The 133,472-nt window shown below is 46.1% G+C and overlaps 3 protein-coding genes across 13 annotated transcripts; all 3 read right to left on the reverse strand.

The window, feature by feature from the left end:
- Positions 1-4,636: 4,636 nt before the first annotated feature.
- On the reverse strand, positions 4,637-49,044 carry LOC144947725 (low-density lipoprotein receptor-like). Of its 5 annotated transcripts, none has more exons than XM_078877047.1 (22): positions 48,524-49,044; positions 35,774-35,893; positions 27,640-27,762; positions 24,456-24,578; positions 20,552-20,763; positions 20,039-20,216; positions 19,776-19,916; positions 19,316-19,438; positions 18,378-18,497; positions 17,842-17,961; positions 17,385-17,504; positions 16,496-16,621; positions 15,807-15,978; positions 14,437-14,661; positions 13,852-13,970; positions 13,056-13,195; positions 12,440-12,581; positions 9,740-9,877; positions 9,166-9,228; positions 7,530-7,649; positions 6,810-6,985; positions 4,637-6,485 (listed from the first exon to the last, which is right to left on the reverse strand). In XM_078877047.1, the coding sequence occupies exons 1-22, from the start codon at positions 48,705-48,707 to the stop codon at positions 6,453-6,455; spliced, it is 3,018 nt and encodes a 1,005-aa protein (XP_078733173.1). In that variant the 5' UTR covers positions 48,708-49,044; the 3' UTR covers positions 4,637-6,452. The 5 variants fall into 5 exon arrangements, with proteins under 5 accessions (XP_078733173.1, XP_078733172.1, XP_078733170.1 ...); XM_078877046.1 differs by having other exon boundaries at positions 9,148-9,228; XM_078877044.1 differs by having other exon boundaries at positions 9,091-9,228.
- A 9,727-nt stretch (positions 49,045-58,771) lies between these two features.
- LOC144947727 (SWI/SNF-related matrix-associated actin-dependent regulator of chromatin subfamily A member 2-like) lies at positions 58,772-120,438 on the reverse strand. Of its 7 annotated transcripts, none has more exons than XM_078877053.1 (36): positions 120,356-120,437; positions 118,408-118,746; positions 117,700-117,829; positions 116,175-116,519; positions 115,064-115,141; positions 114,183-114,507; positions 113,672-113,798; positions 112,297-112,470; positions 111,182-111,355; positions 110,201-110,374; positions 108,268-108,321; positions 107,587-107,717; positions 106,102-106,159; positions 105,165-105,295; positions 103,121-103,265; positions 102,494-102,657; positions 100,735-100,801; positions 99,964-100,074; positions 99,040-99,108; positions 97,481-97,654; positions 94,121-94,234; positions 91,226-91,333; positions 90,231-90,317; positions 88,863-88,909; positions 86,273-86,439; positions 82,745-82,908; positions 81,276-81,503; positions 78,048-78,125; positions 76,066-76,284; positions 73,360-73,604; positions 71,326-71,431; positions 69,955-70,056; positions 63,228-63,345; positions 61,061-61,203; positions 60,507-60,537; positions 58,772-60,294 (listed from the first exon to the last, which is right to left on the reverse strand). In XM_078877053.1, the coding sequence occupies exons 2-35, from the start codon at positions 118,735-118,737 to the stop codon at positions 60,511-60,513; spliced, it is 4,914 nt and encodes a 1,637-aa protein (XP_078733179.1). In that variant the 5' UTR covers positions 118,738-118,746; positions 120,356-120,437; the 3' UTR covers positions 58,772-60,294; positions 60,507-60,510. The 7 variants fall into 7 exon arrangements, with proteins under 7 accessions (XP_078733179.1, XP_078733176.1, XP_078733180.1 ...); XM_078877050.1 differs by having other exon boundaries at positions 60,943-61,203; XM_078877054.1 differs by lacking the exon at positions 60,507-60,537 and having other exon boundaries at positions 60,943-61,203; positions 120,282-120,438.
- A 2,471-nt stretch (positions 120,439-122,909) lies between these two features.
- Positions 122,910-130,000, reverse strand: TIMM13 (translocase of inner mitochondrial membrane 13). Its single transcript, XM_078876812.1, has 3 exons — positions 129,766-130,000; positions 124,699-124,767; positions 122,910-124,051 (listed from the first exon to the last, which is right to left on the reverse strand). Exons 1-3 carry the CDS (start codon positions 129,886-129,888, stop codon positions 123,953-123,955), a joined length of 291 nt encoding a protein of 96 aa, XP_078732938.1. The 5' UTR covers positions 129,889-130,000; the 3' UTR covers positions 122,910-123,952.
- Positions 130,001-133,472: the final 3,472 nt, after the last annotated feature.

The raw sequence follows: 133,472 nt of genomic DNA on the forward strand, positions 1-133,472 counted from the left end.
AGTACAGGAAAGGTAAATAAATCACTTAAACATATATTTAAATCAAACTTTTTTTTTTTATCTTACCAGCTAAACCCCATTGGAGGTATTAACTTACCACAAATAATAGCTCAATAAAGTGGCGTATCATGTGGAAATGTATAGCAGCAAAACAATCTAAATACAGTATTTGGAGTTTGCATGTTCTCCCAGAGGTCGCGTGGATTGTTTCCTTCTGTTATTCCCTCCATTTAGAAATTTGCATTTCAAATACTTTACAACTGGACTAACATCCCATATTTTTCGCCTTTGTGAAAAAATTGCGTGTCTATAGCCCGTGTTCAGAACGTAAGAATCCCGCTTTGAGCCATCGAAGATGGAAAATCCACGAATGATATGGTATATAAAGAGAATTTGTTAAAATATGTTGTTGTTGAAGTAATACAAAACAAAATCCTTATGTTGTTATTTTCTTACTGAAGCGTAATTCACTTGGTTGGAACTGAAGCCCGAAGGCCCACAAACCCTCCACAGGACTTTGTAGATGAGGGCCCATAGTGCCACAAACCTTTAGTTATTACTGGTAGGAACCTCCTGGTTACACCAGCCCACAGGGGATTATTGTGTCCGTCCGTCCGTCGTGCATCCAAGAATGAGAGGGGTGGGGCTGGGTGGAGAGGGGAGGGTGGGGAGGGGCTGGTCACCCCGTGGTGCCCTTATACAACTCAACGTTTAACCTACTCACGCCGGCTTGTGCCCGCTCTCACAGTCGGGCATATTTGCGGAATACACCACGCCGCCGTTGACCCTGGCCATTGACCGAGCAACCCAACGTTCCTACCAGCTCCCTCCGCAGGAATGTGTTATAATTAGGCACCTTCACAGCGAAATCTCTTGGCTATGAAGATCCATAGCCAACATCCCGCTGCAGAGCAGTGTTCTTGAGTGAATGTTGGTGTCCTGTAATACTAAAAAAAGGTCTACTGTACCGATTATTATAAAATGTGATAATAGATTACCAGTGGTGGAGCAATTTTGCAACCACAAAACGAGGTGAAGACACTCCATCCCAAGTACCATACTGGTACTTACATGCCCTTATAGCCTCATAGAAACACCGTTTACGCAAAATGTGTAATATTGCATTCTAATAATTAAGTATAAGTGCATTTATAATCCTGAATCCAGTGCTGGATAGAGGCCTCAGGCCTGCCCATGCCTAAAGGTCATGGGGATTGTTTGACCTTTCTCGTGTTAAGTTTGTCGTCCTTCCCCCCCCCGCACCTTCAATTAGCACGGTTGGCTACGTACGGTGCGAAAGAAGTTCAACATGAATGCTTCACTCTCGCCAGGGTGGGTTGGTGCGGCGGCAGCAGCAGCACGGGGGCCAGCTCCGATCTCACTCGCCACCCTGGCTCAACCCACGGCCACAACCCAAATTCAGGTCACCAGGTTCACACGGGGCATCGCGTCCACCGCTTCTGTCTGCGCTGCCCAGCACAAGGTGGTGCACTACTTACGTCGACGGAAGACTTCAAAATGTAAAATTGACCGAAGGTACCCATTGCACAAATATAATTTGGGGGGAGACGGGGGTTGATACCTTCAAAAAATATCCTAAACTTTTTTTTTAACCAAAACACGTGAAAGCATCACCACTTGAAGCATTCGCTTGAATGTGCGTCACCGTCGATTCACTGCTGATTGAAGGCCTCTTGGTCGTGGGGGGCCCTGTTTGACCAAACGCAAGCACGTGCACCTCCCATTAGCGCGGTTGACTACGTACGGTTTCTCAACCGGCTGTACACACATTGCTGGCCGGTGTCAGACACTCGCCACCTACGTGATTAGCCACAGCAGAGCCAACTCGGTGGGTTTGTAGCACAGCGTACTGCGCGCCACCAACACCAAACACCGCCCAACTTAAAGCATTTCAACCACGACCGTTAAAATGCTTGCGGGGTCGGTGGAGGAGGGGGGTAAGAGAGGTTTTAGAATCCACACCGCCACCGCCACGACCACCGTGCGACGTTGAAAATGCACCACGTGCAAAGACCTCGCGCGCGTGTCTATTTTGACTGCTCCCCAAAACCCCGCGGAGGAGCCTCTTGCTCGGCTCAGGCGAAGCGCCTCTCACTCGATACCTTCGCTGGCACTGGGGCAGGACACAAACCCGACACCTCTGTACGAGACGCAGAGCATGCCTCGAACCTCGGCTAAATATAAAAACGCACATCCTCACCCATCACCACCACCGCCTCCATCCCTGCATCACTGTACACAAATACTTAAGATCCTCAAGGGAGCTCAGACATTAAAACGGTGGTCACATTCAGCGATTCGATGGGCATGCGTCACAGGTTAAAGCCGCGCATCCAAAAAAAATCCTCTGTGCCGTACGAATACTTTTCCAACCCCCCAGTTCGCCCGTGTCATGCTCTAATAAAAAAAAATGGGGAAAGGCAAAGTTTTGGCAATTTATCAACAAATGGACCGTCCAGAGAAAATGTCACATCCCTATGGAAGGGTCTCGTCCACCACACGAATCCGACACTTTCTGGTCTCGGCTTGCAACGGGACAAACTGCAGAGGCTGCTGGCTCTTCCTTTCACGACAACGGAGACGCACAACGCTCTTGGGTCACTCAAACCCAGGTCTGGACCTCGGCTCTCTGGGTCAAGCCTAGGAAGCCCTGCTGCACTTAGCCGAGTTCTGGCACCTTTACCCGTCTAGACAAATCTGTTTAATTGCGCATTTGCTCCCAATGTTCTATTTGTACCACTTTAAAGTTCCCCCCCGCCACCCCATTCTAAAAGTTTGTAGCGAGCAGCAAGACTTACCTGGTGCTTACTGTATAATGCGTGCATTTGTTTTCTTGCACGAATGCAATTGCAACGCGTCCTTTAAATCACTTAAAAAGCGCGTTACAAACATGTGGGTCTCCAGTCACCCCCTCCCCCCACCTCATGATAATTTAAAATCTGGGGAAACTACACGGCCAGATTGGAAGGCAGCCTCGCAGCCTCCAACAATTGTCTCGGCTCTGTAGTCGTCTTAAACAGCCAATTAAAATAGCGATTTATATGTGGGAGCAACCATTACAACCAACGCAGGGCAAGGAGGGAAAAAAAGATTTAACTACACTTATTTGACAGACAACTATTACAGGTTTACCATGTTTAGTTGTTTTCTCCTTTTCACAGGTTGAGTCACAAACCGTACCTCTCCATAACAAAGGCTCACCCTCTTAAGCCTCACGTTACCATATGAATAAAAAGTGTGCCGTACTTGGCCCTTCCCCCCTCTCCAACCATTATATAAACGGAGTGGTAGCTCCTGCAATCTCTCATTTACTTGATACAGCTGTCGTGGCTGTGGCGGTTCCACCTGAAGACGGAAGCTTGTGTTGCCTCCGAAACGTCGTGATTTTTATTTTATTTTTATTTTACTTTTATTAATTTTAATGTTTTACCTACGTGACTTTACCGAAAAAACCTAAGAATAAGAATAGGGAACACCATGTTACCAATGACTTTGTTTCAGTTTCATTTATTTGTTATAGCCCTGTGAGCCATTCGGCTCTTGAGTTGGGTGCAACCGCAATAAAAACAAACACGAAAACCTATACCTTTGCTGTACCTGATCCTGGCTAGTCAGGGTTGAGAGAGCAATGCCCACGGGAAAGTGAATTGCACAAAATGTTGACGCTCCATACCCTCCCCCTGCCTCCAGCGCTGGTTTATTTTTAGGCATGCGGAGCCACCATCCAGATCAAGCAGGCCAATCGGCATGGCCAATCTAGTAAAAATAAAAGTTTAAATACGGCCATATAAAAGTGGCTCAAATGATGGCCATCACCTGGGAAAGATAATTTTAGGGGGATTTTGCACGACCAATTAATTGGTGGATCGCTTGACCAAAACAGTTGGAGAAAATCCTGTTCCGGTGTGTCCTGTCGGATGGGCAGGTGATACAATGGCGACGTGCCATCGTACCAGAGTCGGGCTTGGCGTTTCTGCTTTCAGGACGCAGGATTCCTGAACATCTGAAGAGCATTATATAGCACGAGCCTTTTGTCCGTCCAAGGACGGGTGTATTGCAGTAAATATGAAACTTGCAAGCGAAAAGCAGACCGCGACGTGATATGCATTGCATTAATGTGTGTGCAATTTGTAAGGGCGCGGTGACAGACCTATTTCATTTAAAGGTTATACAGTAATATAGTGTTCATCACGACGTCCTTTTTACTTTGACGTCTCAACAGCGTTACGGAGATCGCGTGACGTGAGGGTTCTGCCTTTGTAGTGAGGGTTGTAAATTGACCTTGAGGGGGGAGGAGGCGCCTCGCCCCCCCCCCCCCCCGTGGAGTGACGTCACCCGCTAATATTATTGGGGCGGGTGTCCATTAGAGGATGTCACCTGTTCATGATTATTAATGAGGGGGCTGGTCGACGTGCAGTGACGTCACACGAAGGACAGACATTCTTGGCTCCGTAGTAAATAATCGGATTCCTCCAACAGAAATATTCCGATTCCGGATGGTGGGGGGGTGCAGAGGGTCACCCATTAGATTTGTTTTTAAAAATGAATAGATCCAGGTTGTCCAGTCTTCCGTGAAGCCCAAAAGAAAGCACCGGGGACCACATAAGTGAAAACCGTTTCTTTAATAAGAGCTTTGTACAGTTGATGGAGGAAGGACAAACATGGGTGTCACTTTTCACATTGTGCGCAACGCCGCTTGGCTTCTTTCGGACCAACGGTAGGGGAGCACGGGGGAGCTTGTAGATTCCAGTAGTTGCACAAATCATGGCAGGACAAAAATTATAAATAAACCACAAATAAATACACTCTGGCTCGATAAGTCAATGGCGAATTAACATTTACAAAAAGCAAAATCCACCCGTTTTCAAATTCACAAACTTTTCAGTGATTCACAGAACAATGTACAGCGACAAGCCACGTTTATGTACAGCAGAAATTGAAATTTTTTTGCACAAGCAAAGCACCAAGTCATTTATTTTTTCACTTTCGTACAAAAAAGTTATCGTCCCTCGTCCAAACCCATTACTTTCAACAAGCACACCACGGGTCAAAGCCACCTCGATTAACCGCCACCAGTGGAGGTTTAAGATGGGCCACGTGGCGTCAGGTTGAGGCTGCCAGCAGGCATCACGTCTTAGAGATCCGTGCAGGTGGATTAATTTAGGTATGCGAAGTGCAGTGGCTTTGCAGACCAACATTACGCAGCTAAAAATGTGTACAATTATCCAGTGGGTAGACACTTTAACGTTAATAATTTTTTGCTGCAGGAGGCTGAAAAAACCTCTAGGTAGAACGACCAAGCCTCCCAACCTGAAGTCGTGAGTCACAACTGACTGCAATTAATGACAGGGTTGACCGTTGCAATGCACACTGGGGGTGTACCAGCCCAAGGCATTTGCAGCTTGCGTGTACAAAACAATGTCATTGAGAAAGGTTCTCCAGTTATAAGATTGTTGCTGCATTCGCACCAGAGAGGAAGGGCAGGGGGGGTGCCACCAGGGACATGCGTGGACATATTAGTGCCAGAACTACGTGCGTTTGGTGAGCAAAAGACAAGCCATTCAATTTACAGCTGAAAAAAAGGGAGGTAACAAGAATTCAGGAGGCTACTGCAAGACAAGGCAGTCTGATAAATACTGTACCACACTAGAATCAACCTCAACGTAAGGTGGGGGGGGTTGGGAAATGTTATTTTCGTATACTAGCAATAGAAGATGCATTGGCATAGTTAGTTCGTGAGCTTAGGTTGCACCACATGGATTTCATGTCAAATGCAAACCCCACAGGCTGGGAAGCGTCCAGAATGGATTAAAAAGAGGCTCGCAGGCATACGGAGTGAAACGGCCAGTGCCAAAAACGCACAAGGTTCAAAACAATAAAAGCCACAACATGCAGGAGCCACAAGGCCCAAGTGAGAACCTATGCAGGAGTTAAATTCTCTAGCATGGGGTGTGCAGACCTAGTTTGCTGTGGATTGGAACTGCCGTCGTGTGCGATTGGTTTGGGTGGCATTTAAAGTAACCCACCGCGCCTGTGGCCATGGCTCAAATCGTGCACCTTGCATTACAGCCCCTAGAAATGCACCTGCCAGAGCCTTCAAATTGCACAATATTTTGACTGGGAAGAAAAAACTAAATTGGAGGGAAGAGGCAGATTTGTTTTTGTTGCATGAAACTAGTCTATACAGCTTCAATGTTGCAGCCAGCTGGGTGTATAGATATAATTGATAGACAAATTACCCGAATCAAAGTTCCCTTTTCAACAAAGTTATTAAACAAAGGAAAACTTCTTCCCTGCTAGTGCAACATCAAACACATGAACACAAACCACCAGTGCTTTGTCGTCAAGGTTGGAGGTGTGGGGGGTGGGGGGTGGTTGAATTGATACGTCATGTCACTGCCGACAGCCACAGGAGGAGAACGCGTCGCTCTTCACTCATCGTCTTCTGTGCTCACCGCCACCAGCTGGGAATAGAGCAGCGACAATCAGGGTAGCTGCAACGCACACAAACAGGCAAAGGTTGTGGTTCACGGAATTTACGAGCCAATGCCCCGAAAACCCAAATACGAAGACAACCTGCAATTCAATTCCTGTTTCAGCAAAACGCGGTTGGATGGTCTGGATCTAAAGCTTTTGTGACTGCAGGGATTCATATTTTCTTGGTTCTTTCGGTAAAGGTCACGTAGAAGGGAATTTACTGAAAGAACCAAGAATATGGTTGGATGGTCATTACATAATTTCGGTCTGTCTGTTTTAGCGAGTTTGGCTCCGACGGCAGGGAGCCTCACCGGCGGGTAGACGTGGCCCACAGAGGGGGCGAGCGACGCGTTGTGGTCCAGCGCAAAGTCGTCATCCTCGGTCGTCTTTCGATACACGGGGTTGTCAAAGTTCATGCTCTTGGTGTTTCTCAACTTCCAGTTCCGCCAAAGGTAGAAGCCAGCCACGCACACCATGGCCAAGATAGCTGCGGTTGGGTGGGGCAGCATGTACTGTGTTAGGGTAGCATCAGACTTGTTGTTAGACACCAGAGGATGGATGGAACAGAACCCAACAAGGGGTGGACAGAAGAATCTCATTTACACGAATACCACAGCAGGGTGAGAAGGCGTCAAGATAAAGTATGGGGGGGGGGGGGGTCAAGAAGACTGCACGATAAAAATAAGTAAAATAAGCTGCTGCTGCATGTGCATGACCAATCAATATATGCCCATGACCTCATCAACCCTGGGGTGTGATTTCAGAAGTAAAGCCAGGTTTGGGAAGCACAATTGTTGGGCCATGCACGTGGAGGTGTTGGTCAGAGATCTATAAGGGGAGCCAGAGTAAATGGAGTTTGTGAAATGCATTTGTGCAGAGCATCAAAAGTCACCACATGTACACGGGTTCTCTGGGTACTCCAAGTTTCTTCGCATTGTGCCAAAACATAGCAACGTTGCAGCAGGATGCTTGTTCACTGCTCAAGAGTAGCAGGGAGGAGGGGAGGGAGGCTGGGGCAGACAGCCACTCACCCAACGGGATGAGAACCCCAACCACCGTGGAGGCAGAGCCGCTCTCCGATTCCGCGTTGGTGGAAATTGACGGAGCTTCCGTCGACAGCCAGGCCTCCAGCCAGCCCCTGTTGCCTGCAGCTACGCAAAGATTAAAATATTCGTAATCAGTGGCAGGGTACGGAGAGATGTTTTAAACAAATATGACATGCGTCATCCTCAGTTATTTTAAATTCATCTTACCAGCCTATGCAACTTAGCCAAAGTTGACCGTGGCAATGTGCAGGCCTCAAAATCATGAGAAAAGGCAAGAGATGGGACAAGTTTAATTATGGAATGGAGTCCGAGATGGCAAACGCAGTGGAAGCACTGGCAAGATGGCAAGTGGAGGAGCCCCCCTTTGACAAGAGCAACCAATGAAATAGGTTGGCCTTCCGCAGCAGCACGGAAAGTTGCAGCCCGACACACAACGCGTGCCTCGACTGCACCTACGTTTTCTAACAGCATTTCCCCTCCCCCCCCCAGCTGGAAAACCACTGGTCCAGTTTCGAACCACCTGGGTACGAGTCAAACTGATGTAAAAAGGTTTCTCGGTTGAAAGCGACTGGCAGTAAATGCTTTAGTGAAAAATATACAAAAATTTCAGGCAATGTGGTGGTGCATGGGCAAGCAGTCAACCCTGCATGTCAAAACAAAGCTGCAATTTGGTTCTCTTAGTTCTAGGATTGCCCCACAAGTCAAAAGCTTAGGCAACAAAATACATTTCCTAGTGCCACTGGCTTGAGCTAGGGGATGGAAAGTCCTCCCTCGTTACCCACCGACTGCTTCTGTGGCATTTCCCTTTTTGAAGCAATTGAAGTAGATTTTTGCCCACCAGTTGCCACCTCGGCACTTTTAGGTGCATAAAATACCTGGCTTCTAGCCAAGGGTGACTTAAACTGGCAAGGGTTTCAAAACTGGCTGTTTTATTGCTGGCATCATGGATGGCAAGCAGTGAATTTGTGGTGGGGGGGTGGTAGGAAAGACAGCTCACTGGGCACTTTGTTGCACCATGGTCAAACAGGCACACTTACAAGTCAAGTTTAAATAATGAGATTTTGAAGTGACACGGAAGATCAATTTTCACACCATTATTGTAATAGCGCTCCAGCGTGTTGGCCATTGTGTGCAAGGAACGTGCTGAGAGCCAATTGGTAGTCAGGCAGCAGAGGTCAGTAGTGGTGTCCGAGGTGCAGTAAAAAAAACTAAGCAGCATCTCTCCACATGCCATTTTGAAAGATAGTCCACGTGAACCTGTGCGTCTTGTTTAATATATGCCACTTTAAGACAAACCCCCCCCCCCCTTCCTCCACGAGGGGCAGTTGTATTTGGAATCTTAGGAGACATGCAAACTCCAAACACAGGCGTCAAGGTCACGATGGAACTCACGACCTCCTGTACAAACAGGCAAGGGGTAGTCAACACCTTCAAAATGACAATGCCATTAAAAAGGTGGGGGGGGGGAAGGGGTTGTTTACACATGCGATCAAAAAGCAGCAACCTCAAGATAGTCAATTATCAAAAAAAAGCAAGCCATGCTCACTCAGGGAGGGTATGACGGGGGCGGTTGTTTCCATGGCGGGCATGGCAGCCGTACTACCTGGGCCATCGGCGGCACCTGGGATTGGGGCAATCTCGGCGTTGCTGGTGGGTCGCGCTGCAGTGGACACTGCGATGGTGGCTTCGTGTTAATGGGGTGGGGAGGCAGAAAAAATGGTGTCAGCACAAGGGTTATCATGGGGTCCGTTATAAAAAACTACAACCATTTGGTGTACAGCTCTTGGTCAAGCCAGTTGCCAGACAAGGGCCTCATCACATACCATGTCCGTTATTGAGTGTTACATTTAAAGCCACTGGTTAGTGGGGGAGCACAAGTAAAACGGATTGAGCCATTGGCAGTCCAGAGTCCCTCAAGGCAATACGCAACTTGTTTAAGAGCCTTGGCCATCTCCTAGTCAAGCAATACCCAGGCTTAAAAACATGCTTGGCTTTCAAAGCAGGTGCAGGTGAATTGGTCCACGGGACCAGATGGCTGATGATTACCAAATTAAACAATATTTGCACAAGACAAGCATCATTTATATATAGAGTTTCTCTACCCACTACCTTCATTACAAGTGCTTTCACTTTCTTCAAAAACAAAAATACAAGAGATTGTTTACCGGGGCACAAGTGCAGTGAAAGGGGGTTACCGGCGCTGCAGGTTTTTCCGTCGGGGTTGAGATGGGAATTGTCGGCACACGCGCAGGAGAAGAGCGGCAATGCAGCACCGACTTGTGGTGCTGGCAGACAGAGATACTCGCAGCCACTGCCCTCGCAACGATTGGGACCTACCAGGTGCACAGTGGGGTGGTTTTGAAAACATTGGGGAGTTACAAGTGCATAATTCCAGAGCAGCAGTTTCTTATTATACAGTTGCTGCCAACTTCCAATATTGAAAAGATGTCCAATGAATGTACGGCACAGCATGACAATTTTAAACCAACATTACTATACCCTGCAATACAATTTTGCACATTTGAACATGCAGGTAGTACTGCCTGCCCAAAAACAGCACATCGTGTAACATATTAATGCATGTACACAGGTGTACCTCACCTGATGCAAAGTACATGGATACCATTAAGTATGGCACAAACCTTAAAATTGAGAGAACACACCAACCACCAGTCTAACTTTATTGGGGCGGCATATTTTTGCGGGAGACTTTGCCGCAAGCACTGCATTTGAACAATCTTGCAGCAGATAGCAGCCTTGATGTGTCCTTCTGTAGTATCAGCAGTACACAACGATACTACTGAAGATAGTGATGATCAGGCGATAGACGCCTGATCTTTTAAACTCTGCACATCTGAAAATACCAGATAAAAACGCCCTTCGATGGCAATTTACAGAAATGACCTGGGGCAACTTTGCTGAAGATGCTGTGAACTGCTGCAGTCGTAATCTACTCTGTGGAAGTCGCTGGACTCCAGGGGAGTTGTTTCCCCCCCCCCCCACAACTAAAACGTAATGTGCATTATAACCGGAACACCCTGAAGTTGTTTGAATACACGATATAAAAACACGATTTGTTCCTGAGTAGTGCAAGTGTTATTTTTAATTGCTTATGCCTGAAAAGTATAGAAAATGGCTATTATTCCCCACAACCTTTGCAAACGAAATACAAAAGCACACGTGCTCATTGAAAATAGGCAAATGTCAAAATATTACCGTCTTGGTCACAAACGCAAAGTTTGTGGGGAATAGCCATTTTCTCTACTTTGGAGGCATAAGGAATTAGAAAAACACCCAGGGACGAAACAAGTTTTGTTAGCGGTAAACAGGAAAGTGCAAACAGGAGTTCACACTTTTTTGGTAATGAAAATGATCTACCCAAACAAGATCTCAGGTGTACCTTACTGCCAACTGAAAGTCCTGACTCCCAATTGCAGAAATTGGGTCGCCATCATTACAATCTCAGATCTAGAAAAGCTGGCAAACAGTGGACCAATGCTAACATACAAAAATAAAAACGCCCCATTACAAGACTGAAAACATCAAAATCACACCTCCTGGCTATGGTTCCACCAGCATCCCTTTCAGGAGCAACGTCACAGTACATCGGAACAGTAGGCCAATGCACAACATCTGGTCTGTAGAATGGCAAACTAAACAAACAAAGCCATGGTACCTAAACAACCTAAACTATAGACCGACCGTGAAGTAAACTGTAGTCCGTGCTCCTTTAGGAAGAAAAGCAAAACTACACGAGCTCCTGGAGCCCTCATTGTAGCGAGCAAACATTGTCACTTAGCTCCTAAACGGATTGCTGATACACAATATGATGGTGTATTATCGCTCACTGGCAGATCAATTGCATACCACTGCACGAGTTGGGGGAAGCACTGGTTTAGACAATGAAGTCAACATTTAAAGTCAAAACAAAAAAAAATCGGACCAAGACTTTTAGGAGGAGCTTTAAATAACTGATAACACTGGCAGCTGTTCAATGTTACGAAACAAGCCGTTGGCACCGGCCTGTTCTCGCCAGCTGTTTCTCAGTGCTCAACGGTGGTGTTAGACGCAAGCAGCATTAGCAGTAATTGACCGTGCTTAAAAACAAGCATATGGCGGTCCTGTTCAACAGGAGCAGGCGATGGATGGGAAGCAAGGAGTTACTAATACCGTGGACAATTTTCTCTCAAATTATTCAAATTAGCGGCAGTGTGATAGCACGAGATGAAATCGGCATTGTAATTAGAGGACAAGTATGTGGAAGCAGGCAGAGCTACCCCTGATATGCCTTCAAAACGAGTGCCAATGCATGCACTAGCAGAGCAGCACATTCCCATACACCCTGCCTCACATGCAATGTTCACCAGTGATCAATATGTTTTTAATTCGGCGCCAACCAACCATGTAGAACCCAATTGAACCCCTTAAATACCAACTCCTCCAGATCTCTTGCAAGGCAGCACAAGTATTTCATATTTTTGAAAATTCAGATGGAAGCAATACCACAGATTCCTTCAAGCGACCTCCCAAGTAAAGGGGAATCACTTTGCACACCCACCCTGCAAAAGGCATTTCAACCAGTCTCACCTCACAAGAGGGAATTAAAGCCAACGTTAAGCGTATTACCAAATGTAAGTGTTTGCTTGACGCACTCATTATTGGCGATTCAGTAGATACTCATTTCATTTGAGAGCCTTATTTAAAAACAATTCACAAGGCAGCCAAAGACCAGAATTTGAACCCATGGAACTCCGTAGTGCCAACCCACTTGAACCGAGCCACTTCACCTGGAACACTATACGAGCCAGGTCCAAATCGGTGTTAAAAAATAAAAATCGGTTAAAACGAGGGTGGGCAGCACAGCACAGGCGTGACGTGGGTGGTGGTGTGGCTACCGCTGGGCTGCACGAGGGGGTGCACCACCACGATGTCCTGAGGGCTGTGGAGGTTCTCCGCGAGCGCACGGCGGCCGCCACCCGTGAACTTGTTCATGCTGAAGATGGCCTCTTCTTCACCATCCGTCCAGTACACCTTGTCCTGGACGGACAGAGCAGCACAGCAGCAGACGGTGGTGGGTGGGGGCGACAGAATCGTGATGCAGGTCGTCTTTGGTAACCAATTACCTCGCGTTCACTCCGCGAACAGAACAAATTAAACAACTTGTTCCAATCTAGCCGAGGGGCCCACCCACGGTAGGCTCAAAGCAAGGCATGCGATGATAAAATTGAAACGCAAATTTTTACAGTCACAGGTACAAAGCGGCACAATTGTAAACTGTTCAAATCGTAGCGGGCAGACGCTAAATAGTTGAACAAATTAGCAATTATAAAACCATGAATCGTGAAAGTGTACATCTGTAAAGTGGTGCATTTCATCCATTAGATTTCCAATGCACCACTGTATGCAAAGTAGGCTATAAAAAACCAGGAGGGTAAAAAGGCCAATTTCTGCATGTCTGATGTACAGATTCAACCATGCGGTGAGCGAGAGGGTGACAGAGATGGCTCTCACCTCGAATACGGCGATTGAGAACGGGTGCAGGAGATCATTGTAGGACGCGAGCACCGTAACACGGTCCTGCCCAGACGTGTCGACGCTTGAGAGTGTGTGCAGCTTCGAGTCCACCCAGTAGAGACGACGATTCGCCAAGTCTGCACAAAAGCAGTAATAATACTGATAGGAACCGCCTGGTTACACCAGCCCACAGGGGATTATTGTGTCTGGCCGTCGTGCAGGGTCGGGCTGGTCACCCCGTGGTGCCCTGATAAAACTCAACGTTTAACCTACTCACGTCGGCTTGTGCTCGCCCTCAGGGTCGGGCATATTTGCGGAATACACCACGCCGCCGTTGACCGAGCAACCCAACGTCCTACCAGCTCCCTCCGCAGGAATGTGTCATTTAAGCAAACGGTTGCCTCACCCCCCTTTAGGTAATGCCAAACCACCACAGTTATGGTTTGATCTACAGCAAATGTTTGTTGTTACATGGCAAATCTAATTATAGCCAGTTTCCCAGCGCGTTTGCAGAGACCCGGAGAAACAGAATGCATCAGGGAGGTGCAGGTGAAGAGTGCAGAATTTTTTTTTATAATTTAAGTATTTTAGTAATTTCAAAAGCAGCTTGTTAAAAAACGTTCCAAAAAGAAAACCACTTTCCCACCCAAAAAACACACACAACTTAGAACTGTAAGAAAAGGGCAAAATCTCTTCCCTCGCAAACAAAAATGCCCAAAACATCAACCTGTGCTCATGGACCCCCCCTGGGGGTGTACACGAGTGCACGGGTGAAAGAGCGCGCAAATCACACCCAGAGCGATCCCGTTTGGCCACTGGATGTTGTGGGTGACGATCGCGTGCCGGTTGGCGCCGTTCATCCCGGCCTTCTCAATCTTTGCCGGCTCGCCCCAGTCCGACCAGTAAAGCCATCTAAACATGGGACAGGCGGCATAAAAAGCAACGGTTAACAGGATGCCGAATTTTATGCATCCAGGTGTCTTATGGGTCTGCCGTGATCCTCACCCAGAGCTCCAATGCCGGTGTTTAACTAAAAGCGGCGTTTCTCGTGGAGAGTTGATGGATCAAACCACTTGGGGTATTATAATTATACATTTTACTTAAAATCCATGAATTCAGATGAACATTTTATATGCCGTACACTACAAGGCAGACAGTAAATGTTGTTTTAAACAATATGGCCAAGGCCCAATGAAAAAAATAAATCGGCTTAAAAAAAAAAAAAGTTAATCTGCCATGGTCGTTCCAAAGAAAAATGGGTGGAAACTCAGAATGCCTGATGGTCACGAAAGTATGGAAACAGTTAAAGGGGGCAAAAATCGCAGGAATAAAATGCCACGTAGAAAAACAAGTGGGGAGGCAGCAAGGGAGGGCTGACCCAGCGATGGGGTCCACCGCAATAGCACGTGGCTCCTGCAGGCCGCTGTCAAACAACTTGCGCCGCCGCCCATCCATGGTGGCCACCGACAAGGTCTTGAAGCCAGAGTCGGACCAGTAGAGAGTGTTGTGGATCCAGTCCACCGCCATGCCCTCCACAAAGCTCAAGCCTTGCGCAATCACCACCGCGTGGTTCTTTGAGTCGCTGGCCTTGCCGATCACGGCGCTGCACGCGGGCAAAACGATTGAAAGAACCAAGGTCACGTGATCACGATGATCGTTACGAAAATTACATTGACAAATCGTTGGTACAAATGTCAACAAGTGCCATTCTTATATAGCAGAGTATTTTGCAGATTCGTTTAACTTACCAGTAGGGGGGAAATATAATTTATGGCATGCATTGTTCATTTTAACTCGTCAATTCACAAAAGGGGGACGGGCGAATATTTTTATTAACACATTTGTATCATTAAAAAACAGGTGTGGCATGTGGTTTAAACAGCCAACTTCGAAAAGTGGCAATTGCGCCACCACTCGGCCAGGTCACCAAACCAATGTTACCGAGTGCAGGGGTTGCCATTCTGAATGGCAGGGCAAATGACAGGAGACGCTCAGTCTCAGCAGTGATAAGACTTCGTTTGGAGCACCGGTCGATTCGAATTCAAAACAAAACGCCTGTGGCTTAAAGGGGAAGTGCCGAGTTACTGCTGGGGGTGGGGGGGGCCAAAGAATGTTAGCAACCATATCAACTAGAGAGTTGACATAGCAGGTGTGAGGATAGTGACGCAACAACTTGTGGATGGAAGTGAAGAATTGAGCAACCCGAGGTCCAGCTAACACCGGCACGTCATAATTGATCAGAAGCCCGCCACTTCAACTAACATGGCTACGTATTGACACTCCTCATTAGGTGTCGGGGGGCCTTGCACTGCCAGTGAGTTGAAAGCAAAACAATCCCCCATAGAGCCTTAGACTGTTGGGACAAGTGCTGTTAAGAAAGCATCTATGAAGGCCGGCATGGCAAGCGAGGGGATGGGTGGCCAACAAAATTGCGTGGCCACCTTCATCTCCAGTCCTACAGTTAAAAAAAAAACCAAAAGTAAAAATCACACCAGGTACTCATGGCCAAGTCACAGGACCGGTTCAGCTAATCTTTAACTGGGTTATGGTCACGAGCAGGAAGCAAACTCCAGGTTGCCAGGTTCATAGCATGCCAACCACTCCCCAGCAGGGCAAAACAGACGTTTGGCCACCGCCGCTGGTACCCACTAGCAATTTGGTGGCACAAACATATCAGTCTAAGAACCAGAGCAATTCCGTCACATCCCAGGGACCACAACAGCGGTGCGCGCACACACACACACACACCTGAGGATGAGCTTCTGGTGTTGGTCAGACCACAGGATGGTGTTGTTGGAGACGTGCAAGCTCAGCGCCACCGCGTTGCGCGTGCGTGGCACCACCTGAGAGTACTCGTTGCGCGCCGTGTCCAGCTTGCGGATGTCGTGGCGGTTTGTGAAGATCACGTACGGTTCCTTGCCTGTGGAGCGCATGTGCGCGAGGAACAGTGTCATCTTGGAATGGACTTGTGGATTCACAAGGATTGTTTTTTTAAATGCAGAAACGTTCGAGTGGAAATAGACAAGATGCGTCATCGTGATTTGCCGAGATTGGAGATGGCCCAAAAGTAATCTTCGAGTGAATTTTGAGAAGGGAAATCTGTTATGCAGATGAAGACGGTGGGACAACATGACCAACATGTTACACACCCCCCCTTACCAGTCATTCCACCACATCCAAAAGAAAAATATCCTCCTTATAGCCTTAGACTTTTGGGGCAAGTGCTGTTAGCAAGCACCTATGAAGGCCAGTATGGTACACGGTAGGTAGCAAGCACTGCAGCCAACCACTTGTTTCCATCGTGGCAATGTTTATATAATTGCACCAGGTACACATTTCAGGCCGAGTCGACCTAGGGGAGGCCTAGTCCAGATAGTCAACGGCTTCTAAAAAAACCACATGCCTACACAGCTATAAGTCAGAGCAATTTCCCTCACCGAGAGCCTTGCAGACGCCAGTCTTGGGGTCCAGGAAGTAGCCGTTGAGGCACTCGCACTTGAAGCCTCCCTTGAGGTTCACGCATGCCTGGCTGCACACACCCAAGCGCTGGCACTCATCCACGTCTTGAGCGCCAGCAACCACAGAGGGGGTGGGTGCAGGCACACAAACACAGGATGCATGCCAATTATAATAAGGAATCTTTAAAGGTGCATTTTATCAAAGGATCCCAATGCGCCATTCATCTAAAGCAGGAAAGACAACCAGTGGAAGAGACCAAAACTATGGGGGAAAAAAAAAGGTCATTTTAAAAAAGGTGGCGAATTCATGGCAAATTTGAATAGCATTAGAATTCTGAATGGCAAAGTGTTCCATAGTCTTGGAGCTGCACTGACAAAAGACCAATCATCCCAAGTATGCAGCCTTGACCTCAGAAGATCAAGGGCCTCATTTGGCGTATGAAAGTTAAGTTTGATTATACCTTCCCAGCACCATCATAGAATCCAAATGTTAAGGACATTATGTAAACCTAGAAAATAAACACCATAACCACAGACTCGAATATTAAAAATATATTTAGAAATCTTATCCACCAAAATACATCTGCTAAAACGCCAATTGCATATGGGTGGGGCTACACGAGTGTTCACTGCGGTAGCCACAATGGATTCGTGCAAGGCCGCCTGAAGGCGAGGCTCAACTGAAACAGCCAAGCGGTGGAAAGCCATGCAAACCTCAGATACCAGGATTGTACAAGTCCAAAAACATCCAGGACTGATAAATACCACATGGAAAAAAAAAATTAGCAGCTTGGATAGATAAGATTTCAATCATTTTGGAGAAAAGGGTTGCACTTAAGCATTTCAGTAGAGACCACACAATACAGACCTACGCAGACTTTCCCATCTACGAGCTGAAATCCCGGCAGACACTGGCATTCGTAGCCAATCTTGAGATCCTGGCAGATCGAAGAGCATCCTGCATTGTCGCGCAGGCATTCGTTCACCCCTGGGTAGGGGAAAAACGGACAAGACTGATTGGGCACAAAATCATTTACTGCAGTCTATAGGACGGGAGGGGGGGGGGGGGGGCAGGCGCAGTGGTGAAAATGTTCACTTTGAACTACGAACCAGCCAAGCACAACACAATTCCTGGCCACAGCTGACAGTGGCAAGCCATTTCCGATGAAAGCAGCAGGATAATAGCACCCACGACCCATCCCCACAAGCCACATTTGGCCACATTTCCTCTCCACCCCCTTACACTTTGTTTGAGCAAACCTTTTAGCCATTCCAGTGCTGCGCCGCAGTACATGGGCGGTGAGGAACAAGGGAGCAGCACTCACCACACTGGCTGCTGGGTTCATCAGAGCCATCCCTGCAGTGGCTGGTGCCATCGCACACCTTGGCGGGGTCGATGCACTCCTTGCTGCCGCACACAAACTGGTCCGGTTCACAGTCTTCGGCTGCGGTCATGGGGTGGGGTAGAAATGGTGTTCAGGAGATCCACACAAAAACGAGCAAAATCCATGGGCAGATAGCCCATTAGGTGTCCCACTGCACATTGTAATTGGTTTTCACTTTCCTTGATCTTGTAGCAATATGCTCAATTAGTGTACATTTCTCCAACAATCACTTTTGCCAAGACACTCCCTGTTACCTCTTCCCTTCCATTTCCCCCCCCTCCTGAACACACATTTCCCATTGGCAAATCATGCAAAATAGCAAGTAAAACATTGCATAGATATATATATATTTACACACACACACACACACTTTAAAACTACCATTGCAAAAGGCCACAAAGTGCCCAGTCAAATTTGCGAGTGAAAGTTCTAACAGCGACGTGGATGTGCTTGTTAAGGAAAAAAAAACCACACACCGACGCAATTCCCAGAGGACAGGAGCTTGAAGCCCGGCTGACATGCGCATTCGTAGCCGATCAGGAGGTCCCGACAAATTGAGGTACAACCACCATTTTTCACCAAACACTCGTTAACACCTGGAGCCACACACGGAAGGGAAGGGGTGGGAAGCAGATTAACAGAGTCAAGAAGGCCAGAGATAGTGGACAAGTTGATCTTTCAAATAGGGTCAGTCAAAGCAACGCAGTTTTATTTTAGGTCAGAATCATTTAATTCAAAAGTCTGGGCGAAAGTAAAAACGTTCGTGGGGGGGTCCCTTCATATAAAACGCATTCCTCCTTGCAAATCCAGCAGGTGCGACTGATCGTTTTGCAGGCCCTTTGAAGCGTATGTTGGTTACAACGTGCATGCAAGCAATAAAACGTGATGGGAATGGTGTTAAAGTTGCATGGGGAAGTAATATGAGAGACTGCAGAAAAATCACTCAAGTTCTGGGAGCTAGCCCTAATGAGTACTCCTGCTTATTAAAAAAACCCTATACAGTACGTGGTGTGATGATTAGCACAATGGACTCTCAGCCAGAGTTGACCAGTTCAGTAGTTCAATCTCCTGGTGGAGACAGTAAAATTAGGCAAACTTCTTAAGAACTTCTTCCATCCACCAATATAAAAATTGGTGCCCAGCAGTTGGTAGAGCGGTAGGCTGCGTACAGGTGGGGGGGGGGGGGGGGGGGGGGGAGTTTCCCCATTGTGGGTCCTGGCCCCCTCCTGCAAGATGTGGATGACAGGTGGCGAAATATCATACAGGATCTTTAGGTGGCCCTTTTACCAGCAGCTCCACAATTCCAGGGCTGAACCTTTGCCAGACAGTATATTGAACTTCACCTTACGTAGCAAACCGTGCAAAAAACCATTGGTGGGGGGCTCCCCACCACCACACGGGTAAGTGAACTGACCGCACTTCTCGCCGTGCTCGTCAGAGCCATCCCTGCAGTGAGCGACGCCGTCGCACACGTTGCTTGCGTCGATGCAGTCCTTCGTGCCGCACTGGAACTGGCCCAGTTCACAAGAGTCCGTCGCTAAAAAAAGGAGAGAATCGTTTGAAGGAACCAAAAAAGTAAGAAACACAATGTATACCACACTGTGAACTGTTGTTGGGGGCGTGCCTTTTATAGCAAGCACGTAGGTCAGACCGGCACTGTGCACAAGAGGAACGTATGGACAGCACCATGCTGGGTTAGTGTTTTGTCTGCACAGTGCTAGCTACTGTACCGAGCATCCAACCTCGGAAAAAGGCAGAGTTGACCCGCCCGAAAAGAGATTGACATTTTAACAATGGTGCAAATCAACAAACTGGACTCAAATCTTGTAGCAGAGTGGATTTGCGCAAAACCCATCCGGTGGCGCGAGCCTCACCGTTGGGCGGGCACCGAGCCTCGTCACTCCCGTCAGGGCAGTCCAGTTGCTCGTCGCACAAGTTGAACGCAGGGACGCACACGGAGCTGTTGACGCAGGGAAACTCGCCCGGGCGGCACGTCCCCATCGACGCCTGGTATTCTGGAGACACGGGAGGGTCGGGGAAAGGTCACCGATAGTCTTCATTACCCAGAGATTAGGAGGATTCACTGACCGAGAGCCGTGCGCAAGAGTTGGGCTCCGTGGCATGTGCACAGACTCACGGCAGCTGTGTTCATCGCTGCCGTCCTTGCAGTCTTCTGCGCCGTCACACTTCCAGCTGCCGTGCACGCACTCCCCGCTGCCGCAGCGGTAGCCGTTCACCTCGCAGTCCGGCATCGCCATCGACTCTGGGTTGCCCGACATCTTGTCACACAGCTGTGCCCACTCGTCAGAGCCATCCTGTCCGCACAGCAGCAGCATTGGTCACGGTTGGCGCTAGTGGCACGTGACAAACGGTCAGACAGCGACCGGAGACATCTCCACGTGCGGGACCGATGTTGCCGTCGCCAGCTATTGGGTAGTGCAAAATCTAGCACCAATAAAAGATCACTTACTGTTACCAGCGACAGAACAAAATCCAGGTGCAGAAGTTAAACCGTACAAATACTTCACCTTCCTCACACAGCTATCAGAAGAGACCTGGCCAGAAAATGATAGCTTGACGAAGTGGCTTAGTGCGGAAATTAATAGCAGGCCAAAAAACACTCCAAAACATTGTGCTGGGCAGTCCGCACCTGGCAGTCGGGATCTTTGTCACAAACCCAGCGGCGGGGCATGCACTGCTGGAGGTCTGCACACGCAAACTCGTGAGGGCCGCACGTGAGCTGGGGGCAGCCCATCTCGTCAGAGCCGTCGCCGCAGTCGTCATCGCGGTCACAGCGCAAGCGGCCTGCCAGGCACTTGTGGTTGGCACAGGTGAACTCGTCCGGCAAGCACGTCACGTTGCCTGCGCGTGCATGGTCAGGTGGGGGGGGGGGGGGGGAACGAGTGAGGCCGCAGGAAATGACAAGGGTGGCGCAGTCAGGTTTTTACAATCGGGTTTAAGTGTCTTTTTATATGAAACCCGATTGGAGATTGGGATAAATCCGGTTTAATTGGTTCTAATTGCAGAACCGCACTTCACCATCGTCTCAACGATGGGCTTCATCCATTCCAAGCGAAGGAACTCACTGGCGCCCATGATTGTAGAGAAGTTAGTGTTCATCACGACCAACCTGCCCGCCGCATTCTAAGACTACCTGGAAGGTGGAGCACGAGGCATATTAAAAACCGGCAGGGGTTGCGCGTGATCCTTGTTTGTACAATTGATGGAATCATGCCATTATTGTAATCACTACAGCTTCCCAAAGAGGTGTTGTCAAGCGATTTTTTCAGACAAGTTCATTATTCGCCACAAAATCATTCCACCCCCTCCAGACTAAACTCCGTTATTGCGTCCAGCAAGACACGTTCAGGAGCTAGATGCCAACCATCTGGTTTATGGACTTTTGAAAAAGGACCATTATCTCTGCAGCTCGTAGCTGGCTGCGAATTAACGGCCATTTTGCTAAAATGGACGCACGAGTTTTGTTTAAAAGAGGCGGACACGCAGACGGGTGGCCGCTGTGAGGATGCTACAGAACTTTCCTGGAGTGGGGGGGGGGGGTCACCTCCTGCCATCATTATATTTCACGCTTTTTATTCATGTGCATTTGGTTTATGATCGTCGAACACCTCGTTTGCTAGTTATGCAATATTTCTTAAAGACCCTGGTGTTTGCTCTGCAATTGAAGTTTTTGTTCAAGCGGCAAAACAGCGGCTGGGTAACAAGAGCATTTGCAGTTTAAATCAAACATGAACTCTATTGCCTCCCACCCAGCGATTGCATGAATCACATGGATGCAAGCTTGTCGTTTGCATGTGGAGCCTTGTTTATTCTATTAGCTTAGAGGCATCTTGCATAACATTTTATTTTCGCTTTGTCATTCAACCATGGAGGAATGCCTCCACCACTGTACAAGTCATGGGGTGGGGGGGGGGGTTTGACCATCCTTCATCATGCTGGTCAGTTCAGATTGGCAAAAGGCAGGGTCACAAAATCAGCTGAAGTGCACACGTAATTTTATTCACGGCCGGGAATCACGCTGGTATCTGTTCAGTGCAATGCTGCATGTAACCAAACGCATCACCACTGCACCGATTTGGACACGTTATAAAAATGGGGGTTTTCTTATCGCGACATTCCATACTTGTCTCATTAGCATGAGAATAGCCCTTAAGCCGATGTGCAAAATCATTACGTGGCTACAAAATTACTTGAATCGTAACCGAATAAGCATATTTGCCAAACACTTGATTTACCTCAATAGAACACAGAATGTCTGCATTCAAATGCACAACCCACACCAAGGCCGTTTGAGTTAATTTTTTTACATGGATGCAGTGTAACCAGTAGCCAAGGTAATTTACAAGTGGAGATGAGTGGCGTGCGAGCACAGTAGCTACAACATTGCAGACAAGTACAGGTACCCAAGGAGTATTGCACAACTAGTTAAAAGGTAGACACCTATAGGCCGTGACGTTAGAAACATCGCGACTGACGGACTTAAAAACGGGTATGTCATTAGTCATGGCACCGTGGCTGACATTGCCTACGTTTACACAACGTGGCGACACCGGCTCTGGACAGACCTACGGTGGTTTCACTTCATTTGATGCCATGCTCTCATCTTCACCCCACAGCGGTCAGCATGAAGCAGTGGTCAAGTAACCCCCTTGCACGGTGTGGCGAGGCACCGCGCCCAGCTGGGTTTGCCACAAGCGTGGGGGAAGGCGACACTGCCAGCCACATTAAAAAGGCAACCAAACAGGAGTTCTGTAACACCACATCTACCGCACGAAAAGGCGCTCCCCCTCTGGTGGATGTACTCCAAGGACATTAACCTTCAGCTGACACCACAATCCATCAACCACCACCAGCAGTTCAAGTGCCATGGAACCCACTTTACACTGCAGAATAAATGTATAATCTGCATAGTTTGACAATGCACGCGTGTTCTTTTATCCAAGTAAAAAAAATATGTACACCTCTTTCTTGGTGCATTTCTAGCTTTCATTCCATTCCCCCCCCCACGCAAATGTCTACATTTCCAATCCACCCTACAAAGATAAAACGTAACTGCGGGGGTCCCCCTGAAGGCGACCTACTCCAGAGGCTTTTTTTTGAAATGGCATGCACGTCGTCTTTAGTGTTGACCCTGCGATATTCTGAGAAGGGCCTCGCTAAAACCATGTGGTGACCGAGCAAGGGAGCTACGCCAGTGGGCTAGTGCAGCCCTCCAAACAGTGCAAGTGTCTGGGGTCAAGGGTGCTTGAACCCCTGAGCTAAAAGAACAGTCCGGCAAAGCATGTAGGAGAGCGATTTTGGGTTGCGTCTTTGGTTATAACAACTTCAATGCAATCCTACAGCGCCCCCAACTGCAAGGGGATTGTATTAACGGGTTAGCTTGGCCAACAAGTTTCGGTGCAAAATTTAATATAGAGATCAACATCCTTCGGCTTCAAAATCAATGTGTGCCAGCCGAAGGGTGGGGTAAAAATCTCTCCAGTCTTCTGTAGGCAAGAAGTTTGGAGACTAAAATTAATCTTTAGGCTCGCGCCAAGTGACGAATATATGCATATCATATGGGAATTGCGTTTAGTCCAAGGGACGAACGAGTTAAGGATGACAAACGAGTCACGAGATTGGCGAATCATTACATGCTGCAGCGTGAATATTCAACTCGACTGCCCATGACGAACACCCTGCCAAACACTTCCTCGCTGCACGTGTTGGTGCCAAATATGGGATAGTCAATTAAATTTCGATGAGTCAAGGGAATCAAAATAATGCCCCAAATGCCAATACCCTGACCCCCCCCCCCCCCCCCCCATCTACAACTTCCCCTCCTCTTGATGCAAAAGTGCTAAAAGTACCCAAGGCTGTCAAAAACCACCAGTCACCCCTTCTGTATTAGAACGTTGCTCCTCCAGTTGTCCATACGCCGAAACTCATTCCCCTAGTCATCCATGCTCCAAACTCCCCACCAGCCAGTCCAAACCCCCTCGTTTACTCTGCTTAGGACCTGCCTCTATGCCAAATATGCCGACTTTTACAAACGGCTAAATAATGTTTAAAAGTTATACAAATGTAAAGTTTATCAATTGCCCAATATATCTGCATAGCATAGACCTATACAAAAGCTCCCCCATACAGCTTTTAGACTGCTGGGGCAAGTGGTACGAGTGAACACCATGAAGGCCAGTAACATCACCAAGGTGGGTGGCTGCCAAGTCTCCCTAGTGGTGATTACGCACCGCACAAGGTAATCATTTTAGGCCAAGTCGACCTAGGAGAGGCTCAGAGCCAGTTCAGACAAGTCAAATTGTTGGTGGCTGCAAGTGAGAATCATTGTTATCGCAGCGAGCGAACCACCACTCCCCCACCAGACCTACCCATTATTTATCCACCTATGGCCTAACACCCACGGGGTTCCTGTACAGGGTCTTGGGGGAGATGTAGCAGCACTTGCATGGACGCCGCACAAGTTGCACGGCACCGTTGCGGTGCCGTTAAACCAACGAAAGGCCCCCCCCCCCTCTCCCCACAGTCCCACTCACCGCAGTCCAGTTCGTCGGCACCGTTCTTGCAGTCGGTTTCATGGTCACATCGCCACGCCTGGGGTATGCACTGGGCCACGCTGCCCCCGCAGCTGAAGTCAGTGGCGAGGCATGTCCGGTGGCCTACACGTGCACGCACACCCGCCTGTTATTTAGCTTCACAGACGAGGTAGGCAGAGGGGGGAGGGATCTATTGAGGGGCAAGCATGGCACACCACGAAGAAGTGTCAGAAAATCATGGCCTTTATCTCCTTAAGTGGACAAGTGTGTAATGAAATCTTTTACAGAATGCACCAGGATCACACTTAAGGACGCTTCAATCTTGGGCAGACCCAGGACAGGTTTAGACATCATGGTGCTGTCTGGGGGGGTTGCACAATGTGGAAATAGAACAGGGAGACCATCCAGCAGTGGAAAGATCATGGTTGTACACGGTATCCATTGGAGCATTAGAAATCAGTTTAAGATCCAAAGCACACGTGGGTAGTGGTGTAAACAACATTCCTCTACATTGCCACAAGGCTGCCAATGCCTAGTGATGGTACATGCACCACTTGCAGAAGTTCCCAGTTCAACTCCACTGGCCTCCAATTAATATTTCAGTTGCGATAACACTTGCACGCCATCTAAGTCCGTTAACGTTACCTATCACTTCACCCACAAAGAGTAGGCCATGTGTCAGCATCACCACGACTAATTACCAAATTGGGATCAAGAGCAATCACCCCTTACCGGCAGACCATTGTCCTAGGTCACTCCTGCCAAAGTGGCAATCCTGGTCTATCGAGTTAGCACTAGGTTAATAAAAAACAAACTCTGCAATGGAGACAGATTGGGAGTCCCAAGTGTTTGCCAAAATCCTTGAGCATCTCAAAAATGCCTCTTGAATATCTCCAAGCATTACAGCTTGACAACCATTTTACACAGCCACACTACAGTTCGTAACCTTGCATCAAGTTCATTCGTTAAATTGCGGATACCCTAATGGACCGTGTATATTTTAAGTGGTGGGACAAAGTCCAGAAGCAACGACTTTATGTGCATCTAAAAGGCACCAAATGTAAATAGAACACCAGAATTCTACCACTTGTAGGTTGCAAGAATCTTAAAACCCAGTGCAGCTAATGGAAGATTTGCACGAGCAACATCCAGAATGATACCTACTATAATCACTCAGGAATGTCGGTCCTTAACGCTCGTGACGTCACTCCATAGATCAGCCCCCCCAATTAATATTCATGAGCAGGTGGCGTCACTCAATATGGAGTAGCCCCTTCACTAATAAACATGAGCAAGTGACGTCACTCAAATGGAACAGGCTCCCCATCAATAATTATTACAAGGTAACGTCCTCCAAAGGGACACCCCCCTTCCTAATAATTAGCGGCTGACGTCACTCCACATGGGGGGGCCAAGGCACCTCCTCCCCCCTCCCCAGCGTCAACTTACAACCCTCGCATCATGCGATCTCCATCACGCTATTGAGACAAGCAAAAAGGACGTCATGATGAACAAGGGATTATAACCTTAAAATGAAAGAGGTCTGTGTCACCGCAGCCTTACAAAGTGCACACACGCATTAATGCAATGCACGTCACGTCAGTCTGCTTTTTGCTTGCAAGTTTCAGATTTACTGCAATACACCCGTCCTTGTACGGGCAAAAGGCCAGTTTGGAATATTTGGGGAACGTCTCACCAAGGTGACAAACCCTTCGTGGAGGCCAAACGGCCAACGTCAAGAGCGCAGAACCCCTAGGTTTAAAAAGCAATTTTTGCCCACTTGCTAATTAAACCATGGTCACTCATAACTGCCCAAAAACTGCTACGTGAACATTTGGTTCCTCCACTTGGGCAGATCACCAGATATGTACAATTGAAATGTTTTGGCATCTTCTGCATGTGGAGAGGTCTAATGGGATGTAAAAACCGATTGCTGGTATAATGTTCCACAAGCTACTTAGTCAAGCTATGTAGCTTGGTGGGCTTTACCTGGTCAAATAAAGAGTTTAATTTCATTTGTACATGCGATTTTCTTACCTGTAATATACTTTGCACCGTTTTTGTATTGTGGATGCAGCTTTGACCCACCCCTACTGGACATGTGAAAGATTTTCATAGCTCATTGGATTCCCTTCAGTATAAAATGAATATTATGATTCTGCAGTAGCACCAAGAAGTTTTTACTGGCATGATGCTCTTACAGGGTGGTACACTAGCCGAGATAATTCCAGTGAGTGGAAAACAAGTGGGGGCAGGGTGGGCAAAAAAGCAAGCTTCGTAGAAACCAACCCTCTAAAAAGGAGTTGTTTTCCACGGAATTTGATCATTACAGTAAATATCTTGTACGGGGAAGAATTTAGCACTCCATGTCGAGCACTCTGAAGTATGACTTGTCAGCCCCATGTGTCAATTCAATGTACTAGCCACTCCTGGGCCAGTCTGTGCACGACTAGCCAGGTAGCAGAAGAGCCACACTTGCCAAAGTTACATTGGTCAGGCAGATTTATTAAAAGCTACTTGCCTGTATGGGGTCCTCAACAACTCCGTGCCTTGTGCAACCACAAACATGGGGGTCGGAAAGTAAAACATTACGAAGCACTTATCCAGATGACATTGCCATCCTCTGCAAAACAAAAACTTCCGAGATTTGAGGCTTTCGTGACTGCAAGGATTCATATTCTTAGGTTTTTTCAGTAAAAAATTAAAATTAATAAAAGTAAAATAAAATAAAAACCACGACGTTTGAGGCAACAAGCTTCCGTCTTCAGGTGGAACAGTCACAGCACGATAGCTTTATCAAGTGATACAGCTACGTGACTTCACCGAAAAAACCTAAGAATACTTCCCCCCTCTCGGCCAATTTACAAAAACACCTGTTCACCTAGAAATAATTTGTGAAAACCAAAATACTCGTACATCCAGGAGAGGATCAAGATCTTCTACGCGAATGCGGGGGCCTTTACATCAGCAGTGGAAGAAAACAAAGGCGTCACAAGTTCAAGCACGTGTTTTGGTTATTTGGGTTGCTGCTTGCCCTTCACCATCCCACACCTCGATAAATCTCACTACCCATTACATGAACACTATGCACCAAGCCCACCGATAACAATTTCGGGTTGCAGCAGCACAAGTGCTTTCGCCGATTGCGAGCGCGCATAGCTCCGGTTGATTGACGCCCACTTACTGCAATGCTCCTGCGATTCGTCCGAACGATCCACGCAGTCCACGTCTCCATCGCACAGCCATCGCAGAGGGATGCAGTCGCCGTTGCCGCAGACAAAGTCGCGCTCGGAGCAGGTGTGCTTCGCTGCAGAGCAGAACACGCACACCCACACAACAGGTTTACCACTTAGCCAGTGTTGTTTAGGGTTAAGGGTATTAAAACGAAGAGATTTACCTTTACCAGTTAAGGCACAGAGGTACCATAGATTTTTTAGAAGAGATCTTCTCCACAAATTATAGCTCAACGACCTGGTTTACAATGGAAACTTGTACAGCAGTCAAAGTGTAAAACAGATTCTAAAAAGTGGGACAAACCAGAGGACCCAGGAGAAGCCACAACCACCAGGGAGAAAAAGTTAACTCCAAATACACAGGTGTTAGGGTTGGGATGCACCACATGTCCTCCTGTATACCAGGTAAGGTGGTTAACAGTGATACCCATGTAGCAAGTAGCTGTGAAGGTCGGCACAAGGCAGTAAGGTGGCCTGCACAATGCTCAGCTGTTGTCCTCAGCACTCGTGTTTACGCATCACAAAAGCAAATTTAACCCACAAATCGACCGAGTTATAATACTTGCCGAGGGAAACAAACCCTGGTCACCAGGATACTAGCAGCGCATGTAAACCACTACGTGACAGTTCGCCACATGCCCACTACAAACTTAGTTTCCACGTCAAACCTTTTGCTAAAAAAGACCATCGGGGCAAATAACATGTGTCAGACGACCACATCAATTAGCCACCCACCTCAGGTGCAGCATTTGTGCGCATCTAACATTTTATTGTGGATGTTGACAAATCCGACTCTTATAATCCCTAGCGAGTTAAGATGCGACCAACGCATACGTTTCATTAGGAAAGTGAAATGGGTTGTAGATTTCCAAGAAACACGGCACTGTTGAGCACTGCAAAACCGTTCGTCAGAAATCCAGAATACCAACTCCTAATCCCTGCAATGCCAACCCCCCCTTCCCCTCAGTGGCTTTCAACTCAAGCAAAACAAATCCCAACAAAAGCAGTGGCAGGGTCACATGGCTCTACAATTAACCATTAAAACAGGGAAGAGCAACCAAGCAATTAAATACCATTTCCACATGACAAGAAATTAAACTACTGAGTGGTGGTAATGTAGTCGAAGTTGGCTATTTAGACAAAATGTGCTGCATCTCACGGCATGTGGATTTCTCATTTAGGGTCACTTAGGCTAGCCAGAGGATTTAGGCCACCCCTGTTTGAAGTTGCGCAATTTTGACTCCGTGCTATAAGTTCAGCCAAAATCGGTGAAGTGTAAAAGGTTTCGGTACAGTGCATGTGTAGTGGGTTAAATTCAGGCACAGTGGAACCTTGGAGGCAACACTATTTATTAGCCAACACCTTAACATTAACAGGATAACGCCATAGGGTGGTAGCCACCATTGCCAACTTAGCTAACACAGGGATACTACATTACTGGACCAGGACAGTTCAACACGCTGCCTGGTCCACACCGCAGAGACAGAGGATCGTGAACGGTGGCTTCATTTCCAGAGTTGACCCAACAGAACAGCCCGGCTTCTCCGTCCACACACCGCTTATAACCACTCCAGCGTGGCTGGCTCTGTCCCAGGCCACGCCTCCCTTTCCGATCCTTCGGGAAGGCCAGAGCCCCCCCAACCACGTGACCCCCCTAGGGACCACGCCCCCCCTTTATCTAGTCACGTGTCCTGTTGGGTTCACGCAAAGTGTCACGGCTTGATACGACCCGTGACACCAGCCTACAGCCCCCACACCGAGCTAACAGTGGTGTCATTCTACTACACATGTATAAAGCCAGTTACACCACCATGGCCTTCCTCCGTATGCTGTAGTCTAATCTTACCAATCTCAAGGCCGTATTTCACACTTTAAAATGTGGTCTCGTCCAATCTGTGGGAGGGGAGTAACAAGTAATCGGATTTTCAGCCACTTCAGGTCCATTACTAAAAAAAAAATCGTGGAAAGCAAAATAAATATCTTGCCAGTTTGTCGCGGCAGTTAAAACTGGGAGCAAATTGAACGAGTTCCATTGTAATGTTAAACTGATGAAACCTTAAAAAAACCTGTGCTTGTGGAATCAGAGCTGACAAAATAAAATGTAACCATCACCCCAAAAGCTGGGATTTTTTTTAAGCTTTAAAGTGATTATACCAGGCACTGCAAAAACAAAAAAAAATCATGGCAGGCATCAATTGCCTTAAAAAGGAGTGGGCAAAAGAAAAAACGTGTTCATTGTTGGGGTTCTCTTGGTTGTAATTGCAATATAAAAAAGGACGGAACCATCGCGTTAATCTCAATTTTCCACACCGCAGGTGGCACGAACTGGCGCCCAATGGAGGACGACGTAACCATGGGAACCACGACCGAGGAGGAGTGGTGCCTGCGGCCTGCGCGCACCTCGCCCTGCCCGTGGGTCGGCGGCTTTATGTAGCACTTGTCTTAAATCGCGTAGTTATTAGGTGCCAGAGACTGCGAATAGCCACCGGTTGCGGTGGGGGGGGGTAATGGTGGGAGGCAGCGTGAATGGAACCATAAAAACAAGGAGAACATTGCTAAAAAAATTAACCCGTAAAAACAAAGTTTTTCACTATAAATCCTTTATATGCATGGCGGCTAGAGTCCTCGCCCTCTGGCTTGAGATGGCTGCCACCTATGGGTAATGATTGTCTGCCACCATTAAGAAATTGGTAATTAAATAATTTTTTCCCCCTAAACAATGTAAAATTTTGGAAAATTTTTCACGAAAATTGTCACGCACAACGAGTCTGTGCAAAATGTCAGCTCGATTGGATCACGGGAAGTGGGTTAAAAAACGACCGAAAGATTTGCACGGTCCTAAGCAAGCACGCGAACTTAATATAAAGGATTTTAAAAATACAAATCTGCGACCCTGTTATTCACGGCACCGGTTAACCATGGGGTCTGCAATAACGTAGATTACATTTCACCTCTATCATCAGCTGCAGTTGTTCCCCATCATGCAGTGCAGCTTCCCATGCAATTTTAGCCAACGAATCACAGCAGATGAAACGCATAATTCCCATAATCATTTCCTCACTTGCAAATTCACAATCACGGATAAAATGTGATCCATTCTGCAAATGAGTTACACCAAAGAATCACCAGGCAGAGAGATGGGCAACTGCTCATGCAAGCACCAGGACTTCAGAATTAACAAGAACCTGACAATCTGCTGCAATAAAAAAAAAACGATAGCTGTACGTGTAAAAACTAGACTGCCAACAGCTAACCGGTAAATTTTTTATTTAAAGCTTTCGTGACTGCAGCGATTCATATTCTTGGTTCTTTCGGTAAAGTCATGTAGAAGGAAAATAATAAAATAATATTAATATAAAATAGCTATCCGGTAGTCTAATGCACACGAGGTAGCATTAACACCACATGGCCCAACAGGGAAGAGAGATTATAGCTGCAATTATTTGCAATACATGCACTGCTTGCTATATCTAAATGTCAAAAGAATATGATCAGTTCAGAAGATAGAACCCATGACCTTAGTATTGCAGGTGCAGCGTGCCAACCACGAGACCACCGGAGCATCTGGACGAGTTAGAGTAAAGAAACTAAAAGGGGGGGGGGTTAACGTCTCCCTATTAGCCCCTTGTGGACAACCGCCTAACACCTTTGACACAAGAAAACTTAATTCTTTCAGTTCTAAAAATCCTTCACGTTAAACGTCAAGGGGGTTCAGATTAAACGGAAAACTTTTCAGATAGCCCCCCCCCCTACCCATATTCACCATTCCATCTACCTACAAAATGACATTTGGCATTCAGGCCAGAGGGCACTCTTTGATAGCAGGGGTTGCTGTAAATTATTGTAAGAGTGGCAGCCGAGTCGCCTGCAGTACTTGGAATGCTGACTGGCAAGCCTGGAGCGTTATCGGTGGGGGGCAACGTTGAATCTAACTTGCACGGCTGTTAGGAATTTAAGATCGTACGATCGTTGCGCGTGCTTTCATACCAGCCCTCGCAACCCAAAATGTCCATTTTGGCCAAGGGCATTTAGAGGCCGTTTGCATAGAAAATATAACAGTGCCCTCTGCTAAAAATGAAAGGCAAACACGAGCAACCAAGCAGTGTTCATGTGCCATGACTGTATTAACGGTAGGCCTCATTTTTTGCCAAGAGGGGTTGGTTTAGGGGTCTTGTCACCACCCGTTACCTGCCACTTTCACAGTAGCTACCGTGTGCAAATTAGGGACAGTGCCAGCTCTGACCGACATGGCCAATCGGACAAAATTACTCAAATGGAACACTGCACGTGCCGCATAAAAATGTTTGCAGCTTCATATTACTCGGCATTCACGGTATCAGTAGGTGGGCCGTTGAACAAGCCACCGGGTGGGTTCATAAAGCAGTGCAACCAACCAGATAGATGCAGGCCAAGTTGAAATGACAGCAGATGCTCGAGTAAAATGTGCAAAAACACCACCACAAAGCATACATTCGAATACGTAAAAACTGTTTTGAGCATTGAAATAAAAAGCCAGGTAATGAGATTTTTTGTAGACAAAAAAAATTACGTAGATTTTTTTTTTTAAAGGAGCTTTTAGACCTTTCTCTTGCTTTACACCAACTGAACGTCATATCACTGCCATGGTTAAAGGCAAACTGTGGCCTTGCTGGGCAAGATATGCCAGAGTAAAGCCCAGTCGCAGAGATTTAAATGCAAAGACTCCTACACCTGAAAGACTTCCCCTTCGAACGATCCGAAACCGTCAACATTTGTCAAGTACCACACAGCATCAACATTAATGGGACCTTTTTGCCAACAAAATAAAAATAGGCATTTACTCCTTTCTGGAAATGAAACCGGTGTTAAGATGTACAAACACCAAGTATCATTGACATTCCATAGAAGTCTGTAAAAGGTAACCCCTAGTCGTCCATCGTAAGGCAATAACAAATGCTACACCACTCGCACTAAAAAAAGTACGTCAGTAAGTTGTTGCGCATGGAATAATCGCAATGCAATAAGGCGACCACAATTAGTTTGCAGCCAGATCTGCCTAATTGTTGGCTCTCAGACATTTATAACAAGACTCGGCTGGGTTCAGATGCGAGGCTACCCAGGAACAAAAACAGGTGATGCGAGGTAGGTCAGGGGATGGCAACACAGAAATGGATGCAATCCCTCACCGACGTACTTTAGTTTCAATCCGAAACCACTTTTGCAGTGCTTAGTTTCTGCCAGGTAACATTGCATCTTGCCAGAAGCCATTTCACAAACCACTGGTTAAACACCAGAACACCTTCCAAAGCCTCGAGACCAAGAAGCGGGGGGGTTAATGGGCGAGAGGCATTCGCGGGCAGGGCTATAATAATGCACTGGTTATTTACAAGCCGTTCCAGTTCAAGGTCGTGTTCTAGGGAGAAACTTTGTTAATCCACAACCCCCAATTCTGGTACACTAGTGTCTAGGGATTTTAATTCACTGGGTCACATGTTGTAAAGTGGTTATTTGCACAAGTCCATGCATCCAGAGGAACTAAAAAAAATTGGTTAATTGATCCATTTAAACACCAACCTCCTCTGTTATAGTTGGGCAAGTATGCTGTTCATTCCTACTTAACCAAGCACACTAGTGCAAGTTGCACTAAAAATCCAAGGCAACAGTGCAAACAAGCAGAGGACATTTGCTGTGGAAATAGACTTTGGGTGCCCTAGGAGGTTCAATCGAGTGGCACTTCTGCAGAATTGAGTGTAAAATTGATTCCTGCTCAAGTCGCATCAGGCGCATCGTACATGGCCTGTGAAAGAGCCCTCAAGGACAGTGGGATTCACGCAGATTCGTGAAATTCCCAAATCTACTTGGGAAATATGAAGTGGCCAGGTGATGGTGGCACGACAAATTGGTTAAAATTCACACAAGCCTAAAGGTTTCAATGTCCTTGCAATGCGGGTTGGAAAATTGTCTAGTGCAAACTTGATAAAAATCGGGTGCCAATTACTGTCATCAAGCACTCGCCCCAACAGTGTTGGGATTAGAAATGGGCAACTCGTGCAACCCCAGAAGCGATGCACCACCCAGGACCCATTTCCCAACAATGTAACATTATACAAATACGATCCCATTGTGAAAGTTGTGGATGGACGTTTCTTTCATAACAGAACAAACTTTAAATTTAGGGAGAATAATCAAGCATCAGTAACTCTCCACAGGAGTCGAGTTTGAAACTCCCAGCACAGAGCAGTGTCCAATATCACGACGAACACGATGCCTCTGAAATTTGTTTGGCTACTCGGAATTTTGGGCCCTTGGGTATGTACTTTGGAACCGAAAGATCATGCGTAAAACTAAAAGTGCTTCAGGAGCACAAAAGGCAGCTGTAAAATTATGGCCAACCTTTAAATCCACGCCAATGTTCAGATGCCCTCAACACGAGTGCAACCCACAGAGTGCCAGATTTCACTAAAAGGACGGCGGCAGCTTCTGCCGTCACATGTGCTTTGGGCTCAGACACGCAGTCACGCGTCACCAAAACCCAGAATAAACCCTGGCAGTGTGGGGAGCACGATATCTTTAGCCACGTCCAGACAGCCAGCTGACGCAGAGTTGTGGGGTTCATGCATCACTGCTAGGAATAATTAAAGTCTGAACAATCAAATGTTTTTCATTGAGCAATGCTAACATGTAGCTTTGAAGACTTCCTTACAAAACCCAAAAGGGGCATTATTAATTGACCAACTTACCACAAAAAGACATCCCATTTGACCTTTTTACACAGTAAATGGAAAGCTGCATAACGCATGGGATTGACCAAGTAGCATTATACGCTAGGCCGACTTTGTAATACGATTCTTAAATGTGTAGTGACATTGCGGATGTCACTGTGCAATGCCAGCCCTAGACAGGCACGGCGTGCAGTGTATTGACAGCGCGGGCACCACTCATGTGGGTGCAGTACTGGCCCTGGAGGGGCATGGCAAGCGCTGACCAACAGCACTGGATGGCACCACTCTGCGTGCAGTGCCGACCGACAAGATAGGGTGCGAGTGCGTCAGCCTCGGAGAATGGGGTTACTATAGGCCGTGGCACTCTGGTTGACCCCAGAGGACACGTGACCAGTAAAGTCTACACAGGGCCCCCCCCCCCCCAAGTGGGGGCTAGGGGTGGTCATGTGTCAGGGCAAAGATCCTGCTCGAGGGTTCGAAGGTGGGCGTGGCTAAGGGCGGAGCCAGGCACGCCACAGAGGATACAAGCTGGTCCCAGGAGGGACCGGCTGCTGTTGTTCATCCTGAACAATCTACATTTTAAGTCCTACAGAATCTGCAACACGTGGACCTGGACCCAAGCGGTGGTCTAGTCAGTTGTAGCTAGTTAGTGTAATTAGTGCAGTTAGCCTCGTGGTACACCACCACAGGTTGATAGTGTCAAGGGGTAGTTACCGTGTGTTGGTATTAATAAATGTGTTGCCTCCAAAGAGTACGTCCGCGACTGTTGAATCCACTACAAATGCACACCATGAAGCAATTAGATAAGATAAATACTACCTAGGGTAGACTCATGGTAGCTTCACTTACAACTGAAATGACCACAAAATGAAACTTAGAGTTTTTATAGGAGGTAAGCACTGTTACACCCCAAAAAGGTTGTGCCATTTCAAAGGTCTGCCACATAGGCCAACATGTTTGGGGGAAGTGCCGTTGGAGGAACCTGGAAAGGCCAGGATGGCACGTAAAAGGCAATGTGGCTAGCACCCAACCGTAGTGCGGATGTTCAGCCATTTTTACGGCCGAGCCAACCTAGGGGAGGACGGACAGCTTTAGGATTACTCTGCACTTACGGTATCAGTAGGTGGGCGTTAAGACACTGGGGTGGTTCGCAAAGCAGTGTAACCAACCAAATGCCTCAATGCAGTCCAAGTTCAGACCACATCGAATTAGCACGGTGTAAAAGTTCAACATGTATACATTCCAGCATAGATGTTGGCCACAGGTAGAAATTGAAACGAGCCCAGCAAAATCCATCCTCGTAGTCACTTTTGCATAGCACCCCCACCTACCCCACAACCCCCTTTGTAGAAGGCCGTGTTCCAACCACGCAGCGCAAACTCACGGCAGTTTTCCTCGTCACTGTTGTCCGGGCAGTCGAGGTCACCATCACAGCGCCAGGCGAGAGTCACGCACCGGCCGTTACGGCACTGGAACTGAGTATCCAAGCAGGCAGTCCACTCGCCTGCAGCAACAGAACAATTGGGGGGGGGGGGGGGGGGGGGTGAGGTTTTCCTATGACAAGATAACTCTTAAGACGAGTTGTGCAAAGCAATAAAAACTGGCCTTATTTTTGAATCAAGGTTCGAAATGGTCATTTGCCCATGAAATTGGTGGATTTGAAAACATTTTCCAGACTAATGGTGGTTTTGCAACTTCCAGTATTTTCCCGAATTTAAAATCAGGGTTGCAAAACGTCAGATTTTTTGGCAAAATACATGGTCAACCGTGTTAATCTGTAGGTGGATTACATTTGTAAATAGGTCACAATTATAATATTCATGGTAGACAAGACGAATGAATTGGGAGGTGAACTTGTGCTTCCGGTACAGATTACTAAAAATAGGGGGGAAAACAAACGACAATCATAGCAGTAATAATTGTGTCACATCATGAAAAATATTGCAGCAACCATAAAGAACCACGAGTGTGCCTGGGGAAGAGTCTCCACCCAAAGCAATGAATTGGTGGTAATAAAGGGGACAAAAAAAACACTTGTCCGAATGGTCGTGAATAAAAGTGCAACATTAGACCAGGTGGTGCAGTGGGTGTGGACTGCACGATGAACCTGGGTGACCAGAGCTCCATTTGTCCACAACGGCCAACGTCAGCAGTAAATATCGAAACCGATGCAGTGCCCACCTCACCACTCTTCAGCGGCCCAAACTGAAGTGGTCAAGGTAAACCAAATCTGCCATTTAACCCCCAGACTGATTATCACGGTTGTCTACGTATGGGTGCAAAAGAATTTCACATCTTAAAAACATTTTCTATAGTGCCTCAAGGTGCTTTACACAGAACGAATTGTACATAATGTAAATGGAGGGGTGGCGCGTGAAATAGAGGACACGCCATGGGCAAATCGATGCGTGAATTGAAAGCGAAATTGATTAACGAGTGAAGGCCATGTAAGAATGAGGGAAAACGGTGGTAGTTGGGGAGGTTAAGGGGTGGTGGGGGTAATGAAGGGAAAATGCGTTGAGCAAAAAGGTGACTAATATGATGGGAAAGTGTTCCAGTGAAGGGGGGGGGCCAAGGGAAAAAGTCGATCAAGCGTGTGACAAGCTGTACGTATTTCAGCACAAACTTCAGCCCCTTTTTTTTACAAAATAAACTCATTAAGAGACAAAGGTCAAGTCCACATGAAGCATGCAAATGGTACGGTAAAGTAATTTTTGGCTTCTAACTTTCAGAGCATACCCATTGGATGGGGTCACATCAAAAACTATCCATTCTAAAAATATAAACGCACCACAATTACTGTATTCCAGGCACGATACCGTCTTCATAAAGACATGATCATAGTAGAACAGTTGCGATTTTAGCGCCAAATATTTCAGAAAGATCTCAATCGTCAAATAATCAAATTAATTACGCTTTGGTTCTTTCGGTACAGTCACGTAGAAATTAATTTAATAATAATCGAATTCATATTTACTTATAATACCATATTTGCCACAAAGGATTTGCCTTCAAAGTTAGCAATGGGGGGGGGGGGGGGGGGGGGCAATCCTTTGGAAGGATTTGTGAATTGGAAGAGAGCATTGTGTATATTAGTCATAATAGCCGAGGTCTGCAACCACACCCTTTAAAAACTTGAAGCAGAAAATAAAGTTAAACACAAAAATGGTCTTCAAACAAATGTCCCAAGGCAGAATCCGGTTGAAGCAATTTTACACTTTAGCGTGTTTCCGGCACCACTTAAATGCCACACCTGTAATAAAATTGTCACAGCAGTGAACTGCATTATTTTAACGGCTGATCACAGCACAAGGCCAAAACTAATAAAAGCCTCACAGCAGTCCAACAGAATTTACATGAAATTATAGCCTTCATTGCGAATGTTTAATCAACGGCATAGCAAGCAAAGCAGGCCAATTTACAGGCAATTGTACAATGCTGGTCAGTAGCGACATAAAAATCATGGGGGAAGGCAAATGTAATGCAATTTAAAGCCCTGCATCAATCCACTGCTACACGAAGCTCTTCTCCCCCCCCCCCGACACCAACATGGCAAAACATCGTTCAAATTCGAAGCATGATTATTTTCCACGGCACAAGATTGGTGATATGCAATGACTTGAGCCAGTTGATCTGTAGTATCTGAAGGGGACATTGCCCAAATCGTTAACCTAATACAGAACACTATTTGTTACGAGCCAGTGTTATTCAAATAGCTGGGGACAATACGGCAGTTGTGAAATTAACTCGTGCTCCACGGCTCTGTGGGAGAGTCATGGGGGTAGTCAGATCACTAAAGGGGTTGGCAATCAAACATCTATTTCGAATTTGGTAAACTAAAAATAGCAAGAGTTGCAATACACCCAACTACAAGACAGGCCTGTAATAAAATGATTTATGCGGGAGGCCAACTTGGAGATAGATTTGTAAACAGATGTCTAGTGGGGGGCAGCTATGAACGTTACAAATACAAAAGCACAGGAATACCAAAGCACAAGGTAAACAAACCGAACATTCTAAAATAAGCCATCCCACGAGGTAAAGCCCACCAAGAGACCTGCCACAGATGACGGCTCAACGAAGTGGCTTAGCTGGACATTTGCAGCAGCTAATAAAAAATTATCTCAATGCATGTGGGTTATTAAATGGAGTGGGGAAAAACTCCCAGAGGACCCAGGAGAAATAAAACCCACACGACCAGAGAGACCATGCAAATCCCAATATACAAGAGTCAGGGTTGGGATCTAACCCCCGGCCTTGTTCATACCAGGCGAGGAAGCGAACACCAAAGCAGTCCTTAAAGAGCCGCATGTGGTTCCAGCACATTTCCAACCAGTGGACCACATTGTACCCCAATGGTCAGCACAAGCTGGAGGCCCGGCTTACACTGACCAGTTCAAATACTCAGCCACGACTGGGACAAACTCACCTCCTCCACTGGGTTCAGACCATTGCACCAAACTACATGCCTGCGCCACATCGCATAAAAACCCAAACGGTCAATGCAAATCAGCCAACAGGCCTCCACGAAGAGTAATGGGCAAGGATACGTGGATGCACCGTGTAAGAGCAAAATAACATCTATTCTTTTTAAAGACAAACGTTATTGCACGTTAAACCATTTCAAAAACGGCCATAGGCAACTGGACAGTGGAAAGTAAAAAAAAACGATCCACTTGACAGCAGGCATGGCCTTAGACCCAGTGCAACAAAGCACTTCATTCTCCATTAATTTCAAACAGACCACCACCAGCACATCAGTACACGATTAGCACAAAGACAGATGGGTGGCACAGAGGGCTCACGGTTGTGGCGAGTGGTGGCATAGATGCGAGCACACTGCATTACCGGTCCAGGGCCTTTACCGGTGCAGACTGCCTCAAACGAGTACCTGGTGGTGTGTAAGCATTGCCACTGGGGGAGAATGGCGGCCATGCGTGGTGTTGGCCACCCAGCCGTCGTGTGCCAGCCTTTAGTCGGTGCTCCATACCAGCACTTGGCCTAAAAGCATGTTAAAGGCTATACAGGGAAGCTTTTTGTCCTTGGTCACACGACTTCAGTCCAGTGCCAGCCACACTAACCTCATCCCAGGATGAACCCTAAAAATGGGGCCCATAGAGACCCTGCCATATGACACGGGGGGGGGGGGGGGGGGTGGCTTCTCATTGCCCTGTAACATGGATGATGTCACTCAAAAGCTCTTGGCGATCCACCAATGCCATCGTCAGACTCGATGCCACGCACAAAGTCCAGGGTTTGTTTTGGACAGACGGCAGGGGTCATCTGGGAGAGCTGCAAATTAACTGTGGCAAGGTTGTAAAATGACGATACAATAAGCAGTGGGGCAATAGATTACAGTAAAACACAATTTGCCCCTGGGTAGTAAGTTATTTTTTCAATTGCGATGTCTCAAAAAGTAAAGAACATGGCTATTTTACTCCCCACAAACTTTGCTTTTGTGACCAGGACAGTGATTTTGAAATGTACTTACTTTCAAATGGCAAAAACAGGTAAATTGTCTTTTAGTCATAGTACAAACCTACAAATCAAAAGTAACGTGTTTGTACTAAAGTAATTAAAAAAAATTACTACGAAAGATTTAGAAGAGCGTAGTTTGAGACTTACGATTGTACTGCAAATCACTTTCACGAATCAGCCCCCAAATGTAGTCTCCCATCATGTTCTTGTAATACTGTCCGTGGTAGCAGCATTCAAAGTCCAGTATATCCTGGTGGAAGCGCTCGCCTTGCGCCTCCGAGTACGCTCCCATGTTCACTTTGAATTTATCAAGATGAGCATCAAGGATATGGACTTGAGGGAAATCCTACAGCCTATTGTGCCGTAGTTCTTCAGTCTCAACCAGCTCCACGTAGTTTTCGACCTTGTGATTGCCCAGGAATCCACGAACCACTGCGACAAAGCCGTTCCAAGCTGCTTTCTCGTTACTAGGGAGCTTCTTGGGAATTCATTGCACTCCAGGATCTTCTTTATCGGTGGTCCGATGAAGACACCGACTTTGACCTTTGCCTCAGACAGCTTAGGGAAGAAGTCTTGAAGGTACTTGAAGGCTGACCACTCCTTATCTACAGCTCTGACAAATTGTTTCATAAGGCCCAATTTGATGTGCAGTGGCGGCATCAGCACCTTCCGGGGGTCCACCAGTGGCTCCCACTTGACATTATTCCTCCCCACAGAGAATCCGGTCCGCTGTGGCCAGTCTCCGCCTGTGGTAGTGCGCCTTGGTGTTCCTACGGTCCCAAAGGCAAAGATACTTGGCAAAATTTCCTTGGAGACCCATCAGGAATACCACCATACTTTTGTTCCTTTCAGTAAAGTCATGTAGGTAGAAAAAAAAAACAAGAGCTCACGACATTTCGATCGCAACAAGCAATCATCATCAGGTGAGATGAGAGCAAGAACTCTGCCCAAGTAGGCGAGTAGTTGTCTCACCGGATGAGGATTGCGCGTGTTGTGATCAAAACGTGGTGATCTATTATTTTTTCTACCTACATGACTTTACTGAAAGAACCAAAGAGTATGGATTACTGCAGTGAAAGCTTCAAATCAAGAAGGAATGCCACCATTTTGAAGTCCGATGACCTCCCAGCTGTGCTCATCATACTTCAAGGCGTCCAAGCAAGGTCTGTTGTATTCTTTTGAGGTGCACCAACCAAGTGAGCCAGGTACTTGTTACCATTATGGAGCAGCACGGCTTTGAGGCTCCTGGATGAGCTGTCAATGAAGAGGCGCCACTCATTCTGGTTACAGACGATTCCTATTGCCTCGAACAGATTGGTCACATTGTGGCAGAAGCTGAGCCAATCTTGACGGGTAAAAAAAGCTGCAAAAAGATTGGCAATGCTTCAGATCTGCGACTTGCACACTTTCATCCAACAAGTTCCACTGCTTGAGCCTAAATGTCAAAAGCTTGGCATTGGACTTGGTGAGACCAAGATCTGATTAAGTCGAGGTATTATGGGTTTCTCTCCTCAGCTCCACCTCTGTAATTGTCATCTGGATCTACAACGTCTTCCTCGCTCCGACTTGCTGTCCTCGTCTAAAAGACGACTGCACTCTCCAGAGAAGTGGGTACAGGGAGCTCATGGCAGTGTGGCACCGGGGCAATGGATGAAGGAAGGTCCAGATACACGATAGCAGCTGCATTCTTGCCAGTCTTGCACTGACCCTTCCAAACATCAAAGTAGCAGTTGCTTGAGTGGTCAGTTAGTTTCCAAAATCTTGGGATAGTGAACTTCATGGCTCTTATCCTCTGTACCATCCTATAAAAATAAATGTCACCCATGACTAATCTATAAGAGATTCTCGCAACATTGTGATATACTTTTTCAATAACATTGAAAATTGTAAAACATTTAATAAAAAACTTTTATAATTAAAATAACAAATTTTATAACATAAAATGCCAAGCAACAATTGTCCATCTTACCTTCCAGAGTTAATTTGCATTGCTCGCAGGTGAAAGGAGGTGCCCAGGGTTTGTCTGGATCCCTGACAGGCATGCCAAAATGCCTTGTAGGCCCCACATCTTAGCAGATGCTGCCACAGAATACTTTTTCGATAAATTGGCCAGATAGCAAAACACGTCTGCTGGATGCTTGCCGCCTCTTGATGTCATCTCAGAAAAATGCAGATATGTATCCACTTGGGCAGCTGGAACTAAAATGAACTGGTGGGCTTAAGGCCCCTGTATTTATATTACTGGAAAGTTCTAAGTTCCACCAAGCTTACTCGCACCGAATCTGGAATGTTCTGGAAACTAGGTAATTTTCAAAATATTACTGTCCTGGTCACAAAAGCAAAGCTTGCAGGGAATAGCCATTTTCTGCACATTGAGACATAAGCAATTGGGAAATAAATACTTACCACCCAGGGACTTGTTAGTGTTGTGTGCTGCAGTACAGTACACGATTTCTTCACCACATTAATGTGGGGGGGGGGGGGGTAGAAATCGGTACGGTTTCGAAAAATCACGGAGTGCGAATAATGTAGCAATGACATTTCATGCACACATGTTTTTAGCAACCAAGGCATGCCACAAATGTTTATAATTAGGACCATTAATATACCTCGTATTTGGAAGACAAGCATTGTAGCCATTTCCAGCAACAGCATAGAATGGAAGTCCCTTTTAATACAATAAAAGTTTAGTAATTACGATATGTTTTGCACACATGCATTTCACCTTCTTAGCTTTGAAACTTCCCATGGTCACCCATCCCGGCAGAGGAGTGCCACGAATATTTACACGGTGCATATATATCACACCACCAATCTTGACTAGAAGTAGGGGTCGGCACGGTTTGAACCGACTCAAACTGGTTTCAAATTGAGCAAGCCAAACCAAACCAGCGACGACTGAACCAAACCAAACCAAAACCAAACCAAACTAAGCTAAACCAAACCTCTTGAGTTGGCTTGAACCGAAAAGATGCGCGGCAAACAATATTCGCATTCAATACAAATATCAAGTGTATTAATCGCTAATTTCTTCATATTGAGATTCACTAGCAAGTACTGGACGACGATGTCGTCCACAGCCATCTCCTCAAGCTTGGCACGCCCAATGTCCTTGAACGCAGTGTGGTAGTTCAATGGCAGTGAAACCCCAACACTAGGCAACATCCGCGCCCACGAGCGCACACACATCTCGGCCTTGAACGTGCACTTGTGCAGGTTTGGTCGGTCGAGAAAGGAGCGCTTGGCGGCCGAGTTTGCTCTCTCGGAGGGCACGGACGACGCCGGGATAGGCAAATAGTCGAGGGCCACGCGTCGTAGGCGCGGGTACTTGCCGCCGTACAGCTTCCACCACTCGACGACGTCCATGCTCAGGTCCTGAGTCTGCTCAAGCAGGAAGCGGTCGACCTCGGAGGCGGCGCCGTCGTGAGCGTTGGGCGCGTAGACCATGTCAAAGAGGATGTTAATGCCGCCACGCGGCGCCGCCTTCGGCGCCGCGTCCGTCGTCAACGCTGGGTAGCGCTGGTTGAGAATGTCCGTCATCATGTCCTTGATATTGCTGTACTCGGTGCTCGAGGCCGCGGGCTTGGGGTGGCGCAGGTCGAGAAAGCGGGCGACGCGGCTTGGTTCGGACGAGAGAAGGTCGCTGTACTTGACCATGTAGTCGGAGATGGTCACGGCGGCCGAGCTCACGACCACATGAGGACTCGGGCGGTGGGTCATGCAGTGGCTCAAGAGAGCCTCCTGCGCCGTGATGGCGTTCGAGATGGTGCAGTACTCCTCGGCGCCCATGGCATCGGAGATGGCCGCCGGCTTCTCCAAGAACTGGCAGAGCAGCGCCGCCTGCTCCCACTGCTCGTCCGACAAGCCGGCCTGGCTCCGCGACCAGCCGGGCTCAAGGCAGATGGCGTCGATCACTTGGCGCTGCCTTAGCGACGCAGTGAGCATCACGTACGTGCTACCCCAACGTGTGACCACGTCGAGGCAAGGCGGCTGCAGCGGGCACTTGAGGTAGTGCCGCGCGAGCGACGTGTAGGCCGCCCTCTTCGTCTTGCTCTTGCGGATAGCGCCGAGCGTCGCGCGGAGGCTGCGCAGCAGTGTCTCGAACGCGCCGAATGAGGCCTTGACGCCGAGGTTGACGCAGTGCGCCTTTACAACCAACCAAACTAGTTTGAGCCGGTTCCACCCTGTCCGAGCCAAACCGAGTCGGTTTTCGTAGCCCCAAACCAAACCGAACCAGTTCAAACAGAGCCAAACCAAACCGATTTGGTTCGGTTCAAACCGCGGTTTGGTGGTTTGAGCCAAACCGTGCCGACCCCTACATGAGGCTCTGCCGCGTGTCGCCGCGCGTGGCGTCCGGGCTCTCACGTTCGCTCGCCATCGGCTCCTCGTCGCTACCGGCGTGTTTGGTCTCTTCCACGTCGTGGATGAGATACCTTGTGATGCTGGAGCCGCCGGGGATGGCGCCGTCTTGAGCCGCTCGAGCCATGGAGATGCAATTGCAAAGTGAATTCGCAGGCAAAGGCAACTACAGCAGGTCCTTTCGTGTCGCCTTTACAACCAACCAAACTAGTTTGAGCCGGTTCCACCCTGTCCGAGCCAAACCGAGTCGGTTTTCGTAGCCCCAAACCAAACCGAACCAGTTCAAACAGAGCCAAACCAAACCGATTTGGTTCGGTTCAAACCGCGGTTTGGTGGTTTGAGCCAAACCGTGCCGACCCCTAACTAGAAGCTTTCGTGAAGGCAGGATTTCACTCTTAGGTTTTCGGTAAAGTCACGTAGATACATTTCTAAATGTGGTTGAGTTTGATCTCAAAGCTTCCTTGGTCACATCTCTTCTTTCACCCAAGCCCTCTTTGAAGTATATCCCAACCCTCTCTCGCCCCCCCCCCCCCCCCCCTATACAATTGCCTTGTTAGAGGCATGTTTCTTTCACCCGAAGACGAATGCTTGTTGTTGCGATCGAAACATCGTGATCTATCATGTCTTTATTTTCCCATCTAAGTGACTTTACCGAAAGAAACTGTGTATTAAACGCCGTTCGGTTTTGTTTTTAATGGGTCAGTCAACTTGCAACCATTATCTAGCCACACACGTGGTGTGAGATTCTGGTTAGTTAATCTGACCAGCCCCAACGTAGCGGGTCTCTTCTTACGATAGTCAATGCATCGGATTTGGTGACATGGGGCACTGCTACGTGCAGTTACTTATATTGCACATTTGGTATTTTATGAATAAATTGTAAGTGAAGCTAGTCTAAACAATACCGTACAAGGTCCCTAATTTTAGTACAGTATTCGGTCTAGGGTTAGGTGACAAATCACAGTTATGCATTACCCTATACTGCATGGAAAGGATCATTGCATTATATAGTTATTATGGTAGCGTTTCAATTAGGTGCAGACCATTACAATGTCACAAGTACATCACGAAGTGATGTACACCGTATAGTCAGTATTACGAAATTCTGGTACAATAACACCAGCGCCGATAAGCATTATAATAACTCGTCATAATTCATTACAGCTCACGAATAAAACATCCGAGCAGGCTTAAATGCATGACCACAGCCGCAACGATTGTTACACCCTCAAACCACATCGCAGTTACAGCAGTAATGGATCATCTAACCCTCTAACGTATTCATCACCACCATGCGCTGTTGTACATCTTGCATGTCAGCATTAAGTGTGCCGTAGTGTTCTAACACAATTGGTGCGATTGTATTACATGCAGGCACTGTACACAGCACACGTGGCGTTTCAAGGACACATAAGCCACGTGCGTGTACAGTGCACTGTACACAACGCGGTATGTATCAAGAACACACCAATACTCAAACGTACATACAGAACACCCATTCAGTATACGCCTCAAAGGGTATATTCACAACTTAACTACACCAATCAGTACACGTACAAAGATGCAGTCATTCAAGCAAATACTCAAGGACACAGACCTCATTCAGTGTACATCGGCACTTAATCCACTCTTTCAGTAAACACCCGGCAACTAAATCACCCTCACCACAGAACAAAGGTAAAGATCCCCCGTATAGCCTGCAACAAAGTGGCGGGGCAAGGGGCCGTTAGCGAGCAGAACCTATAAAGAGAGGCCCGGCAGCCATCAACTACGCCCGGACGTCTTTGTCTTCCCGGTGTTGAAGACAAAGGCGGCCGGTTTTTACCGTACAATAAACACAACAATACTACACAGCAAGAACAGAAGTTGAAGTCGCACGCACTCATGGCTGCGAAATTATAATTAACATTAATTTGACCCTTAGAATCCCACTACTACTGCGTGTCCACACACGTGGTTCACATTGGGGCAAAGCACTGCAGCTTGGGAGTTAGCGAGCACCTATTAAGGCGCGGCTGGGTAGAAGAACAGCAACACCGCCCTTGTCTCTCCCAGGTGCCAATGTTTATTACACAACACCCTGGGCAGGTGATTGACAAGTAAAGAAAGAGGCAGAGTTGATCTGGGGAGAGGGGGTTTGGGGTTAAATGACCGGTCCCCAGAGATATCTCGTCACTGCTGATCGTGGCCCGAGACGATTTGAACGCGGGTGCGCTAACCACTGCGCCACCGCTCCCCAGTGCGCCAACCACTGCGCCACCGCTCCCCACTACACTTTGATACGCCGACTATATATACTGTACTCAATTGTCAGTACACGAATGAACAGATTTTGTTACACATTCCAATGCAACGAACGCTAAACACGGCACATTATATAATACAAGTGTATACACAAACACGCGCGAACGAGAAACAACTACAAAGACAAAGACTCCCCAGATAGCCTGTAACACTGTCGAGGCAAGTGCAGAGGGCACAGCATCGGCCGCCTTTGTGCGTGTAAACGAAGACGGGGAGACCCACTTGCCACACCAGGTCAATCATCTGGGAGGCAGAGTCAACCTACGAGGAGGGTTCCAAGAAGCGGTTCACGTGCTCGAACCGGTTAGTAGCGCAGTGCGCCGACCACTGCGCCACCGCTCCCCAGCACCACGTGGTTAACGCGAGCTGCAAGGATGCACCATTCAATAGGATAGTACGACACGTGTACTTACACACAACATCGTAAGTCCACAGATTGTGGTCGTCCTTCACGCACTCCGACGAGCACGTTTGGCTACGTGCGGTGCGAAAGAAGTTCACACGTTCAACGCCACCGATTGAACACAACACGGCCCTTTAAACCCCACGCGGCCCCATACAAAGCACATGTTGGACTTGCAATTACAACCCTGCACGGATTTGGACACCATCACACCCCATCTCTCCACCTTACAGCTTATTCGTGTGCTTGGCCACCCTACCCTGAGACATGTTGTACTGCACATACAAGTTTCTCGCCTCCCGACAGAATACCGCAGAGAACACTACCAACAAACACCAGAGGTGGGACAAAGTCATTGTTATGCAAGTCCAAGTCGAGTCGCAAGTCATCAAATTCATGACTCGAGTCCAAGTCACATGACTCGAGTCCACACCTCTGACAAACACCACCCACCTACACCACCCACCTACCTTCAAACCCCACAAAATTACCAGCAAATACCCCCCGCCAATACACCACCTACCTTTAAACCCCACACAATTACCAACAAATACCACCCCCCCCCCCATACACCACCCACCTTCAAACCCGACCTTAGGTCACCACCTACCCAGTCACCTTCATGCCGGTAGGCGCAGTTCCGCATCTGCGTGTCCAGCACCACAGTCACTACCCCAACACGCGTCTAGCCGCCTTCACTACCGACCTACCCTGCCATAGCAAGCCCAACACCACCAATGCTGCATCTGCCTACAAACAACGAAGACCAATACCCCCCCCCCCCCATAGCCTGAACAGGCTGTAGGGGCACAAGTGCTGTTAGCGAGCAGCACGCCCGGCCGCCTTCGTCTCCCTAGGAGATGTACACACACGAAGTGGACACCAATTTGAGGCCGAGTCGACCTAGGGGAGAGGCCCAGAACCGGTTCCGATAATCGCCACTGCTGGTGGTGGTGGTCCCGCAGCGGGAATCAAACTCGGGTGGCCGGGCTCGGGGGGGGGGGGGGGTCAGGGGTCAGCGTGCAACCCGCAACACACCACGGCTCCCCAGTAACACACACACACACACCAGTGACCTACCAACACCGCACCCCCCGCACCAATAACCTACATACCACACACGCGACACGTACCCGTGACCTATCAACACCACACCCCCCTGCACACTAATCACCTACTAACACCACACACCCCCCACACCCACTGCCTACAAACACCGCAACCCCCTGCACCAGAGGTGTGGACTCGAGTCATGTGACTTGGACTCGAGTCAGACTCGAGTCATGAATTTGATGACTTGCGACTCGACTTGGACTTGCATAACAATGACTTTGTCCCACCTCTGCCCTGCACACACCGCACCAATCACCTACCAACACCACACACACCAAGCGACACGTACCCATCACCTACTAACACCACACACCAATCCACTACTAACACCAACACATCCCCCACACCCACTACCTACAAACACACCCCCCCCCGCACCAATCACCTACTAACACCACACCCCCACACCAATCACCTACTAACACCCCACACCCCACCGTGGCTCACCCCGTGGTGTGTATGTTGCGAGGCGCTCACCTGGCGCTGCGGCTGCCGAGGCGAGCAGCCCCGGCAAGGCCACGGCCATCATCATCAGCAGCAGCAGCAGCCGCCGCCGCCGCGGCTGGGACGAAGCCGTGAACACAACAACGACGGCGACACGGGCGGCAGTGACAGGAGAACATTGCCGGGCATCCCGAGTAGACGAAGCATGCTTCTCCATGTAGCGGGGAGAGATGGGGGGGGGGTGTGAAAGGCTTCCAAATCGGTATTAACAACAACAGCAGCAGCAGCAGGACCCCACAGCCGTACACCCGGCGTGGTCAACCCCCACGTGTTCCGGCCGGCAATGCTCGAGAGACCACCGTGGAAAATCGCTCAAGCCGGAGGACGGAATCAATGAACCACGATGGATTTGATGACGATGGTGGTGGTGTTGTTGTTGTTGCTTCCAAGCCTTGCTACTAGAACACAAGCGGTGGGGGGCAAGTAGCGGCAGCGTGCTGCTGCTTTGCCGCCTGCTGCTGTCTTCTTCGTAGCAATGAGCTGCTCCGGCAGCCCTCGGGCTCTCTCCGGCTTGACGTCACGAGGGGGGTGTGTGCGGAACGCTGCCCTGCACGTGCTCATGGAGGTCGTATTTATACTCAGTGGGAGCCAATTAATCTACGAGCTTTCACTCGGTGTGTGTGTGTCAGGCACGCGCGTGTATGCCGTACAGCGTGACAGCCGTCCCACTCCAACACCCGGTGACTTTCATGATTGTGGATAATTGTGATCGTAACGTTTATCAGAGTGAACTCGAAGTTCGATGAGCGAAACCACACACCCACCCCCCCATCCCATCCACCCCCATCCCATCCGCCCCCCCCCATCCCATCCACCCCCCCATCCCATCCACCCCCCCATCCCATCCACCCCCCCATCCCATCCACCCCCCTTCCCATCCCATCCGCCCCCATCCCATCCGCCCCCCCCCATCCCATCCGCCCCCCATCCCATCCACCCCCCCATCCCATCCACCCCCCCATCCCATCCACCCCCCCATCCCATCCACCCCCCTTCCCATCCCATCCGCCCCCATCCCATCCACCCCCCCATCCCATCCACCTCCCATCCACCCCCCCATCCCGTCCACCCCCCCATCCCATCCGCCCCCCATCCCATCCACCCCCATCCCATCCGCCCCCGATCCCATTCGCCCCCCCATCCCATCCGCCCCCCCCCCATCCCATCCACCCCCCCATCCCATCCGCCCCCCATCCCATTCACCCCCCCATCCCATCCGCCCCCCATCCCATCCGCCCCCATCCCATCCACCCCCCCCCCATCCGATCCACCCCCCCATCCCATCCGCCCCCCATCCCATTCACCCCCCCATCCCATCCGCCCCCCATCCCATCCGCCCCCATCCCATCCACCCCCCCCCCATCCCATCCACCCCCCCATCCCATCCGCCCCCCATCCCATCCACCCCCCCATCCCATTCGCCCCCCCATCCCATCCCATCCGCCCCCATCCCATCCACCCCCCCCAACCCATCCACCCCCCCCCATCCCATCCGCCCCCCCCATCCCATCCACCCCCCCCCCCATCCCATCCACCCCGCCATCCCATCCGCCCCCCCCCATCCCATCCACCCCCCCATCCCATCCACCCCCCCCCATCCAATCCACCCCCCCCAACCCATCCACCCCCCCCCCATCCCATCCACCCCCCCATCCCATCCGCCCCCCATCCCATCCGCCCCCCATCCCATCCACCCCCCCATCCCATCCGCCCCCATCCCATCCACCCCCCCCCAACCCATCCACCCCCCCCATCCCATCCGCCCCCCCCATCCCATCCACCCCCCCCCATCCCATCCACCCCCCCCCCCATCCCATCCGCCCCCCCATCCCATCCACCCCCCATCCCATCCACCCCCCCATCCCATCCACCCCCATCCCATCCACCCCCCCCATCCCATCCACCCCCCCCATCCCATCCGCCCCCCCATCCCACCCCATCCCATCCCATCCACCCCCCCCCCCATCCCATCCACCCCCCCCCCATCCCATCCACCCCCCCCCATCCCATCCGCCCCCCATCCCATCCGCCCCCATCCCATCCACCCCCGATCCCATCTGCCCCCGATCCCATTCGCCCCCCCATCCCATCCGCCCCCCATCCCATCCGCCCCCATCCCATCCACCCCCCCCCATCCCATCCACCCCCCCATCCCATCCGCCCCCCATCCCATTCACCCCCCCATCCCATCCGCCCCCATCCCATCCACCCCCCCCATCCCATCCACCCCCCCATCCCATCCGCCCCCCATCCCATTCACCCCCCCATCCCATCCGCCCCCATCCCATCCGCCCCCGATCCCATTCGCCCCCCCATCCCATCCGCCCCCCATCCCATCCGCCCCCATCCCATCCACCCCCCCCCATCCCATCCACCCCCCCATCCCATCCGCCCCCCATCCCATTCACCCCCCCCATCCCATCCGCCCCCCATCCCATCCGCCCCCATCCCATCCACCCCCCCATCCCATTCGCCCCCCCATCCCATCCGCCCCCGATCCCATTCGCCCCCCCATCCCATCCGCCCCCCATCCCATCCGCCCCCATCCCATCCACCCCCCCCCATCCCATCCACCCCCCCATCCCATCCGCCCCCCATCCCATTCACCCCCCCCATCCCATCCGCCCCCCATCCCATCCGCCCCCATCCCATCCACCCCCCCATCCCATTCGCCCCCCCATCCCATCCCATCCGCCCCCATCCCATCCACCCCCCCCAACCCATCCACCCCCCCCCCATCCCATCCGCCCCCCCCATCCCATCCACCCCCCCCCCCATCCCATCCACCCCCCCATCCCATCCGCCCCCCCCATCCCATCCACCCCCCCATCCCATCCACCCCCCCCCATCCAATCCACCCCCCCCAACCCATCCACCCCCCCCCATCCCATCCACCCCCCCATCCCATCCGCCCCCCATCCCATCCGCCCCCCATCCCATCCACCCCCCCATCCCATCCGCCCCCATCCCATCCGCCCCCATCCCATCCACCCCCCCCCCAACCCATCCACCCCCCCCATCCCATCCGCCCCCCCCATCCCATCCACCCCCCCCCATCCCATCCACCCCCCCCCCATCCCATCCGCCCCCCCATCCCATCCACCCCCCATCCCATCCACCCCCCCATCCCATCCACCCCCATCCCATCCACCCCCCCCCCCATCCCATCCACCCCCCCCATCCCATCCGCCCCCCCATCCCACCCCATCCCATCCCATCCACCCCCCCCCCCCCCATCCCATCCACCCCCCCCCCCATCCCATCCACCCCCCCCCCATCCCATCCGCCCCCATCCCATCCACCCCCCCATCCCATCCCATCCACCCCCCATCCCATCCACCCCCCCCCATCCCATCCGCCACCCCATCCCACCCCCCCCCATCCCATCCACCCCCCCATCCCATCCACCCCCCATCCCATCCACCCCCCCCCCATCCCATCCGCCCCCCCATCCCATCCACCCCCCATCACATCCACCCCCCCCCATCCCATCCGCCCCCCATCCCATCCGCCCCCATCCCATCCACCCCCCATCCCATCCACCCCCCATCCCATCCACCTCCCATCCCATCCACCCCCCATCCCATCCACCCCCCATCCCATCCACCCCCCCCCCCATCCCATCCACCCCCCCCCATCCCATCCGCCACCCCATCCCACCCCCCCCCATCCCATCCACCCCCCCATCCCATCCACCCCCCCCCCATCCCATCCACCCCCCCCCATCCCATCCGCCCCCCATCCCATCCGCCCCCATCCCATCCACCCCCCCATCCCATCCACCCCCCATCCCATCCACCCCTCCCATCCCATCCACCCCCCCCCCATCCCATCCGCCACCCCATCCCACTCCCCCCCCATCCCATCCACCCCCCCATCCCATCCACCCCCCCCCCCATCCCATCCACCCCCCCCCCATCCCATCCGCCCCCCCATCCCATCCACCCCCCATCACATCCACCCCCCCCCATCCCATCCGCCCCCCATCCCATCCGCCCCCATCCCATCCACCCCCCATCCCATCCACCCCCCATCCCATCCACCCCCCATCCCATCCGCCCCCATCCCATCCGCCTCCCATCCCATCCGCCCCCCATCCCATCCGCCCCCATCCCATCCGCCCCCATCCCATCCACCTCCCATCCCATCCGCCCCCCATCCCATCCGCCCCCCATCCCATCCACCCCCCATCCCATCCGCCTCCCATCCCATCCGCCCCCCATCCCATCCACCTCCCATCCCATCCGCCCCCCATCCCATCCGCCCCCCATCCCATCCGCCCCCCATCCCATCCACCTCCCATCCCATCCACCCCCCATCCCATCCGCCTCCCATCCCATCCGCCCCCCATCCCATCCGCCTCCCATCCCATCCGCCCCCCATCCCATCCGCCTCCCATCCCATCCGCCCCCCATCCCATCCGCCTCCCATCCCATCCGCCCCCCATCCCATCCACCTCCCATCCCATCCACCTCCCATCCCATCCACCCCCATCCCATCCGCCCCCCATCCCATCCGCCCCCCATCCCATCCGCCCCCCATCCCATCCACCCCCATCCTATCCACCCCCATCCAAGCGACGTGAGACCAGGCAGCACCACGTGTTCCAGGGCTCACCACGTGTCTGGGGGCCGCTCTTCATGCACGTGCCAAGCGTGTTGGTTGCCGCGCGCTTTCAAGCGAGCAATTAGCCAGACGTCACCAAAACATGCACAAACTCACTCGGGAGAGGCAGACTGGAGGCTCTCAGTGAGCCATCAGTGAGCCATCGACCGACGTTTGTAGCGGATAAGAAAATTAGAAACGTGTGATCCATTTAGAGATACTAAAATACACGGATATAAATGTTTATACGGCAGTACAAAGTAATATATTGATTTGTTTCAAAGCCTCTAACACCGAAACACTTTGGGCCAACGTTAGACAAATGGTTCCAACCACATGGCAACGTTGGCTCAACGTTTTGTTTACTGGGATGTCTTTCACCGATCTCAATGCACCTTAAACGCATCTTTTAAAAATTATCCAATGACCTGTTTGAGACGAAATTAAGCGCGTACAATAATTGTAAATCAGTCGCGGGGAGGAGGGGGGGGGGCTCTGTGAACCAATCACTATAATTGCAGGACTCGGAAGGCACCGTGAAAGCTCCTCCAACATTGCACACAATTAGCCCAAAGAGGCTCTTTAACGCGAATTAGTTCACACGCCTGATCAGCGCACGCGTTTCCAATTATATATCACGACGGATACAATTAAGTAGTACAGTGACACCGATTACATGATGTTATTGATCGTTACATATGAAGCCATTGGAGTAGTTGTAACGACTTCACTTGTAATATTAGCAATAACTAGATTTTTTGCCCAAGGACGGGTGTATATTGAAGTAAATCTGAAAAATGTAATAGAAAAATTGTTCAGCTCATGCTTATTAATGATGGGAGGGGTTGCCCCATGTGGAGTGACGTCACCCGCTAACGGTTATTGGGGAGGGGTGCGGCATGTGGAGTGACGTCACCCCCTCATGGTTATTGGGGAGGGGTGCGGCATGCGGAGTGACGTCACCCGCTCATAATTATTAATGAGGGGGGGGGGGGGCTCATGTGGAGTGACGTCACGCGCGGGACACACATAATTGGCTCATTATATTAGTAATGTAATTTAAGATCCGTGTCAAGACGCTGCTCGATGGATACCTCCGCAACCGTGGCCCTGTTTGTCACGGAGATTGACAGTTACTGGAATGACTTACGGTACTTTAATGATAGCGTAACGTTTCAACTAAAATTGTAACGTCAAAACAATATTACCACGTCACTGTCATCATTTTAATAGAGTACAGTATAGCAGTGTCTTACTCGTAATGTTCCTTTACATTTTAGAACTTTTACTTATTCGTACGTCAAAGATCCTTGTTTGTTTTACGTGGAGGGATATATAATGGTACAGGTTTGCAGTATTAATTGTCTGCTTATTTAGCTTGTTACATTACGATAGATTTGATTTTGAATTTGTGGTCGGTTGGAGACATACAAAACAAATCGTACAAATTTGACAGCAACCCACTTACCGTAACATCTTAACACATTCGTCAATAACACGGTGACTTTGAAGGGAATATATATTAGGCGACGTTTCGGGAAATGACCCTTCATTTGTGTGCTAGAAACAATTAGTCTCTGATCTCCAGTTACCTGGGCGAAAAGTGGACTAAGTTTTGCCTAATCCCGGGCAGCTGACTTAAAACATTTTTAATAAACTAAAACTACGACGAAGGGCCATTCCCCGAAACGTCGCCTGCTGCAATGTTTTACTTTTGAGGCCAGTGGTATTGATAAATGTGTGGAGTTTTTATTAAACCTTGACTTAAAGCTTTCGTGACTGCAGGAATTCATATTCTTTGGGTTTTTCGGTAAAGTCACGTAGATAGGTTCAAAGAAAACAACAAAAAACTACGACGTTTCGATCGCTTCCTGATGACGAACGCTTGTGTTGCGATCGAAACGTCGTAGTTTTTTTGTTATTTTCTTTGAACCTATCTACGGGACTTTACAGAAAGACCCACATAAAAATTGTTTTTATTAATTGTGCTTGTACACCGTTTCCCCAATTTTCGAAGGTCTCTCGCGATATACCAGTTTTTAAATAAACACTCAACCAATCAATTGTATTGTTCAGAAGCGATCTGGCCACAAAGTTAGCTTACTATGTGCAAATGTATATCGGTCAAATACACGAAACGCGTGATGTTGTTTCCAAATATGGAGGGTAAAAAAACCGAAGGACCCAGATAAGAATCCACGCGACCACGAGGTGAACACGAAAACTCCAAATATACAGCAGCAGGCGTCAAGAGGTTCGAGGTGTCGGACCCACGACCTCCTGTATACCAGGTGAGGACGTTAACATCTCGCCACCACGGGATCACATCTGTTCGAGATGATTTCATTACTCAACGTTTTCGGCGAAAGCCCTTAGCTCTTTATAATTCAATTATAATTGGGTACTGCATTTCATATTTTTACACTTTTTTATGTGCTGCAATGTCATTGTAGAGTTTTTTTGTGCTCCATTTGAAGCTTTCGTGACTGCAGGAATCCATACTCTTTGGTTCTTTCGGTAAAGTCACGTAGGTAGAACAATTACATCTATTTTTATTTTATTTTTCTCCCTACGTGACTTTACCGAAAAATTAAACACATTTTTATTTTATTTTTCTACCTACGTGATTTTACCGAAAGAACCAGAGTATAGTTTTTTGGGCTTGTTTTTATGGTTGTGCCATTGTTTCCTTCCATCTTCATCATTATCACAGTCATAAACATGCGTTTTGGCGAGAGTATTTGGATTGTTTGTCTGCTATAAATGTCCACATGATAAGCCACTTCGTTGAGCTATCATTTGTGATAGCCAGGTTGCTTCTGAAAAAAAAGCGAATCGCTGTGGGCCTTACCTGGTGAAATAAAAAAAGTTGGCTTTTATATATTTTTGTGATTTGCTTACCTTTGCTATACTTTGCACTATTATCGTGTTTTTTGCATTGTTTGTTGTTGTAACTTTCTGACCCGCCCCTACTGAACATCTGTGAAAAAGAGTTGTAAATGTCATCAGATTTCTCCTGCAGTATGAATACACATTCTGATCTGATCCCGATTAAGAAGGACCACTGGGTCATCTCATGTTTTATATTTATATAGAGCGCCTTAGCTGAAGACGCTTTACGTAGTTTAAAAAGCGGCAACAACAAAACTGTGATTTAGATCGCAGGGGATGTACAAGTGCCGAGGAATGAGTTACTGCAGCACAGTACACATGGGGGTTCACGAAAGGGCAGGGGAAGGACGGGACAGAGTGGAAGGACCAAGGGAAGAAGAACGGAATGTGCGACATCTTCGTGCTCCGGCTGACACCCGATAGTACGTCGTCACCGTGATGAACTTTGAAGAAGGGGGGAGAAATCCGCCGAGACGATTGGAACCCCGACTTTGCGAGGAGTGAGTGTCCCGTGTTGCTGTGTTGACGGAATCTGCGTTTGCCGTCGCTGCGAGCGACTTCGGAAAAACCGCAGCCAAGCCACAGACTCCGGCGTCTTCAGAGAGACACGACGGTCGTTCATCGAGGCCGCCGACAGCACGGACAAGATGACGACTACGATGGTGGGAATACAAGGCCGTAGCCATGGAGTCAACATTGGGGGGACCAAATCTTCCAAGGGTCTGGGGGTCCACTCCCCCCAGAAAAAATAAATCTCAATTTGAAAACGAATTTCCTGCCTAAAATGTAAAAAAATTCACTAACACACAGGATGGATTTTTTAAATTTATTTCTTACAATAATGTCTAATAGTGTATTGTATTATATTGCTCTGTTTTTTTATTTTTTTTACCTTTTCTTGTTTCATTGTATGTAATGGCAGAGATTAGGGATTAATAAATTACAACCATAACCACAATAATCTAAACAGAAATCTATGCATTGTTATATGAAGACAAGTCCAGATATTGTGGCCAAGGTTTAGCGAATTGTTGTTTTTATTTACATAGCATAGCAATTATTATTTTATAAATCTATTTTATAGCAATACATTGGGCGGGACATTTTGAGCATATTTGAATATTGGGGGGGGGGGGGGGGAATGTGTCCAATATATATTACAATATATTATAATTACAACCGCGTGGTGCCAGGATCAAGGGACGACCGGGTGACGTGACACTTGTGCCACGTGATTCCAAAGTTTCACGAAGCTCGCGCCGTCGCCCGGGAGCGGCTGCGCACAATCGAGACGGCGTCGAACCTCCGCCGATGGTCCGGCGATCGAATTTGAGGTCAGCCGCATTTCATTGGTTACCCGACACGTTGCAGACGCCATCGAGTCACCGTTTATCTTCAAGCAGTGCATCAAGCAGGACGTTCATGAGAACAATGAGCCCAAGTTCAAGGCGAACGGGGGGAAACTCCCTGGACGGGCCAACTGTGGCGATGGAGGTCCGCCTATGAAAGAAGCTGAATTTGGAGTTGGCCGTTTTCAGAAAGGATTGTTATTTTTTGTCCCTTGAGCCGAGCTCACGCACCTGATGGCGTGCTGCATCCACAACCGCACAGACGGCCTGACCTGAGTTTAAAGAGGTCACAGCAGGAGGGTGCGCCAACCGGATTGGCGTGGGTAACGTTGGTACAGCGGAAACCAGACAATATGCCAAGGATGGGAAATCTGGCCCAGAGGGCCAACAACTGAAGCTACTGGCACAAGATGTCCTGCATCGATCGAGGGGCAACGATGCTATATGCGTGTCTTTGCCAGGCACAGATGTGGTTTTAGAAGTCTGCTACGCAGAGTTGTAGGGGAATTTAATCGGGAACTACCTCTGCTTCATTAACCTGGTCGAGTCCGATGAAAACACCAATGGGCCAGGGCTTTGGTTAGATTTCATGATTTCAGGGTTCCTGACCAAGGCATTGCACGTTTCTATATCTTATTGTGACGTTGTTTATCTTTGTGTATCAGGGACGTGAGGTCAGGGGAGGCAGAGCCTCACCTGCCATACTCCAATGAAAATAGCTGTTACGAAAGGTAAAAAATAATATATTAACATTTTCCCACTGATCTGTTATAAATGTCATTTCTGTACGATTCCAATCATTTTTATAGCCAAAATCGCCAAATTTGCAGAGCTCCGCTGCAAATACAGAAAGAGACGAGAGGTGAGGCAGCGACGAGCTCAGCCTCCCCTCTGATTGTGCAACCCCTCAGTAACTCGACGGAGTGCGGGCCATAACTGCGTGCCTGTTACTATCTCAGTATGTCACCAATGTAATTTCATGTCCGCGCCTTCCATACTCCAGGTAGCTTATTTCACGTATGTGTATAAAGACATTTAGGCTCGCTGGTCTCGTCATGAAACTGCAATGAAAAAGCGCCAGGGGAGGCAGCTATCACATCTGCCTCACTGAGGGGGACGTGTTAGACACGCCCCCCTCAGTGTGACTCTGGCTCTGACACGAGCCAGTGCCTCCCCTGGTGCTTTTTTTTTTAAACCAAATTTACGTTGTTAGCCCAAAATTCACCGTCACGGACGCGTGCATAATCAAATGACAATCACAAATAAATGTCACGTTATTGCATTGATGTCTGGTTTAATTCGTTCACAAAGCAAATTAAAAGCACACGTCATGTCAACTGGGGCCAGTCACATAACAAGTCAGAAACACGTCAAATATAATATAATTTTTTATTAAATGACTGGTGCCATACATCAAAGTATTGGAAAGTTACGCTACAGAGATATGGTAAATAGATAACATGGCTTGACTAAAGAATAGGATGAGCTACTGAACAGTTTAATGAGTTACCCAAACATCGTCCCCATTCATCCACAGTTGATCCCATTAACATCATCCAACTGTTCATTCTCACGAAACACACTGAACTAAAAAGGATCGAACGGACGGCTCTCAACTCAAACCTTACGTTCCTACAGCGACAAATGCTATACAGACCCAATTAAAGAAAACAAATATTCTTGCGTACCCTACTATATGGCTACAGCCTGGTACAGTCTTGATTGTTCAGCCTATTTATTTCGCTACTTCAACCCTCCTCTCAAGATTTCAACGTCCCGTGTGGCCAATGTAGCTATACGAGTCAAATCCATTGACATTCTATGCCGTACAAGCAGTTTTGCAGCAACGCATTAACATTTACGTTGCAGTTGTCTTTTTCCCATCGTCGTTGCACAAAAGTTGCTGCAGTAGAATCGCTCCAATGCAAACCCCCCCCCCACCCCTCTCTTTTGTGTACGATACCCAATGCCACGCATTTTAAATCAAGACTACTATTCACGGCAGGACGTGTTTGTCTTCATGTACTCTAACCTGGTTGCAAAGGTTGCAGGATTAAACTAATGTCACTTTGGCGTGTCGAGTATGAGAAGGCTCAAGTCATGCTACAGTGCACATGGATCTACCACAGCATGGCTGGCTGACCAACACTTCTACCAAACTGCTGTCCCACAGTACCATGGTTTTATTCCATAAAGTCACACCGTGCATTGTATGCCCTCTGACCAGTTGCATAAAACGCCTAAAGTTGTTTTTGCCCTTTAAACTACTATATTGACAAACTGGGAACATTATACTTAAAGGTGTCTTATGCAACCAGCCCAAAAGAAAGCATATCAGCTATGCTTATATTGCCACGGTGGATTAGAAAATGTGCTCCGAAGTTGGGCGTTGATACATGACGTGAAAAAGTGCCTCGTGTTGAAAGTTCGACTGCTGGTGGGATATCATCATACCGCAGCTTGCAGAGGTGCATCAATTGATTTTTGTCAAAGTCTGCAAAGAGTCAGCATGTACACGAAAAAGTTGTTGCAATGCCTTTCAAGTTCACTGGTAAAGAGGACGCATCCCAAATGCCAAGATCCGACCGAAGGGTAATTGTTGCTAGACTAGGCTGCTCATAACCAAAAAACAACAGCTATTTTTTTTGGACACTCACTGTAACACATGCACACGAAAAAATGCAGCATTGAAAGCCACTCACTTTGGGCATAAAAAAAGCAAATTAGCAGAGGCGTGAAAATCGTATTTGTGTTCTAAAATGCACATTAATAGGCCTTCCACGCCATCCAGGAAAGTGGTACATTATCACAAAGTTTGCAAAGCCCGGGGGATGGTCACAATCCAACTGTCGGCCGATTTCAATCCTCCTCGGTGTCACCGCTTCCCTCCGAACGTTCCTGGACCAAAGGAGAGAAAAAAACATTTTCAAAGAAACGAATTTGTCGAGCATCACATTCATAAAGCCACATTTGCTGCAAGTGCATATTATTTTATGGGGATGCAAAGATTAGACAAAGGACAGCCTACGCAATTGCTTTTTTTTATGACGGCAGAATGACGATAACATTTGTACTTCAAAAACACACGCTATGAATGGTATCACTTTTACCTCTTCAGTGGGACATCAAAAAAATGTATTGCTCCATTGGTTTTTATGGACAGAAAATGACAAAACACGTGTTAATTTATTATCCTTACAAGGCTGTCATTTACACTATATGGAACATACCCCCCCCCCCCCACTGTTAAACATTTTCAAATTAGTTTTTTATCCAGTCAGAATCAGAAGTTGATTTCCCGAGCAAAGCCCATTGATCTAAGAAGCTCTTTAAGGGCGACTTGCCCGGCAGACCACGGCGACAACAGCAGCAAAAGACCGCTGCGTCAAATTTAACTCCGAGAAAAATTATCTAACGGCAACACACATTTTATCGCATTGATAGAGGAGGAGGGGGGGGGGAGAGTCTCTAATAAGCAGGGTCTGGGCGGCGCGGGCGGGGGTGGGGGAGACACGAGCTGGCTTTCATTATCAGGCAAACGAGTACCTTTGCTTGAAGCTTAATTTTTCAAATCGTCCATGTCATTGTTACAGGCGGGCGGCGTTAACGGAGTCGACGCTCGCCCAGGTTTCCCGGCGGGCGGCGCGTTGTGCGCGGCCCCCACCTGGTTGTCCTGAGACTCGTTGGACTCCTCGTCGCTGATCACGGGCTTGACCTTGGCGGGGCGGCTCGGCCGCTTGCGCGCTTTGCCCTTGTCGCGCCCGCGGTCCCGCCGTCCCAGCCGTATCTTCACCTTCACGCTGTGACCTGGGCGGTAGGCGGAGGTGTCGGAGGGTAGCTTTGCATCACAGTGCACTGATTTACTCGCGTTTGTGTACACGGGGACACAACGGAAATATCAAGTTTGCAATGAAGGAGTGGGGAACCTTTTTCTTACCTCGAGTCAAATGCCACCTTCAAAAAACCCATTCCTTTCATCAAGATGCTCCTTAGTCTTGCCATAATCTCATCTGTCTAGCACCCGTTTCTATGTTCAACCATTTCCAGTCATTAATGTTAAGGCAATAATAATCTAAGTGCTTTTTAACATCACTACTTTTTCACGAAATGTTATTGGTATTTCAATCCAAGTTATCTTCATTAGAACTAGGTAATGGTCATGCTGTTATATGCAACGTAAGGATTCTGTTTTTGGTAAACTGTGTGCTATTCTTAGGTTTTTTCGGTAAAGTCACGTAGGTAGAAAATTTAAATTAATAAAAGTAAAATAAAAATCACGACGTTTCGGAAGCAACACAAGCCTCCGTCTTCAGGTGGAACCGTCACAGCACGATTGCTGTTTCAAGTAAGATAATTAATTTTTATTTTACCTTTATTAATTATTTTTTTTTACCTATGTGACTTTACCGAAAAAAACCTAAGAATATGAATCCTTGCAGTCACGAAAGCTTCAAATCTAAAACTGTGTGCTGTATTTGACTATTTCCAGAAATATCCACGACAGATGCAGCACGTGAAAGCCTTCACCCGATATCGGATTCAATAATAGCTGTACTTAATCTTTGTATAGCTTTCAAGACGCAGATCTACCTTGAAACAGAGGACCTTGAGTCTCAAGAGGCCCTTCAACCTGGCTATAACGTTTAACACGACCACTTACGTTACTGTAGTCAACACAAGCCCCCTTGCACGAAGTGAATCATTACATCTGTATTGTATACACATGCTCTGTTGCGCGAAAAATCTTTATACTGGTAAGTCTTCATGTGTGCAGTGCTGTGTCAACCTCAAAAGGCTCTCCCCTGGTTGTCAATGAACAACAGTAAATACTGATAAACAACATATGTTAAACTACACAGATAAACTTTAAATGACGCTACACAGGACAATTGTCAGGTTGATTTGTTTTGTTCGATTGTGTTCTTTATCGTGAATCAATACTGGGCATTCAGTAGAGGACAATATGTGATCAATGATACAACACTGGTGTTGCTATTCTGTATAGGCTCATTATTTCCTTAAGCAGTAAACATAAATGATACACCGTCGAATTGCCATGCCAAGCTGAAGCTGCCGTAATTGTTACAGTGTCTGCTATAATGGTTATAGGCTGGTAAATATTTCTGTGCGAGGCTTACAGAATTACTTCTGAATATGCTGACATCTTCTTTGAGCACTGCGCTTGTGTGTCTAATGTGTTGTCCTTCCCCCGCACCTCCAATTAGCAGTTGACAACGTACAGTGCAAAAGAAGTTCAACATACATCCATACAATCCCGTTGTATGGATGGGTACGGCATCAGCCCTTATGATCAGTATTCACGTCTAGCATGCAGGCTTCCTTAATTGGGGGGGCTTCAGCCTTATTTCCTGTGCTGGCCAGTTGGGAGCTAACGACGACGCTGACATGCACACAACTTGACCTCACCACATCCCGTGTACATTTCGACATTGCGGCGAGCTCTGTCACAGCGATGAGTGGTACACGTGCAATGTGCTCCAAACACAGCTAACATCGGTGGCAAGTTGTGCCTAAACCTGTTCTGGACCGCCCCTAGGTTAACTCGGCCTTAAATAAATGTATGTTCTAGTGTGCAAACAATACAAACATCGACAATGGGGAGCTAACAGCAGCTGGGCATGGTGCTAACTGCCCAACATCCTAGAATGCAGGGTGAGTCGTAATAATAGGCGCATGCCAACAGGGCTTGCTTTCACGGTCCAAGGTGGAAATAGGGGGTGTTTGTCTTTGTGTTTCACTCGTTACTAACGAAGGTTCGCATTCCCCCCCCCCCACCCCCCGGATAACGCGTGAGCTGTGTCGCAACTGACTTTCATTGTCGGAGTCACCCTCATCCTCCTCGCCGCTGTCGCTCTCCTCCTCGCTCTCCTCTTCCTTCTCGCGCTCGCTTCGGAACACTCCCTGCAGGACCTTGGAGTCCTCGTAGATCTGGATGGGGGTCGGAGAAAGAGACGTGACGTCACGTAAGTATGTATGTTGAACTTCTTTTGCGCCGTACTAATCGGAGGTGCGGGGAAAGGACAAAGAACTAAAAACAACAAACTAAAAAGTTTTGATTTAAAGCTTTCGTGACTGCAGGGATTCTTATTCTTGGTTCTTTCGGTAAAGTCACGTAGAAGGGAAATAATTAAGTAATACAAATATAAAACAATCTTTTATTAAATTTCGATTTAAAGCTTTCGTGACTGCAGGGATTCATCTTCTTGGTTCTTTCGGTAAAGTCACGTAGAAGGGAAGTAATAAAATAATAAAAATAAAACATAATAAAACAATTCTCACGACGTTTCGGCCACAACGCAAGCAGCCGTCCTCAGGCGAGGAATGAGAACATTATCAAGCTAGGAGCTTATATAGGCGTAGCGAGGAGGAGCGCCTTAACAAAAGAATGTGCATATGAAGAGGAATTTAGCATACCAATGGGCAATGAGTAGGAGGTGGGCGGAGGGGTTTCAAAGTCCCATTATGCCCATGCATTATGCAGGATCAACAGCACCACGGGGGGGCGCAAGGAACAGCGTTAATAAAGGAAAGGAATGTTAATGATATGTAGCTGCATTTACCAAACAACCACGTAGAAAACCAAAGTAAAAACTACATAAAAAACTAAAATATAAACTGATACTTACTATACTCTACAATAAGCTGAGTTACTAACAACAAATAATAAATTACAATTCTACGTCGTAAGAAGTATATAATATACTTCCATCTAAACTTTATTCTCTTAGCATATACAGTACTATATACTGCCATAGATAAACCCAACATTAAATTATATACTGTATTGCTGTAAACCACCCTATACTTTATACATTTTAATATAACACTATCTATTATTCAACTCACCCTAATGTGTATCGAAATGGTTTATTACGTCCTTCCAATGATTGCTAAGCCTGAATCCATCTTCTCGGTTAAAATTGTCTCTGTGTTTGTATATGTGGATCGCCTCATGAACGAATCTCTCATGATAGCCAGATGGCTTGCAGAGAACCTCCGTCTTGGAGAAGTCAATGTCATGTGAGCCCACTGAGTTGTAACAGTGGTCTGCCACGGCTGAGGTGTTTGTCCTACCGTGTTTTAGATCAGCTTTATGTTCACGAATGCGGTCTGAGACGTGTCGTTTGGTTTCCCCAATGTAACTGCTACCACAGAGGCAACTTAGTTTGTAGACGCCAGGGTACTGTATGTCTGGAATCACATCTTTTACAGACGGTACCAGATCACGGATTTTATGTACTGTGTTGAATCGGACCTGGATCTTGTGTTTAATCAGGATTTTGGAGATCTTTTTTGTGACCCCAGCAATGTAGGGTAAGGTGATGGTCTTGAAAGGCTCCTCAACAGGATCTTTCTTGATGGTTGGAGTGATGGATAAGAAGGCTCAGCTAATCGAGTCTCTCACCTTTCTGAAGAGATGCCGCGACTCTAAGGTAATACCAAACGCATTTACACTAACATCTGCTGCTGTAACTTCTTCTAATGCGAAACGAATTCTGTCTAGAACTAGCTTAGCTCTTATCTCAGAGAAAATCAGACTTACGCGCACCGAACTAGATCAGTTAGACAAGACACTCTACAAATCACACTTATCTTTGAGTGCAACAATGTCCACATCGGATTGGGAACACGTGGAAAAAATGACTGCCTCTTCAGCTGACGCTATGTCGACTAAATGTAAGGACAACTTGATTTCCAAATTCAACCGCCTCTCAAACAAGAAACCGGACCCACACATTGAAAAGCTAGATGTTAACAAAGTCGTAATTAATCGCAGTAACAGTCCTATTTCTGAAGGTTTGAAATCCGTTTTAGCTAAAGGACTAAACTTTGCAGTCACACCTAGACACATACCAGTTAATGATATAATTGCTCGAGTAGATGTAGCTCTCAAGGGCTTGAGTCACATCGCTGCAGACGTAGCAAGATCTGAAATCTCTGTAACCCTCAAAAACGCTAAGATGCCAGCTAGCAACATCAGCAAAGATGAGCGTTTTGAATTAGCTCAATTAAAAAAGAGGGATGACATTGTCATCCTCTCAGCCGACAAAGGCAATGCCACTGTCATCATGGACAAAATAGAATACAACAACAAAATTCAAGAACTACTCAACGATGGCAGCTATACAAAAATAAAAAGAGACCCCACCAACAGCCTTGTCTCCAAAACCAACAACATCATTTCTGCTTCAACCGCATTAATTGATCAGACCAAACAGTTCTCGTTGAAACCTTCTGCAGCCAGGCCACCAAGATTGTACGGCTTGCCAAAGATACATAAAGAAGATACACCTCTTCGTCCCATTGTCTCTACTATCAACTCCCCCACTTACAAACTGGCTCGTTTTTTGTCCGAAATCCTACGGCCTTTCACTGGAAAAACCACCTCTGCAGTACTAAACTCTACTGACCTGGTATCGACAATCAAGGGGATTGCCCTGTCCCCAGACGACCTGCTTGTCAGTTTTGATGTGGTTTCCTTGTTCACCAAGGTGCCTGTGCCTGACACCATCGCAATCATTGAAGACTTGGTTCATCAAGGACTAAATGCTGGGGTACCCCCCCTGGTGAGACACTGCTTAACCAATACATACTTCACCTGGAATGGAACCTTCTACAAGCAAATTGAGGGCACCCCAATGGGCTCCCCCCTATCTCCGGTTGTAGCCAACATCTTCATGGAGAAATTTGAGACGGACGCCATCCAGACTGCCACTCTACGCCCGACCTTATGGAAGAGGTACGTAGACGACACTTTTGTCATCTGGCCACATGGCCGGCCTGCTCTAGACCAATTTCTCGGCCACATCAATTCCATACACCCAGCCATCAGATTCACCATGGAAGTCGAAAATGATGGCAAGCTACCCTTTTTGGATGTCCTAATCAAAAGGAGACCTGATGGTTCAATGAGCCACTCTGTCTACAGGAAAGCCACCCACACGGATGCTTATCTAAAACCGGATTCCCACCACCATCCATCCCAGAAGAATTCCCTCATCAAGACTCTATATCATAGAGCCCAATGCATCTCCGACCATGAACACATTTCCAGTGAACTCAAACACGTACGCCAAGCTCTTAAGGCTAATGGTTACTCCGACTACACAATCCGCAAAGCCATCACTCCAACCATCAAGAAAGATCCTGTTGAGGAGCCTTTCAAGACCATCACCTTACCCTACATTGCTGGGGTCACAAAAAAGATCTCCAAAATCCTGATTAAACACAAGATCCAGGTCCGATTCAACACAGTACATAAAATCCGTGATCTGGTACCGTCTGTAAAAGATGTGATTCCAGACATACAGTACCCTGGCGTCTACAAACTAAGTTGCCTCTGTGGTAGCAGTTACATTGGGGAAACCAAACGACACGTCTCAGACCGCATTCGTGAACATAAAGCTGATCTAAAACACGGTAGGACAAACACCTCAGCCGTGGCAGACCACTGTTACAACTCAGTGGGCTCACATGACATTGACTTCTCCAAGACGGAGGTTCTCTGCAAGCCATCTGGCTATCATGAGAGATTCGTTCATGAGGCGATCCACATATACAAACACAGAGACAATTTTAACCGAGAAGATGGATTCAGGCTTAGCAATCATTGGAAGGACGTAATAAACCATTTCGATACACATTAGGGTGAGTTGAATAATAGATAGTGTTATATTAAAATGTATAAAGTATAGGGTGGTTTACAGCAATACAGTATATAATTTAATGTTGGGTTTATCTATGGCAGTATATAGTACTGTATATGCTAAGAGAATAAAGTTTAGATGGAAGTATATTATATACTTCTTACGACGTAGAATTGTAATTTATTATTTGTTGTTAGTAACTCAGCTTATTGTAGAGTATAGTAAGTATCAGTTTATATTTTAGTTTTTTATGTAGTTTTTACTTTGGTTTTCTACGTGGTTGTTTGGTAAATGCAGCTACATATCATTAACATTCCTTTCCTTTATTAACGCTGTTCCTTGCGCCCCCCCGTGGTGCTGTTGATCCTGCATAATGCATGGGCATAATGGGACTTTGAAACCCCTCCGCCCACCTCCTACTCATTGCCCATTGGTATGCTAAATTCCTCTTCATATGCACATTCTTTTGTTAAGGCGCTCCTCCTCGCTACGCCTATATAAGCTCCTAGCTTGATAATGTTCTCATTCCTCGCCTGAGGACGGCTGCTTGCGTTGTGGCCGAAACGTCGTGAGAATTGTTTTATTATGTTTTATTTTTATTATTTTATTACTTCCCTTCTACGTGACTTTACCGAAAGAACCAAGAAGATGAATCTTTTATTATTTTATTATTTCCCTTTCTACGTGACTTTACCGAAAGAACCAAGAATAAAAACTAAAAAGTGTTTTTCTTTTCCTCTCGGTCATGAAAATGGCACAAACAAAGCGTCAAGAGATCATCTTCCAGTTTGCGTTTCATGCCGCTAAGAAAATTGTGCGCGCAAGGTGGACATTTGTTGTTGGGCAGGACTGGGGAAAAATTTGATTGCCGACTCTAGCGGCACACAAACAACACCGCTTACATGAGGCCGGTCTTGCGTTTCACACGCAGCTCAAGTCGATTCGCTGCACGAGTGATTGGAAAACCTGACTCACGCACGCTGGCAGCGCTGCAGGCGTGACCTGTGACGGCAAGCACCTGCTGTTGCCGAGCACACGGCATGGTTTTTTTCCGTAAATAATAATAAGGAATATTCTTTCACCAATGCCCACTGACCAGCGTGAAGTATGGGAAAATAAGAGTTATAACAAATAGCGGGGGGTGTGTGGGGTGCCTCTCATTCAACAGTGGATTGACAAGTGCTGTACATGTACAATATCTATCGACCAAAGCCTCACTTAAGTCTCTTTTTCAGGGATGGCTCCTACGTTGGGATGTTTGGAAAAGTCCTTTATAATGTGGTGAACAACAACATAATAACAATAAAGTTTTTTTCTTCTCTCAGGAGAGTTGTGCAACACTAAAATGTTGAGCTCATAATCTTTTGAAACGTATAAGGATTATAAAAAAAATAATCAACAAGGCCTTTGATGGGATTAAACACATTATTTGGCGATAACTGCGTTGGCAGTGGTGCATTCGTCAAGACTGCCTTAACAGGAAAGTTATATCATAGGTGACATTGGGCACTGGATTCCTAACAAGAAGGGCAATGGTCCTTTATTGATAGCACACAAGAGGCCAGAGAGTGGATACGAGTTGGAGACTGCTCTTTACACCGTGGAGCATGATGGGACATTTTTTTTTTAAGTTTATTTTTCAGATTTCCTCAAGAAATATTTTAGGAATGTAATTTTCATCCGGCCCCATGGTGTATAGTACAGGCTACAATTCTTATTCACTCTATTTATCCGTCCTCTCTCGCTATGCGCTCTGAAGAAGGGCCATTGCTCTAAATCTTAATTTTGGAGCTTTCGTGACTGCCGTGCCGCGTCGTCATCTTACTTGCAGCAGCATCACGTTGCCGTCCACTCATTGATATGCTAATTTTTTCTCTGCCCCCTCCCTCTCTCCGTCCCCGCCCCCCCCCTCCCTATATTTAAGGGACCGTCACAGAAACGACCTCTCTCTTTGTGCCGATATGTGTCCTCTCTCTGTGTGTCCTTGTGATGTCTGTCTGCTTGTATGTCTGTCTATAGTTTTCTAGTTAGATTTTTGTTGCTATTTCTTTTATGCCTGATGATGATTGCTTGTGTTGCAATCGAAACGTCGTAATATGCTATTATTAAATTTATTATTTTATCTTTAGACGTGACTTAACCGAAAGAACCAAAGAATAATTGCTTGAAATGTCAACTATTATATACTTTTCCTTTCAAGGCTCTGATGGAATTGCATTTTGAAAAACAAAAACTATCCCTGGAGAAAAATGTCGCATCCTCCACCATTGCAATACATTTTTAATATCGTCCAATTAGCGAGGTTGGCTACATACAGTGCGAAAGAAGTTCAACAATGCATACTTTTGATTTAAAGCTTTCGTGACTGCAGGGATTCATATTCTTGGTTCTTTCGGGAAAGTCACGTAGAAGGGAAATAATAAAAATAAAACAATAAAATTCTCACGACGTTTCGATTGCAACACAAGCAATCATCATCAGGTGTGAAAACCACAGCAATTCCTGCTGATGATGATTGCTTGTGTTGCAATCGAAACGTCGTGAGAATTTTATTGTTTTATTTTAATTATTTCCCTTCTACGTGACGTTACCGAAAGAACCAAGAAAATGCATACATTGCTGCAGTTAAGTTCAGTATTAGACAAGTTGAAAACCGTCATTGTGAACCATTATATGTTCAAATCGTCGCACAGAGCTCCCTCGGGTTCTCACCTATAACTCTTAAGGGCAATAAAAGGAGCAAGGCAGATTAATCGTGGCTTGCGATTCTCTCTTCACTGTGCCGGAGGTTTAATTGGACAACAAGCATGAATCAGCGGCAATAGCAACATCAGCAGTAGGAGCAGCAAGCAGATATGGTGAGTGTGTGTGGTGACGTGCGATCTCCTACCAGGGAACCCTCCAGGTTGAAAGTCTGTGCATTGTGACAAAGCAGCATCACATCTTTCTCCAGGTCGTCCATGCTTCGGTACTTGTGGATTCGGATCCGCTCCTGAGGATACCGTAGCCGGCCAAAAGTCACAAACAATAACAATAAGACAAACCAAAAAATATAATTGTACTTGCCAATTAAATTACGGCAGGCAGGGTGGCTAAACCAACATAAACCCAACGCGACTACTGGCACATTTCAGATTTTTGGCAAAAATGTGCCAATGCCTCCAACACCAACCAATAATGGGGCAAAATGGCCAAGGCAACGGTGTTTCAGTTGTTTTGTCGAATGTGAATCTACCTCTTAGAATCAAAATGCATGGCTTCCTTCGTACATCAAAAGAGTGGAATGTGTCAGATGAGATTGTCAGGTACCAGCCAGATAAATGTGTTGCTGGTTCATTTAATAAGGTCGTGTTTGAACTGTATAGCCTATCAATACATTGGAATGCATTTATATCTTATGGTAGATAGCAGCCGCGGTTCAGTAGTTACAAAAATACTATTAAATGCAGCACTTTTCGTCCGTATAATCATGGTGCCAAAAATCACTTAAATTCGAGTCTATAAAAGTTGAAGAAAATTGGATGCTGCCCTGTTGTAATGGTTATCACACACCGGACTTGCAATCCAGTGGCCACCAGTTCCAATCAGTCTCATGACAGTGGTAACAATGGGCAAGTGTCTAAACACCCAGCAGCATAAATACGTACACCACAGTATGCGTCGCACGTGATGGGATTAAGTGTGGGTACCCCCCCCCATGTCTTCCGAGACGTGTGGCCAGTGCAAGAGAGTAGGCCACATTGCAGGGGCTCTCCCTTTGCACCTCCGATTAGCACGGTTGGCTTACATACAGCGCGAAAGAAAGTTCAACATAAGTACATATATAAAAGAGAAATTTGTGAATATGTGTGTCTGTTCAAAATGTTTAGCGTACTTCCCGACATGCAACAAACTTGAAATTTGCCATGTGGGTACTTTCCAGACTGTACACCATGCAAAAATTATAAAAAAAAACACACTTTTGTATTTTTTGGAGAGGGCGCAATAATGGATATATTTTGCACGGCAGGTGAGCGGTGACGTCACATCTGTGATGTCACCCGCATGCGGCAGCGTCACGCAGTGTGCCCGCTGTCACCCCCCCCCCCCCCATCCTCCGCATAGGCCGTGGATTAATCCAAGACAAGAATCCAAGTCCCGGGCAAAGCCGGGTAGTAAAGCTAGTTAATAATATACAAATGCAATACTTTGTAGGCCGTCCCCACTAATTTTGCCAAGGTGGGGCATTCTGAACGAGGGTGCGGTTGTTGCGATGTCTCGCCTTGATCTTGTTGAAGTCCACAGGGCGGCGGATCAGCTCGTAGTACTCCGGAAGCTCCTTCCGCGACGGCAGCTGGATGAACACGTCGCTCAGCTGTCGGCCACAGCTGCGCACGCGTACACAAGAAGGGAAATTACACGCACGCACATATGTATGCAGAACTTCTTTCGCACGGTACGTAAGCAACCGTGCTAATCAGAGGTGCAGGGGGAAGGGCAACCAGCTAAACACAAGTAAGGTCAGTTTAACACGGAGGCTTTTGCGACCAATATCATCCATAATAGAGGTTTTTTGGGTTAGATCGCGTAAATATATAAATGTGTCGTTAAAACCCGCCATCACCCGACACAGCCAACTAGTAAGGATCGTCACGGAAACAGAACGTGGCCAATTCGTCACTAGTACAGCACACCAGTGTGTCAACCATTTCTGGATATTCTGCTCGGACAGGGTCGAAATGGTAAAATAACACAGCGTTTACCGAAATAAAACGCATACCGACACATATTTGAATGCAGTCACACCATCACCGCTCTTATCAAGATGCTCATTCATCGAGCTAAGAATGTGTCAGATGGTGACAGTCTGAGACGTGGAATTAAACATGTTAAAGAAGCGCTGCAAATGAACGGTTAAAAGGATGCACAAATCAACAGGGAATTGAATGCCAAAACCAAATAAAATAATACGAACATCGAAACTGCCCAAGTAATTCAAACGATAAAATAGCGTACACTGCGGGAGTAACTGATAAACTAGCCAGATGTTTGGAAAATCAAAACATCCGAGTTAGATTTGCCACGGTACATAAAATACAGAATCTAATATCTGGTACAAAAGATATATTACCGAAGCTATCAACAGAAGTTGTTAACAGGATTAACTGCACTTGTGGAAAATGTTATGTTGGGCAACCAGGACGAATGATTAGCTCGAGACTAAAAGAACATCAGATAAATATTAAATACTCCCAAATACAATTGTCAGCAGTAGCAGAACACGCGTGCCAACAAGGACACTCAAATGATTTTGATAATGTTGAAGTTTGTGCAAAACTAGCTACTACTGGCCAAGACTAATTAGAGAATCTATCGAAATAAATAAAAATTATTTTAACCGTTCGGATAGCTACCGAATTAGTGCTGCATGGGAGTGAATCATCAAATAGTACATTATTTAAATGCATGCCGATACAGGCCACCATACTTCAATAGGGATTACCGTTGCTACGGCTATTTTAATACACACAATGGACAGGAAGGACAAGATCAAAGGGCTCGCATAATGCGCATGCATAATGTACGTCGACTCAAGAAACGCAGAAGCGTGGTCACCACATCTACGACTCTATATAAGGAACGAAACAGGAGGACTTCTCCACAAATCTGTCTGTCGCCTGATGAAGCTGGTTGTAATTACTGGCGAAACGTCGTTGTGGCTTGGCTCTCCAACACACCGGTGTGCTGTACAAGTGACGAATTGGCACGTTCTGTTTACGTGACAACCCTTACTAGTTGGCTGTGTCGGGTGGTGGCGGGTTTTAACGACACATTCATATATTTACACGATCTAACCCAAAAAAACCTGTATTATACAAGAAAGGTTAAACAATCCCCATGACATTAAGGCATGGGCAGGCCTTTATCCAGCAGTGGATTCGGGCTTATACGTAAACTTTTACTTAATTATTATGATCCATGAGATTCCCCATGGCACTGGTTTCTTTATCGTCCCAATTCGTGCCGTTTCTTTCTTTGCGGCACGTCACGTTTAAGAGCCACGTCACGAGGCGCACAGGGTATCACTCTTGGCAAAACAAAAACAACGTTTCACACTCATTAACTGACACGTGAAAAACTCATTCATCGATAGCACTTGCCTTAAAAATCTACAGTGTATAATAATAGGTGACGATTTGGGGCGAAAGCCCTCATTCATAGCACGTTAAACATTAATTGTTACACGCACGCACACACACGGCTAACATCACACTGCGCCAGCAGCCAAAACTCACGAGAGGGGGGCATAACCCACCTGTCGCGGTACTTGATGACGGTGTCGATGATCCGCTTCATCTTGCGTGTGAGGGCGGGCGGGTTGGGCACGGGCTTCTCCACGGGGGGGCGGCCACGCTTCTTCTTCGCCTTCTCCTCCGGCTCGGGGGCCGCCCCCACACGCTCGCGGCTCGGCCCCGGCGTGTCGGGATCGCGCTTCCGCTTGCGCGCCTTCTTCATGCGCACTTCCTCCTCCAGCAGGTCCAAGTTGCCCTCCTCGATCGCCTGTGAAGGAGGGGGTGGGGGGGGGATGACCGACCACAATTAGGATCGGAGGGCAGGCCGGCCGGCCTCCTGCAGGTGATCGTTTGCCCCCGATGGGATGACTGGAACGAGGGTCATGGCGAGGGGCTCCCACATCCGGCACAGTCCACAGAAATCGGGCTAAATTATTTTTTTCGGCGCGCATTCATAGCCGGCTGCTCATTTGTAATTTAGAAACGGATAACTTCGGGCAGCGCTGGTCCATGGATTCATAGTCTCGCGTGCCGAGATGGCAAGAGGCAGGCTGCTTGAGGAGAGTCATATTGCAGTGAGCAGGATTTTTTTTAAAAGGCACTGTACACAATTAGTCAAATAGTGCACGGCAATGTGCAATGCCGGGCATGCAGTTTAGTGTTATATTTATAGCACGCGAAGCTCAACGATACTACAATGAGGCAGGATATAAATAATAAAAACCACACACGTACACAAGATATTCCGCAGAATAATTTCTGTGGCATGATTTTTTTTTGTTACCAGAATGTGCCTTTGTTAAAATTGTATGTAATCCACATTCCAAAATGCTTCTCTAACAAAAGGAACCTGAAATACCTCGCGCTGTTGAAAGATTATGACACACGGCATGGAAACATAAAATATTGCATGCATGCTAATACCTCCTGCGGAGATGGTAAACATGAAAAATTAATCAATGCTCAAGCTCTTTGTTCCATAAGCATATGCACCTCTGGTATGGTAAAAATTAATGCAAATATACAATTTACACAAGCACTGTACTATGAAAAAAAAAACACATCAAACCCCTTGTAACTTCCAGACTCCTGCATTAAGCTGCATTATTCAGAATGTAAAATTTCTGTTGGAGGCTTGACAAACGGCAGAGGCTGCAAAAATCAACGTGCAGGCACGTGACGTAGCTAACGTTGACAGCATGCAAATGGCACACATTCTTTTCCACGATACTCTTATGCTTTTTCGGTAAAGTCACGTAGGTAAAAAAGAAAATTAATAGAAGCAATAATAACAATAAAATAATAAATCACGACGTTTCGGAGGCAACACAAGTCTCCGTCATCAGGTGGGAACCGTCACAGCTAAAATTACTGCATCCACGATATTCAAAGAAGGAGGAAGACAACTGGGAACACACACAAACGAGTTGGCAATGGAAAATCCCATGCTCTCATAAAAAGGACACGGTCAAACATCCCAGGCAGGACCACACTGCAAAGCGGTGTTAGAGATTCCATGAGCTTCACCAGGGTAAATAATTATAATAATTAAAACTAGATGGATGCCTGGCCTCATGATCAGAAAAATATGCAATATGGGACACGTATATGCTAATTTAAACATGTCAATGTGGTGATTAATTAAATGTCACACTAAGGTGTGCCAACATATATTTTTGAAGATGGTTAACTCCATGCGTTTCATACATTTTTATTCTTAGTAGGTCAAAGTCCACTGACCCCTTACATTGTCATTATCGTCTCTTGTTAATTCCTCATGTAATGAGACCACGTTCGTCAACATTCACTCAATTCTGTATGATTAGTAGCTTGCATAAAGACTATCGCACGTATATATATAAAACATTTGTCAACCAATGATAAACCCATCCAGGAATGTAACGAAACATCATGATTCAAGTAAAAAGATAAAGATGTCTAATTTGCAGTCTTATTTCAGTGTCTGGCTCATTTGTTATCTCTTATGTTACCCATCTCTTCTGCTCCAATCGGATCTGAACGCGCAAGATTGGTGAAACGAACAGAGAGCATAGCGAGCAATTTAATCAACAAATCTACTCATCATAATGTGCTCAAATGTAAACCATTACAGGAAGTCTTCGTTGAATGCGGAAGCTGCGTTCCTGAAAATTTCCACGTTTAGCAAAAACAATTTCCCCATAAATAATGTATCGATAAAAGTTTGGCGAGATACGATTCACGCACACGCAGTGAGGTGGCGGGACAAATAACTTGGGGTACGCCGCGGCGTTACTGCAACATTCCACATCCTGTATCCTTCCGCTCAGCCGCGCAGCTCAAGAAAGTAGTTCGTTGTCGACCGCTCAAAAAACACGTTAGAACGGCGTGCGTTCCGCGTAGTGTGAAAAGTGTCCTCTTATGGGAGAACGCGCCGTGTGTAAACAGCACGCGTTAAGCGAGGACTTGGCGTACATTGAGCTCCCCATGTGTTTTCGGATCATACCGCTCCTTACGGCGACATCGGGCATCGTGCCGATCAACGCGCGGGGGGTCACACAATGACAAAAACGCATCGGAGAGCCGCAATGTACAACAGCGGAAAAACCCTCCACGAGCCGATCATACCTTGAGCCACTGCTTCTCGGTGAGCGAGTGCCGATCAACGCGCGGGGGTCAAACACTGACAAAAACGCATCGGAGAGCCGCAATGCATAACCGCGGAAAAACCCTCCACGAGCCGATCATACCTTGAGCCACTGCTTCTCGGTGAGCGAGTCGCTATAATCGACCTCCTTGCGCTGCCGGGAGCCCCGGCCGAACAGCTTCTCTTCCTCGTCCTCGCAGGTCAGCCGTTCCACCTCCGCGTCGTCCTTGATGATCCAGTTGGGCAGCTCGTCCTCCTCCATGAGACGCGGCCGGCGCCGGGGGTTGCGTGCGTCTTCTCGCCGCCGGTCCAGGTCCATGCGCTGGCGAGCGAGCGAGCGAGCGGGTGAGCAGAGAGGACGATGGCGGTGGAGGCGATGACGATTGTAGATGGCAAATGGGAGAAACGAAGAGGGTGCAACGTGTTTTACGGGTGGGACGCAAGTGCCGATCGCACTCTGGTCAGCGCATCATTGGTAATAATTCGTACTTTATCGCTGCTAGTAATCTGGCTTGTTTGTCATCTCTTATACTCTCACACGTGTATTCCATTAACCTAAAGATATAACATGAGGCTCATGGGAGTCTTGCGTGTTCAAAGCTTGGTTAGGGAGGTCTACTCAGACTATCACTCCTGTAGGGATAATAATAGAGGACCACTTGGTGAACCTCCACAGTTGTTGTTCTTGGTTCTTTCGGTAAAGTCACGTAGAAGGGAAATAATAAAATAATATAAATCAATAAAAATTATCACGACGTTTCGACTGCAACACAAGCAATCATCATCAGGTGTGAAATCCACGGCAAGAAAATTAAAACAATTATTGCTGTGGATTTCACACCTGATGATGATTGCTTGTGTTGCAGTCGAAACGTCGTGAGAATTTTTATTGTTTTATATTTATATTATTTTATTATTTCCCTTCTACGTGACTTTACCGAAAGAACCAAGAATATGAATCCCTGCAGTCACGAAAGCTTTAAATAAAAATTTAACTCCACAGTTGTTGTTCACCGGCTTAGGAGTTGAGCATAGCTACACATTTGATTGAGCGGATGATTACTTTGGCTATTACATGATATACATTTCAGAAAAGAAATTGTACCACAATTATTTATTCTAGATTTGAAGCTTTTGTGACTGCAAGGATTCACTCTTAGTTCTTTCGGTAAAGTCACGTAGGTAAAAAATGAAATAAAAATTTAAATAATAAAATCACGACGTTTCGGAGGCAACACAAGTCTCCGTCATCAGAGGCAACACAAGTCTCCGTCATCACTTGATGCAGCAAATCTGGCTGTGACGGTCCCACCTGATGACGGAGACTTGTGTTGCCTCCGAAACGTCGTGATTTTATTATTTTATTTTGTATTAATTTTAATTTCATTTTTTACCTACGTGACTTTACCGAAAGAACTAAGAGTACCATAATTATTTGCCATAAAAAACGCATGTATTGCTTTCTACCAATACAAACAAATCATCCAATCTCCATGGACTATGTGGCATGTACGACCACAATGTCAGTATTGTGTGCGACACATGGTACTCAAGAGGGTTGAACCCCAATGACAGTTTGAGAACAAAACATCCAAGTACAGCTGTCGCACAGTGGAGAGTTAAATGATCTAACGCAAATAGCATTACAGTTCATCAATTTATAATTGTTCTTTTTTATTTGGAGCTGTCAGATGGTTAGCATCTTATACTCTTAGTTCTTTCGGTAAAGTCACGTAGGTAAAAAATGAAATTAAAATTGTATTGTTTTTATTTTGTATAAATTTTTATTTCATTTTTTACCTACGTGACTTTACCGAAAGAACTAAGAGTATGAATCCTTGCAGTCACGAAAGCTTCAAATCTAGGTTAGCATCTTGTTGTTGTGGGGTCCATGGGATAACACACGTTCAGGCATCGATCCTTATGTTACGAAGCCAATTCGAAATTATTAAATGTAAACAAACATACACATTGACCAGGAAAGTATAAGATTACCCATTGTATTTTTTTTACACGTTGAAATGGAACGCGATTAAAAACAAGTGGATGCAATGAGACGCAAATGTGAGCATTGATAAAACTCACCATGAACATCTCGAACTCCTCCTCACTCCGGGCGATCATCTGATTGACCGTCTCATCGTCCGGAACCTCATCCTCCTCCTGCATCCGCCATCATCACATTCAGCACCAACACCACCACCACCACCATTATTATTATTATTAAAACATCCACTGCCATCCTTACAAAATGCAATAACAGCAGCTTAAAGCAGCAGCAGCAGCAGCAGAAGCTCATTACAGCTTACAGAGAGTGAGAGTAATCTCTGGGCTGAAAATCATTTTCCAGATTCTCTTCAAGGTCAATTCAAGCCAAACATTTTTTTTATAAAATCTCTCTCTTGACAAGCACATCCTACCCGGGGAGGCCACGGTCGATGCAGTTTTTTTTTGGTCCTCCTGGTTCACTAAGCGTCGCGGCCAGAGGGAGACTGCGGCGCCTGTAGTCTTTGTGAAGCGAGATCAACGCAACAAAAAGCCTCCCCACCGAATTATCACTCCTGCTGTGCCGACTACCGCCTTTCGCCGAGAAAATCCCGGAAATGCGGAGACCTTTAAAATACGATTAATGTTTATTCTCGTTCATATCCCGCACTGCACTTAAATTATTTACTCCATTTAAGAATTAAATGCCCTCTATGCAGCCCGCCACCAGATTTTAGTTTTATATTCAGTGGGCTGTTCTCTCTGCTTCATACAGGGGGATGTTGTTGCTTTGATTAATCGGATTAGCTTTTCAGAGAGACCAGAATGTGTTTTCCGTTCACATCAACAGTTAAAATTATGCAGGGTGTGCTGTTTTATCCTCGAGCAGGAAAAACAGCACTCTCGTCTAAATAAAATGTTACCTTAACGAGATAATTTCTCGATGTATTATTCATCGACAAAATTCGACACAAATCCTGCTACAAAAGACTAAAATACTTGAACTTGTCTGACACACACTAACACTATTTACATTCCTGATTTAGCCTCGCGGGTGTATGACCCCCGGGAGGCAAGAAAAATGTAATAAAATAAAGCTTCCATTGGAGCAGAGAGACCTCACCGACTACATCAATCACTCAAGTGGCACTGTCAACACCACAAACGAAACAGTGGCCAAACATTGAAAATTCCATATGTTGTGGGTTTACTCTCCAACACACCAGTGTGCTGAATTAGTATTGGTACGTTTTGTTTACAAACCTTACTAATTGCCCGTGTCGGGTGGTGGCGGGTTTAACGACACATTTATATTTACGCGATCTAACCCAAAAAAAACTTTTATGGATAATTACATACAATACATTGCAACTGGTAAGAGGGGGGTAGCAAACCGTTGGTGGGCAAAACACGCAACAAAATACTAGCCAACTCCTAACCAACCAGAAAATGTAACCACAAGCACCAACCCTAATGTGTCCCAATTAGCCAGAGTCATTAGCGCTACCCCTCCCAACAACAACCAAAACCACAAATTGTCCATCCTACCAAAAGCACTTGCCGTCTCAGCGACCCCAACCCGAAACCTACTGATTGAGGTTTATCACGATGCTTTGGGACTTCGTATCACTTTGTGTATAGTGCCTCACGTTCCTATAAGCTCAATGCCATCAAGTATTTTAACATTTGGCGGTAGTAAACCAGCCCAGAAAGCCATTTTAACAACAAAATTACCAAATGAAAAGTTTCCAAAGAAACATGGAGAGATGGACGTTTGGAATCACATTTAGAGAAATATAAACCTCTGTTGATATGCAAATTCCTTTGTCAAGGCACCCTTCCTCCTCTAACCCAGCTTAAATATATGCTGCCAAGCTTGGTGGTGTTCATTCAGATGCTGTCTTTCCGACAGACCTGTTCTTCACCTGAGGACGGCTGCTTGCGTTGTGGCCGAAACGTCGTGAGAATTGTATTTTATTATGTTTGATTTTTATTATTTATTATTTCCCTTCCACGTGACTTTACCGAAAGAACCAAGAAGATAAACCAATGGATTCGAGAACACACGCCGGTGACGTACATTAATTAAAAGTGTTAAGAAGGGTGGGTGAGGACAGGATACATAGAAAGGATTGATGACAGCGTAGCAACGAAGTGATGAAACGTGTCTTCGAGGACATCTACCGAGTGTCGGAGCTAGTGGATTATTGCATTGCAGGGCAGTGAAGCATGGTGATTCTAGATTTGAAGCTTTCGTGACTGCAAGGATTCATATTCTTAGGTTTTTTCGGTAAAGTCACGTAGGTAAAAAATTCAAATTAATAAAAGTAAAATAAAAAATAAAATAAAAATCACGACGTTTCGGAGGCAACACAAGCTTCCGTCTTCAGGTGGAACCGTCACAGCACGACTGCTGCATCAAGTAAGAGAAGTTCCAAGAAAACAGTCCTTGTATATATACTGGTTGAGGTGATGGCGGCTATGGCAAGCCTTCAGGTTTTTTGGCCGGGCGGTGGTGGCGCATGCCTGTCATCCAGCACTGTGAAGGCAACGAGGGTTGGTGGTGCACAGCACAAATTTTGTGAAACTCCAATCCTGTGGGGGCGTTGAGGAGGTGCCAAACCCTGGCTCGTCAGAAGGCGGTGAAGTAAAATGTGGACTCCACCTGTTCTATCTGTCTGAGATGAAAATGTTGCACCTTCCCCCACACATCCCTCATCAATTGGCTAATAACACCTTCATAGAGAGAACTGCAGAGCTTGGGAAAATAATTTGGCACAAGCTCACCACCTAGTCACCCTTTCCACTTGCCTTCGAGTGGTTCCTTTTCTCCGACAGTCAGCGAATATTGTGCACGTTACAAGTTGAAATTATTATTGATGTAACGTTGGACAGATCCAGGCTGATGCTGCTCATGATAATGATGCACAAAACCATTGGTACCCCACACTGTGGTCCATCGGCCACTGGTGATTCTCAACGCCATGGTAAGTTGTCCTTTGGAACTGTTGCAGTTGGCACAATTTTTTTCTCCACGGAAATGTTGTAGATATGACAACGACATGACAAATTGTACAAAAAATATAAATCAATAAAAAGGAAGTTAATTGTTTGCATGGCTTTTTAACTAATATTTGACAGATTCTTTTTTTTCGAAGGAATAACAATGGTCCAACAAGGGTCCAGAAAGGTTAGGAACCACTGCAATTAAACCAAAGTGAAAGAGTCAACAATTTTACAAACGGACTTGAGAAAAACACACACACAGGGTTAAAAGGCAGTAAAGCCCCAGGGGCCACCCACCGCCCACCCCAACCTCCCTCGCACCTCATTCTGCTCCTCGTGTTCCAGCACCGCCTGCAAGAAGGCCCTCCGCTCGTGGCCGGACGACTTCTGGTCGAACATGCCGGCCTGAATGACCTTCTGGTCCACGTTGAGCTTGTACTTGGCGGCCGCCAGGATCTTCTCCTCCACGCTGTTGACGGTGCAGAGGCGTAGCACGCGCACCTCGTTCTGCTGCCCGATGCGGTGGGCGCGGTCCTGCGCTTGCAGATCCTGGAGGAACGTGAGCGGGCATGAAGGTCAGGCGTTGGGGGAGGTTGCAAAGGGAGCGACCCTTGCTTCCGGATTCGGTTAACGCTCAATAATCCGTGGGGGGAGCGAATCGGCGAGAGATGGGGATCGTCAATCGATCCGACTCCTTCACTTTGAATTATAGCAAATATATTTATTTGTGAAACTGCATTGGCAATGGTGCACGAGCACAAATAATAAATACACGTGTGCCAACAACCGTCCCCTAAAAGGAATAAATATCAGTGGGCAATGGCCCCTTCTTCACAGCAGATGGTTTTCTCTTACTGTAGAGTTCTCTCTGTTCTGAAGAGGGGCCAATTGACCAAAATGTTGCCCATATTGTTTCCTTCGTGGGCAAAGTGCTCACTGACGTACATGTTGAGTTTGAAATATATCAGGTGCGAACAGTGAGATAGGAGCTTTTGTGTTCCAACTTTATCCGAATATGTGCTCCGTACAGTTGTATTAACGGGTACGTAAAATAAAACAAAGCTTTTAAGATGCCCCTTCAGCCAGATTAATAATACAGTCATGTGATGACAGCTCAGATGACATCGTAGTGCCAAGATGATTTTATTATCGGTTTTAGTGGCTAAGAATAATATTCTATGGGAACCTCATTTGCCAGTAAAAATATGACAATTGTTTTTTTACCCTTCTATCTGGTCCAACCCATGTGAGACTAGGCTCTAAGGAAAGCTGTCTCGGGTGTGGACCAATCAACTTCAAGGACAGTGCATATTATCAGAGTTATGTCTTTTGTTTGTATTATGACTGCAGGTATTGCGGTCTATGCAAACATGACTCCTTGTAAAAAGGTGTCAGTTTTGTTGCCAGATAGAAGGGTAAAAAAACAATTATCAAGAATAATATTGTTAAGTATGTTGTATGGGTTGCAGATTAGCCATGCTCATTCACACCTTTTACACACCATACATGCTCGTTGAATTACCAGCTGCTCCTAACTATTCACAGATAAGTCCCCCCAAAGTCCATGTGACTGCAAGCAAGTTGTAAAATAAAGAGATTACATTATACACCTTTAACGCCCATCCTACGCACGTAAAACAGTAAATGCAATTTCATAGCTATGTTTTATATTATCCGTATACATATATATTTTTTATCAGGGTCATCACACCTCTGGTGAAAATCCCAACCAGCTAACCGGTCTCTCCTACTCCACACGACTCGGAAATGCTCCTTCGGCAGACGCTCACCTGATGGGGGTTCCAGTCGGAGTCGAATATGATGACAGTGTCTGCGGCCTGCAAGTTGAGACCCAGCCCTCCGGCACGCGTACTCAACAGGAAGATGAAGTAGGGAGAGTTGGGCTCGTTGAACGTTTTCAGCAAGTTGCTGCGATCTTCCGACTTCGTGGTGCCTTCACAGGAATGCGTGGACAAGCGGCATCAGCATCAAGCATCCATCCGTGATCCACTCATCCACTGCTGGATGAAGGGACGCCAAAGTGACAGAATGTTAACTACCTCGTTTGGTATGCAGGAGGTCGTGGGTTCAATCCCGACCCCGATGCATATTTGGAGTTTGCGTGCCTCTCTCTCTCTCCCAGTGGTCATGTGGGTTTTTCTCCGGGTCCTCTGGTTATTCCCTCCACATTTAGAATCAACGTATGTTTAAGAGTATTTGGCTGCAATTCCACATAAGCTATCATTTGTAGCCAGGTCGCTTGTGAAAAAGAGCAACATAGCTCAGTGGGCCTTACCTGGTAAAATAAAAATAGTTTAATAGTTCTTTAGTTTCAGAGTTAAAGGACCACCACCCAAGCCACCACAATCTCTCACGGTGCCATGATGCAATCATCCCTAGAAACTGGACAGGAGCTGATGTATTGCTCCATCTCCATGGTGAACATCCACTCGGATGCATTCCATCCCTTGGCTGCAGGTGTATCATTACTGTCCCCCATCGGTTATTAAACCTTCATGAAGTGTCCTTCCCAGGCACACTTCCTTTTCTCAACAGCTACGATGTACTGTATTTAACCAGCACGCGTCCTTTAATCCGTGTTCCACTCTCTGTCTCTCAATCCAACTCCAAGCGAGCATCTTTCCACACTTTTTTGGTGCAAAAAAAATGTTTCTTTCAAATTTCAACATAAATGTCCATGTTACTGATCCGTGTCATATCAGATAGTATGCAATGTAGAGCCGTGCAGAATATTAAATTAATAAAACTGTACCATGCTCATTGTAAGTAAGCATCGGTTACAACCAATGCTTTATGAAGTGAACAAATACTTTTAAAGTAACCATACGATGACATCTTACAATGATTATGTCAGTCCGAACGAAAGTTGGATGAGGTTTATAACCAAGGAAGAGCTAACTAGTATAAACAAGCCTCTTTTCCAACTTAGACATCGCCTATCGTCGCAGACATAAAACCAAATGTATTTTCTCCCCTGCCAAATTCAGTTATTGCATTCAGAGGCTGACACAAGTTGAAGTCAAGATCACTAATGAGTTGCTTCTATGGTGGCTGGCTTCCCGAGCCAATTAAAGCACATTTCTCCAAGGTGTAGATTCTCTTACCAAGGTACATCTACTAAATAGCTTAAAGAGCTCACTTTCATCTTCTTGGTTCTTTCGGTACGTGACTTTACCAAAAGAACCAAGAAGATGAATCCCTGCAGTCACGAAAGCTTTAAATCGAAAGAGCTCACATTGTCCACACGGAAAACAGCAATTGTCAAAAACAGCTCGATATATGCCAAAATAAAATTCTCCAGGGCTTACTGGTCTTTATATTATTATTATTAATTTTAATGTTTTACCTACGTGACTTTACCGAAAAAACCTAAGAATATGAATCCTTGCAGTCACGAAAGCTTCAAATCTAGACTTACTGGTCTTGTTTAGTTAACCATCAACGAGCTGTTGTTCTTTAGCAGTCGCGAAAGCACAAGTCAGATGCACGCGGTTCCCTGTGCAGCACATGGCCCGTCATTTGGACTTTGCTTTGCTCAAAGGGGGACATACGCCCTCTCTCTCCTCTCCTCATATGCACATGTGCCAGCCCTCCTGCCAAAGCACCCAGCTGAATTGCCTTTCATAATCTGCTGCTAGCTGTGTGTAAAGGCTACTGAACAAATACACACTGGTAAGGTCAAGGAATTTTCTCTCAGTATATATAGTACACTTTTAATATTTTTTGTTAATTCTCATTGCAGTGCAAATGTATAATACTATATAATGACATGACCACAACTCCAAACCAGGTCATACAAAAAGCTTAATATAAAAAATATGTAAATGAGCAACAACCATCTGGGAATATAACTCAACAATGAATATAGATTTGATCCGTGATTGAATTAAACTCAAAGTAATGCACGATAACAAATTAATTATATTGCTATACATTTCATGCATGTGGACAATAAACCTATCAAGCGTGAAGCTTTACATATAAGTATAACCCTTTTAAGAGACTAAAAAAAAATGCCATCAAAATCTTTGGTTTAACATATTCACTTAATGATAGTAAAATAATGAGAGAATGTAACGATTTAATCTGTCACAATTCCAGGGTCATCATTTTTAATGGACATTTTATAGATTTTGTTTTCACTGTACCATCTCATATTCATTTCCTCAGTCATTAATTCAATAAGCCGAATAACATTTAAATATAATTTGTATACATTTTGACGGTGGTTCTTGAATGCACCATTAGATGCATGAATCATGAGCATTTGACTTTGTTGATTCGATTATTACATAAAAAATGTGCTTCTTACCACACAGAAAATCAAATATCTTTGACTAACAACTAGCCGACCTTGGCCCTAGCGATAACCTTCCCTTGGTGGTGACGAGTGAAGCGGTCAAGGACAAGTTTAGTTCAATATTATTGCACAACCTGCCTTCACACTGCCCTCATTCGGGCTGCTGTCACTTTTCTGAGTGGGTAAATCAAGTCCCCATCTGTTGCATATACGACACAACATGCCCTCGCCGCTCAACGTTGAAACATGCGCTGATGAAGCAACTGTGACTTACAGTTGCTGAATGACCGCTTGGTTTAGTTATATAGACAAGTGGCTTTGGCAGCTGGTCCCTAATTGAGAGCAGTGTGATACGAAAAGCGTTAATATTTCCAAAACTATTATTATTCTTACATGCAACATTTGTTTAGCTCATATGTATGGGTGCGCTGCATACCCACTACATATGGATTCAACTGGATAACAATGAGAACATAATTGTGCAACCAGATGAATAATGGTTGGAGTATTGTGTTCCATGAGTCACAGTAGTCATGTAAGATAGAGGGGGGCACACGAGGTGATGGTGGGGGGGGGGTAGTGGGATGCAACATCCACGTGAGCCCACCCAACACAGCCCCAACCACAAGCAGGAACGTGGAAAGACGGAGGGACAAGCCACAATACTGATGCACAGTGTGTTGAGATGCAGTTGCACTTTGTCGCACTATGGACATTGTCCTGTATTACCACGGCAGCTATTTCAGCCCGTAGTCCTTTACACTTTCCCGTTCCGATGAAGTACGTGTACGTTGTCAGTTTTTCTTCAGATTCCGCTCGTAAAGGAACCAAACGAAAAACTAAAATAACTTTCTCGGTTCCAAGGCTTCCACAAGGCCATGTGGGAGGGTGTGGGGCACAGATTGGCACCACTACGATGGCACCTCCTCAGTTATAAATTAAAATCACGCGTGCATTCACTCCAAGCAAATCTGCCGCGAGGTAGAAGATGGCTCACCGTCAAGGCGCAGGTAACGAAAGCTACGGAAGGCAAAGTAGTCCTCCATGATGGTCATGAGGGAGGTCATCTGACAGAAGAGCAGCACTCGGTGGTTGCTGACTCTCAGCTTGGGCAGGATGCGGTCCAGTAGCTCGAACTTCCCAGATGCGCGGAATAGGTCAGCCCTGATAGCAGTTCATGAAGACATTGGTTAGTCGAAGTCAATGCACGCAAGTACGTTGAACTTAAAATTTTTATTTAAAGCTTTCGTGACTGCAGGGATTCATCTTCTTGGTTCTTTCGGTAAAGTCACGTAGAAGGGAGATAATAAAATAATAAAACATAATAAAATCATACAATTCTCACGACGTTTTGGCCACAACGCAAGCAGCCGTCCTCAGGTGAAGAACAGGTCTGTCGGAAAGACAACGTTTTATTATGTTTTATTTGTATTACTTATTATCTCACTTCTACGTGACTTTACGTGGAACTTATTTCTCACCATACGTACATAAACCGTGCTGATAGGTGCAATGGAAGGGCAACAAACTAGCACACAAACAAAATCAAAGTGTGTACCCAACTCAAACGGGCCACTGCCATAGGCAGTAGTCATCTCTGCCGAGCTTGAGCTCATGGTGGAATTCATATGGTAGGCGCCAGGATCACTGCTGGTCGCTTCCCATTAAGTGATGCTCATTTTGTCAACCTCGGCATTATGATGGGTTGAGTCAACTCCAGACAAGGAATTCCCTTTTTAAGTTTAACTTCCAATTTTTCTCAACAAAAACAAAAAAATGTACAAGTAGGAACACTGTAAACATGTGTAAGGAATTCCACAAATATATTGCGACCTCATCATTTGCAATTGTTTGCGTATGTTGTCAAATAAAATGTAGAGCCACGTCATAAAAACTCTCAATTCGATCACCGTTGGTTAAAAAATTTACCCGTAAAAACTAAGTTTTTCACTATAAATCCTTTATATGCGTGGCGGCTAGAGTCCTCTCGTCCTCTGGCTTGGGATGGCTGCCACCTATGGGTCAGATGATTGCCTGCCACCATTAATCAATTGGTAATTAAATATAAAAAAAAATTTCCTAAAAAGTGTAAAAATTTGGAAAAAAATTTCACGAAAATTAATTGTCACGCACAACGAGTCTGTGTGCAAAATGTCAGCTCGATTGGATCACGGGAAGTGGGTTAAAAAACGACCGAAAATTTGCACGGTCGTAAGCGCGCAAGCAAGCAAGCGAACTTAATATAAAGGATTTAAAAAAATACTCCCTCCCGTAAATAGTCAAATCTGACGGCTAGGTTGGAGACAATTACGTCAGTTTCCCATCTGCCCTTGTAAGCACAGAAGTAGCATCAACATAGAACAGATGGTCACTTCAAAATGCCCCTTGACCAGGTGCAACCAATTGAAATCTGAGGAAGCCGAACTGCTACGCAACAGCAAAAAAATAATGACAGCGGTAAGGTGCCTTCGCACAACTTATAAATGTGTGTGCTAGAGACAATACATTTATACTCTTTGGTTCTTTCGGTAAAGTCACGTAGAAGGGAAATAATAAAAATAAAACATAATAAAATTTTAATTCTCACGACGTTTCGGCCACAACACAAGCAGCCGTCCTCAGGTGAAGAAACAGAGCTGTCGGAAAGACAGCGTCCCAATGTTTCTTCACCTGAGGACGGCTGCTTGTGTTGTGGCCGAAACGTCGTGAGAATTTTTGTTTAATGTTTTATTTTTTATTATTTTAATATTTCCCTTCTACGTTACTTTACCGAAAGAACCAAGAAGATGAATCCCTGCAGTCACGAAAGCTTTACATCGAAATTTAATACATTCATCCACGAGCATTTTGGTTCACTTAAGATGAATTCTATAATAAAGGTTTTTTTGGGTTAGATCCTGTAAATATAAATACACCTTTTGGCGTCATCTGGTCGAGCACCAATGGAGACGAGGCTCAAAAGAAAGCTGTCTCTGGTGTGGACCAATCAGCTTCAAGGACAATGCATATATTATCAGTGTGTTTTTTTTTTGCATTTTGACTGCAAGCATTGTGGTTAATGCAGACATGAATCCTTGTAAAAAGGTTTCAGTTTTGTTGCCAGAAAAAAGGGGAAAAACCCTATTATTGTGTGTCATTAAACCTACCACCACCCAACACAGCAAAGTAGTAAGGTTTGTGAGGTAAACACAATGTGCCAATGAGTCACTACTTCAGCACCACCGGTGGTGTTGGAGAGTAAACCCACAACATTTACAATTCGAGCACGACGTTTCGCTGGCGATTACAACCGGCATCATCAGGCGATGCGCTAGAATTGTGAAGAAGTCCTCCTGTTTCTGTCTTGAATGTAAGTCACCGACAGACATTCCAGAATGCGAAACACATTGAACCGTGCAGCAGGGCGCTTTTGGGAAGCATCCACAAGCAGGACCATCCAATGTTCCCAAGTTGTGCAATTGCGATTGAATCTTAATGTTTCCACAACAAAAAGTTCTGATGCTTTGCACCTTTACAATAACCTTGAAATAGATACATTTAAAATTGCAACTGTATGACGCTCGTGATAATGTTAATATCACTCTCACCCTTGCACGATGCTGTTGGGGAAGCCAAGATGTTCCGCAAACGACTCCTGCAGCCCCACACCAAAGCACGGTCACTCATTTGCCTCTCAATACACGAATCAAGACAACTCGGCTGACAATGCGCTATTTGCGACGCTTGCTCCTGGAAGAGTTTAAAATCCAATGGTGGCACGTGCTCTCTGAGCACAACTTGCAAGTTACCGCGAACCAGTGGCACATTTTGAATCAATCGCAGCAGGGCGCCACATCAACATCCTGGCTTTCATTAAGCAGCTTGCAAGGCCGTTTAACCATTGAATGGAAAAAGAACATTTACTTTGAATGCCAGTTTTAAGCAATCGATTAATTACGAATTAATTAAGTAAAAAAATTGTATGTTGAACATCTTTTGCACTGTACGTAGCCAACTGTGATAATCGGAGGGTATGGGGGGGAAGGACAACAAAATAAACACAACAATTCGCTTTATAGAAATTAGTTTTCAATCTATATTTAAAAGCGCATAGCTCCAGTGGCTTCCTAATATCGGAAGAGCGTTCCAGACTGCCGCAAAAGCGCATCTCAAAGCGTGCGATGCAGTTACCCGTCTTTGCTCGATGGTTAGCCAAAACCCGCCGCTGCGAGGATGACCAGAGTTTGCGTGACAATTTACGCTCCTTGATGAGAGCAGCGATGTATTGTGGTTCGTTTGTGGCAAGCACTTTGCGTGCAACGAGTGCGGCCTTAAAATGTATTCCGTTCAGCAACCGGAAGCCAAACATTTATTTAATGACGGGTAATAAAATAACAGACAAGTCTACTTTCACCAAGAAAACACCTTCAAGCAGCAGTTCACGGTTCACCTGGTTCAGGCTGCATACAAGGAACTTTGATCCTTTGCTCCGGCGCCTCCCGGACTCCTCGATCAAACAATGCGTCCCGATTTATATGATTTTGTTCTATCAGCCTACAATGCCTTCTGGACCAATGTTTTATTTCACTATTTGCTTAAGCAGGTGACAAACTCTCTACTAATTTGAATGCTGAGTATCATTAACACTAGAGCCTGCTCAAACATATTAATGATTGGCGGATTTTTTTTCCTCGCCAAAGTCTGGATGAAGGCCCTTCAGTCGAGGCAACTGCAGAGGTAAATTTCCCAGAATGCGCATGGCAAATGGCGACGAACTATGGAAATAGCAGTGGTAATAACAGCAAATAAAAAACAATGTTTTAATTGCGTATTTAATTAAAAGCGACGTAAACATCGCTAATCAGGCAATTCCAAGGGGTGATATACACCAGCACACAAGTGCCGGTGCAAAACCACAAAGCAAAACTAAACGTAGCAACAACCCCGAGTCTCTTCTGCAGCAGGCCCGCGCTCACCTCGATGTGCTGGAACATATAAGGATGGTTTGCAATCTTCCTCAGCTGTACGATGGTGTTCATCAGAGTCTTGGCACCACCCTTGCCCTGTAGGTTAGGGGTAACACGTGTTGCTGGTCAAAAACAAACCTCGTTATGCGTCTACTGCAATGCTCAAACCTCAGCTTTGGGAACTGGCATCATCCTCGCAATATTATAATTTTATTGATAAATGATTTTTTTTCCTAACAGATCTTTTTAGATAGAATTATTAGTGCTAACATCGGCCCTTGTTGAGACTTAAACAACCATGAGTAGATGTCCGAAGGGGGAAGCAAGTGGTGCAAGTGTGACATCTACAATGCCCTCTATCCAGGAAATCATGAACTGAATCTAAAGGACTCGTTATGGGGACGTTAGATCAATGACCTTCACGAGTGTTCTTCATGCAGGAGAAAACCAGAGCAACCGAAGAAAACTCATCCATATGTGAACACAATACGGTCACAGTTCAGCAAGTTTGGGAGTTTCACAATTTCTAAAAGGTCTGCACCAAGCCTTGCTTCAAAATGGACAGTGGTATGCGAGCGACTGCTTCCAGCCACACAATTCAACGTGCCAATTGGAGAAATATCGATGTATCACTCCCCAAGTCTCCACTTTATCAATACACATTCACATGCAAAATACGGTCAAACACCATAAGTGATACAACATATCGATGGTATTTATCCGGCAGTGATTTGACAACAGGTTTGTAAATTATTATCAGACGGTGTGGTGGCATTGTGGTTCTAGTCCTGGTCAATGACCTTGCCGACCTGAGTTCGATTCCCTGCCACAGCTGACATCAGGGGTAAGTAAAATGTCAATCCGTCTTGGGGACCGCTACACCAACCCGCACATGCACACACCGTGTGGCTTACACAAGTGGGGATTTAGTAAACTGTGAGATGAAGGCAAGTTGGTGGGATTTCTGTGCGCTACGCCCGTGCAATATAATGATGGTGCGGCACCTTCTTGTCCTTCTCCGAGCCATCGGTGAGCAGCACGCCCTTGGCCTGCATGTGTCGGTACAGCACCTTCTGCAGCGCCGACATGTCGCACTTGACCACGTACTCCACCTGCCGGAACGCACACAGTTTTAATAAACGAACAACGGAACGGTGCAGGTTTTTTACAGTGACGCTGAATGTTCTTTCGCGCCGTTACGTAGCAAACGGTGCTATTCTGAGATGCGAGGGAAGAACAAATTAAACACAACGAGCAGTTCTAAATAAATTAGTTTTCAATCGAATTTAGGTTGTGCTGTGTTGTTCAGCATGTCTGACATTTTGTTCCACGTTCTGGTAGCTTCCTCAGTAACCACAGATACTGAAGAGGCTCTCAAGCATGCAAAATGAATCGTCGGACTACACACTAAACAGTTCGCAGTTCCTGAAGAAGCTCCCAGCACATGCAGCGAAACTTCCGATGTCATTCAGAAAAATACACGGTACAACCAGAAATCACATCAGTGAGAATACAATTTGTTCTCTTTGAGCCACACGAGAGAATTTGATTACACTTTGATACTTGTCATCGGCAGTGAAAAGAACATAACGAGAAATATGCAACGGGCAGCACCGCACACTAGCGAAATTTTTTGCGAGTATTTCGCCAACATTAACATACTGTGTGCAGGGAAAAGATATAAACGTTCATCCATATTATAAATGCAAACGCCTACAAGCAATTATGAATTTGATTTTAATTCGGTTTCTATTGTATTCATCTGAAAATGATGCACCCGCATCCTCCTTGTGTGTGCCAGCATGTATATTTCTATAAACAGGGGTGACAGGGTGCTGCGAGATGATGTTGTTGGTCAGCAGAGGGCACAGCGGCAAAGCCCATCCTTCAAGCCACCAACTCTAACTCCACCCCCGCTTTAACAAACCCACAAAGGCCAGCGTAAAGCAAGGTCAAATCACCCCCCCCCCCACAACGCACGTGGCGTGGTGGTGACCCTCACCCAGTGGTGGACTGACAACTGAGCCGCACTCCCTGGCATACCCAAAGTACAAGTCCTCCCACCCAACACCCCGCTGTAGGTCCCCCTCTCCTCGCTCATTCCGCAGGTCGCTTCTGAAAAAGAGCTATATATACTATGAGACCTCCTTTACCAGTCATCTGGTCCAACACCATGTGAGACTAGGCTCTAAGAAAAGCTGTCTCGGGTGTGGACCAATCAACTTCAACGACTGTGCATATCATTATCATTATCAGAGTTGTTTTCTTTTTGTTTGCATTTTGACTGCTTGTGTTGTGGTTATTGCAAACATGATGCCTTGTATAAAGGTGTCAGTTTTTGTACCAGTTTAAAGGGCAAAAACCTACTACGAGCTATATATAGCTCAGTGGGCCTTTCCTGGTAAAAAAAAAAGTTTATTTTAGTAGCGCGCACCCACCCTGGATTCGGCGTCGCCCGCCCCCGTGTGAGCACTACCTTCTCGTGTGAGCACTACCTTCTCGTGTGAGGACTACCTTCTCGTGTGAGGACTACCTTCTCGTGTGGGCACTACCTTCTCGTGTGAGCACTACCTTCTCGTGTGGGCACTACCTTCTCGTGTGAGCACTACCTTCTCGTGTGAGCACTGCCTTCTCGTGTGGGCACTGCCTTCTCGTGTGAGCACTACCTTCTCGTGTGGGCACTACCTTCTCGTGTGGGCACTACCTTCTCGTGTGAGCACTACCTTCTCGTGTGAGCACTACCTTCTCGTGTGAGCACTACCTTCTCGTGTGAGCACTGCCTTCTCGTGTGAGCACTGCCTTCTCGTGTGAGCACTGCCTTCTCGTGTGGGCACTACCTTCTCGTGTGGGCACTACCTTCTCGTGTGGGCACTACCTTCTCGTGTGAGCACTACCTTCTCGTGTGGGCACTACCTTCTCGTGCGAGCACTACCTTCTCGTGCGAGCACTACCTTCTCGTGCGAGCACTACCTTCTCGTGCGGGCACTACCTTCCCGTGCGGGCACTAGCTTTTCGTGTGGGCACTACCTTCTCGTGTGAGCACTACCTTCTCGTGTGAGCACTACCTTCTCGTGTGAGCACTACCTTCTCGTGTGGGCACTACCTTCTCGTGTGGGCACTACCTTCTCGTGTGAGCACTACCTTCTCGTGCGAGCACTACCTTCTCGTGCGAGCACTACCTTCTCGTGCGAGCACTACTTTCCCGTGCGGGCACTACCTTCTCGTGTGAGCACTACCTTCTCGTGTGGGCACTACCTTCCCGTGTGGGCACTACCTTCTCGTGTGGGCACTACCTTCTCGTGTGGGCACTACCTTCCCGTGTGGGCACTTCCTTCCCGTGTGGGCACTACCTTCCCGTGTGAGCACTACCTTCTCGTGTGAGCACTACCTTCTCGTGGGCACTACCTTCTCGTGTGGGCACTACCTTCTCGTGTGAGCACTACCTTCTCGTGTGAGCACTACCTTCTCGTGTGAGCACTACCTTCTCGTGTGAGCACTACCTTCTCGTGTGGGCACTACCTTCTCGTGTGAGCACTACCTTCTCGTGTGGGCACTACCTTCTCGTGTGGGCACTACCTTCTCGTGTGGGCACTACCTTCTCGTGTGAGCACTACCTTCTCGTGTGAGCACTACCTTCTCGTGTGAGCACTACCTTCTCGTGTGAGCTCTACCTTCTCGTGTGGGCACTACCTTCTCGTGTGAGCACTATCTTCTCGTGTGAGCACTACCTTCTCGTGTGAGCACTACCTTCTCGTGTGGGCACTACCTTCTCGTGTGGGCACTACCTTCTCGTGTGAGCACTACCTTCTCGTGTGGGCACTACCTTCTCGTGTGAGCACTACCTTCTCGTGTGAGCACTACCTTCTCGTGTGGGCACTACCTTCTCGTGTGAGCACTACCTTCTCGGGCAGCTGGGACTCGACCTCCTTCTTGAGGCGGCGCAGGAGGAAGGGGCGCAGCACCTTGTGCAGACGGCGGATGATGAGGATCGTCTCCTCCTCGTTGAGGTCCACCTGTTGTGCAGCCAAAACGCCACGCGCAAACCATCAAAGGACGACCGCAGATCAACCCGGACAACAGGCAGAGCCCAAGAGATGATCGAGATGGGACAGGAAGGCAGGTGTGGCATTTTTCCGCATGGCTCCAAACACTTTTTGGCAGTCCTGCCAGCGGGAAGATGACCAAACAATTATTATATACAGGCAGTCCTCTACTTACAATGGAGATGCGTTACGACGACCCCATCGTAGGTCAAAAATATAGGCAAGTCGAAGATGGCCTAGCCTACCCAGGAGTCTTAAAGAATGGTGATAATTTAGCAAAACAGAGCGATTTACAGTACCGTACTGTATAAACTATATACTGCATGTATTTATTAATTACAATACTGTATTGCACAGTAAAATGTAAAGTAAAAAAAAACCAAGGTAAATTCTTAGCCTACCTATATGAACCGCAATTTAATAGAAAGTTTTTTCAGGAAACAATCCTATCTGCTATAAAAACTTTTAACATGCATTGAACGTATCGTATCGTGGTAACCCTAAAATGAAATCGCTAAAGCTACGTATCATACATGCATTGCACGTACAGTATCGTACCTCGTCCGCTGCTGCATTTGCCTGCTGCGCGAAATTTTAAATATTTGACAATTTTGTCGTATCGCTATCGTAAGATCGAAATATCGAAGTTGGACCATCGTAACTCGGGGACTATCTGTATACTAGGCTTCCAATGCTTCACTGGGTCACACCATGACTGTCGCCTGATATGCAGGAGGTTGTGGGTTCGCAAATTCCATCCTGACCATGATGCCTGTATATTTGGAGACTGCATGTTCTCCCCGTGCTCGCGCGGATTCTACTCCGGGTTCTCTGGGGTTTTCTCCTCCACATTTAGAATCAACATGCGTTTAGATTTGGTTGCTATACATTTTCACGTGATAAGCCACACTCTGTTGACCTATCATTTGTGGCTAGGTTGCTTCTGAAAAATAGCAATATAGCTCAGTGGGCCTTACCTGGTAAAATATTTTTTTTTTTAGTAGTTTACTCTATTATTCATATTGTCTCTCTCGTACATATCTTGTTTGATTTGCAGTTTGTTCAATTAGCCTAAAGGTAATATTGCAAAAATAAAAACGGATTCTTACATGTACAATTCAATGCATATATTTCAACCATAAGAATGGATTTTAATTGACGATTTGTGAAGTAAAGAATGCATTACATGATGAGGTCTCCAATATTGCCGACAACAATACAAACATTATTATCAACTAGCCTTTTGCCCGTCCAAGGACAGTGTATTGCAGTAAATCTGAAACTTGCAAGCGAAAAGCAGATGACGACGTGATATTCATTGCATTAATGAGTGTGCAATTTGTAAGGGCGCGGTGACACAGACTTATTTAATTTTAAGGTTATAATCCCTTGCTCATCATGACATCCTTTTTACACGCTTTTCATTAACTCACTCTGTCTGTTGTTGTATCCTCAAATCTTGTAACTCAATTTTTACCCACTTCCCAATGTGGTATCGACTACAAACTTGGTATACTTATGTCATACTGATGACAATACTATATTCTATCATTAAAAATAAAACATATATTTTTTTAAACATTATTTTTTCCGTTATGTTTCGGCTTGGGTCTAATTGTCCACGCTCAACTGACGTTGGCTGTAAATCACCACGGCCCCTTACGTTATGGCAAGCGTCGGGGGCCACTTCCTGGAGTCGCGGAGTTCTTCCATTACTAGTACGGTACATTTCATTCAAGTGTTTGAAAAAAAAAAGTATTTTTAAATATTACTTTTACTTTGATGTCTCAATAGCGTGACGGAGATCGCGTGACGTGAGGGTTCTGCCTTTGTCGTGAGGATTGTAAGTTGACGCCGAGGAGGGGGGAGGAGGCACCTCCGCCCCCATGTGGAGTGACGTCAGCCGCTAATTATTATGAATGAGGGGGAAAGGTGTCCATTTGGAGGACGTCACCTGTTTTTAATTATTAATGAGGGGGGCTGTTCGATGTGGAGTTACGTCACCTGCTCATGATTATTAATGAGGGGGGAGGGTGTTCCATGTGGAGTGACGTCACATGCTCATGATTATTAATGAGGGGGGCTGGTCGATGTGGAGCGACGTCACAAGCGTCAATGACAGACATTTCTGGGTATTGTTGGTATAGTAATGGCAACTGCTTTCCACCACAGCAGTTTTGTAACCTTCCTATGACACTTGACCGTCGGCCAGAATCACATACTGGCTGGGATATATATTGCCTTGACGCTTCACCATCGTTTCTATTTGCTACATTGGCACAATGTCATGAAAAAAATCGGACAAGTGTGACCATTGCCAACATTTCACTCGAACCATACAGAGACTACGTGTACCGTGTTCATATCTGGCCCCGAATCCACAAGCACAATCGTTATTCACTCCATAATAAAGATTTTTTTGGGGTTAAAATGCGTAATTATAAATGTGTCGTTAAATCCGCCACCACCCGAAACAGCCAATTAGTATGGTCACGTAAACAAAACGTGCCAATCAGTTCCTCCTTTAGCACACCGGTTGTGTGTTGGGAGAGTAAACCCACATTTACAATAGTGTGACGTTTCACTGGCAGTTACAACTGGCATTATAGGGCGATTAGCCAGAATTGTGAAGTCTTCTTCCTGTTTCGGTCTTAAATAGAGTAGAGGTGATGTCATCACTGTGAGCCTCAGGTGCAAACACCAGAGAAGGGGGTTAATGTAGTCATATCTATTTTGGATATTGGTCGCGAAAGCCTACGTGTTAAAACACATTCCTGCGGAGGGAGCTGGTAGGAACGTTGGGTTGCTCGGTCAATGGCCAGGGTCAATGGCGGCGCGGTGTATTCCGCAAATATGCCCGACTGTGAGGGCGGGCACAAGCTGGCGTGAGTAGTTTAAACGTTGAGTTTTATAAGGGCACCACGGGGTGACCAGCTCCTCCCCTCCCCACCCCTCCCACCCCCCACCCAGCCCCACCCTCCCCACCCAGCCAAACTCTCCCCACCCAGCCCAACCCTCCCCACCCTCCCCACCCAGCCCAGCCCAACCCTCCCCATCCAGCCCCTCCCCTCCACACCTAGCCCCTCCCTCCCCACCCAGCCCCTCCCTGCACGACGGACGGACGGACAGAATAATCTCCTGTGGGCTGGTGTAACCAGGAGGTTCCTACCAGTACCAAACTACTCAATCCGCCTACAGAGAGCTGAACAACCGAACCTTTTCTCCCGTCAAGGCAAAGGGGGCGTTGAACCACTGCTCAAAGGTGCTGCAGCTCTTGAAGATGGTGGGCAGCAGGAAGTTGAGCAGGGCCCACAGCTCGGGCAGCTTGTTCTGCAGCGGCGTCCCCGTGAGCAGAAGGCGTCGTGGCGCGATGTAGTGCGTGTTCAGCACCTGCGCAACGTTCGGAGAGTCAGGAACCGGGAGGGGGGGGGGGCAAGAGTTAAGAGGAGGCTAAACCAGGGGGCGGCAAACCTGCAGCTCCAGAGCTGCATACAGCCAGCTCTTTAAGGACTGCTTCCTGACATCATTTATTAAGGGCCGTCCCGTATTCACCAAGTGCATTTCGGCTCTTGAAATATTGAGTTTCTTTACTGAATTCGAAACAGAATGGCTCTTATTATTTTGGTTGCCGACCCCTAGGCTAGACGGAAAAAGGCCACGCGTGGTGTCAATCAATCAGTAGACACGGCCGGGCAGTAGCACGTTTTAAATTTAGATTTAAAGCTTTCGTGACTGCAGGGATTCATATTCTTGGTTCTTTCGGTAAAGTCACGTAGAAGGGAAACAATAAATAATAAAAATATAAAACAATTAAATAATAAAAATATAAAACAATAAAATTATCACGACGTTTCGATTGCAACACAGGCCATCATCATCAGGTGTGAAAACCACATCAAGAAAATTTGAAAAAAGTTTGCCCACTTGCTGCAGGGGATCACGGTTCGAGCTCTGCCAGCCACCCTGGTCAATATCTTGGGTGCTTTACCCCCAAAAAAACGCACACCGTATGCTTTACACTTTCACTGAGGACACTGACGATCCAGTGGCATTATTCAAAAATGGGTACGCCATGTGTGTGAGTCACGGTCAAAAGTTTGCTAAAATTACTAAGAAAATTACCACAAGGATAAAATAAAGTATTGCACTCGACTGTTAAACTAATGCAGACCAAGGCCGTATTTATAGTATATATTGGGGGGGGCATATCCCCACCCCCCAATATTCAAATCTGCTCAAAATGTCCCCCCCCAAATATTTTGCTATAAAAATATTTAAAAATAATAATTGCTATGCTATGTAAATAAAAACAACAATTCGCTAAACCTTGGCCACAATATCTGGACTTGTCTTCATATAACAATGCATAGATTTCTGTTTAGATTATTGTGGTTATGGTTGTACTGTATTAATCCCTAATCTCAGCCATTACATACAATGAAACAAGAAAAGGAGAAAAAAAGAATAAAACAGAGTAGACATTGTAAATAAATAAATAAAAAGCCCATCCCATGTGCTAGTGAATTTTAAACAGAAATGAGTTTTCAAATTTCGATGTTTTTTTCTGGGGAGGGGGGGGGGACCCCCAGACCCCCTGGAAGATTTGGTCCCCCCAAATGTTATGATAGACTTGCACGATAATGGGGCAAATACCATACATAAGTATGATTGTATTTGATGTGCAGTCAAACTAAAAGCTTCTGCACGACTGAACACACGTTATCCCACAAAACACAGTCCAGCATTAAAGGAGCAAGTGTCCAAAATTCATATACCTGGGTCAGCTTGCAGTGGTGGTTCTTCATTCTGTGTCCTTCGTCCACAATCATGTACTTCCAGCGGAGCTGCGTGGGCACACCGGTACAAAGGTGTTCATAGCTTGGACACAACGACAGCAGACAAGTTGACCCTAAGCCTTCATTGGCACTAGTTTAGATTTGAAGTTTTCGTGACTGCAATGTTCCATACTCTTTGGTTCTTTCGGTGAAGTCACGTAGGTATAAAATAAAAGTAAAAAAAAAAAGTAAAAAAAAAAGAGATTTATTTATTTTTTGCTTTTTTTTATAAAAAAAAGTTTTTTCTTTTATTTTATACCTTCGTGACTTTACCGAAAGAACCATTGGCACTGTTACGGTTGCAGCCTTGGGGGGCAGCACGCGTCTTGTGTGTAACCGCGGTACAATCGGAACAAATATTCTTCTAGTGTTCCGGGAAAAGTCCTGGCAAGATATAATTCAATGTCGCCTTTGCCAGGCACACCGAGGAAGCTTGGCGGAGGCCACCCCAACACGCAAATGGAATACGACTGGGAAAAAATCAACCCGTAAAAACAAAGTTTTTCACTATAAATCCTTTATATGCATGGCGGCTAGAGTCCTCTCGTCCTCTGGCTTGAGATGGTTGCCACCTATGGGTCAGATGATTGCCTGCCACAATTAAGCAATTGATAATTAAATATAATAATTTTTTCTAAAAAGTGTAAATATGCAAAAAAAAGTTCATGAAAATAAATTGTCACGCACAACGAGTCTGTGTGCAAAATGTCAGCTCGATTGGATCACGGGAAGTGGGTTAAAAAACGACCGAAAGATTTGCACGGTCGTAAGCGCGCAAGCAAGCAAGCGAACTTAATATAAAGGATTTAAAAAGATCAAAGGTAACAGCAGGCCGTGCCAGCACATGTCCGAGGCGATGGCTACCTTGGCCAGCACGTGCTTGTCCTTGATGATGTACTCGTACGTGGTGAGCAGCACGTTGAACTTTCCGCTGCGAAGCTGTGGCATGAATGCTCGCCGCGCAAGAGGAGAACCCTGCAGGAATTGGCGGAGCGCTCTTTGTGAGCAAAGCACATTTAAAGTTCTGCTTCTTGTTCAGGGACTTGTGAAGTATTACACCCCGTCGTATGGACAACACCTCACAGCAAGTCAACAGCCAACTCACTGTTATTTTTCTCTTCTTGCAAATTTTAAAAAAAATATTGTGCATTTTTGCGAGTATAAAAATAAAACATGTCTATGCAGTTCTCCAGATCTCCTTTTTAAAATACAAATGCATCTCAATGGGCTCGACAATGATTAGAGAACATCTAAATATTTTGATTTAAAGCTTTCGTGACTGCAGGGATTCATAGTCTTGGTTCTTTCGGTAAAGTCAAGAAGAAGGGAAATAATAAAATAAAAATATAAAACAATAAAATTCTCACGACGTTTCGACTGCAACACAAGCAATCATCATCAGGTGTTGCAGTTGAAACGTTGTGAGAATTTTATTGCTTCATATTTATTTTATTTTATTATTTCCCTTCTACGTGACTTTACCGAAAGAACCAAGAATATCTAAATATTTATGCCATTATCAAGAACATACGTACACACACTCATTACATGCATGGACGTGCTACGGCTGATTTGTCTGATATGAAGCAGGCAGCGATATTACTTTTATGTATATTTTGCATCAGCAATAGCCACCTTGTAAGATATCTTCACCACGGATGGGCCCCATTTGTCAAATTCCAGCATCCAGTTTGACAAGGTCCTGTTAAAAAATATAAAGATTGTAAAATAGATTAAAAAGGCCACATTAGTGTGATATGCATGACAGGTTATCACCTTCCTGTGCAATTTACATTCTAGTGAAAAGTTGAAGATATCACATACTACGCAAAACGTAAGATATAAAAGTGGAGCAAGGAGGAAAGTCATATGCATTTACACAAAAGCAACTCTCAATGGACCATCAGCAGCAATGGGCCATTAGAATTTTACAGCTTCCCAAAAATGTTATGGGGTTGGAGCGGTAGTGGAGTGCTTAGTGCACTGCAACATGAACCCAGTTTCCCGAATTAAATTCCCAGCCAAGTGGTAAAATATCTGAAATGGTCCTTGCCCCATGCCTCCTTCACCAACCCACACACTGACCAGCATGGTGAAGTTTTGCCAAACAAACCCTGTGACTGACACAGCATGGGGAGGCCTTCACCCAGCATTGGCTTGACAAAGGGCTGTGAATTATTATTAATACTATTACCATATACAGTAAAACCTTGGATTGCGAGTAACTTGGTCTGCGAGTGTTTTGCAAGAGTACATTTTTAAAATAAATATTAATTTGATAAACGAGCGAGGTCTTGCAACACGAGTCGTACGTGTATAAGCTTTGTCTGCCGAGCGTCATGTGATCACAACTGATATACGAGTGCTTTGGATTACAAACACGCTTCCGAAACGAATTATGCTCGCCAGCCAAGGTTTTACTTTACTCCAAATTAAAAGATGCATTTTTCTCCTTGTATTTTAAATCAAGAGTTACGAATGCGTTTTTTTAATCTTAGTTGTTCCACAGCAATATATGACCACCCAGAGGATGGAAGACACCAGGAGCTGTTGAGGATAATTTTCCAAAAGACGCCTCACCATATTTAACAAAAACATTCATAATCATCTGCTTGCAGATAGCTCTCTGTAGCAGCACATTTTCCCAAGTAAAAATAAACTTTATTTTAAAATGACGGCAAAGTCTGAGGTGAGTCTTGATTTTCCGGAGCATCTTACAAATCGGGAGAATGCAGTACATCCAACTTATGCATCATTGAGCTTTACAATTACGCCAATGCTGGTTATAATTGACTAGCTTTACTACCCGGCTTCGACTTGGATTCACCACGCCCGGCCACCTTTGTCTCCCCAGTGGCGATGTTTACACACCACACCAGTTACTCATTTGAGCCTGAGTCAACCTAGGGGAGGCCCAGGACCGATTCAAATAATTGTCACCGGTGGTGGCCGTGAGCGGGAATCGAACTCGGGTCGCCGGGTTCGTAGCGAAGTGCGCTAACCACTACACACAACTTTCAGGGTGCGAACGGCAGTAAACGACTGAAATAATAAAGCGGCAATGCTGCGCGAAGAACGCCTTAGACCTGCAACACATTTGTATTTCACTTTACCCGTGATCAGCAGGCACACTCCGTTACGCTTCCGCATACGGGTCACATGACAGATGTGACGTCACAGCTCACTTGCCGTGCAAAATATATGCATTATTGCGCCCCCCTCCCCCAAAAATACAAGAGTCTATTCTTATAATTTTTGCATGGTGTACAGTCTGGAAAGTACCCACATGGCAAATTTAAAGTTTGTTGCATGTCGGGAAGTACGCTAAACATTTTGAACAGACACACATAATCACAAATTTCCATTTTATATACTGTATATCGCTGAATCTCACGAGAGGGGTACGATGATGAGGAAGGGCCCATTGAGTCGCTTGTGCTCCATGAGGTAGGTGATGAGGGCTATGGTCTGGATAGTCTTGCCGAGCCCCATCTCGTCAGCCAGGATGCCGTTGAGGTTGTTGTTGTAGAGCGACACCAGCCACTCGAGGCCTTGTACCTGTAGCCGGGAAGGGGGGGGGGGGGGGCAGTTTAACACACGGTTGTGGCATACGAGACAACACCTATAACCCAACCCACCCAAAATGCAGCCCCCCCAATCTCGTCGGATCTCAGAAGCGAAGCAAACTTGAGCCTGCCGAGTACTTTGGACAGAGCGAACGCCACGCACAGAAAGAACGGTAAAGGCTGCGGGTCTACGTTGTCGACAGAAGAGGGCATTGCGACAAAATCCAATGTTGTACTATACTTCATGCTCACGTCTATGCTGCCTGTCTTCAACAACCCGCAGCGACGAGCATGGTGGAATATCGACAAATAATAACCTCAAAGACCTCGACAGCGATCAAAAGGCCCTCACCTTGTAGTGGGACTGACAGAGGACTGTGCATTTAACAAAGAGAACAGAGTTTTATGCGGACAAGGTTCAGAGCATACGGAGGGGCAATAGGTAAGATGCAGACCTGGTACATCTTGAGCGAGCCGTTGACAAGCAGGGACGACTGGCACTCCACCCTCTCGGAGACGGCGTGGGCCATGGTGTAGTAGGACTGCGATCCGCTCACCTCCTGCCTGCGGTACTCATCATCCACATCCTGCCGGGCGTGCCTGTCCAACGACAAAAGACCGTGTGGAATCACTCTTCACCACCAAAGACAAAGATCCCCCATATAGTCTTAACAGAATATTGGGGCAAGTGCTGTTAAGGGAGTAGCACCTATGAATGCACCATACACGAGGGAGTGGGTGGCCAGCACCATGCCCAGGCACCTTTGTCTCTCCCAAGTGGAGATGATCACACACTGCACCATGTACTCATTTGAGGCTGAATCGACCTAGGGGAGGACCAGGACCGGTTCAGAAAATCGTCACTTATGTTAAGCGGAATCGAACCTGGGTTACTGGGTTTATAGTGCAGCACACTAACCGCGACACTACTGCTCTCCAACACCACCACCACCACCACTGTTTTCATAAAAAATATAAAGTCGAGTTTTATTCGTACGCATGTTGAACTTCTTTCGCACCGTACATAGGTCAACCGTGCTAATCAGAGGTGCGGGGGGGAAGGCCAACAAACTAAACACAAAAAGCAGTTCTAAAGAAATTTTTTTCATACTCTTTGTGGTTCTTTCGGTAAAGTCACGTAGGTATAAAATAAAATAAATTAAATCACGACGTTTCGGGCGCAACACAAGTGGCCGTCATCTGGTGGGACAACCACAGCAAGAAACAATTGCTGAAGTGGGCAAAAGGGGGCTGCTTGTAACAAGAGGCTATATAAGTAAGAGAGAGAGGGGGGGAGAGATAGAGAGGGTGGGGGTGTGGGGTAGGGGGAGTGGAGAAGTGCAAGCTTCAACACCTTCAAATCTAGATTGAAATTAGTTTTCAATTTAGAAAACAAGTGAGCGCGGTTGCCAGGGCATGCCTACCAGTGTGAATTTAGCAGCATTTGTTACTTTGATCAGTCTTAGTGTAGTCGACAAATACCCATGGCATATTATAGACACGTCTTAGTGTGTGGATTTTTCACCGAGTAAATCTAATGGTCTGGTAGACTAAAGCAGTGAAAAATATAATCCCCTATGTGTTATTAAATGTTGGTGAGGGGTACACAAAGTTTTCCTCGCTCAACATCATCATGCCAGATGACCAGTGAACTCTTGTCAATTTGTAAATAGACAAAGAGCCATTTATAATTCTTGGTCTTCCTCGGTGGCAATGGCCAGTGTCAACATTACTATACAGGTAGTCCTCGACTTACGATGGAGATGCGTTACGACGACCCCATCGTTAGTTGAAAATATCGTAAGTCGAAGATGGCCTAGCCTACCCAGGAGTCTTAAAGAATGGTGATAATTTGGCAAAATAGAGCAATTTACAGTACCGTACTGTATAAACTATATAATGTATGTATTTATTAATTACAATACTGTATTGCACAGTAAAATTTAAAGTAAAAAAAACCAAGGTAAATTCTTAGCCGACCTATATGAACTGCAATTTCATAGAAAGTTTTTTCAGGAAACAATCCTATCTGCTATATAAACTTTTAACATGCATTGAACACAGAGACAATTTAACTCCGTCGACCGCTGGTGAGAGTGAGGCATCGCACAAGGCAGGAGATGCGTACAGTACATCCCGGCAGCGTCCCAACGTACAGTATCGTACCTCGTACGCTGCTGCGTTTGCCTGCCACGCGAAATGTCAAATATTTTACAATTTTGTCATATCGCTATCGCCATCGTAAGATCGAAATATCGTAAGTCGGACCATCGTAAGTCGGGGACTACCTGTATTATCTTCGTACGCATCTTAATTCAGACCAGTTATGAGTTTTCCCAGTAGAGTCTGTCATACCTAGGACTTCAGTGGGTCGTCGTAGTCATCATCACGCTTGATGGAGTTTTGTCCACACAGTTGTCGGTGACCAAAAAACAAACACTTCGCAGACGAATACTTTCGTCGCTAATTGCGCGAGCAAAACATAACGCCGGAGCTTACTCGATGATGTGCTTTGCGTCGTCCTCAGAGACGTCCTCAGTCTCGGGGTGTGGCAACTGCTTTCCCTTCTTCGTGGTCTCCTCGCCGGGAGGAGGCACCTGCGGCTGAGGCAAATCTTCATCCTCATATTCCTTCAAACACAACACGATAAAACACACCGTCAAACACAAAAGGCTAAAGAGAAAAAAAAAGCCGCAAAAATAAACCACGGTGCAAAAGGGCCCCACAGGCTTATGGGACAAATGCAACTCTAATGAGTTGAAAGATAACCTTTCTTTATTATTTTATTGCCCATAATTAAAACAAGTCAGTGTGTAAACAATTTTGTTACTGAAGAGTGTACAGTGTGTTTTGTAAAAAGGTTCCCATGCAGGTTGTGCTTGCATTTGCCCTTTCAATGGAACTGAATTACAATCAGCCGCGAGAGATTTGGAACTAGGTTTTGGTGGAATGCGAAAATAATATTACGCGTCCAAATCACACAACCTTGAGGACTTCTACTGGCTAGCAGTTGGCAGTATAACAAATAGATGGCCTATCCGTGAGGATATTTATGGAAATTCAAGTGAGGCTGTGGTGCATTGGAACCAGGTGATCCAACTTCAAATCCCTGCCATGGCTAATATGAGTGGCAGGCGATATCTCAGAATCAGAATCTTCATTTAGCTTGGAAGAATCCGGTGAGTTCCGAATCTCATTTTACATTAGTCCAGCAGGGGCAGGCCAGAAAGTTACTGGTCCTAAACCGGTCCTGGATCCCCCCAACTTCTACAACCTGAATTGTCCAGCATGGTGAAGTATAGTCAAACAACCCCCATGATAAGACGTACCATGGGGTAGCTGTGATCCAGCAGAGGATTGAGAAAGTGCTGTAAAATATCAGTATTCCTTTACTCATTAAAACAATCTGAATGTCGGTGCGTGAGGTCTCTTTTACCGTGTCATCCTCTTCAGAGCTACTCTCTTCGCTATCCGACCTCGGGGCAACTTCATACCTGCGCACATCAAAATCGAAATGGTAGAAACATTTTTTTACAAACAAGTCATCAATTCATAATAAACGATTTTGGGTTAGATCGCGTTATTTATAAATGTGTTGTAACCCTCCACTCCACCACCCGACACGGCCAATCAGCAAAAAAAAAAGTGTCACGTTGACAAAATAGAAATAGTTCACTACTTTAGCCCACCGGTGTGTTGAAGAGTGAATCCATAACATTTACAAATTGCTGATTGGCCGTGTCGGGTGATGAAGGGTTACGACACATTTATGAATAACGCGATCTAATCCAAAAACGTTTATTATGAATAATATTGGTCGCGAAAGCCTACGTGTTAAACTGAAGTCATCAATTAACTGGGATGCTACCGAGGTGTAATGGAAAGCACACTGGACATACAATCAGTTCAATCAATAAGCATGGCAGCTGACACAATGGGATACAGCTTCTTAAATAACAACCCCTCGGTCGATACAACAGAATGAGTACACCACAGATAGCATGACAGATCGTGCCACCGTGGCGAGATGTTAACTCCCTCGCCTGGTACGCAGGAGGTTGTGGGTTCGATCCTGACCCTGATGCCTGCTGTATATTTGGAGTTTCTACGTTGTCCCCGTGGTCGCATGTCTTTTTTTTTATCCAGGCCCTCCGATTGTTTCCCTACACATTTAGAATCAACATCCTTTCAGAGTAATTGGTTGCCATAAATACTTAATTTCTTATGCTCATTTTAATGTTGTTAAATATTAGAATTTCTCATGATGAATTTATGAAGTTACTAATTAAATAATGAAAGTAGTAACTAAATTGCAATTGTCCATTTAAATGTTGCTTTGTAAAACGCTTTTAGCAGAAGAATTTACAGTATGACAATTGTAAGACTTCATTATTTTCAGATTTTCACGTTATTTAGTTGTGTAGCCGACAGCTCATGAAGTATTAGTTTAGATGATAAATGTGCAAAGATTATGCGACTTATGGCAAAGCTTATGTTAAATGAACTGCAACTGAAGAACTTCATCCCTCATTGTTCATAGTATAATTACAGTAAAACGCTAAACCAATACACACAAATTGTGAAACACAATTACCAAGTTAGGGCAAAATAATGTCATCATTATTCTTGGTTCTTTTGGTAAAGTCACGTAGAAGGGAAATAATACAAAAATATAAAACATCAGGTGTGATGATTGCTTGTGTTGCAGTCGAAACGTCGTGAGAATTTTATTGTTTAATATTTATATTATTTTATTATTTCCCTTCTACGTGACTTTACCGTAAGAACCAAGAATATGAATCCCTGCAGTCACAAAAGCTTTAAATCAAAAAATGTCATCATTGCCATATAGTGGAATTGTATCGTGAGAAATTACATCGCAGACAGGTAGGTTAGTAGTTTAGTGCAATGCGTGAAATACCCAGGGTTCATCTCAAGCCAGGTGTCCAGCTGGCTGGCTTTAGGGGCCTCCGGGCCTGTGAGGATGCGGCCCGATTCCGTCTGGATGACCTTGACCGGGAGGTCGCTCATCTGACTGCTCTCATCCAGTGGCTACGTGACAAACAAGACATGGTATCAAAACAACGAGACAAACGTGGTCCACTGCTGGCTGCTCCGGTGAGCCGTACTAACGGACGGCTGAATTAAAGTGCATTGGTAAAAATGCCACACATTGTGTCCGTCCTCGAAATACCAGGCAAATTCACGTGCCTTAAAACATATCATTAGCCCCTTCCGTATGTGCACCATTTATCGCACACAAAGGCACCATGTTTCACATAGTCTGCAGTAGTTTTTCAGCAGGGGTGATGATTACTATGTGTTCGCCAAATCAGGTAATTGGTGGGTAACTATTCAAATTTGGCAAATTTGGACCATGATTCCAGTAGACAGACATGGCCTGCTCTTTTTCAAACAAAGCCACGGGATCTTTAACGTCCACTGTGAAGCAGACGGCATGTAATTATGGTAAATACACCCAGTCGATTGCCTGACGGAGCTGGCTGTAATCACCAGGGAAACATTGTACTCAAATTGCAAATGTTGTGGGTTTACTCTCAAACACAGTGGTTTGCTGAAGTAGTAACCAATTGGCACGTACCTCTCCATCCGGACCCATCCCTGAATTAGAATTCTCGCCATTCTCCTCCTGCTTCTGAAATGTCAAAAGAGCTATCAATGCACTGTTTGTAAAAAAAAAAGCCAACTTATGTGCAGTAGAGAAAGAATTAAAGTTTTACAAGTGTGCACTCAAACTCCTTTATCAAATGTTCAGATTTAATTTTTGGTTTGTTTTGTCACAATTAATTTCCAACAGTGTAATCAATGCTACGTTCTAGAACAAGGAAATGTACAGTCTGAAACCTCACGGAAATCAGTTTTAACAATCACGCCCATGTTAGGGAACAGCCATTGGAAGACGACATAACAGAACTATACTCTACATATATTTGTACCATCTTATTTGACAGGTACTAGTCTACTTTACCGAGTGTTGACATCCCCAGCGTTTAACAGTACTGCTATTTTGTATTTTGGATTTGTCAGCTAACATCGGCCGTAAGCCCAAGTTGAGGTGCACCAATTGTTCCCTTCTAGCTCCGCCCCCCCCACCGTTCCATTTCCTGGCTACCACATTCAGATAAGCCCCTCCCCCCTCCCCCTTAACTTGTATATAAGATCTTGTCTCTTGGATTTTTCCTCACTTGATACAGTAATTTTAGCCGTGACGGTCCCACCTGAAGACGGAGACTTGTGTTGCCTCCGAAACGTCGTGATTTAATTGATTTATTATTATTTTTACCTACGTGACTTTAGCGAAAAAACCTAAGAGTATGAATCCTTGCAGTCACGAAAGCTTCAAATCCAGAATGACGGAACTACTTCTGAAATCCTTTCATATGCCCCCCTATCAAAACTAGGTGCGATGCACCTTCTCAGAACCATCAGAGTTTAAATATGCATATGGAAAAAAAAACAAATAGACCATAGTTGAGAACCCGATGTGAACACGGAATGGAACTAAATATTAAGAAGTAATATTTAAAACAACTTTTATTAAAACACGCTTTCATGAAATGTACCGTACTGGTAATGGCAGAACTCCACGACTCCAGGAAGTGGCCCTGAAGCTTGCCATAACGTAAGCGGCCATGGCCAATTACAGCCAACGTCAGTTGAGCGTGGACAATTAGACCCAAGCCGAAACATAACATATAAAAAATAATGGAATTTTTTTTATGTCATCAATATGACAATTATACCAAATTTGCAGTCGATACCACATTGGGAAGTGGGTTCAAATTGAGCTACAAGATTTGAGGATACAACAACAGAGTGAGTTAATAAAAAGCATGTAAAAAATAAATTCTTCTCCCGCTGGTCATCCCTGCATGTGGGCCAGTGAGCCCAATCTCCTCCCCCATCTATGGACCCAGGAGTATTGAGGCCGGGCCTCTGTTGGCAGAGGTTTTTGTCCTCCCCCCGCCCCCTACGCTACCATCCCATTATATTATTGGTTCTTTCGGTAAAGTCACGTAGAAGGGAAATAATAAAATAAATATAAAACAATCAACTTCTCCCGACGTTTTGACCTGATGATGATTGCTTGTGTTGCAGTCGAAACGTCGTGAGAATTTGATTGTTTAATATTTATATTATTTTATTATTTCCCTTCTACGTGACTTTACCGAAAGAACCAAGAATATGAATCTCTGCAGTCACGAAAGCTTTAAATCAAAATTTTACCATCCCATTGTTGTGGTCTGTGTCTTACACTGGGCTCTTATTTTGTTGCAAAAAAAACAATCTTTTTTTCGATTTAAAGCTCATTCAGACGCTGTCTCCCCGACAGACCTGGTCTTCACCTGAGGACGGCTGCTTGCGTTGTGGCCGAAACGTCGTGAGAATGATTTTATGTTTTATTTTATTATTTTATTAATTCCATTCTACGTGACTTTACCGAAAGAGTAATCTTTTTCTTGGCAAATGGGGAAAATTACCCGACCGAAATGTTCGAGTGTGCAGTGTCTCACCTTCTTCTTCCTCTTCTTCTTTTTCTTCTTTTCACGGGCGGCCTGCTGAATCTTGTGCTCGCGCACCAGGTCCGTGAGATTACCAATGTACTCGTCCGTCTGCATGAGCAGGTAGGCCAGACGCTTGTCCTTCTTCTGGTCGATAAGATTCCTGTAGCCTTCCTCATCTTCTGCCTGCACGTCCCATCGCCAACGTCAGTCACGTTATTAGTATTTTGTTAACTGGTCAGCGATGGAATTGCGGGGAGCGGAGGTGGTGAGGAGCCAAGGGGGTTGAAGAGTGCTGGATACCTATGTTACCCCTGTCAATTGTGTGCATGGACACCTACGCGTGGCGATGCTAAATCCAGTGTCCAGCAGTATATCTGGTCAAGGAGCAAATAAAGGCCCTGTAGGTTGCTGGAATGTATGTAGATTGAACTTATTTCGCAACGTATGTAGCCAACCGTGCTAGTCAGAGGTGTGGGGAAGGACAACAAACTAAACACGAAAAGCATATTGAAAGAAATTAGTTCTCCAAATGAATGGGTCCACCGATGTATGGATAAGTCCCTCCAACAACCAACTGCAATTCTAGTACTAAGCAAATAATCAATTAAAGGGATTGTGTTTGCTGTACCTACTTTGTACTTGGTTTGGTTTTTGAAAGCCAGGTCCTCCCTTGGAAGAGATTTGTGGTCTAAACAGGCTTTTTAAAGCCCCTTCTGGTATTCCCTAATTGGGTACGGCCGTAGAGCTGGAGCAGTTTCGCCCTGGGCCTTGTGTCCGAGAGAACCTCAGAAAGGGCCAAAACGGACTCGAAATCGGCATTTTAGCACTCGGCTTTCAAAAACCAACCGGTGGCCCTACAAGCGGGCTTACAAGAGAACCACCCGTGTTATTAAGAATACGCGAGGCTCTGCTTGTCTCTTTTAAACCACACCCTGCTCCCCCCTTGCGGGCAGTTATAGAGAGAAGTGTGGGGGTGTGCGCAGCACTGACCATGAGGCGCCGCATGCGCTCCTTCTCGATGCGCTCATTCTCCTTCTTCTGCTCGCGCTCTGTGTTGGCGTGGTATGTGGCCACGGCGCGAGTCACTTTCTGCACCTTGGCCGTCATCGTCCGGTGGAACTCCTTGAAGTCCTTGGCATGCTGCAGGATGCTATTCAGGTACTCCTGCGTGTGGAGAAGGCAAGCAAACATGTGCGTGAGTTGATTTCAATGCCGAGTATGTTCGCGGACAGCAGAGGACACGGGTGCCCCTATCACCGCCTAGTAGCCACTCTGCCACTCTTCTTGGGACCCTCGCTAATATGCATTGCTTCCCTCTATGCATTGAGATGATGATAAACATTCATTGAGATTATTTAGCTGCTATGCCCACATGATAGGTCACCTTGTTGCGCTATCATTTGTGGCCAGGTCAATTCTGAAAAAGAAGTTGATACCCGTGGACTTTACCTGGTAAGATACAAATTATTTAGTTGTATTTGTATATTTTAAAGTAATTTGTTTACCTTTCCTATACTTGCACTATTTCATGTTTTTCTATTGTTTGTTCTTGTAACGTTCTTGAATGCACCTACTGGATATCTGTGAAAAAGCTTTCGAGCTCATTGGATTCCTCCAGTATAAATATTATGATTCTAAGCCTAAACCTCACCTACCCTATCATGCATAACCTGCCCGATATAACCTACCCCCAATGTTTAACAATTTTACTTACAGAACTAATCTACATTTTTTTACATACCCGAGTTGTCAGATAGTGCTTTGATGACCGTGTATAAAACAGATTACATGTCATGGGCAGCAGACAAAATTACAGCAAAATCCATTGCAATACTAAGTTTCCATTCCCCTACATCTACGTTACTCGACTTCACCCAAAATTAACCAAACAGAGTGGTACACACACACACACGTACATGTGCAAATACTAACTTTGGGCATCACTGTTCTGACCCGTGACGACGTTGCAATAAATTGATGGAATTCAATTTTTTGTTCCACCGGTCCTATTTACAACGAAGCTCTTCGGAGGGGAGAGAATCCAACACCGGCCCAACACACGAGTGGGGCTTTGGGGGGGGGGGGGGGGCTGGAGGGTGCCGCACCTGGTGCTTCTGCTTGCGCTTGCGCTCCTGCTCGATCTTCTGCTGCTTCTCCAACTTCTCGGTGATGCGCGCCTCGCGCAGCGTCTGCCGCTTGCTGCGCTTGTACGCCTTGGCGTTGAGCGCCGTCTCGAGCGTCGTGTCGCGCCGCATGCAGGCAACAACCTCCTGCCGTAGCTGCACACCCCCACCCCCCCCAGGACATTGTTGGGAATGAAGAAAAAACGTCGTCATCAAACTTCAGTGATGTCACCGTGTTGGCGTTTTATTAAACCGGGGGGTGCGGAACCTTTACGTATAAGTCCTTGAAATTTCTTAGGTGGGAAACAAATTAAACACCCACCACCTTAGTCATTTCTATTACTGGAAGAGAGAGTGCACAAACATTATAAACGATGTTGTTGAAAGATGGTAAATATTCCACCCCAAGGCCTGAATCGTATGGCTAAGATGCTTGCGGTAAAAGATAAATATCATTTGTGGGTTTTATTAAAGTGCTATGCCCTCATGTGGCCACGGACCATAGAAAATGGAAGTCGTGAGCCATATCCCACAATCATGTGGTTCAAAATAACTGAGCGTTTTTATTTTTTTTACCAACAAAACTTTAACTCAGACAGCCTCGGATGCAGAATAACATCAGGTGATGAATTTATAGATACATTCACTCATCTCTAACGACACTCTTCTTTCTCAGCAGGTGGTTTAATGTCGTGAATTCGACAGCTCTGCAAACACGTGTCTTCAGAATCGCAGGAGGTGGAAATTTAAACGTATTTATTTGTTCAGACACATTGAAGGAAGCAGAAAGAGAGGAAGACCGAACAGATAATGGCTTGACGACATAAAAGAGGTTGGTGCCAGAAAGATGTGGCACTACTTGAGCATATTGGCAAATGGCGAAATGTGCAGTGGTCACCGACGGGCTATCTGCCCATGGATCATGATGATGAGGATTTATACTGGTAGGAACCTCTTGGTTACACCAGCCCGCAGGGGATTATTGTGTCCGTCGTGCAGGGAGGGGCTGGGTGGGGAGGGGAGGGTGGGGAGGAGCTGGGTGGGGAAAGTGGGGCTGGGTGGAGAGGGGAGGGTGGGGAGGGGCTGGGTGGGGAGGGTGGGTTGGGGCTGGGTGGAGGGTGGGGCTGGGTGGGGAGGGGCTGGTCACCCCGTGGTGCCCTTATAAAACTCAACGCCGGCTTGTGCCCGCCCTCACAGTCGGCCATATTTGCGGAATACACCATGCCGCCGTTGACCCTGGCCATTGACTGAGCAACCCAACGTTCCTAGCAGCTCCCTCCGCAGGAATGTGTTTAATTTCTCGCCATTAGTTTAGTGGGTTACTTAAAAATGGATCACCCAGTGCGTCAGGTGGTACCTGGCGTTGAAAGTTGAGGAGGCGCAGCGCCTTGATCTCGATGGTGGCCTTGTTGCGCAGGTCGCCCGGCAGTGATCCAGGCAGGTTCTCTAGCTCCTCAATGCGGTGGGCGATGCGAGCCTGTAGCCTGCACACAAGGTACCCCCACCACAAACTTAATTTACAATACACCTGCATTCAATGTCAGAATCAAGAACCTTATAACCTGCCGAAGGCTGGCACGGTGAGCAAGTAACTACATTTAATGTATAAATAATGATATACCCAAAACAATAATGTATCAAGTTTAATGTGAGAATTGTCAATATGGCAAAGTAATTTAAATAGCACATCCTAGGTCTCATGGATTTTCTTGTGACGGAAGTAATAAACTGTGACAGTAATGTATTATAGAAAATAATGATACATGTTAAATATGAATTCATTTCCAATGAATATGAAGAAAAACATAGCCATTCCATGCAAAAGATTTGAGGTGCTGCCGCTCTCATCATCAGTCTGTAAGCTCTACCTGTACTCCCTCTCCTGCAGGATTTCTACAGGGTCGAGGCCCTGTGGCTTGGCGATGGGCGTGATGAGGTTCTGGCGTAACTGGAAAGGCGGCACGCTCGACCCAACATGGCCCGGCGTGGCCATCGGTCCGTGTGGCGTTGGACCGGGCCCTAAAGGCTGCGGCGTCATCTGTGGGTGGGGGGCCGACTGCCCCTGCGGGGTACCCGGCACTCCGCCCGGCACGGATGTCGGGGGCACGGAGGGTGGTGGGGCAGGAGAGGGTCGGCCGGCTGTCGGGTGGCGTTGGGGCGTGCTGCTCGACACCACCGAACTCAGCGAGGGACCTTCAACGAACAATTGCACGCAGTGTTTGCGTTATTATCAACTTATGCATTTAAGCAAGCATTAACAAAAGGTGTTAGTAGTATAGTTCAAACTCCTCGTGCATAATTGCTGTTTTGAGGTGCACCGACTGTACGTTTTGCATGCAGGTCAGACCAGGACCCAGAGGTATTTTAACGTTCGAATTGAATAAAAGAGAATCCAAATCAGTGATTTACAAATTGAGCTTCGAGCACCATAGAACATAGAAGTCTTGGCCCATGAAGAGGAGTGCAAGAAAATGACAGCGGTTACGTGCCGATGGCCTCCACCACTAACACATGGCAAGAGGGAAACGGAGAGAAAGAGGCAGTGAGACCACACTAAAGAGTGGATGTGCCATGGATCACGAAGCCCTTAGGAGAGGAGATAATGGATGTGGGGTATTCCAGAGGTGAAATTTACATTGCCAAGTAAAATACAGAAACGCTAAGTCTATTCAGACAATGTATCACAAGTAACATTCTCAAGCATTAACTTGATGCTACAAACTGAGGCAAGTTAAACGATTCACAATACCTTCAGACCACGGTTTGCTACTGCCAGTGGACATAGGCCCTTGTACTGCACCTCCAGGCATTGGGGAAATACCCATTGCTGCAAAATGAAAAAAGAAATAAATTCTGACATCGCCAAATATTAGCGAGGAGAAAATAGTAATTACCTGCATAATAAAGAACAACTTTCTTTCAGCAATGCAGCGAAAACCATACGGAAACATTCAACTAGCATCCACCACTATGATTTAAATTTTTAAAAACGGTCAAGTGAACTCATGCTCCCATAAGTCTTACTGAATGTGTATTTTGCCAAAAGCCTGCAGATTTTAATAACCATCATTCATAGTATTTACAGTTAGTACACAATAGCAGTGTTTCTCAAATAACTCTTTCCCATGTCTCCATCTATTCCTGTGTTCCTCCATCAGTTACCTTCCTCTTGAATCTCCATCCTCGTTTCTCCCTCTCTTACGTCTCTCCCCGAAATGTTTTCACATCATCCTCTCATATAAGCGCTCCACGTCTTCTTTGTTTCTCTGCTTCCTTTATGTATTACTTTGTGTGTATAGACTTAGAGTTTCTGTTATTTTTCTTGACAATGTGACTTTCACCTCTGGAATGCCCCACATATCCATTCAATACAGATTGAAAACTCATTTCTTTAGAACTGCTTTTTGTATTTAGATAGTTGTCCTTCCCCACATCTCCAATTAGCACGTTTGGCTACATACTGTGAAAAAGTTCAACATACATACTTGTACCTCCTGTCTCTCAACCGATGTCTATCTATCCTATATTTCAATACCTGTGCCTCTCGCGTTTCCTCTCATATCCTCATCTGTTAAATCTCCCCACGCGTCTCTCATGTCTCTAATCTTGTCTCTTTCTCTCACCTCACGTGAAGGTAGGTGCCTTTTCCGATGTCTTTCCTTTTCTATCTCTCCTTACGTTTCCCCCCTACCCCGTGTCTTGTCTCATGTATTTCTACACTACTTTTCTCGTGCCTCTCCCTTAGTCTTTCTTTTGTCCTTTGTACGCATCCATGTGAATCTGTCCGTGCATACAGACGGCTGCGAGCGGCTAATGCACGCTTGCCAACGCTTCACGGCGCAGCTCTGCTGCTCTCTCACCATGTGGACGGCTGAACTGCGGCGGGAGGTTCTGGGGACCGGGCGGGGGCGCCTGGTGGGACGACTGCGGTCCCGGCGGCGGCCGCTTGCCCTGGACTGCCAGCTGCAGGTTCTCGGGCAAGGGTTGGCCCCGGGCAAGCAGCTTGTAAGCCAGGATCTGAGCACGCAGCTGCTGCAGTTGGAGGGGGCTGAAGGAGGGCGAGGTGCCTTTGCTTGCGACGGCGCCCTGTGTTGGGTCGGGCGTCCCAGACGGACCCGCGGCTGGCGGAGGTGCGATGCCGCCTTGCATGGGGCTGGAGGCGTGCTCGGCACCGCTCATCGGAGATGGGTGTGGCGACGGGTAACCTGCGCCAACCGCCATCGAAGAGGAAACGTGAAGAGTTTTAAATGGACTGCCGGTTTTCACTTGGTCACAATTGGTGGGAGGGCACTGTAGGGAACAGATAATTCCCTGAAAAATACTGCCACTCACACCAATCAGAAATGAGTTTGAGAATCAAGTGGCATGGGAATGTGGGTATTGATAAGAGCCATAACCATGTATGAGTAACAAGGGTACTGATTGGTCTAGCTAAAACTTTTTACATTTTAAATCTCATCTAGTCGCACATCAACAATGTGTAAATATTTACCTTTTTTACAATTGTACAGTGGTATGTTTTGGTAAATACATATAAAACGGTGAAGCATGTGTTTACTTGTAAGTGAACATTACATTATTGCCCATACAAATGACAAAATATCACATTTTCTTGGTTCTTTCGGTAAAGTCACGTAGAAGGGAAGTAATAAAATAATAAAAATAAAACATAATAAAACAATTCTCACGACGTTTCGGCCACAACGCAAGCAGCCATCCTCAGGCGAAGAATGAAACACCCCAAGCTTCTTCTTCGCCTGAGGATGGCTGCTTGCGTTGTGGCCGAAACGTCGTGAGAATTGTTTTATTATGTTTTATTTTTATTATTTTATTACTTCCCTTCTACGTGACTTTACCGAAAGAACCAAGAAGATGAATCCCTGCAGTCACGAAAGCTTTAAATCGAAAAATATCACATTGTTAGTGTTTCCCAGTTACAGTCTTGATGTGTCTGTATGCCAGCTACACACAAACTGTCAAACATGTCTTTCTTTCTATTATTTGCAAAAGAACAATTACATCAGCGGTAATTCTGTGTATCCTCAAAACAACGGACTAATTCAAAGGTGTGATGTATCCTGGTATATATATTCTTACCAAAACCCCCTTATTTCCAATAAGACTACATTTATCCCATTTACAGATTGTAAAGGGATAATTTCTTCGCGTGACGATACACTTTCGAGCTACGCATGTGCGACATTCCAAAAAAAGTTCCCTCCCTTTTTTCCCCCAACTCTCTCATGAACCCCCCAAAAAACCACCCCATTAAATATAGGAGACACCACGATATACCTGCTCAAGTTATTTTGAGGACACTCCGTAGATATGGTATGCCTGCAGTAAGTGTTGTGCTAAGCGGCTGCGAGGCCAGGTGAGTCTGACCCTGGGAATGCTGATCCATGGGGCTGTGCGGTGGAGGCAGGCTCGACATCGTTGGCCTCATGCCCATCGGGCGCATCGGTCCGTAGCGCGGATCGTCCACCATGACTTTGTCCTGCATGGATTCCATTGACTGCGTGTCAAACGCAAACGGAAGATAAATACAAACATTTACATATAAAAATGTATAAATACAGCAGAACAGCAGTTAAACATACTCTAAAACACATCATATGAAGTGCATAGGAACACAACGCTACGATTTAGTACATAAAGGATGGAAGTCCAGATGGAGTAGAAACATTAATATTTAATGTAGGAGTACCAGCATCTTAAGGCAGTGACAAGATATTTGGAATGTAATGATTCAATATTCTGTCTTCCACAGTACAATCAATTTGTTTCAATAATTTATTTTTTTCTCCAGTGTGTTTGTCTGGTTTGTAAAGTCTTATTCTATTGTTCTCATGTGACACTACCCTAAAGATGAATTTTCATATAACATCCAAGCAGCAGAATGACAAGGTGCGGTGCATTAGTTATATATAACCATACAGACTTCTCACACGCACATTTGGATACATACTTAAAAATCTAAATTAACATATTGTTACATGCCTACAAAACAACCTTCAAGACCCAAAGTGCCTTAACAACAACAATAATGAAAACATCAACGAACGTTCAAATTGACCAATATAAGCATCACACCTTGTGCATGGGGTACATGCTCTCCTGTGGGTAGCCCGCAGCGCCTGGCATGCCCATGGGGTGCCCACTGGGTGGTGGTCCAGGACTTGGGCCCATCATTCCGTGCATGGAGCCGGGTGAGGGTCCAGGTCCTGGGCTGGGCCCCATTATGGGCCCTGGTGAAGGCCCCATCATGGCCCCACCAGGACTGGGCCCCACCATCTGGCCAGGGCTGTGGCCCAGCATGGTGCCAGGGCTGGGACCCATCATGGTGCCGGGGGACGGGCCGGGCCCTGGAGAGAGGCCTGGGTGGGGGGTGCCACCCATGGCCTGATCTCCAGGTGCCGACATTGTGTCTGGCTACAGACAAAAAGACACACAAACAAAATGATTATTAGATATATAAGAGTTTGTTTCACCACCGACAACAACAAAAACACACTAAGATATGTATGGGTGGTGGCACGAATGCACAGTGGCGGTTACATTTCAATTTAAAGCTTTCGTGACTGCAGGGATTCATCTTCTTGGTTCTTTATTACTTCCCTTCTACGTGACTTTATCGAAAGAACCAAGAAGACGAATGCACAGTGGTTAGTGGAGGGGGGACGTTTTGAACCTCGTGATCCGAGTTCGATTCAAAGTCACGCGAACATCAACAAAGTGAACCGGTTCTTCAATTTCCACGCGTTTACCAACCCACACGGACTGGAGTGAACGAAGGATAAATAAACCGTCAGGGCATCGGGTGGCTCTCATCCAAACGTTAATTGAGAATGGCTGTAATTTATTTGTATATTAAACATGATGTGCGTCTTAATAAGTGGCTTTCCGACGATAGTTTTCAAGGATTCGCTTAATCGTCAAAACAATGGATCGGCTCGTCACATCCACACCGAGCAGAACACGGTAAATGTCTGCAGTCAACATTCGCTACGCGCGTGAAAGATAATGCATGCCAATTGCCTAACATAATGCGTTCGCATATCGGTCCACGGTTAAGATTACCATCGGCACGTATCAGATTATCAGTCCATAAAGGATTACACATTGTTACATGTTCAATTTGCCTTCGTTAATTTCGGCCCAGTTAAAAAGTTAAACTTTATTTCATTCAATCGACTTATAAGGGCCTTGGCGTCACCTTTACGGCATGTATATACACACAGTATTTGTAAATCGAAAGTGGTGCTGTATTGTTTACAATCGGGCCTATCACATACATAACATACGCGTTTAGTTTTTCTTTAAAACGTACGTAAACGTGGTGGGGAAAAATAAAATGAATTAAAAGTTTGTTTCGTACGCAGATACATTTCACCGTCTTTGTAAGGGTACTGTACAACGATTAACGCTCGGCTTGTTTACATAACAGGGGTGACACGAAAACACCCTTCGATTGTATTTACTTCGCTCTTTCGCGCAACTTCGAACATTCATGACAACAAGTCACTTCATGTTCCGAGGTACATTTTGCACAGCTTAAGCCGGCACAGTTTAAAAAAACAAAATTTAACCTTTAAACGAAAACAAAAGCTTATGGGGCCTAAGCAAGGCCTTAAACCTGACCACACATTTTCTCAAACGCCGGCCAAAACAAAAATCACAAAACGCTAAATATAGCCTTACCTTAATGCGCGTAATTCCCTCAAAAGCAACCCCCCTCCGCCCCCCGCGTAAGCCTCCGACGATCACAACAACAAGAAGAAATACAACATTTAAACAACAGAAAATGCTTCGTTGCTCGCGAGCGCCCACTGTAACATGGCGCCGACCAGACCGCGCTGCGTCTCCATTTCCCTGAGCCCAGAGAAAGGAAGGGTGGGCGGGTGGGTGGCGTGAGGGGAAGGGAGTTTTTAAAAAAAAATAATGAAATGAACGATGCGAAAGGGTACCTTCTTTTTCACAACCCGAGGAGACGTCCCGACGTTCGCGTCTACCCCCTGACACGGGTGGCGGGCGGTCTCACCTGTTGGTCACAGGGGCCGCAGCGCGTGCTTTGCCCTCGCTCAGGCCGCGCCCATCGCTTGCGCCGGCGGCCGCTGTTGCCGGGCATTGGGGGGTTGGGCGAACGCATAGAGAGGAGGAGGCGGCGGCGGCGGCGTAGCCGTCACGCCAAAATCCACGGTGGGTTTTTTTCTTTACCAGAATTTTCCGAGATGTGTCGGTTTTTTGTGAAATTTTTCGTCGGATTCCCATCTCATTTTTGAGCGCGCAACTTTTGCACCGTGCCGTTTTTTTTGTTTTGGGGATGTTTGTTACGGTGTTTGCAAGTAAACTGAAACTCTTCTTGTTCCGCGGGAAATGTGAGGGTGGGGAGGGAGCACCAATATTGCACTGGCAGCGACTAAATAGCGAACATACTCTTAGGTTGTTTCGGTAAAGTCACGTAGGGAAAAAATAAATAATAAAATTAATAATAATACATAATAAAAATACATAATTGTTTTTTTGATAGCGAACAGGCAGGGAGCGTGGGAAGGAGCAGGCATCAGTCCCAGAGCAGAATGTGGAGGAAGTAGCAACAGGAATCAGTTCTGCAATTAACTTTTGGGGGAAAAAAATATTATCGTGGATACATACTCTTTGGTTCTTTCAGTAAAGTCACGTAGGTAAAAAATAAAAGTTACAAAATAAAAATAATAAAAAAATACAAAAAATTTAATCACGACGTTTCGGACGCAACACAAGCGTCCGTCATCAGGTGGTGACAACCACAGCAAGAAACAATTGGTGAAGTAGGCAAAAGAGCTGATTGTGACAAGGGATTACTGGAAATAGCTGAGGAAGGGGGGGGGAGCCAAGGGGGGTGGGCATGGGTCAGAGGAGAGTGGCAAACAACACGATCCAAATGAGGGTGGGGGGGGGCGAAATATGGGTCAGTGGAAAGCTGCAGGCTCGAAACAATGCACGGCAAATTTCCAAGTGATGGGAGTGAGCAGGGCTGGGAGGAAGAAACTGGAGATGCGGATATGAAAGTCAACTACAAAGCAGCTAAGGTTTAACTTGGTTAATAACATGATTGCTCAATTTGTATCAATTTTCTCGGTTGAAGTTATATATACGTTTGTATATCTGGATGGCTTCATCAACACATATTTGATAGTAGCCCCCCCCCCACCCTGTATAAACCCCTTGACTCCAGCTTCTCCCCCACTTCAGTAAACATTTCTTGCTGTGGTTGTCACACCTGATGATGATTGCTTGTGTTGCAATCGAAACGTCGTGATTTAATTTACTTATTTCTATTTTTTATTTCTTCACCTACGTGACTTTACCGAAAGAACCAAAGAGTATGGATCCTTGCAGTCACGAAAACTTCAAATCTAGAACAATCATCTACTTCAAATAGGAAACTCGATTAAAAATACAGAGCCATGAATGATAATACTGTAAGAACGATACTTTGTAACTAAGACAACTGAAAGGAGTTGTTTTGCACAATACAGGGCACAGGCAAAAGAGTTTGGCATGGAGTAGATTATTGGACTTTTATTCAAGAGCATAACTTCTGAACCCATTTTGCATCGCATCACATTCATGACCAAAGGTCATATTCCGCACCCTGCAACACATAGCACCACCTCACTTTACCATGGCACTCAAGTAGAGCGAAAACCATTTCACCCTTGCACCACAACCACCACTGATGCCTGATATTTTACAATACAGAACAGCATAGGCAATTCATTTAAGTTGTGTACACATACGTTTTAAAAAGCGAAAACACTTGTAACATGTGAAATTCCAAGCAATGCATATGCTCAAGTGATGCATTAAAATTATATCTCATGCAATTACCTGAAGACACTGTACAGTATTGTATTTCCTGTCGGAGGTGTTGAGTAAAAAATATGCCAACTTTCAAGTAATGTTTTCCCTTCCACGATCTACTGCATTAGGGTTTCCACGATACAGCAACACAATACTACGTAACACGGTCCACGCTAATTGTACGTTTTTAATAAATACTGCTATATCGTTTCTCATGTTAGTTTCTTCTAACCGAAGAAACAGTAAAATAAACACAATTAGTTATTGACGAATCACTGTTATCCATTACACTGCTGGTTTTCTGCATCACAACATAAAAGCCTAGACCATTGCGGTAATTTAGAATGTTTGCTGTACTATACTCTTTGTTTTTTTCGGTAAAGTCACGTAGGTAAAAAATAAATAATAAAAATAATACCTACGTGACTTTACCGAAAAAACCTAAGAGTATGAATCCTTGCAATCACGAAAGCTTCAAATCTAGAATTAGTTTGCCGTACTGTGTAACTGACTCAAGTATGAGGGCCTCCCCACGCATTGCGGGTCGCGGGAGTTTATTTGACCATACTTCACTCACGTTGGTCATTGCGGTTGATGCAGGCAGAGAGAAGTGACCTGCAAGCACAATGAATTTTGCTGCACTGCCCTCTGCTGACCACTTGCGTAGCACAACCCCGCAGGAGGTAATTATACAACCTCGAAAGTACATACACTGTTCTTAAATTACCAGGCAATTCCAGAGCAAAGAATCGGCATTGTATCTCGTTTATTAACATCGCTGGACATGCAAAAGGCTTCTCGAACAACAGGTATTTAGGCCACAGCAGGTTCAGCTATTCAAATCGACAGATCTTAACTTGTTTGACAATACGATGACGAGACTCATAAGTTAGAGAACCCAGACGGGACCTAAAAACTGGACCACAATAAATGTGCCAATGGTAAAATATCTATATAATTTCAAGTGTTTTGTAATATTCCATAGCATTAGAACATTGGATGATATAATGTGTTTACATTTTCAAAGCTATATGGTGTAGCGAAAGCTGTGATTTAATTATTATACAGCCCTGTATGTCAGTCAAATTTGAACCCAGATTCCAATCATATGAAAATTAAATTATAAAGGATGTACCGAACTACACCCTATAAGGCAGCATAGCTTCAGGTTCGGTACACAAGCTCAAAAACTATACGAGGTAAAATGATAAACTAAATCGATGTTAAGTACACCATAAATTTAACATCCATAAAATGTCCTTGTTACATTTCCTCAGCTTTTTCTTTAAAGAAGACATTTTTTTTTACGCAAGACACCACAACTTAACCCCTAATGAAAGAATAATTTACATTCTGGCTTTAATAGTTACTTTGGCAGATTCATAATTATTTAAACTTCAGAATCTGTTGCATCCATGTCACACGTGCAAAACCATTTACCACCATAGAAATAGGATGCATTCGAGATGCCCATATAGTTTTAAAGACAAGTCCACTGAAAACATTTCATTTATTCAATGAATTTGTGTACCCCACACTGAAACAGGGTCAGCCAACTGAATGCGGATGGATCACACATTCCGCGTGATCTTGCTTGTGTTGACCATGCAGAATTTATTTCATTGATCAAAAATCATTTGAAACAACTTATACTTCATATATAGCATATGAGTAACATTGAAACAGAGGAAACTTTTTTTTTTATAAAAAGAGCCCAATGTAAAGTTTCTGTGTTCCCCCTCCTCCCCAATGCCAGAGTAGTCCTCATATTCGCCGCCTGTGTCTTGACGATTCACATGTTTGCATGCTCGTGCTGTAGCCTCGTGCCGTATGCCCGGGACACCGTGTTCCACGCGTCCATGTAGCGATCCATGCACATCGCTACGCACTTCTGCAATGACAGCAGCAGTTGCACACAGTCAGTCACTCCGCTCGAAATATCCAAACGTGGTTTCAATACGTGTAATGTTAGCATGCAACTCCGTCGTGGCCAGTTGAGGGCAATGTAGCTAAATATTTTTTGTACTGTTCAATGCACCCACTTCTATGCTTCCTGTTTTCACCAACCTGCACTGAACAATGTAACCACCTGTGGTTAAATAACTCCTATGGCCTGCACGACGTAGCAAGGCCCTCATGCAGCGGTCCATAGAACATAGGGTCGTACATGTTAATGTGCACATGAAACCCTAATTCAAAATCGTTGTACAAGCCAACCAGGGGAAAAAAGATATGGGCCTGGGAAAGCCTGTAGAATTGAGAAATACAGACAACAAAAGCTGGAGAATATTGAGAGTCTAAGGTTACAGATGACGTTTACCAGCATGATTTGATGTTGTGGACGTGCAACGCTCCAGCTGGAGTCCTTATTGAAAAAAGGGATTGTTTGTCGATGAGAAGAATTTCGGTGTTAAGTTTGTAACATATGAGAAAGGTTGAACTAATTTAAGGTTGAGACTGCATAAAGGCAGGAGGTGGGACTCACAGCACCAGTCAGCTGTGATGCAGTCTTGTGGTTTGCGTGGCATTGGGTCAAACCTGTTCAGAATTGTCGAGGGATGTCCCGGGTTTGCTGATGCACTTCTTAAAGCATTTGTCTGTCATCCTCTGTAAATAGACACGAGATCAGTAAATTAAAAAACAATTCGGTTTAACACGTAGCAGGCTTTCGCGACCAATATTATTCATAATAAACGTTTTTGGGTTTAGATCGCGTTATTTATAAATGTGTCGTAACCCTCCACCACCCGACACGGCCAATCAGCAAAAAAGTGTCACGTTGACAAATGACAAATAGTTCACTACTTTAGCCCACCGGTGTGTTGAAGCGTGAAACCACAACATTTACAATTTTTGAGTATGACGTTTCGCTGGTAATTGCATCCAGCATCATCGGCCAATTCACCAACACACTATTTGTATTTTGTCAACGTGACACTTTTTTGCTGATTGGCCGTGTCGGGTGGTGGAGGGTTACGACACATTTATAAATAACGCGATCTAACCCAAAAACGTTTATTATGAATAAAAAACAATTACATGCGGGTTGTCTTTTTATTGGTCTCAAAGCACCTGACGTCAGTTACATAATAACATTTCTTATTTCCAAGGCGTACACCCTGTAGCTGATAATTTGGGTGAACAGAAAAGCCCTTTGAATTGTTTCCTAACATCCATTTAGGTTTCAGCAAGACCAGTTCCAATGTTTTTCCTTTCACTCAGAAGGTAGGAGAGTCCCAAGACATTTCGGGCATTAGAAATTATGAATTAGATTATACAACGAATTTGGTAAGCCACCAGCAGCCAATGTAGTTCACGAAAAACTGATGCAACTCGTTCTCGGCAATAAATACCCCCATAGCAGTGAGGTACTGCATTCTGAACCAGCACAAATGTATAAATAAGAGATAAAGGCAATCCTAGGGAGGAGTGAGCTCTAGGAGTCTAGTTTGGATTAAACAAGTGCACGAATGATTATGTCAAGGTCTTCTGAGAAAAATATATATACTTTGCGGATTAGCGCCGAAGTTAAAACGACTGCTCCAGACAACCACATCTCTCCGATTAACACTTTGAAGGCAGCTCTCTCGGAATAAACCCTCATCCGCCACACCCCAACTCCTTGCAATACTCTTGCAGTACTACATCAACGGCCAATACCTCTACTTTGTCCGTGTTGAATCTCAGCCAGACTCTTCACGAGCAAGAAGAGACATCAGTTATTTTCCACTCATCTTCTTGGTTCTTTCGGTAAAGTCACGTAGAAGGGAAGTAATAAAATAATAAAAACAAAACATAATAAAACAATTCTCACGACGTTTCGGCCACAACGCAAGCAGCCGTCCTCAGGTTCTTCGCCTGAGGACGGCTGCTTGCGTTGTGGCCGAAACGTCGTGAGAATTGTATTTTATTATGTTTTATTTTTATTATTTTATTACTTCCCTTCTACGTGACTTTACCGAAAGAACCAAGAAGATGAATCCCTGCAGTCACGAAAGCTTTAAATCGAAATTATTTTCCACTGTTCTTTAATAATGCCCCTGTGATGCCTGAAAAGGCCATCTTGAGCTGTGTTGTCATTTGTACGTTGCTGAAAACGTTGCCCATGCTTCCTCATGACCTCCCCAGCGGCTTCATGTATTTACATTAAACAAGAGTGGTACATACCGTTTGGTTCTTTCGGTAAAAGTCACGTAGGTAGAAAAAATTATAGATCACATTTTTAAATGCTGTTGATTCTCTCTTCAGCACACCGGTGGGCCAAAGAAGTGAATTCTTTTGTCCTTTGAAAAACGTGACACATTTTTTACTGTTTGGCCGTGTCGGGTGGTGGAGGGTTACGACACATTTATAAATAACGCGATCTGACCCAAAAACCTATATTATGAATAATATTGGTCGCGAAAGCCTGCTACGTGTTAAAATGACGTTCCGATGGCAACACAAGCGACCGTCATCAGGTGTGAAACCCACGTGACTTCACCGCAAGAACCAAAGAGTATGGATTCCCGCAGTCACGAAAGCTTCCAAATCAAGAGTGGTACCGTAACACCCCGGTTTAAGACGGGGATGCGTTCCTGAAAGGTGCGACAATGAATATCGAAACGACGTAACAGGGTAGGTGGAGGAGGTGAAGGCTGAGAGGTGACGGATGATGCAGTCAGCGACGCGGGTGTGGGCTTGAGGCGAAGCAAATCAAATAGCGGAATTAATAAAATGACGATGTATTTGCAAGATGACGTAAAAGGGGGAGACGTAAATCTGGGTATTACCGTACTACAACAGAGCCCTGCAGAACACTTCAACAATTAGGGAAAACTGAACTTAATGAAAATCAACAGCTAAATGGTGATGGTCAAAGCAGGAAATGGTTCTGCTGAATATGGCAACGACTACGGATTTCGATTTAAAGCTTTCGTGACTGCAGGGATTCATTTTCTTGGTTCTTTCGGTAAAGTCACGTAGAATGGAAATAATAAAATAATAAAAATAAAACATAATAAATAATTATCACGACGTTTCGGCCACAACGCAAGCAGCCGTCCTCAGGTGAAGAACAGGTCTGCCGAAACGTCGTGAGAATTATTTTATTATGTTTTTTTATTATTATTTTATTATTTCCATTCTACGTGACTTTACCGAAAGAACCAAGAAGACTACGGATTTCTCACCAAATGGTGCAACTCCAGTCGGACTCACCGAAGAGACAACAGTAATATTATGATAATGACGATGATGATGATGCCGATGGAACATGTGGACCTTGGACCAGTATTTAAAACCTCACAAACTCACGAGCAGGAGAAGCCCCGTAAATCCGTGGCCATCACAATGGACTGCAGTGGCACAAGATGACATCTAGTGATGGGAGGAAGCACTTAATTCTAGATTTGAAGCTTTCGTGACTGCAAGGATTCATATTCTTACCGAAAAAACCTAAGAATATGAATAGGAAGCACTTAGGCAAAAGCTCCTCCAACTGCAGCCGTCCAGCCATTGATTTACAGCACACCCAGTGAGTGATGTAATGATTAACAGATCGATATCGCCATTGGAACCTCCTTTGCCAGTAGCAAAATTTGATGATTGTTTTTTTACCTTTTTATCTGGCAACAAAACTGACACCTTTTTTACAAGGAGTCATGTTTGCATTGACCACAATACCTGCAGTTGGAATAAAAACAAAAAAAGCATAACTCTGATAATGTATGCACTGTCCTTGAAATTGATTGGTCCACACCCGAGACAACTTTCCTTAGAACCCAGTCTCACATGGTGTTGGACCAGATGACGCCAAAAGGCGCACAACTCAAAGACAATGCACCATCAGAGTATGAGAGCTCAGGGTAAGCATTTACACCATTGGAACCTCCTTTGCCAGTAGCAAAATATGATAATTGTTTATTTACCCTTTTATCTGGCAACAAAACTGACACATTTGTTTTACAAGGAGTCATGTTTGCATTGACCACAATACCTGCGGTCGGAATGCAAACAAAAAACACAACTCTGATAATGTATGCACTGTCCTTGAAATTGATTGGTCCACACCCGAGACAGCTTTCCTGACCACTGAATGGTGCCATTGAATCGAATCGTATCGCGAGATGGACCGTGAAGAGTGAATAATTACTAGACATCTGTGAAAACGAGCTTTGTAACTCATCGGATTTCCCCAGCATAAAGATTCTGATACTTGTCGCCGACAATATAACGTCAGCTTTAGATAGGACAATAGATAGCGTGCAACTGTACCGTACACGCAGTACAGAGGCGGCAGTACGCACAGTGCAAACGATGTAGGGTAGCCACGAATGTCAACGTTGCAGGCAAATATTCTGTCACTCATTTCCATGAGCCGAGTGATGACATTCGTGGGCAATGGGGCAGTCCTCGTGGCAGATGACCGCACGCACAGAATCAGGACCTTCTTTAGATCGACACGACATCGTCCGTCGTGATCGCGCGATTCCATTTAAATCACCAAATGTCTCGGTCCGCATCTACCTTTTTTGGGTTAGTTCCACGTGGTAGTTGCAGCTTTATGCCAAAATGCATGTCATTGAACCCTCCACCACCCGACGAGATTGTCAAGTTCGCGAAGATTTGTTTTAAAAAATAACAAGTATTGATCACATGAGAATAGGTTTTCCCCTTTTCCCCCCTATTGATCACATTCTGACCAAAAAAACCAATCACTTACCGCTGGCTTTAGACGTTTTACTTGAATTTAAGTCTACAATATTTTAATAGACTACCTTACATAACGTGGGTTGTCTTTAAATGGACCGCTAAATGCACGAGCCGCAGTGCGATTATCGCCTTGCAAGCCAAACTACGGACCCCACAGTCTGCGCTCATTCAACGGAGGAATGGTAGAACAACACTCCCTCTCACACGACGTCCTCCCGCCGTGGCTAGCAAGAGCCTTTAACGTTTGGTACTCAGCTCCAGAACATATCACTGCAGTCAACGCAAGACTGGAACGTGTCGCGTAACGTCACGGTTTGCTACGTACGGTGCGAAAGAAGTTCAACACACATACGTGCAAACACACGCCATGCAGAAACATGGTGTAGGGCCAGTTTCAAAAGACAACGTATATTTGATCAGAAGCATGTGTGTTTGCATGTTCACCACACGCACTGTGTGTGTGTGTGTGGTCAATGCAGACTTGATTCCATGCGAAAGGTATCTACAGTATTTGGTGTTTGAACATCGTACCACCTGTTTAATTGCCAGAGGTCCCATGACATTACTGTAGATACAAGTCCACACGTTCGAGGCTTGACAGGCCTTCACCTACTCTTAGGTTTTTTCGGTAAAGTCACGTAGGTAAAAAAAAAACAATTCAAACATTAAAATTACTACAAGTAATACTGTAATATAAATCTTTGCCTCACTTGATACAGCAAATCTAGCTGTGACAGTCCCACCTGATGACGGAGACTTGTGTTGCCTCCGAAACGTCGTGATTGATTATTTTATTTCTATTATTACTTTTAGCAAATTTTAATAAAAAAATTTTACCTACGTGACTTTACCGAAAACAACCTAAGAGTATGAATCCTTGCAGTCACGAAAGCTTCAAATCTAGGCCTTCACCTGCAAGAGTTCTTGAGCGTTCGCCAGAGCGATCTGCACTTTCACTTGCTCCATGAGCATGCCGGTGTCCACCTTGCCGCCTCCGGCACCGGCGACGTCGCCGAAATCGCCGGTGAAGTCCATGGCCGGGCAAGGAGCAAGGAGATCTCGGGTTGGAGTCCGAATCGCTGGGCCGGGCAGCTTGAGCCGGGGACCAAGGGCACAGATCCACGTGCGTGCGAGGGGTCCTTGCGGGGGTCCTTGCGGGGCGGGGTGGCCACGGGCCTAGTGCCTGCAGAAAGCGTGCGGGAAAGAGCCTCCGCAAAACGTTGTTTCTTCAGTTTATAAATATTTCAATGTCACGGCCACGTTGTTTGATATTAATTACTGGTCGCTGTTAAAGCATCGGGCCGTGGCAGGGTTGCCGATGTTATTATTCAAATGTTGAGCGGGCTACTACAAGGCGGACATCTTGGTAAGGGGTGCGTTTGAGAGGGGGCGAAGGGGGTCCTGCCTCACTCGATGACGTCACGGAGAGTCGGGTCAATGTGGTGACGTCACGACTCGTTCGACCCCTAAACTGTACAGGCTGGTCCAGATGTCTTGTGACCCCCCCCCCCATTCAACTCAATCCTAAATTTCGATTTAAAGCTTTCTAATATATTTTCTAAAGTAAGGGTTATTTAAAGCAAAAAATGAATAAGGAAAGGAACATAAAATGTGAGGGGGGGTCTATTAATTGGGGGTCACAGGACATCTGACATCTGGACCACCCAGTACTGTACAGTATTATTGATCCCAATATCAACAGCAAAAACAACAACTCAAAACACATTCGTCAATAATATTGCGGCTTTAAAAGGCGACGTTTCGTGCCATAGCCCTTCTCGATGGCACATCAATCAACATGAAAAAGGGGGCGGGGGGGGGGGTGGAATTTTCTCGAAACGTCGCTAATTTACACAGAGTTAGAACCGCACGCAGCGGCATCGACGAACGGCCGTTGGCTTTTGTCTCGGGCCTCATTGTCCCCTTTGTGTTGCGTGTTGATGTCTCCTGTGGAGACGACGTAGATCGTGGCACGCCACCTCGCACGCTTAAAAGGGCCGTGCCACGTCAGTTTCAGTTTCATTTACTTGGTAATAACCCTGTGAGCCATTCGGTTCTTGAATCGGGTGCAACCGCAAGGAAAAAACTAAAACATGAACAAGAAAACATCTTAAAGTGACTTTGTGCAAACAGAAAATCCAATAAAAGACAGCAAAATATTGCAGGAAAAGCTCCGTACATCAACGCTGTCTGCAAAAATCCCAGTGGGGTGCAAGTCAAACAACAACAACCACAACAATCTTAACCACGACGCCACCGCTCCCCCAACACGAAGACATTTCACTCACAGATGCGTTAAGAGCCTTTTACTGCCCCCCAAAATTAAAGATTTTAACCCTAAGGGGCCGTCCATAAATGACGTCACGCGATTTTGAAATATCTTTGACCCCCCCTTGTCACAAAAAGTCGGACCCCCCCCTTAAATGACGTCACAAAGCTCTGTCCCCCCCCCAAAAACCATATTTCCATTTTGAAAATAAAACATGCTTCAAATCGCTTTAAACTATTGTCACTGTAGTGCGTATTCACATTTAGTCATTTGCACTTTCCTCTGTCTTGTGTCAATGTGCTCAAGTTAGGGGCCGTCCATAAATGACGTCACGCACCTAAGGAGGGGGGGGGGGGTCAGACATTTGTGACGATGTGTGACGAGGGGGGGGGGGGTTGAGTATTGTGACGTCACATCAAAATGTGCAACTTTAAATAAATATAAACAGGTTCTACTTAATTAAATAGACTTTTTAATAAATGTTTTCTCCTACAACATCAGAGTGCAGCGCCACATTAAACACGCACTACAATGACAATAGTTTAAAGCCATTTGAAGCATGTTTTATATATTTTTTGGGGGGGGGCAGAGCTTTATGACGTCATATTTGAGGGGGGGTCTGACTTTTTGTGACGCCGTGTGACGAGGGGGGGGGGTAAAAAATCGTCCAAAATCGCGTGACGTCATTTATGGACGGCCCCTTAGTGGCACATCTTCCTGGCGCCAATCTCTTATGTCGTCGTAAAGCCATTTTTCCCAAACACACTTAATTTCCCTTTCATACATCCTACATGTGTCAGTAGTTTTCTCCACTTGTATGCATGTATTGAGGGGTTCCCAGGACGCACTCGGAGGTAAGGCTTTTGCCAAAGGTTTATTACAGACTTTCACTTTACACAAGGGTACACAACTCCCAGGAGCTAGGGGTCCTGAGTCCTGCTCCCTGCCCGGCTAGCTCCGGTCTCTGTCTCTCCGTGTCGGATCGTGGACTCTGCCGACTCCACCGAGCGGAGAGAGAAGCACCTCTATCGACTACCACAGGCGTCCCTCCACACCCTGGTTTTCTCTCTACCCTTCTCACTCTACTCGTTCCCACAGTGACCCCGCCTTCGTCACGGGGTCTCCCTTAAATACTCTAGGAGACGTGACGTCATCGAGCCGCCCAGCGCAAACGTGACGTCATCACACTGGACGGCACACACGACGTCACGTCCCCATTTTACTCCTCTACACATCTATGTTAAACTTTTTTCGCACCGTACGTGGCCAACCATGCTAATCGGAGGTGCGTGGGTAGAACACTTGCTTTCCAATCTAGATTTGAAGTTTTCGTGACTGCAGGAATCCACACTCTTTGGTTCTTTCGGTAAAGTCACGTAGGTACAAAATAAATTAAATCACGATGTTTTTTCGCAATTGTTTATTGCTGTGGTTGTTTCCACCTGGTGACGGGCACTTGCGTTGCGCCCGAAACGTCGTGAATTAATAATTATTTTACCTACGTGACTTTACTTGCTTTCCAATCATCCGTCTATTCTTGTGAACGCCATTCGGCTTTCCAATCATCGACCTTACTCGTGATCAGTTCCAAGACAACACACGACTCGGCTTAGCCATCTCAATACATTTATTGTTAATTTCACATCAACGATGAGCGTGTTCCGCACCACGTACGGACATCCCCCCTTGCTGATGAACCAGCGTGCAAGGGTGATTTTTTAAGTTACGGTGGGAAACATCAAGAACGATCGACAGTGGACTTTGTCAAAATGTGCGCTGGTGCCGGCGTACGAGACGAATATCTTGCCAAGGTCTGATGTTGCCCCGTCAATATGAAATGTCACCGTGAACTTGCAAGTAAACCACGTATTGTTTAGCCTAAATCAACTTACAGTCCATTGGTAGAAATGATGGAAGACACATCCAAATTGCATACAGGGCCTATCAATAACAACACTTTCACTTATGCACCCGACTCAAAAGGATATTTACGCGTTTGCTTTTGAGTGTATGTAGACTGCAGTGAAATGGTGGACAGCTTTGAGTTTACAATATTTCAGTCATTCCACATTCTGCATCTTGAACCATTATTATTTTGACTTTCACTCTTCGAGTTGCCCCAGTAAAAGCCATTTTGCACTCTGCACACCTCAAGCGGAGATGAAAACGCCTTAATTCTGTGCAAGTCAGCTTCACTCGTTTCCACTTGCCTCCGTGCAGCAATACCACCTTCTACAGCAGTATGCTGAACTTCTTTCGCGCCGTATGTAGCCAACCGTGATAATCGGAGGTGCAGGAGAAAGACAACTAAACACAAGAAGCAGTTTTAAAGACATTGCTTTTCAATCTA

Source organism: Lampetra fluviatilis, chromosome 46, assembly GCF_964198595.1.
Source record: "Lampetra fluviatilis chromosome 46, kcLamFluv1.1, whole genome shotgun sequence".
In the NCBI taxonomy this organism is placed as follows: Eukaryota; Metazoa; Chordata; class Hyperoartia; order Petromyzontiformes; family Petromyzontidae; genus Lampetra; species Lampetra fluviatilis.

What these genes read in the sequence shown, in the direction of transcription:
- TIMM13 (XM_078876812.1), bottom strand. Translation starts at nt 129,888, where the DNA reads ATGGACTTCACCGGCGATTTCGGCGACGTCGCCGGTGCCGGAGGCGGC. An exon ending in ACGCTCAAGAACTCTTGCAG is followed by an intron (nt 124,768 to 129,765) that starts GTGAAGGCCTAG and finishes GTCTATTTACAG; the next exon opens with AGGATGACAGACAAATGCTT. An exon ending in CCCTCGACAATTCTGAACAG is followed by an intron (nt 124,052 to 124,698) that starts GTTTGACCCAAT and finishes CTGTCATTGCAG; the next exon opens with AAGTGCGTAGCGATGTGCAT.
- LOC144947725 (XM_078877044.1), bottom strand. Translation starts at nt 48,707, where the DNA reads ATGGAGAAGCATGCTTCGTCTACTCGGGATGCCCGGCAATGTTCTCCT. An exon ending in TGCCGACGAACTGGACTGCG is followed by an intron (nt 20,764 to 24,455) that starts GTGAGTGGGACT and finishes ATGCACGCGCAG; the next exon opens with GCAACGTGACGTGCTTGCCG. An exon ending in TGAACCCAGCAGCCAGTGTG is followed by an intron (nt 17,505 to 17,841) that starts GTGAGTGCTGCT and finishes TCCCCTACCCAG; the next exon opens with GGGTGAACGAATGCCTGCGC.
- LOC144947727 (XM_078877054.1), bottom strand. Translation starts at nt 118,737, where the DNA reads ATGTCGGCACCTGGAGATCAGGCCATGGGTGGCACCCCCCACCCAGGC. An exon ending in GCTCGGAGAAGGACAAGAAG is followed by an intron (nt 90,318 to 91,225) that starts GTGCCGCACCAT and finishes CCTAACCTACAG; the next exon opens with GGCAAGGGTGGTGCCAAGAC. An exon ending in AGGAGTTCGAGATGTTCATG is followed by an intron (nt 76,285 to 78,047) that starts GTGAGTTTTATC and finishes CTCGCTCGCCAG; the next exon opens with CGCATGGACCTGGACCGGCG.